At 43.0% G+C, this 132,036-nt stretch overlaps 3 protein-coding genes and 1 long non-coding RNA gene across 10 annotated transcripts; 2 read left to right on the top strand and 2 right to left on the bottom strand.

The window, feature by feature from the left end:
* Positions 1–1,034: 1,034 nt before the first annotated feature.
* On the top strand, positions 1,035–18,671 carry TOMM34 (translocase of outer mitochondrial membrane 34). Its single transcript, XM_061631444.1, has 7 exons — positions 1,035–1,291; positions 5,003–5,102; positions 6,817–6,969; positions 7,274–7,440; positions 12,012–12,159; positions 14,846–14,972; positions 16,902–18,671. The coding sequence occupies exons 1-7, from the start codon at positions 1,171–1,173 to the stop codon at positions 17,004–17,006; spliced, it is 921 nt and encodes a 306-aa protein (XP_061487428.1). The 5' UTR covers positions 1,035–1,170; the 3' UTR covers positions 17,007–18,671.
* Positions 18,672–20,553: 1,882 nt separating this feature from the next.
* Positions 20,554–60,101, bottom strand: PABPC1L (poly(A) binding protein cytoplasmic 1 like). Of its 6 annotated transcripts, XM_061631434.1 has the most exons (17): positions 58,676–58,795; positions 57,572–57,707; positions 53,613–53,824; positions 51,866–52,059; positions 51,090–51,205; positions 45,846–45,985; positions 44,021–44,115; positions 41,897–42,034; positions 39,526–39,621; positions 37,286–37,552; positions 34,927–35,017; positions 34,372–34,500; positions 33,084–33,223; positions 31,684–31,777; positions 25,224–25,354; positions 22,393–22,481; positions 20,554–20,986 (listed from the first exon to the last, which is right to left on the bottom strand). In XM_061631434.1, exons 3-16 carry the CDS (start codon positions 53,803–53,805, stop codon positions 22,398–22,400), a joined length of 1,908 nt encoding a protein of 635 aa, XP_061487418.1. In that variant the 5' UTR covers positions 53,806–53,824; positions 57,572–57,707; positions 58,676–58,795; the 3' UTR covers positions 20,554–20,986; positions 22,393–22,397. The 6 variants fall into 6 exon arrangements, with proteins under 6 accessions (XP_061487418.1, XP_061487417.1, XP_061487416.1 ...); XM_061631433.1 differs by lacking the exons at positions 57,572–57,707; positions 58,676–58,795 and adding an exon at positions 60,038–60,101; XM_061631432.1 differs by lacking the exon at positions 57,572–57,707.
* A 4,715-nt stretch (positions 60,102–64,816) lies between these two features.
* On the bottom strand, positions 64,817–89,238 carry YWHAB (tyrosine 3-monooxygenase/tryptophan 5-monooxygenase activation protein beta). Of its 2 annotated transcripts, none has more exons than XM_061631429.1 (6): positions 89,160–89,238; positions 78,334–78,634; positions 77,649–77,772; positions 75,249–75,412; positions 67,048–67,143; positions 64,817–66,629 (listed from the first exon to the last, which is right to left on the bottom strand). In XM_061631429.1, exons 2-6 carry the CDS (start codon positions 78,625–78,627, stop codon positions 66,573–66,575), a joined length of 735 nt encoding a protein of 244 aa, XP_061487413.1. In that variant the 5' UTR covers positions 78,628–78,634; positions 89,160–89,238; the 3' UTR covers positions 64,817–66,572. The 2 variants fall into 2 exon arrangements, with proteins under 2 accessions (XP_061487413.1, XP_061487412.1); XM_061631428.1 differs by having other exon boundaries at positions 89,038–89,193.
* LOC133387185 (uncharacterized) lies at positions 88,462–117,838 on the top strand. The gene is made up of 3 exons (XR_009763410.1): positions 88,462–88,569; positions 115,144–115,884; positions 116,866–117,838. It is a non-coding gene; the product is annotated as an uncharacterized LOC133387185 (long non-coding RNA).
* Positions 117,839–132,036: the final 14,198 nt, after the last annotated feature.

Raw genomic sequence — 132,036 nt, 5'->3', positions numbered from 1 at the left:
CTGAAATACAGTTTAGTTACAGGCTTTCCTGGATTGCACTAGTTCAAAAGACCATATCTGAATCCAGCAATCCTCATATAAAACTTCCTAAAATTTGAAAACTAACACGTCAGGGGGAAGCCTAGGTGACAGACCTAGGGTTTTTTTAAAAAATGAGAAAGATCGGTGAGCACTCAACCATATAATGCTTCACCTACCCTCATAAGTAAATTAGACCAGAAAGGAAGGGTTTGTACCACATGTTTTTGAATGTGCAATTTGTTAAGGCCCCAGGACCAAACCATGCTCTTGAGGAATATCCACCGCAGAGACAACAGAGGTTTAAGGGTGTATGTGGCAATAATTCACCAACAATCCACGGGGGGGGGGGGTCGGTAACTAGCTTCATGCCCTCTCATTCCTACATCTTGACTAGGAGGGGGGATGATTTATCTCTTAAGAGAGTCAAATGTGGGGTTTTTCCCCCTCCCAGAAGTAACTGGGGTGACTCATGGGACTTACTCCAAGACAAATGTGGATAAAAGTCTTGTGACCCAGGCCTATGCATGTTTGTCCGTGAATTCCGCGGAGTTAAACGGTACTTAAAGAAAACGTGCGCGATTACAGCCATCATCTCGTGTAAAACTAAAAAGGCCTCATGTAAAAACCCTATCCAAGAATGCGTAGTCTGAAAAACGCCCAGTGGACTTACTCCCAAGTAAAGGGCCTATTGAATCATATCCTTCATTGCATCCAAACTGAAAAGTCAGTTTGAGCGAGCTTCAGCCTGGGGAAACACGCAGGGACCTAAAGTAGCCCGATCCTATGCAGTTACTCGCGGAAGAACTTGCAGCTAGAGCCGAGGTATGTTTACTTGGCAGTAAGTCCCACTGAATTCAACGGGATGTCCTCCGAAGTAAGCATATACATTACTTGGAAGTAAGTCCTAATTTGCTTCAAAGTAAGCCGACATGCACAGAATCGACCCGCATGCCCCTTGCCTGATTTTGCGCACGGACAGCAGCCTTTGATTCTCATCGTGCACAGGAGCCCCTGGAGGAAAGAGGAGGAGCCTCGGACGGATTGCGCCCGCCTCTTATTTAATCGAGCACAGAGGAAGGAAACTGCAGCTCCTACTACTTTCTATTACAAGAGCCGGCGCCGGCTTCTCCGTGTTCTCGTGGTGGCTTCATGGCTCCTGCATCGCGGATCGCTAACCTGCGGCAGGCGGGGAACGAACAGTTCCGCAACGGGCAGTACAGCCAGGCGGCCAAGCTCTACAGCCGAGCGCTGGAGTTACTGGAAGCGGCAGGTATTGGTGGTGGATGGCGAACCCCAGCAAGGCCGCACTTTCCAGGGAGAGGAGTCAGAGGGCGAGGGATCGTGGGTTGGGGTTCTAGGACAGGTAGCTCCCATGTCCTAAAGGGTTTCTGTTTGTTTTGAACAAAGTTAAGTGTCTTTCCATCCCACCTCGATCTGTGCGGTCTTAAGTCTTAAAACAGGATTCCATTAAGTTTCTATGGGGTGATGGGATTCACAGTCGTATGTATAAATACAGTGATATGTTGGGATTCGAAGCAGTGTTATAGGTTTATATTCCATTGTCGAATGTGAACTTGTCAAACTCCTTCCTTTCCCCCCACCCCACCCCACCCCACCCCACCCAGCCTGTAGTCCTGCTTTTTTTCATGTGTATACCACTTCTTAATTCACAAATCCTGAAAGATCCCTTTGAAATGACTGTACCCATTTCGTAGTGGGTGCAACTGAGACTCGAATTCTCCCCAGACCCCACAGAACCCTCTTGTGTTGATGAAGAACGTTTTAGTATCCAATGCATCTGTACAGCTCACAAGGGTGCTGTTACAACTCTGTACATTTGGGACCCAGAATAGCTTTAAAACCATACCTGATGGCAGAATATAAAAACTCCATCCCAATAGCTAGTTTGGGGAGCTCAGGTCTTTTTTTTTACCAGCTCCTTAGGTAAAGCAGGTGCTTTATGGTCCTCTGGATTAATATGGAACAGCATTCTCTGTCACGCTACATATTCCTGGAATTGGCAGCCCATGGAGTACATACACCAAATGTGGCAGATTGCAGTTAGCGTATATGAGTGGAAGATGTTTAGGTCTTCATAGTGGCCCAGTCTTAATGTTACTGGTAAGCCTTGAGGACTCCTCCACAACCTTAGACTTGTTATGTCAGCAGGCTGTCTGCTACAGCAGTTGTGTCACAATGAATGAGTTTAGGCTACTGGCAGAAAAAAGAGCCAAGAGCTGAACAGTTGTACTTTCTGGTTTCATTTCTGCTCCCTCAGCTTCAGTGGGGAAACTTTCTGTTTCATTTCTGCCCCTGCATTTCTCATGGAGTTAAGGTGAGGGACAGAAGCCTGTTTAACTTGAGTTCCAGCTTTGGCCTCATTTCCTTCTCCCTGCCCCCTTTCATAATTTTACAGCCTCTGAGCTTTTTTGAACATGAGGGAGAGAAGGACTTCTAGATGGAGGGGGAAAATATTTAAATGGGGGATATCGTGATGGGCCTCCAACTTCCTGTAAGAAGTGAAAAGAAGCAGCACTGTGTGGAGATCTGAGGGGCCTGTGTGTAAGATGGGAGCTGTCTTTTAAATAACAGAATATCTCTACCTTCGTGGCTCTCTAGAACTAGGGAATGCCAGTTCTTTGGGATAGGGTTTTTTTCTTAAATCTATACTTTCTACTGGAAGTATGTGTAAATGAGTGACATCAGAAGGCTCTATTCCATTAGTGGGGCCATCACATGGCCTCCGAGGACTGTTACTGACAGGATTTCTTTTTCTACTGAGGTGCCATTAATGGATACAAGCACATACATGATGCCTATTGAGCATAAAAATCATGTGTATTTTTAAAAAAATATTTTTTGGGGAGAGGGACAGAGTTCCAATTAAAAAATATACATGAGCAGCAATGGGGTCCCCACTGGACTGTATTTTCAAGTGGAATGCAGCACCAAAGCAACATGCACATATGTACTTATTCTTGATAGACAGCTCATACATTTTGTTATTCAACTTCCATCCCCAACCCAAAAGATCCCTGTATTGGGCATGGTTTACAGGAGCACCCAGAAAGAGGTCTGAGGGCCATGGTATGATAGAGGGCAGCACTGGAGTTAAGAGTGTAGGAAGCTGCCTTTCATCAAGGTAGGCCTTTGGTTAGAGTGGCCATGTGTCCTACTTTAAAGAGGGCTGTCCTCTGTTTGAAAATCTGTCAGAAGCCAGTCTTCTGTCTTTTGTTTGAAGGAATATCCAGTCTTAAGTCCACTTTAAAGAATCCTGTGACTATTAGACAGGTGCTTTACCTGTACTGTTTTTGATGCCTGCTGAACTCTTTGTTTGTTTAGGCAAGCTTACTCAGACATACAATCTTATTCTGTACATTTGTTTTTAAAACTTATTTTTTTATATTTTGGTCATTATGTTTACTGTTTTTATTGCCATTGTTAATGAATATTTTACACCATTTTATGTAAACCATTTAGATATTTTTTGGATTAATCAGCATATCAGTTTTGTTAAACAAATGAATGGAGGCAGTGCAGGGGCCTGGAAGCTCTCCATCAACAGTTAGCATCTGGACAGCACACTGAACAGACACACAGGTTCCCCTATGATGGTTAGATGTATTCTGTCTTTATTGAAATTATAGTCATTGTTTTACTAAATTTGCATCTATAAATATAAGTTAGCATATGCCGTCCATCGATTCATCTAGTTCAGTATTCTTTGTGCTGATTGGCCTCAGGGTTTCAGACAAAAGACTTTCCCAGCCCTCCCTCGTGATGCGCGAGGACCTTCTGCAGGCAAAGCCTATGCTCTATCACTATTATAGTCCTTCCCCAAGTTCTGATCCACAAAGTTCATTGGGTAAGTTTGCATCAGTCTTACGCTCTCAGCCAAACGTACCTCATAGGTCTGTTGTGAGGATAAAAAGGTTAGAGTGGGAGACCATGTACGCTGCCCTGGGCTGCTTTGGAAGGGTGGATATAAATTTAATAAATAAATGCACTGCTCTGAGCTCCTTGGATGAATGTAGTAAAAAAGAACAGGAGCACAGAATAAAAAAAATGTACTGTATGAGCATATGGAGGCACTCGGGTTCAAATAAGGGACATGACAGACAATCGGGAATTCTTATGATTGATATTCTCTTGATAGTGCAATAAATGTGGGAAGACTGCTACTTAATGATGTTTTAGTGATGTTACTAACAGGGCTGTGGAGTCGGAGTCGGGAGCAATTTTGGGTGGAGTCGGAGTCGGTAGAAATGTACCGACTCCATCTTCAAAATAAATTTTGATTGACAAATTTTTTAAAATATAAATTCAAAATGTCAAAGAAGCTTCCCATGAAGTCAGCTGTAGTTGAGCATTTCACCATAACTCAAGATGGAAAACATTTTGTGTGTCAGTGTATGACACAGGACCCAGATGAAGACAACTGCTGTGATGCCAAGATCAGCGCATATTCAGGCAGCGATAAAAATGCTCCTACGAGAGCTTCCAATTTAAAAAGACATTTACAGTGCTTTCCAGGGCTGTGGAGTCGGAAGCAATTTTGGTTGGAGTCGGACAGTAGAAAAATAGAGGAGTTGGAGTTGAAGGTTTGGCGTACCGACTCCACAGCCCTGGTTACTAAGAAGCCACCCCATTCATTAGTATTTTTTTCCAATTGTGACCTCAGCCCTGGCACCCTTTGTTGTTACTAGGCTCAAAGCTTTACACAGGCAGCAAAAAGCATCTTGGAAGAGGAGGAATGAGGAACACAGTGCCCTCCAGATGATGTTGGACTACAGCTCCCATAATCCTTGACCATTGGCCATGTTGGCTAGAGCTGATGGAAGTGGTAGTCCAGCAACATCTGGAGGGCCACATATTTCCCATCCCTGTTGCAGAAGAAGAGGAGGTAGCTCCAGATTCCATTCTATGTTGTTAGCACCAAGACTTATGCTTAGAAGTCTGACAATGTTGCCTTTATGCATAGGAGAAACAAATGCAGAAGAGAAGAGTGTTCTTTATTCCAATCGTGCTGCCTGCTATTTGAAGGATGGGAACTGTAGCCTCTGCATTAAGGATTGTTCTGAGTAAGTAGTTGCCATCCTGAAGAGAAGTCTAGTTCACACATTCTTATGCATTGCTCCCTGTTACTACTTGATGCCTCTCAGAGCCTGGCTACAGAAAATGACCAGCATGTTCAGATCTCTGAAGGTCTCTCTCCCACAACCATACAGAGTGGGAAAATTAGACAGGACTGAAGCACAGCACACTGACTCATCACACTTCTTGCCCACTAGTTGCCGGAGAGATCATCCTTAAGCTAAAATATGGGTGGTGGAGGGAAGACTAGTCTAACATCAGAATGTGACCCCCTCAAGTCAGCAGAAGTAGCCAAGCTATTTTCAGCTGGTTGAATAGTTCTATTCATCTCAATTTTGTTGACTTCTCAATGTTTGATGTTTTAAATTTCAAATTCTTATTTGTAGTTCAGTTTTAGATGAAGGCATGCTGCTATGAGTTTGATACACAGGGGCTCTCCTTCCCAAGTTTCAGAGGTCCATACATTTTGGCCGGGCCATATGTCCCCTATAGCACAATCCTGTGCATGTTTACTTGCAAGTAAGTTCCATTGTGTTCAATGGGATTTACTTACAGGTAAGTGTGCATAGAATTGCAGCCTTAGCAACTCTTATGATAGGGAAACAGTAAATGGAAAGAATGAGATTGGCTGATTCAGCTGAACAAATTTAGCAAAAACTTTTTTATAACACTGCAAGTCTTAATCCAGCATAGGTAAGTAACAAGAAAAGAGCCTTCATTTCTGATTTTTCAGTAGAATGGAAAATTTATCCTACCACATAAACATATTTCACAAAAACTAGAGAGGAATAAAAGTCCCATTCTATATTCACCTCTTGGCTGCGGTGGCTGGCCTATACTACACTTGCAGTATTTACTTTATATTGCTTGTATTTTCATTTACTCTTTATCTGCACCTTGCAAGCCATTGTTAACCAAAGAGTCAGCATATATATATTTTTCAATAGATATTTTGAACAATAGATGTGGATTTGTCCAAGATGTGTTAATTTTGTATATGATAAATTGTGTTGTGGAATGGTGTGGCTTGCTCAATGGAACTTTTCTATCAGGAAATGGAGTACTTGTGGCCTACAAATGTTGCTTCTTTTCAACTCCCATCAGGCCTGGCCATTGGCCATGCTTACTGGGGCAGATGAGAGCTATAGTCCAGCAACAGCCAGAAGGTTACAAGTTCCCCATCTCTCCTTCAATGAAATATAGTACAGTACATTTTATCCAGATCCTCCGTGGCGCAGAGTGGTAAGCGGCGGTAACGCAGCCGAAGCTCTGCTCACGGCCGGAGTTCGATTCCAACGAAAGGAGGAAGTCGAATCTCCAGTAAAAGGGGTCGAGGTCCACTTGGCCTTCCATTCATCCATGGTCGGTAAAATGAGTACATGGCACATGCTGGGGGGTAAAGAAAGGCCGGGGACGGAACTGGCAATCCCACCCCATATATATGGTCTGCCTAGTAAACGTTGCAAGACGTCACCCTAAGAGTCGGAAACGACTCGCACTACAAGTGCAGGGACACCTCTACCTTTTACATTTTATCCACTTAGCCCAAGAGAGATCCAAACTATTCAGATACTTTAAGTTTGGATAAATGGGTGCTGTGTATGTGAATCTGCTTCCACCAACTGAATATGAACACTGTAGGTTCTGCAATCTTAACTTTTCTTATCCAGTGATCTTTTGTTGATTTTTCTGCTGATTTAGGGCCCTGGATCTGGTCCCTTTTGGAATCAAACCCCTGTTGAGACGCGCAGCAGCCTATGAAGCTCTTGAGAGATACCATTTAGCCTATGTGGACTACAAAACTGTGCTACAGGTCGACACCGCTGTACAAGCTGCACATGATGGAGTCAATCGGTAATCCCTTCCTCTGTATTCTAACTGAATGTACAAATATCTCTAAAGTATAATATAGGCCACTTTTCCCTCATTCAGATTAAGTATGTTTTTGTGCCCCTAAAACAATACTGGGTTCAATGTTGCCCAGAACAGCTACTATATCGCTTGATACACCTTTGTTAAAATCAACCTGGATCTTGTTTACATTCCAGGAAGCTATGTCTAGGAACAAAATTTCTGTGCTTGAGAGGTGTATTAACCAGACCAGCTAGCTATCAGTTTCTGGAAAACTGACTGGCTAAACTAATAACTCCTCTTCCAGAATGACCAAGGCCTTACTGGAAAAAGATGGTCTTCAATGGCGTCAGAAGCTCCCGCCCATCCCAGCTGTTCCTGTTTCTGCTCAGAGAAGGTGGGAGCCGCTGCCTCTTGGAAGCCAAGAAGCTACTTCAAGAAGCAAAGAAAAGAATACTGCAGTAACAAATAAAGGCGAGTCAGTCTCTTGCTTACACAGTATGAAAAAAGTACAGAGTACCCAGAGCCTTAACTAAGTAATCGGAATACCATGTGGAGACAGAGGCTTTTATGGTGTTGTGTTACTAACTCTCATGAGATAAATGCAATGTCCCTATGATAGTAACCTAGCTCTGATACAGTTTAATCAATGTAGAAAAATGTAAGAATATCTCCCATAATTCTGTGTAGCCTGTGATAAGGACTGGCATATGGGGCTTAGTCCAGTGGTTCCCAAACTGTGGCCCGTGGACCACCAGTGGTCCTTGAGCTTCATTCAGGTGGTCTATGGCATGTCCACATTAAATGTTCATAATGATTTTTACTTGTATTTTTATTGCTGGTTTTGTTTCCTATATTGTATTTTATTGTATTACAGTTTGAATTCTTTCAAATGCAAATTCTAATACCATTAAATACAATATAAGAAATAAAAGAAGCAATAAAAATAAAATGAAAAATCATACAGGACTTAACAGAGCACATTACAATTGCTACAACAGGCAGAAATATCATTAAGTGTTCTGCCAAGACCATCAGCAATTTCCAGGTGGTCCATGGGGGGCGGGGGAAGTTTGGGAACCACTGGCTTAGTCCATGTATTATAATTCATGGAGACACATACCTCTTCAAATAGTTCTAACAAACATTCAGCTTCACTTGAGTTTGTTTTATGTTCCCAGGCAGCCACCAAGTGCATTCTGGGATACTAATTCTTACCAATTATCATAGAAGGTTAAAAGAAAAAGGAAGCTAGCAATAATGAAATTACCACAATTCTTCTAACAAGCCTAAAAATCTCAATACTTCAAAATAAAACGGCACAATAAAACTCTTAAACAGTTGAACTATTGGCAGTTCTTTTCTGATTAAAATAACTATTTGGGACTTCCTTTCTGTCAGCTATGCACAAGTGATGGGCCCAAACTCGTCTTTCCGATTAAAACTATCAAGATTCCAGTTTTAACAATTCCTTCTAAAAGGGAGCAGCAGGACCAGAAAGGGGAGGAAGACACAGTGAAGGGACCCACATTCCAAGATTAAGCCTGCTCCACTCAGTCCACAGAGTCACTCACTCACTTCATGGAGGAAGTTTGAATGGCCGCCTTGCCATTTGTACAGCTGAATAACGCCGGAGCCACGTGGAAAACTGCCAAGCAGATAAAGCAGGGCTGTAAGGCACCCACTTGCCATCAAGGATAGTGTAGTTCAAGCCCCAAGTGCCGTTGGCAGCGTGGCTCCAGTTGTGACAATGATAGCAGTGGTGATGGGAGCAGCGGGATGTCCCCTCTTCTTGTTCTGAGCTCGACCCTCCATCTTCCTCTCCAGACTAGAGTGGATTTTGGCAAATAATAAGCTTGTAAAGAGACAAGATAACTGAAAAAACTCTCATCTGGACTTCTGTTAAAGTCTGCTGGAAGTTACAGGCTTGGGAGCTTGCTGATTCACTCTCTAGATGCTTAATTAAAAGTCAGAAGAGATAAGGAGGTCAAAAAAAGAAAAGAAAGAAATATCCACACACCCTCTGCATCAATCTTCATTACCTGATAAGAACTTCCCATGGGGAAAGAAGCAAAAACAAAGGGCAAAGGTGTAGGAGTAAACCAAAATACCCCTGGCTATGCCCCCATCTTATCTCCCTGAACCCATTCTGGGATACTCTGTAGGGATTCATAATGGAAAATACTGTTGGTGACAAGACTATAATAAATGTCAGAGTACTTATTGTAAATACATATGATATGAATGGATTATGATGTTGCTTTTTACTGTGAGTCACATAGCACAATTCTTGAAAGCAACTGAAAGAGACCGGCTTCAAACTATTGGTATGACACTGGGCATATCACTTCTGTGTAGTTCAGAGGAAAGGGAAAAAATCCACCTGATGCTAAACTACTAGAAAGTAGGTTCTACTGAGTTCATTGGCAATTTATTTTTTAAGCAGGATGATAAACTTAGATACAACTTTCATAAAGCATTATGCTTAAAGCATAGTTCACATAAAAATCTGAGGTGGTAAAAGGTTTTCAAGAATATCCCACCTCTAAATGCAGGTGAGGGATTTGCATGATTGAATGCCTATCCATTTTTAATAATACACACACCTGCATGTTTTACATGCAAAACAATATCAAAGGAAAGTTTGTGCTAGAATTCTCCCTCGCATCTTTCTTTCTTTTATGGAGTAGTACTTATTTATTTTTATTTAGCAGGATTTATATACCACTTAATTAAAAAAACCCTCTAAGCAGTTTACATAAATTATATGGAATCTGAGATGGGAGCATAGTCTAGATACAGTTCTTCCATTTCACCTAGGTTTAATAGACAAAAAAAAAATTGACAAATCGCTGGGTCTGGATGGCATCCGTCTAAGAGTCTCAGAGAATTTGAATGTGAATGCTTCTAACAAAAATATGTAACTTGTCCCTCCGATTCACCTCCATACATGAGGACTGGAAAGTGGCCAATGTAACACCAAACTTTAAAAGGGAACTGGGGGGATCCTGGAAATTATAGGCCAGTTAGTTTAACATTTGTCCCGGGAAAACTGGTGGAAAGTATTGTTTACAACCAAGCATGTAGAACAACTTTCCTTGCTGAAGCAGAACCAGCATGTCTGCAAGGGTAAGTTCTGTCTCACCTGTCTGAATTCTTTGAGAGTGAAACAAGCATATAGTTACAGGTGATCCAGTTAACATAGTGTACTTGGACTTTCATAGAGCTTTTGACAAGGTACTTAGCAATCGTGGAATAAGAGGAGACCCTCTTGTGAATCAGGAACTGGCTAGGAAGCAAAGCAGGATGGTTCTCCCAATGGTGGAATGTAGACAGTGGAGTCCCCCAAGGATCAATATTGGGACCTGTGCTTTTAAACTTGTTCGTAAATGATCTAGAGTTAGGGGTGAGCAGTGAAGTGGCCAAGTTCGCTGTTGATACTAAATTTTTCAGGGTTGTTGAAACAAAAAGGGATTGCAAAGAGCTCCAAAAGGACCTCTTCAAACTGAGTGAATAGGCAATAAAATTGTAAAGAAATTCAATTTAAACAAATGTAAAGTTAATGCTTATTTGAGCAAAAAATCTTAATTTTACATAAATGCTCATGGGGTCTGAACTGGCAGTGACTGACCAGGAATAAGACCTTGAGGTCATAGTGGATAGCTTGATCAAGATACAGTGTGCAGCAGCTGTGAAAAAGGCAAATTCCATGCTAGGGTTCGGTAGGAAAGATATTGAAAACAAAACTGCTGATATCATAATGCCATTATACAGATCTATGATGCAATTGCATTTGGACTACTGCGTACAGTTCTGGTTGCCTCACCTCAAAAAGGACTTATTTGGAAAGGGTTCAGAAAAGGACAACCACAATGATCAAGGGGATAGAACAACTCCCCTTGCGGAAAGGTTGCAGCAGTTGGGGCTTTTTAGTTTAGAGAAAAGACAAGAGGTGACATGATAGAAGTGTATAAAATTATGTATGGCATGGAGAGAATGGATAGAGAGAAGTTTTTGTCCCTCTTTCAAAACATTAGAACTTGTGGATATCCGATAAAGCTGAATGTTGGAACAGGTCAGACTAAATAAAGTAGTGCTTCACATAGCACATAGTTAAACTATGGAATCCACCCCCACAAGAGGCAGTGATGGCCACCAACTTGTATGGCTTTAAAAGAGGTTTGGACAAATTCCTGGAGGCTAAGGCCGTCAGTGGCTACTAGCCATGATGGCTATGCTTTGCCTCCATAGTCAAGGGCAGTATGCTTCTGAATGCCATTTGCTGGAATGGAAACTACAGGAGGGGAGAGTGCTTTTGCGCTGAGGTCCTGTTTGTGGACTTCCTATGGTCATCTGGTTGGCCACTGTGAGAACAGGTTGCTGGACTAGATGGGCCACTGACGTGATCCAGTAGGCTCTTCTTATATTCATCTGCATGACTCGTACCACCAAACTGAATGCAAGCTAGCAGCCAAATATTGTGGCCTGCCATTTGGTTGATTTCCCACAACTACCACCACCACTTGCAGTAGTTTTCCTCTCTTGGACAATAAAAACTAGACTTTTCAAGACCTTATCTGTGCCTTTACCTCCGGGCCATATCTAGCTCACTGAGTCTCAAGCAGCCCAGGCATGATCAAAGTACTACTTTGCATTTGTCCCTCATTTTCTATGTGTTAAGTGAGAACATGCTTCCACTATCCATTTTCTGTTCCCATGGAGCTGGTACTTCATCTCAAGTCTTTTTCTGCAGCAGTTACTGCTCCAAAATAATGAGAAATTCTGGAACTATTGCATTAACACAAAATATTGACTGTTTGTACTGGCACTGGCAAGTAGCTATTAAATTTGTATCTTTATGTCCTGCTGAACAATCGGTAGAAGCGTTTTAAAATTATTTTGTAACATCATAAATTGGCCTTTAATAATTGTAATTCCACAGCTCAAAATATCAAGGACTCATTTTTTTATTCATAATATGGCCCCCTGTAGTAGCTGCTTTCATTGTTACATAGTGGAGTTTTTTTCTTAAATATGAATTCCAGTGCCTACAGCTGCAACAACTGAAAAAGCAAATGCATTGAAGCTGGAAGGAAATGAATTTGTAAAGAAGGGCAACTACAAGAAAGCTATTGAAAAGTACACAGAGAGCTTAAAACTCCATAAGCTGGAAGCTACAACTTACACTAACAGGTAATGCTCATGTGGTATGCGTATATACACACACTGGAATGGCACTGTGTCACAGTGTCAGGGTATTGGAGACATTTTTTACTGCCAGTTTCAAAACAGTCGTGTGGGTGGAAGTTTATGGCTATATTTGCACATAATGCAAAGCCAACAATCCACTGTTTAAAGTTGGCTTCATATCCTGGCTTGGTTTGGAGCCTATGGGTTCAAGGTTAGTCCTACTCAGAGTAGACACACTAAAATTAATGAACATGACTAATTTAGTTTCACTAATTTCAGTAGGCCTCCTCTGAATAAACCTTAGTTGGATACAGCCCAATAATAATAGATTCCAGTTTGCATGTAATGGACCTGTGGCAAAGTGCTGATTGTTCTGCTGCTTGTGCAAAGGGAGGAATGAAGTGGTAGAAAAGGGGCTGCCTACAAGTGCATATCACTTGTCCATATCCTAGCTTTTTATGCCAGGTGTTTTAGCTTAGGGTTGCATGCAGATATGGTTGGTAGCAAGAGTTGGGGCTCATGCACATTTTCACTCCTGTGTAACAAGCGCTTTCACGTCCCCTGTTCCTCTTCCCGTACTTATGCCTATTTCAATGGCACCAGTCAGAGCCTCCAAGAAAACAGAAAAAGCAAGAGCTCTGCCTTGCTACTAATACGATTCTCTGCCTCTTCGTGCTCCATAAGCTTAACCTATGCTCATGCTCCTAAGAAGGCAAACACCTGATTCATACAGCTCATGGAAACTGGGTTAGAACTGGCTAATAGCAGGATGGGAACCATATTTATGTGGGCCACAGAAGAGTTCACAGTGGGCCGGTTGGGGGAAGACAGCAGATGGAAAGTTATTGGACACTCAAGACCCTGTGTTCATAAACTACCTGGACTGCAAGTGCAGATCATTCTCATGAAGCCCAATTGTATTGGCTGGTATATTCCTATGGGCCCTGTTTTAATTTTTAATTTAAACTTTTTGAAGTGCATGGGTAGAGTCTCCCAAATGGCTTAGTTATGTTCCATAATCATAGTATATGTCAGTTATATTCTGCATATAGTGCTATTCTGGAGGAGCACACATTGTGTTACTAACTGCAGAATTCAGCTTCCTGAAAATATCAGCGTTTATTTTCCGGGGGGGGGTGTTAAAAGATAGCTCCAGCCTTTAAAGATCTACTTGAAAGTCTATGAGGGAAAGCCTGTTGACAGAAGCTAGAAATGGGACTAAACAAGATGTTCATTGTCCAGGGGGTGTTCTGGATAGCTCCTTGCCTCTCCTGATATGAGGAACTCCAGAATAAATTATGCAAATTAGTAAGGACTGCAGAATCACAGAAAATTGTGCCTATTTGCCTAATTTATACTGGCTGCAGAACCTAACTTTTCTTGGTGCAGAATTTGGATTGGCTGGGTGCAATCTTGCAAAGTTTTTTGTTTAGAGAACACAAAGCCCTACAAATGTAATTCTGTCTTTCAGTTCAGGTTGAATAAAATTTCTTTTAAAGATGCTTTGATGTTGGATTGTGTCGACAATATCCATTCTATTTATCCCCGGCCATAAAAGTATTCGTGGCTAAAATTGTACCGCAAATTCTCTATGGTGCTCAAACTAGTACATATACGAACTTTACAAAGTTTGAAGCTTTTCAAAACTCCTTTTTAAGATCCATTCTAGGAGTCCCCACCTGTGTCCCTAACCACATTCTGAGACTAGAATGTGGTCTCCAATCTATCGAGTCATGTATATGGAAATTGAGAATACTATTTTGGCTGAAATTGATTTTTAACCCTTTAGGCTTGGCTCCCTATGTTCTTGCTGACAACTATTACTCCCCCTGGAAAAAAATGATTCAAGATAAACTGTTGGGTTTAGGTTTATCTCCATCTTATATTCTCCAACTGGGTTATCAATCTGCTCGAGAGTTAGTCAAACAACGACTCAAAGATATTGACTTTCAGCACCACCTACTCCTTGTTAGAAATCAGCACCACAACCCCAAATTCTTTAATGTCTTACCTCTCGACTTTGGAGCTCCCTAAATTTCGTAGAGCCTTTATGCTTATGAGATTAAATATTTTGCCCTCTGCTGTCCTTGAAGGCAGATATAATAAAATTCCTTACTCAGAGAGACTATGCCCTTGTAATGAAGGACAAATTGAATCCAACGAACATGTCCTGCTATGCTGTTTATACTATGATGACTTGAGAAAGCAATTAATTTTACCTATTTTATCATCCCTTCCAGGTAGATCTTATGCATTTTATTCAGACTATTCACTAGGTGATTATTCCCCCGAGGTGACTTTTGCAGTCGCTAAATTTAGTGCGGCAGCCATCCAACTTAGGAAAAGTAGGAAGAATTTCCCAATTGTAAAATAATATGTATAGTCATTTTAATTGTTTTAATCGTGCTTGGGTTGGACCTAACACTGGATTTTTGTTATTTGTTTGTATAACTATGTATGTTGTCTGGATTGGTCTATTGACTGTATCAATAAATTCATTCATTCATTCTATTTATCAGTTGCCAATAGAAATCATTCTGTTAGAGAAGCCACGTGCTTCAACATAAAAATTGAGCGTTTCCATCACTACTGCCAGTACACTTTATTAGGTGAATGAGATCATTCCATACTCAGGATTTCTATAGCTGTTGTTTACAAAGACATTTATAGATCATTGTATACATTCTAGGGCTCTCTGCTACCTGAATATAAAGCAGTACAAGGAAGCAGTCCAAGATTGCTCAGAAGCACTTAACATAGACCCAAAGAATGTCAAGGCACATTACAGACGAGCACAAGCATATAAAGAGCTCAAGGTAAGGAACTTCCTTTAACTTTAGATCACCGAGTGTTGCAGTATAGGACATGTTTTGTTCTTTAAGATTTGTCATTTTACATTGCTTTTAATGTGCAAAACATTTTACAGCATTGCTAATAATCATATGACGCAAGCCATTATTTTACAGATAGAAAACAGTCTGAAAAATAGGAGCTTGGTGAAGTCAAAATCAGAATAAAGCTTTACTCTGCTTGCAGAATCTGCCAAGTAGAAACACACTCACTGTTCTGCCAGTTCCAGTGTGTCTCCCAGGGCACACAGCACTAGTCAAACCCCACCCCTTTTTACTGTAAAACCAAGTGGAATCTGTTTGAGTGCATATATTTTTAAAAATTCAGCTACAAAGATTTCACAACTGATCAGCAGATCAACCCATTCCTCTTCCAGGTGTGGCTAATGGAAATGCTTTGGGGTAAGCCATTAGTTTGTTCATAACCACAGTTGGACAACGGCATAATCATCTCCTTCTCTTTCTCTGCTATTCTAAGGGTTCCTGCAAATGCACCACCTCCATTTTTCCTTTTTACCAAGAATGCTCTGAAAACCAGTTGCCGGAAGCCTCAGGAGGGGAGAGTGTTCTTGCACTCGGGTCCTGCTTGTGGGCTTCCCCCAGGCACCTGGTTGGCCACTGTGAGAACAGGATGCTGGAGTAGATGGGCCACTGGCCTGATCCAGCAGGCTCTTCTTATGTTCTTATGTCCATTTTAAAGCAGTAGTGTGTGACTTGCAGTAAGAACCAGGAAGAGGGGATTAAGTTTCTCTTCTGTCTCAACTATCAGTTGTTTTTCAGTGAGTCAACAGAATCCTTGTGCATGCTGCCTGCTAGGGGATGACTTGTGAGGGTGCTGTACCCTTCCCCCCCCAGCTGCTCAGTTCTACCCCCTTTGCTCCAGAGGCTTGAAAAGGAGCTGCTATTTGGATGGTGACTGTGTTTGGGCAACAGCTGAAGGGAGACCTTTAAGGATGTTGGGTTTTGGATCAACACTGGGGAAAAGTTGAGGAGGCGGCCATGGGATTTTGTCTGCTGGAGCAGATGGAAAAGTCAGTGTTGCTGTAACCGATTCCTAGATGTGAGTCCATCCATTCTACTGTTCTAAACCAAGTCTGTCCACTGGCAGCTGCCACTGTGCCTGCTTTAGCCTATGGTGCCATTTCCAGTACCATTCATGTGAGAGAAGCAACTGTTAGGCCTTTACAGCCAAGACACTACATTCATTCTAAGTAGGCCTGGCCTTGGCATCTTCTAGATTTAAGGCCTGACAAGTCACTTCTGGGGTACTTACAAAATGTGTTAAAGGAATTCATTCAGTTCAGTGTGTGTGTTTCAGTATTTGGCAGAGCCGCAAATCCTTAAACACACAGATTTAAAGCAGCAGGTCCCCCCGCTGCTCCATAAGGAAATAATCTTTGTTCATTAAACTATCTTCCTCTTACTGTAGGTCACCTTAGCAGCACTGCTGTTACACACATCTAACATCTTTTCAGTCATTCACAGAGTTTTTAAAGGTTTTGGTCTTCATACAATTAACACTACAATGTCTGCATGGATCACTTCCATTTTATGAACTGTGATGGTCTTCTCAGCTATTAGAATGGGTTAACAAATTAGAAGGCATCCCAAATAGTAACGAAAACATTTTATTACAAAAATGGACACTGCCTTTAGGAATTTGTTGGCTGAAAAGGGTACGAGATTGTGCTGCCTGTGGAGGTAGAGGAGCAGCGCAGCAAAAGGCACTGAAGTGTCTTCAACTAAAAGACATTGCATTAACAATGCTGAGGTGCTACCTTTTGCTTTCTCCAGTTTTACTTGGGGTTTGTTTCTAAGGCACAAGTTAAATAGTTCAATGCTAATGCAAAATACCTTTATCAATTTCCTACCAAATATCTAAATGTTTTCTTCCAGGACTACAAATCCAGTAAAGCAGATATCACCAGCCTCTTGAAACTTGAACCAAAGAACAGTGCTGCTCAGAAATTGCTGCAAGAATTAAACAAACTCTTAAAATAAGAGAGACTAAAGACAACACTGTTCTAAAGATACTTTTTCCTGTTTTCAAAAAAAAAAAATCACAGGGACCAGCCTGAATGCAGAGCCAGAGGCAAAATCCACCTTCCAGACCTGTTGGCATCTCTCTGTGGTTCCTTGCTTTATAAAAGTTGTTCATTCTTCCTCTAAAGGCTTCTGAAAGTTCTGTGTGACCACCTGAGATTCACAACTTCCTAGCAAAATTTCCAAGGAGGTAGCTTTACTACAAGTCCCTTTGTTGTGCTAGCAAAATTTACTTTAACCCACTGGATAAATGATTAAAGCAGATAAAGCAGCACTTAACTAATTTTTTGGTGTGTTTTGCAGAGTAAAGAACTGCACGCCTCTGGTAGTGGCTGTTAATCACTGTAGGTAGCAGCACAATGCACACTAAAGGCTTGGGTTAACTCACTGGTTGATGGAAGTAGGAGTCTCAAAAATAGTATCTGCTTTGCCTTAACTTCAGTGCACTGGGGTCCAAGGGAGTGTCCTGGTCTTCAAAATGTTACTTAGGAACCTAAAGCTGCTTTTATCCTTCACCAAAGAGTCTGGTACATTTTGGTGCCCTTATACCTATTTTTGCAGTCTTATGTTTTTTGTTAATCATTTTCATTTTCATTCATGCTTATACTGAATACCTGTTACATTTTGTACTTGCCTGTTACTGTAAAATTACACTTTTCCCCCTGTATATACATCAGAAAGTAGTTAGAGGCTAAACTGTGGGATAGTGAGGGGAGAGAGGCAGGAAGCCATTTAGACTGGCATAGCCAGTTTTCCTCCTTTGTTAAAAAAAATGGTCCTCAGGAGTACAGATAGCTGCATGTACAAGAACATTTTGCCTATCTGCCTGCAACAGATAGTTGCTCTTGCATCTGCTTCTTATGGATAGCAGCTAGCTGATAAGGTTTGTGTTGGGTATAGCACTGAAGGCTACAGAGACCAATTGGCTAGAATTTCTCAGAAAAACCCACCCCCACAGAGCAGAGATGGGCAACCTGTGACCCTGCAGCTATTGCTGGACCATACTCCCAATTATCCCTGACCTTTGGCTATTCTGGCCAGGGCAGATGGGAGTCCAACATCTGGAACAATACCACTTCTCCAGCTCTATTGCACAAAATTAAATGGCAGGCACTTCTCCCCAACCTGTTTTTCTACATTTTTAACAGGAGCTATTTTCAATACCTTCCACCTGCTACAGTCCAGGCAGACATTTACCAGCTCATCTGTTTGCATGAAAAACTTGACTCAAAATTTAATACCCCAAAAAAGTATAACTACTTTTGATTCTGTCCTCCACCATTTCAGACCAAGGCTTGCAGTTAGCCCCTTGTTTTTCTTAGAGCTACTGCCTTTTTAAGGTTAGATAGGCCAGAGCTTTGCATGTAGCCTAGGCTTTGAGTACCTTAAAGGAATCACTACTGTTAATGTTGCATAGGTCAAGACTACAATGCTGTAGTAATAGCTGTCTTTCACATCCCTCTGGAAATTTTGAGGGGAGAAAAATTGTTGCTCACAGAACTTAAAGGTTCTCTCTTCTAGGGTCTCACCTTCAAGGAATAAAGCTGAAATATTACACTGTAAATCAGTCTATGCTCATATACTGAAATTTTAAATAAACATGTTTGGTTGTGTACATTGCAATGGTCAAATTGAGAAATTAATCCTGTTTACATTACACTATATTCCAGAAGTAAGGCCAGCAGGTTGAAAAACAAACTCAGGCACTAGAGTTTAATTACAAAGTTGGCATAGGTGTTCTTGCTGGGAAGGAACAGGAACAGTTTAATCTTGCTCTTGCTGGTAGTTCAGAGGGAGTAACATTGCCTTGGTCCCCTAACAGAGGCCAGTGTGTGCTGGGGGCAAGTATTTGCACTGCTAGGAAAGGGGTAATATCCCAGCCACCTATCACAAACCTGGTGCCGGACTGCTGCTCCCATCAGCCCAAGGCAGTGGGGGGCTTATACTGTACTTGAAACAGTGTTGGCCATATTCTTATGGTTAAACAGGAGTGCAAAAATATAAAATGAGCTTGCTGCAATCAAAACTAAATTTAAAAAAATGTTGCTCTCCTTGAAGAAAACAGTTCAGCCAGGTTTCCTTAATCTTTAGGGATTTTCATTCAGGTGGATTGTTTCTCCCCATTATTTTTCCTAACTGGTTCCATTCTAAACGAATCCCCTACTGTACAGGGCTAGGTCTGCCAGACATGTCCCTGTTTGGGTACTTTTGGATAGATTGATGCATCCTTTTTAGAAATGGTGAAAGACATATGCTAGCTACCTTCAGGGAGAACAGGATTGAAACAAAGCTCAGGATTTGCAGGGGACACAGGCTGCACAGCATCCCTTCCCATAACTGGTAAAATCAGAATAAATCATGCACAAAATAAATCCAACTAGGAAACTTACACAGCTCGACTTGCTGTGAAAGAGAAGATGTTTTTTAAAACTGTATCAGCCTTGCTTCTGCATCATTAGACCAGATGGGGAACACTTTTAAAGTGAGAACTGCATTCTCTTGGGGCAAATCATTCAGGAATGGCCTACCATTACACGCCCACACAGTAAAGTGGGGGAAGAGAAGGAAGATGCAATTCCTATGAATGGGACTTCTTTTTCTAAGCCTAGTTACCATTCGTTTGGGGGAAGTGGGGAGTAAACATTTCCCTCATCAGCTGCATCTCCCAAAACAAATCTCTCTGACTATGGCTCTTGGAGCCTTTTTTCTAAATCTGTTTCTGCAAATCAGCACCTCCACAGGTTAAGGGGGCATGGGTGTTTTTATGAGCAGACAGAACTGTATTAGAGTCTGCTGCCCCAAAACCAATAATCCCTTTGAAAATTAGTGAGTCATTTCACACTCTGGTTCAATGAATAACACATTGGTGCATTCTCCATACTTTCCAACAGGGAAGAGGAAAATGATTAAATGGCTAGTATTTCTATCTGCACACTGTTCTAAGCTGAAATGGGATTATAGTTCAAAGTGGTAAAAGTTTCAACACCTTATAACCAAAATGCATAGGCCAGTTTTTAAATCTGCACTTTTACAACCTGCCAAGCTATAGTGCAGCCCTGTCCAGTTAAATGTTTTGAACTCTCTTCCATCATTTTATGTACCAGGACATAAAGTTTATAGGGCATTTCGTTAACCAAGCACTGCTGAAAGCTAAGTTGAAGTTTCTTTTATAACAGCATATACCAATATTGGCAATTTCTACAGAATGCATGTGTATCTGCCTAAAAGGAAAAGCACATTGGATAGTGAGCTGAGTAGGAAAATAATGTTTTAAAGCAGAACAGGAACTCATTCTTAATTTAAAAATGCAGTACAAAAAGCTTTCTGTATGTGTCAAGTAGGGATGCCAGTTGGCTTTCTTGAAAACCAACAGCAGACACACTGGCTCATTCCATTAATTTTGGAAGAATTTGGATCCATTCCTCAGCTAAATAAGAGTTGGTGGTTCATGCCATCTTGACACAGTAAACAAAGGAAAGTTTCTAGAAAAGGACACAAGAGTGGATGAAGTGAAGCTTCAGCTCTTTATCATGTCAACAACCGCAGAAACAAATAAAATACTGTTACAGGCCCCAGTGGTGGTTTAAGATTAAGGCTACTTAAAAATGACCAGCATTGAGAAATTAACTTTAAAAAAAAATCCAAAACAAGGGAACCATTTTGTTCCACTTCATTCTCACAATATATCCCTCCCATACTCGGAGTTACTAGAAAAGCACTCGTGAAAATACACATTTTTTAAACATAAGTACAATATTAGTGGGAAAGAAACTGCAATGAATATTAAGTGCACAAAAGAAAGTGTGATTCAAATAGGGCTAGATTTTTGCACGAAGATTTATATACATATACAAAAAATACTTTGACAGTATACAGATGAAGTATCTGTGCCTTGGGACTGCCCTCTCTTCAGCAAGGTTTTCTGTTTTCTTTTTTTCCTGCAAAAACAATGTTAAATGGAGAAATTGTGTCTAAATGAGAATGCACAGGTATCTATATAGCCATCCAGGCAGTAATAGGTAGAGGAAAAGGGGTCCTTTAATAGACACTAGTTGTTTCTACAGTAGCACCTGGATTATTATGACTATGTCTTGCCCTTCGTCCTGTAGCAAACATAACAAAACAATTTAACAGCTACAAAAATAAAAGCATTCTAGAAACACTTTAAAAACATTCTAACACACAAATAGTTTTAAAACAAAACTATAGCAGGGCTGGCCATTGAGTTTAAGTGACTTGCTCAAAAAGACCTCAGAGGCCAAATGAGAAAACCTGGAGGACCATGATTAGACTGTGGGACAGAGGATCTGCACCCCTGGTTTAGTGGGTAGAAGACAACCCAAGGGGGGCTGGATAGAGATTTATAAAACTATGCACAGTATATGTGGGAGGGAGGGGGAGATAGTGGGAGGTATCCAATTAATGTGTCATATCAGCACAAGAATTTACGCTTGCACAATGGAACATCCCCCACACTTGACTTCTAAATCTGTTCTAGGGGTTCCCTCAATCCTCCAGAGTAGATTTAAGGATGGTATGGGGAGATGTTCTGTCATGCAAGCGTAAATCCTTGCACTGATGGTAACTGGATACATAACACCCAGTGGTTTTTTCCCACTCCCATGATACTAGAACTTGATTGGTAAGATTCAGGATGGGCAGAAAAAAGTACTATTTTGCACAATGCATAGATAATGTATAGAATTCACTGCTACAAGGAGTGGGGAGATGGCCACTTGCTTAGATGGCCTTAAGAAACAATTAGACAAATTCTCGGAGGACAGGCCAATCAGTAGCTACTACCCACAATGGCTCCATTGACCATCCATGTTCAAAGGAAGTATGACATCAAATACCAGTTGCTTGAGAGCCACAGCAGGAGAAGGGTGCTGCCCTCATGCCCTACTTGTGGGCTTCCCAGGTACATCTGGTTGGCCACCTTGAAAAGCAGGAAGACAGGCTGGTCCAGCAGGGAAGGGCTTAGGTTCTTTAAAGTCACATTATTAAAGGGTTTTCCCCAACATTTTGGCTAGAACTGATGGCAACTTGCTCTGCCTATCACCAAGGCCAGCCCTACAACAAGCCAGATTTCATTATGTTTTTCCCAGTTGCCTTCCCAGATTCTCACTGAAAAATGCTTAATTATTCCTCAGTTGTATCAGGATAGACATTTCCATCTTAACAGTTCAAAATAGAGAATTAAAATCTGAGGTGGTCCTGGATTTTAAAAAAAGGAGTTTAAGCACAACCCAGTTAAACTTAAATAACATTTTAAAGGTTCCTATATATTCTGAGCCAAAATCAAAGTCCTCGTTTGATGGTTACCATGTCCTTCCAAACCCACCTTGGTCACTGAAGAAACACTGTTGAGCTGCTCTTGTGGGATGTTTCAGAGTATTGGTGCGCTTGCAGTACAGCAACAGCTTCCTCAATCTAACAAAAGCAAAGCCCATGTGGAGAGTCATTTATTACATTCAGTTGTACCAAGATGGACACTGAAAATCAACATGCTGGATAGCTGAAGCCCCTTTGGATAACCTTAGATGCATTTGCTAAACAGCAGGAGTGGAGAACTTGTGGCCCTCCAGATGCTGAAGGACTGGCAACTCCCATCATTTCTGACTGTTGGCCATGCTGGCTCAGGCTGCCATGAACTGGAGTCCAACGTTTGGAGAGCCACAGGTTCCGCATCCCTGCTGAAAAGGATGTCCCGGAAAGCAATTTAGAAACTGATATGAACCATGTGTTATAAGCCACTTGCTGTTTTAGGAAGGATCTGAGGAATCTGGCACACATTTAAAACCGAGCCTTTGAAGGGAACTTCATTCAAATTTTGCTATCTGTAGCATGGTCTAGGTGATGGTATAGCACAGTGGGGAGGAGAGCCTGGCTGGGAGTCCAGAGTCTGTGAGTTCAAATCCCCACTTATGTCTCCTGGGTGTCAAGGGCCAGCTAAAGATCACCCCACAGTGAGTGGCTCAGGGGTTACGTGCCCTGCCACCTGTGCAGCCGTGGGCAAGCTGCATAGTCCCAAGGAGCCCAGTTGCCCCCCAGCTGGCAGTTGCAGACAAGAAAGGCCCTAGCCAGCTGGGGAGGACTAGCCTCAGAGGGAGGCAATGGTAAACCCCCTCTGAATACCTCTTACCATGAAATCCCTATTCATAGGGTCGCCATAAGTTGGGATTGACTTGAAGGCAGTCCATCTGTTAGTACATTCAGACAATTGCTTCTGCCATTTTAGAGTGTCAAAGACTTACTGGGCTCTGTCTAATCAAGGCAGATGCATGCAGCAAGACTTGTGTTCTGATTTTTCATCTATTTGCCTGTTGGCTTTATCTTTGTTTAATCCCAAGACCAACCTCACAAGCACTTTGTTGAACAGTCTTGCTGTAAAAATTCCTTGAACCAGAGATAGTAACAATTTTATCCAAAGCCACCAAAAATATCCTCTTTCATTAGATGTAGTTGCTGCCCAAAATTGTAATACACAAGCTTTTGAAATACACAGAACTCCTCCTCATGTCAATGGAAGGAAGAGAGAGAAGAGAAACAGACTTCTCTAAGCCAGGGCTGGCCTAAGATGTTTTGCTCTGAGATAGAAAAGCAAATAGTAACCCACCCACCCACAGCTCAGATGAGTTAATATTAAGGTCTGTCATGAGATTTTCAGCTTCAGATAAATAACTTCAAAATAACTTAAGTACCAGTCCCTGAGAATAAAAATATAAAACAACAAATTAGATAATTAGAAATTTGCTGCTGTTTCATGTTATCCGAAGTCAGCATCCTGAGGCAGCCCTCTCAGTTTGTCTAATGGAAGGGCAGGCCCTGTTCTAAGCCCAGATATAGGAAGCTCAGGGTTTTTTTCCCTGAGTGGGAGAAACTGCAGAGAAGAAAAAAAATGTTCTTGCAAGCAATTAGGTTGAGGCCAGGCCCTGAACTAAGGTTTTAATTCCAAGGCACAGACAAAGAGCTTGCCAAACCTATGCTCTGACATAGGTATATGAATCCAGCTGGGGTAGTTCTTTCATTTTTAATGCTCTCAGCGGCCTTAATGTGCTTTAAACAGTTTCTTGAAAACTTTCTACCAAGCTTGAAACTAGTTAATGCATCCCCTCCTAAAAAAAAACCCCCCTCTCCTTATACCCACCTGCACAATGACACAATACAACACAATGCCAGATCAGACCATTGGTTCATCTAGCACAGTATTGTCCACACTGACTGACAATGGCTCGGCTCCCCAAGGTTTCAGGCAGGGTTCTCTCCAAGCCCTATCTGGGAATGTCAGGGACTGAATACGGGACTTTGTGCATGCAAGGCAGATCCTGCCCTTTCCCATATAAACACTCTTCATATCCAAGGATGACTTCCTCTTTCATCACAGAGTTTCTCCTCCCCGCCCCAACCCCTTTTTAAGTTCAAAATGCTCTCAACCTACTCCCCCAAGTCCTTTTCAGTTTATGAGTTTTTGCTAACTTCTAGAAAGCAGAATGCTCTTATCAAAAGGGGAGTTGAAAATTCACGGAGGACTGCAAGTCAGATGGCTTTATTCAACCTCCAGCTTTCAGATACAGTATGAGCAGTATGAGCTCAGGACCAACATGACCTGCTGGTAGGCTTTCTGGTGGCATCTGGATGGCCACTGTGGGAAAACAGGATGTTGGAGCAGATAGACCTTTGTCCTGGTCCAGCAGGGATCTTCTTATGTTCTTATTTACTCATCAAAAGCCCATAAATAGCCAAAACACTAACCATTTTAAAAATAGATTCTCTAGCAATGAGAATGGAACAGCTCATTTTATGCTGCATCTCATCGCAGCACAAATTTACATGGGTGGCAATCCACAGGGCGACGTGCACAACGTTTGCATGCCAGTCAAAACTAGAAGCAAAACCGCTGCGCACACACACATACACATGTCAAAATGGGTGTTGAGGATGTGTCATGCGATCTTTACTCTTCTCTCTTCAAACTAATCAGTAGGACATGCCATTATAATGGACAAATGCACAAGGAATAACTGGAACATTCTTACATAGAATCCAGATGGAAAATGGACTTAGGCTGGGAATGACGGAATGAAAAAGCATAATAGTTGCAAAATATGGGGATTTACGATTGCAGAGCAAGGGGATTTTCTTTATTACTTTTGTCACATGTAATTCCAGTACCTTAGAGTGAAGGGATTCAGGCGACTCCAGCATAAGCAACAACTCAGAGTTATCTATCTCCAGCAGCATACCTGTGATCTTCCCAGCCAGGGAGGGGTGCATTGCATGAATTAGAGGGTAGAGACGTTCACCTGCACACAGACAAAAGGACAAAAGCATGCTTCATTAAGGGTGGGAAAAGGACTTTTAAAAAAGTGCTGCCAACCAAAGAGACGACTCTGTTTCTGGCCCAGTACCATGGGGCAGCTGCCACAGCCCACTGACAGCTGCTCTAAACCAATCGAGCCAAACAGCTGGCTGGGTTGAGGAAGCTGCCATTTTAGGTTCCCAGACTGCCCAAGCAACTGACATAGCACAACTTTGGGGCATTATGGTATATTTTAAGCAGAGAACATAGGAAGAGCCTGCTGGATCAGGCAAAGGCTCATCTAGTCCAGCAGTCTGTTCTGGGAGTGGCCAACCAGATGCCTATGAGAAGCCTGCAAGCAGCACCCGAGTGCAACAGCACTCTCCCCACCTGCAATTCGCTTCCTATCTGCCCATCACTGTTGCCAGGCAAGCCCATGAAAGGGAGAGGGGACGTCAAGATAGTAAAAGGGCCAGCAGATGACTCTTTGCCAAGGGCTGTTCTTAACCCTGGAGGCAGACCCCTTCCATCTTTTAAGCTTGGGGCAATATTGGCCTGGGAAGAACACTGGTTTGTTTTTTACCCTCACTGCCTCAATTACAACAACCCATAGATATCACGAGCCATCACAGTTAGAAATACAGTGTCCAGGACAGTATGAATTAAGCTTCCTTGAAGAAGACATTGTAAAGAAGTTTCATCCATATGTTATGGGTCTTAGCCAATAATACTGGGGATTTTTGGGGGTTTAGTTTTGGTCTCTCTTTGCATTAGGGTTTTGCTTTTGCTCACCCAAGTCATCTCAGTTTCTTTTGTTTTGCAAACAGCTTTCCAAAAAGCATCTTCCCTGTGGCTGGCATGATTTATTTATTTGTATTTATTTATTATTTAATTTATATCCCGCCCTTCCTCCTAGCAGGAGCCCAGGGCGGTCTGAATAATAAGGTCTGAATAAGGTCTGATAAGGTCTGAATAATATAGCAGCTAGATCTACACAGGACTGGGGGTGGAGTGGGGAGGTCAGAGACCCTAACTCCTAGCTGGGGATTGGGCAAGACAGGTTGTTGGTCCTTTACAATTCTGCAAAGGAACCTATTGGCAATACATTTCTACATATACGCAACTGCCGTTAGAAGCCGGCTGCAGAGATGCATACAAGACACCAGATGTCTAGACAGTGGTGATTGGCACCCATTGGGGCAGGTAGGGTGGAAGTCAAACCGAATGACAGGCAGAGCCACCCCCAAACTGACTGTAAGTAAAAAGGCATGGAGGCAAGGGCAGACTGAGGTTGGTGGGGCAGTGCCCCATTTGCTCAAATGGATCAGCCTCCATTAAGACAAGCGCAAGTTAGAGAGAAGGTGAACATACTACAGCAACTCGAGAGCAACATCTCTCATGAGAAAAACATGTTGGAATTCTAGATGTTTTGTTTTTTAATTGCTTGTAGTTTGCTGCCTTGGGCTACTTTGGGAGGAAGGATGGCATATACATTTTTAATTAAAGACAGGATGTTTTTTTTAAAAAAAAAAACAGATATGGGGGGACCAAAATCATGAGAAAGGAGGGAGAAAAATTAAACAAATTGTGCACAGATATCCCAATTCCCAAAGAACAAAGTTATCAGAAAGAGCACAGGAGTTTAACTGGGAATACAAGGGCACTAACATCCGTTTCCATCTACCAGGTACAAAAAAAAAAAGAAAGACAATGTTATCTTCCAGGACTGTCTTGAAGAAAAGCAAATTCAGACATAAGCTGACCTCCATCCTTATGATCCTCCCAGTTCTCAAGCCCCTTTTGAAAAGGCTGTAGGTGTCCTGGAAGACCTTCTCCTTGAACACCTGCATGTAGGGCTGCCCGACATTAAGCAAGAGGGAAGTGCTGAGGTGGGGAGTGGTGGCAGCAAGGTACTAGAAAGCAGAATTCCATGGGCCACATGGTTTCCTCTGCATTCTCTAAGCTAGCCTACTGCCCTCAGGTGCGGTGGAGGATACTGCCAATGTTGACGTTAAGATTCAACTGCCATTTCAGTCCATTTCTGCACATGGAATGAGAGGACACTGTCATGTCCTTCACCACAGGCAGCAAGATGCACATCATAGCCAGGCTGAATGAAAGGACCTGTGAATTTCTTCTGAGAGGAGTCAGATTAAAAAAAAGAAGTTCCAATATTGCCATGAGTCAGACAGCATCTGACGCACCTCCCCAGCTTACATTGATGCAAGATAGCTGGAGACCATTTCCATTATTCAGCAGAGATTGAGCAGCTCAAACTGTATTAAAGGAAAGAATATTGGACTGCCTTCAAGTCGATCCCAACTTATGGCGACCCTATGAATAGGGTGTTCATGGTAAGCGGTATTCAGAGGGGGTCTACCATTGCCTCCCTCTGAGGCTAGTCCTCCCCAGCTGGCTAGGGTCTGCTCAGCTTGCCACAGCTGCACAAGCCAACCCCTTCCTTGTGCACAACTGCCAGCTGGGGGGCAACTGGGCTCCTTGGGACTATGCAGCCTGCACAGGTGCCAGGGCACATAATCCCTGAGCCACTCCCTGTGGGGGTGATCTTTAGCGGGCTCTTTACTCCCAGGAAACACAAGCAGGGATTTGAACTCACAGACTCTGGACTCCCAGCCAGGCTCTCCTCCCCACTGTGCTATACCAGCTTAAGGACATAAGAAATAGTGGGTCAGACCAAATGATAATTCTGTCTGCATTAGAGATCTGTTGGCCGATGCCTGTTTGAAAGCATTCTGTCAACCTAACAGGCTAGCATCAATTCAAGTTCATTCTGTATCTGCTAGCTGCTGCTTTTACCTATACGTGGGGTTTTTTTCCCACTCGGAAAAAATATTAATATCAATATTTTTAAAGGAAATACCTATACTTTGAAAGAAATATCAATATTTTTAAAGGAAATATTAATACATTATTCTCACAATCAATGTTTTAGAAGCAGATTTTTTCAAAAAAACAGTCCATTTTCAAAAATAGCTGCAGAAATTCACTTCCATTAAAATCTGGTCCTCAGCCACTGAGAATAAAATCAGTACCAAATCCGACTTGGATGGTATTCTAGCACACCCCAGTCTCCATACAGTAGCCAGCCAGATGCCCTAGGAATGCTCACACACAGGACAAAAGGGAGATAGTCACCCATCCTCACTGTTTGTTCCCAGCACTTGATAAATCTGAGGTATTACTACCTCCCAACAGAGGCTGCATTTTGGGCTACTGCCACCCATTTCAATGGATAGACCAATCTTTTAAGGCAGGGGTGGGGAATCTGTGGGCCTCCAGATGTTGTTGAGCTACAACTCCAATCACTGGCCATGCTGGCTGGGGCTGATGGGAGTTGTAGTCAAACAAGATCTAGAGGGCACCATGCTGGGTACCCTGCTGTAAAAGGGCGAAGTCAGTATTATTATCCCCCATACTTCAGACTGGGGGTAGGGGACTAGCATGTTCATAGCCAGAAACAAGGTTCAACTTGGGGGCTTCCCAATTCATGCTAAAGCAGCATGGTAAAGGTCACAGAGGCTATTAAAACAGCTGAAGTCATTAGCTGTTATCCCTTGGGTAATTGGGTATGTCTCATCTAAGAGCATGGGGAGGGAAGGGGAGTAATAAGCAGGGAGACTCGATTCAAAGCTGCAGCATGCATGAAATTCAAGGCAAGATTCTCTGTAGAAACAGAAGCAACACAGAAAAGAAGCAAAGAAGAACATCAACAAACATACAAAAATGTAATTCTCCATCTTTGGAGATGGCAGGTGTTGCCACCACTCATCATGTTACCAAATTCTTCCAAGCTACACAGCAAGCGGATTGGACTGTGAAAGACCAATCCAAATTGTGTTGGCATTTTCACAAACTTGTAGGGCAGTACAATATCTCAGAGAGGAGGTCAGGTCTCCTGCTCCCCTGGTGCATTCCCTAAAGCTGCCCAATTTCCCTGCTTTTTAAAGTTTGATAGAAATATCTGTGGGCTATAGGTACATTCTTAAACTGGAAGGTTTTTTTGCCTATTAGTGAATAAAGCTATTTATTTCCCATCTTTCTTTCATCGTGGAACCCAAGGCAGCAAGCATGTGGTCTCCCATCCAGGCATGAGCAGACCCAAGCCTTGCTTAGCTTCAGCAAGGTGATGGCATCATGTGCCTTCAGACCATAGCGTGGGAATGGACTTATGAAACCAGAAATAGAATGATCTATCCATCCACCCCTAATTTCAACACTCTTAATTCATGCCATACTTCAAATTGGCAAGTTTGGCCTTTTACAACTGAACATGAACTAGATTCTTCCAGGAGCTCAACAGAGAGAAAGAAGAGATAAACCTTAACCCTTTAGCACTCTACCATTCTGTGTGAGCAAAGTAGACATTTAGGAGTAGAAGTTACTGTTTCCATAGCGATGTTGTATATGGTATTAAAAGGAAAACTTCTCCAGGAAATCATTATTTTTCTTAAGTTCACTTAAGAGGAAAAAAAGGGGAGAATTACTGAATACCCAAGGCAAGTGACAGCACAGGAAAAGCCTGCGCAGCATGGCTGTTAGTAATCCAACAAACTCTCATTGCAAATACAGTTGGCAGGCAAGCAATTCAGCCTCATCAACTCATATGGAGGGCACCAGCTGCTCAGTCAGCAGGAAAGAGCTGGTTTCCCATGATACCTGATCGTGCCAGGAGATCCCCACTGCCAAGCCTAGCACAGTTGCTAGGGAGAAAAACTGTGAGTGACAGAACTCAGACTAGATTACCAGCCACTTAAATCAGGAGTCTGGATGAAGTGAAAATTCAGAATGATTTTTCTTGCTGTTGCTTTCAGCCAGCAAGGTTGCTTTCAGACTACAGCATTTTAGCACTGCTGAGGTGTTGCTTTTCCTTCCACAGTCAGAAGCAGAATTTAAATTGAGGTTCCACACAACACATATATTATCCAGCAGTGCCTTCCTCCATAGCCAAGATCCTTCTGTAATGTTATTCCAAAGTGTTTCAATCAGCAAAAATCCTTTCTAACATTAGGAGTTGCCTGTTTCAAGGTTCTGCCTCTTCATTTGTTAGTTTATTTAAATCCTTTATAGACTGCCCTTCATCCAAAGGTCTTAGGGTGGAAATGCACAGAATCAAACAATATAAAATTAATCGATACAATCTCAAGTCAATAAAACCACACACACACACACACAAGCAACAAGCAATCTCCCAATGTATTCATCACAGATGTGGATAGGGGGCAGAGCAATCCAAACCATCTCACACCAGGAGGGGGAGGGTTGGAATGAGTGAAGTCATCGCTCCACTAAGCTCTGCCAGCTGAGCTGACTTCTTGCTGCCTGCTGAAGTGATGCCAACATCCATCTCCCCCTTCTGCTCGCCTAATGTTCATGTGGGAGGCCCACTGGTGGGATGCCTATCAGTGGAACCCAGCAGAAAGCCTCAAAATGGGCCATTCTGAGAGTACTCCTAAGATGGCCTAGGATCCACTGGATCCCAAATCAGTTTCACAGCCACTGCCAGCCAGAATCAGGCACAATCCAGGTCTGGAGCTGGTGTAGGGATCAGACCCAATCATCCTGTTCCTTCCTCCACCTTCTACCCCCATCATGAATGGCAGACTGCAATTGCAGCAGTGGCTCCACTATTCTGCAGAGCCCCAACGACAGCAAGTTTGGATTGTCCCCTAAGGTGATCAAGCATCACCAAGAAGGGTAGAAATGGGGATCTAGCTTGTCCTTTTTACCCCAACATCCCCAACCCCATGGATCTTAAATTAAATAGCTAGCTACCAAGGAACTAATATTGTATCAATTTCCTCAAGGCCTTAAGATAGGGGTGGGGAACATTTTTCAGCCTGAGGGCCACATTCTCTTCTAGGCGACCTTCTGGAAGGCATGCATCAGTGGTAGGCAGGGCCAGAGGCAAACACGGATGGAGCAATGGATGCAAATTTTGCAGACTAGTTCACACAACTCTATCTTCCATCCAGGGAAGCAAGAGACATTATCAAAGTTCAAAGACACACTCCAGCCAGGCAAAAAGATCCAAAGTAGGGCTGGTGAGGGGTAAGGCATGGGGAGAGTCCCAATGACCAGATGAAAGGGGCTTGGAGGGCCACATTGGGCCCCTGGGCCTAAGGTTCCCCACCCATGCCATAAGGAAAGCCAGCCATTCTACTGCTTTGAAAGATTTTTAAAAAGCAGGCATGGAAAGCTTAATCTATGCAAGGGTTAAACTTTTATGGTTAAGATTAAAACTCTTGCCTACAGATAGCTGAACAGGATGCCTCAAAAGGTCAATCCACCAATGGAGGTCACACCATCACTCACCAAGCATTTGTTTCTGCTCCTGAGGAGGGGCTGCAGCCAACATGGATGCTGTCAGTGGTTCCTGCCCATGGACATGAACAGCAGGTTCTATAACCTAGAGGCCAAGAAACAGAATACACTGATATTAGCATTGCTCTCATGTGAATTACTGTACTCTTCGTGGTATTCTGGGGGAAAAAAATCTTCCAATGGCAGCAACTCCTCTTCCTATACTATCTGAAGCTTCCTAAAGTAGGGAAGAGGAACCTGTGATCTCCAGATGTTATTGGGACTAACTCCCATCATCCCTGACCACTGGCCAACACCTCTGGCTACTCGAACACCTAGAAGGCCAAAGTTCTCCATCCCTGCCCTACAGGCTCACATGGCAGCTTGGGCATGGATGACCAAACCCAGAGGAAAGGGATTCTCTTCCCTCCCACCACAATGGAAAAAGGCAACACAGTACCTTGAAATTTGTGTAAGAACTGCACAGAGCAAAGACATCAGTGATAAATATTCTTAAGGAGTAGTAGACTGCAAGATCAGCATGGCAGCAATTAACAAGGGGAGGAGGCTGAAGTTGTACAGTGTCCAAATCTAAACCACTCCGACACCAAACACTAGAACATGCATACACTGTTTCTACAAGACTAAACTCTACATTAGGGATGGGCAAGAATTTTGCTAAAATCGAACTTGGGACTGGACTTCCTGATAGTCTGCAGGTTCACTATCTTTGCAGAGCCATTGTGAATGCTGTGAATTCTCCCAGCTTTTCCTGACATCAGATTTTTAAAAAATGCTTTGAACTTTGCTTTGGTAATGTGAAACTGACCAGCATGCCTCTTTCCTTTGCTAACTTGAAACTGATAAGCCTGTGGCTTTGCTTTGCTAATGTTAATGTTAAAATGACCAGCCTGTGTGTTTGCTTGTGAAATTGACTAGCCTGTGTGTTTGCTTTGCTAATCTTAAACTAACAAGCCTATGCCTTTCCTTTGCTAAGGATAAACTGACCAGCCTGTGTATTTGCTTTGCATTAAAGTGATCTCTCACTTTCTCCCAGGGCTTGGAGGAAGATCCAACACAATTTGGGGGAAGGGAAGGAGGGGGATTGGGTGGGAGAGCACTGGGAGAGGGAAAGCCACTTTTCTTTCTGAAAGGAAAACATAGTTAATCTCCTTTTTTTTGGAGGGGAAGAAATCAGAAGAGTAAAAATAAAGGATAGCTGAAAAATGACTAACCTGAAACAGAACTGCCTGCCAGTTTGACAGAATGCAATCAAACAGGCATCAACAAGTGGATCCCATCTCTTCTCTACATTTATGACGATGTTCAATCTTCCATGTTCAAAAGTAGCATGGGAGAAAATGGCCTATACAGCATTTTGTAGTCCACGGTGTTGTTGGAAGTTTAGTTACCTGATGTATTGGCATGGGTGCTACGGTGCCCAAGGGTTGGATATTCCTCACTGCTGAAGAGTACTTGTACTGCGAGACACCACGTGAGAGCGTTGGTGAGGAAGGTGCCCGAGTGCTGATAGTCTGGGTTCCTATATTGGCTGGAATGAGAACAGGCACATTTTGGAAGGCTGACCAGAAAGAAGAAATAATGTGTCCGAACCGTAATGCTACTCACCTTTTGTAGAAGCCTTTCAAAAACAGGCTTCTTAAAATGATGTAGTAGGAATAAAAAGATGCAGCAGCTCTCACTTGCTTCCACAGTCTGTGGCAAATAAGCCTGAGAAGTACTCCAAGAATCTTCACAGCAAAGTCATCACAATTAGGTGGTGCAAAGCTCATAGGGTTGTTTCCAACTTACTCAGAGTAGACCCACTGAAATTATAGCTATGACTAAGTTAGGGCCATTAATTTCAGTGGGTCTACTCTGAGTGAAAGTTAGTTGAACACAATCCATATTAATTAAAACACTCATTCACGTACACTGGAGAAGTAAGACTTAAGAAGAGACTGCTGGACCAGGCCAGTGGCCCGTCTAATCTTACATCCTGCTCCCACGGTTGTCAACCAGATGCCTATAGGAAGTACATAAGCAGACCCAGGTGCAACAGTGCTCTCCCTCCTGTGGTCTCCAGCGACTGGCATTCAGAAGCATACTGTCTCTGACAGTGGAGGTGAACATAGCCTTATCCTCCTTGTATTTATCTAATCCTCTTTTAAAGCCATCCAAGTTGGTGGCCATCAGTGCCTCTTGTGGGAGCGAATGCCATAGTTTAACTATGCAGTGTGTGAAGTAGTAATTCCATCTGTCCTGAATCTTCCAACAAAAAGATGCACCCATGGACACAGTTGGCACCAGAGCTAAACCCAACCCATGGTGACCCTTTGGTTTGAAGAAGGTATGATAAGAACAAGATGTGTGTCCAATCTCTCTATTGCTTCCCAGACTGTAGCCCATATCCCATACAGCTCAATGGCTCCCACCAAACCTGCCCTTCTCTCTATAGTCCTGCCCCAGGTTTCATTTCCTGCTCATGTTACACTGTGACAGATCCCAGTAGCTGTACTTTAATAATTAACAGCATACTGCAAAACTGACCAGCAAGCTTCCAGGGTCAGTTTGCCACTTGCATCCAAACAGTCAGTGGTACAAATGGATGAAGCAAAGTAGAAATAACTCACTTGAATACACACACATACACACACAGTGTTTCATTTAATTATGAACTATCAGTATTTCCTAACTTACCCACTCTCTGGGCACTGGACGGTACTCTGGGAACTTGAGTAGATGCTTGTCTCATAGTGCTGATGTTGGACATCAGGCGCCTAGGAGGTGCACTGGTCCTCAGGATCGGGGTGGCTGTGTGATAGGATGCTAAAGATATTGAATACCTTCATCAGGAGGCTTATTTATACAGAAGCTAATAACACAGACAGAGTGTCTCAGCAGCTCCATTCTCATTGCTCAAAACAGACCTACAGACTAAAACCACCACACATTCTTCTACACCAGAGATGGGAAGCCATGACCTGAAGAAGTTGTTGGACTATAACTCTCATTATCTCTGACCATGCTGGCTAGACTGATGGCAGTTGGAAACCATCATCATCTGAAGGGCCACAGGTTCCCCATCCCTGCTCTAATGAATTTCAGTCTGCATGCTGACTTCAGAAAAATACTAAAGTTCCAACACCAACCGATAGGAGGGTAGAGTTTCACACCAAGTGCAACATTACCCACTTATACATTCACACACAGGTTATCCAGATGACCATGTTTTTTTTAAAAAAAAAAACTCACAGGGAGGCCTGGAGGGTTGCGTATTCCAACGGGGGGCAGGACGTATTGGGGCAACAGGGCTAGGACTGTAGAAAGTAGTTCTGGTTTGTGGCTACAGGAAAGAGCATGAAACAATGTATGTAAATCCAAGAAGATACAATACTGTCCTCACATCAGCCCTGGGGCATCTTGAAATATAGGAAGTACTAGGCCTGAGATTTGAAAAGTTATACTGGTGTTCTTTTCATGCAGCTTTATTGGCACCATCATTTGGGAAGGATTTCAGACCAAGATAAGGAGAACTACAATGAGAGGGTTCAGACCTAACACTAAACTGTAGTTTGGCACTATAACAATGAGCACTCAAGGAGTCTCAGTTTCATGTGGCCTCCCATGCAACGGTTTCTTTCCTTCTTTGAGGCAAACCATTGTTAGCCAATTTGTCCAAACCAGCAAAGGGTCATGGTTTATACTTGCCCTGCAAACCTAGATTGAAAGGTGGAGCTGGGTCAGATAAACCAATAAACTATTAGCCTCAAAGCCTGAGAAGAAGGAAAGAAATTGCCGTGCCTTGCACAAAGAGAAGAGTGTGTGCGTGAACCTGAGGCTCCTTCCCTGGTCATTCAAGTAGCAGACCAAGGCTTAGTGTTATGCCTAGTCAACTCCAAGTGATTACCAGGTATGGTCCAGGCCCAGGATATGGACTAAAAGCACATGAGCCATCACGTTGCTGAAACTAAGCAGGTCTACCTGGATTAGTTATCACCTGGGAACAACATGTACACTGCCATGGTCTCTGAGATGGAAGAAAGATGGGATATAAAATGTAAGATAGGTAAAGAAATAAAATAAATGTTTAAAAAGCAAGCCATGTCTTAGAACTGGTCACATTTAAGCTTCAGAAAAATACCTGAATGTGGGATAATATACTGACAGTTCCCAAAGTTTTAAAAGCAGCCCATAAACAGCAAAAAAAAAAATATTCACACTGTCAGTTTGTTGCTTAGGACAGCAGAGAATGAGATTTAAGTCACAGGAATAAAGATTGAGGTTCAACATTTAGAAAAAGCTTCATAGCTGTAAGTAGCTGAAAACAGCAGTGGATATGTTGCCTGTAGAAATGGCAAAACTCCTACCTCAAAGATCCTCAAGGGAAGACTGTGGGCAGGCATTTGTTTCATACCATCTTTTCAGTGACTATTTCTGCAAAATTTAATGGCCACAGTGCAGTGCTTATATTCAAGCCTCCTCACTTATCATATTGGTGGAGTAAAATACTGCAGCAAGTCCTGGCCAGGAAAATGTTTGTAGAGGATTAATCCTGTACGCCATCAATGAGCACTGGCCAAAGGAGAAAGCGACAAGCAAAATGCCCCCTGAACATTTGTCAGAGCAGATCTCATGGCAAAGCCTAGGCCTTGTAAAACCTAGAAAGGCTTCTAAGTTGAACTTGTTCTTTGCTGCAGGGTAACAATTTGCTGGATTTTAGTTTGTGCCACAGATCTTGCTTCTCCTTTGCATGCGAGATTAGATGCCTCGTTCTCAGCCCTCAGCTTCCCAAATGTCAACTCAGACATGATGAACTTAGAAACGAAACAGACATGATGTAGATCCGTGACAGAATCTTCTATGCCCACTTTAAAGCAGCCCGGGGGGTGGGAGTACACTTCTGAGTGAAGCAGTGGCACTGGGGAGAGGGTCTTCAAGTCTTCCCCCTTGTGCCATTTCCCTAATCTGTTGCCTCACCACCAAGTTATTAGATCTGTACTGGTGGTGAGGAAAGGCAGGTACCTGCCATGCCTGTATTTCTGCTATGGGTCTACTAGCAGCTTTGGGGGGGGGCTGCATTGATTGGGGAAAATGGCACAAATGAAAGGGATGAATAGCTCTTCCTCCATTGCTGCTACTCCAGAGTTGGAGCCCCCTGTGACTGCTTTAGAGTAAAAACAAAACAAAACCCATGTTGGGAGATACAGTATATGATCAGATCAGTTACAGCAATGTTCTGCATCGCATAGGTTGCATCCAACTAAGTTATAGAGCAGACCCACTGAAAATTCATGGACCTAAGTCAGTCATGTCCATTATTTTCAATGGATCTCCTCTGACAGCAACTCTCAGCTGAATGTGTGAACTGCCTCTGTTGTAATGTATTGTGTTTTGAGGTGATGCATACAGAGATATAAAATATTCTTTCTATGGTGGTTCATCTATGAAAGCCATTTCATGTGTGCATTGCCCGATGCCGCAGTCAGATTACAAACCCAGTGCATTCCAACCTGTAATAAATTACATAGTAATAGCATACTGACTGCCATTGGTGCTACTTAATGTGTTTCATAGAAGCAGCCTGTGATAGCAGCCTCTTTAAGAATCTTACCTGTGGAATGGAGGGCAGGAAATAACCTGCAGGAGGTGGGAAGGAACAGAGGAGTGGGCTAGGTAAGGCCCTCATGCTGGCCAGTCTTTGCATGTACTGGTTGGTGAGAATTGCTTTCCTTTCCTCTTTCCTTTGAGCCAGGGCAACATACAAAGGCTTGGTGCTGACAATCCTCCCATTCATTTCAGTCACAGCCTTTGTAGCCTCTTCTGGGGAGGAAAAACATACAAACCCAAAACCTTTGCTGTGTCCACCCTCTGTCATCACCTAAAATTGAAAATTAGAACAAAACCCACTGAGTGGATGACACTCCTGTCTGCAAAGCACAGGCAGAGGGACATGGATAATAAAAGAAGGGGAATGATTTACAGCTCTTCCTAACACACACACTGGGGAAGGGAGATCCAGATTTTAAAAACTGAACTTAAGTCCCACTGAATGAAATAGGAACCAAGTTCAACTAACAGACTGGATCAAGCCTGTAAAGTCCTAGGTTTACAAAGCACCTTGAACAGTTTAAGTCCTTGTTTTCAATTCAAGACCAAATGGGGAGGCCTGTAACCATTATAGTAATAAAAATGTATTGTACCCTGTCACACCAGCAGGGGAGACATATTGCTATATGCATTTAAATCAGATGTGGGGAACCTTTGGCTCTCCAGATGTTGCTGAACTACAACTCCCTTCAGCCCCAGCAAACATGGCCAATGGCCAGGGGTGATAGGTGTGTTAGAATAAGCAAACTTGCACGTTCCCTTTAGGGGATATTTGGGAAATATCCCATGTACCTGTTTACCAGTGATATAACTTCCTAAAGGGTGGGGTTACCTGGCCTTCTCTTCCTCCTCCTCTGTCTGGTAGTTTTTGCATATTCTCCATTAAGCCTGAGGAGAGTGAAGCATGCACATGCTCCCCTCCAAGATGACCATTATCATGGACTGAGACTTCTATTTTTCCATCTAAGCTAGAGCCTATGTTTTCTGAACATATGAGAGATCGTGAGTAAACAATCTTTATCTTTTACTTAAGAAGACTGTGTCTGTAATTATTTGTGTCTGAGGGAAAGGGTGGACTGGTTGATTCTCATCCCGCTGCTTGTGTTTATATCTCTGCTAAGAAATAGGACCATTAAACTATTCCTATTTCACACATATTTTTAAAATACCAAACACCAGGAGCTGCAGTTCAACATCATCTGAAGGGCCAAAGGTTCCCCACACCTACTTTCAACAAACCATTATCTTGTGCTGCAGATTGGTAATTTCAAAACTTCATGTTCTCCCCCCAGATTCGGGACCTGCAGAAATTCTATTCAACATTATCAACAGTTGTACATCTACATCCATGGCCCAATGTCTCTGTTACCTTGCTTCTCTGAGCACTATATTTTTCCCAATAACTAGATTAAACTAGAATTCAAAATTGAATAACTGCAGGCAAGGGAAGGGAAGGGGGGGGCAGATCACTGGATTATCCTAAAAAACGTCAGCCTCAAAATAGCAAATGAGGTGATAAAACTGTTTCTGGACTAGGGATGGAATCAGTTGGATGGTGCTGCTTCAAAAGCATTATGTCAACTTAACAGGCAGTATCAATTCAAATTCATTCTTTGTCTGCTATCTGTTGCTTTCACTGATACAATATTTTTATCCCAAAAATATCAATATTAATATCCAATATTAATTTCCAAAGGAAAATATCGATAAATGGACTGAAAGCGGCTTCTCCTCCTCCTCCACTATTATAGGCTTAGCTTGCTTCCTCCTCAATTGGGGCCTGGATTATTCAAATCGGGGGGCAGCAGAGAGAGACAGATGTACTGCTATGTGTAAAATTAATAGAACAATATATTTGAGGGGGAAAATCCAGTGATGGGGGGAAAGCTGCTGAAGTTCAAAGCAACCAGGATTGCTCCTCAAAGATGGAGAATATACGGACCATTGAAAAATCCGGTGCTAAATCCAAATTCAGCGGAATTCTTACCTATCCCTATTCTAGAATGCAACATCTTCTGACTGCAGGTGAGAGGCTCATGAATTTCTCTTTCCATACAAACCCTCTAATACCAGGAAGTAAAAACAAAATCCCTAGGGGTTTTTTAAGGGGTCTAAGGATGGAGCAATCAATCTTATAAATCCTCGACTTGGTCTGAATGGTACTGTTGGTGAGAGCAAGGGCTAAACATCCGTATTAAAATGGCACAGATGAAAAATATTTAGTTCTAAACATTAGGATCTTACCTTGGCACTAGTGATAGTTCCGTATGGAAAGAATTCCTTCCTCAGCCGCTCATCATCAATCCCATCATCAAGATTCTTTACATACAAGTTCACACCCTAGAAGCAAAAAGCATAGCCAGTTTCCCCAGGGTTCATAACATTTATTTTATGTTTTATGCCCCATTTTTCCATTTTAAAAAATGCTCCAAAATAATGGCTCAAACACATATCATAAGGCTGGAAGGGAACTAAAGACATCTAGATCAAGACCCAATCTTCTATATCACATACATTAGAGCTTATATAAGATCAAAGTCCTATAAGAGGGCATAACACTGCCCTAGTGCTAAATTGCTACTACCCATAATCTGCACAGTATTTTATAATGCTGTTGTGTTTTCTATCAATTACCACCATAGAGATTTCATAAATTAGGACCAAGAGAGACTTACCCAAGACTACATAATGCATACAGTTCTGAACAAGTCCCAACTCCTTCAGGAGGAAGGGCGGGATACAAATTAAATAAATAATAGCAGCAGCAGCTCTGTTTGCTGGACCAGAGTAGCACTGTTATTGCGTTCACACTTTTCCATGCAACATAAAGAATGAAGAGCTAGGGTAACTGGCAGGCTACAGAACTTTAGGGTTGTATGCATCTTGAGCTGAGGTGGTTGGGCAGAAAGAGTTCCAGGTTTGAGAGACAAGGAACCTCAATTCAAAATCCAGCACAGCTGTTGCCAAGACATTAAACCCTCTGCTTCAGTTCTCTGTTAGTAAAAGAGTATCTGTTTCTCCAAATATGCGTGTGTATTATCAGCAAGCATGAAGTGCTCTGGTCACTTTAACAAATAATTGCCTGGTTTCAACTCCTTAATGTGACTTAGGGTAGAAACATACTCACTGTTCCACCGGTTCCAGTGCATCTCGACTTCTCTAGTCTGAAAACAGGAGTACACAACGCTATTCAAACCCCACCTCTTTTTACTGTAAAACCTGGTGGGAGCAACTTGAGTGTGGTTTTTCTCCCTGCAACTAATCGGCAGATCAACCCATTCTGCCTCCAGGAGTGGCTAATGGGAATGCTTTGCTCTGGCAACTTGTGTGTTCACACCCTCAGAGCTTCCAGATGACTTGTTTATTGAGCATTCATTCCAATTTGTTTGCAGAGAAGTTAAATAATGAGCATTCGCTTGGCATTCATCCTGATTTGCTTACAGCATATTTTCTAATTTCTATGTCTTCCTATTAGCCATTCATTCAACCCACATTTTTAATGCATTTCTCTATCACTTTCCAAACTGCAAAAAGTCAGATTCTTTTTTTTAAGTGGATTTGTTGTGCTAAGGTGACAGAGCCCTTTAATTCATTGTGTGAACCTGAAGTTCCAATACGCCCTTGAATCTCTCCCGCAAAATAGTTGGGAGGCACCCTTAAAAACCTTTACATTAGTGATGCATCTCTTAAGAGCTATGTTATCAACAACACTCAGGGCACTGGATAAGCAAACCAACCTTATTTTCTTGGACTTTTTTCTTTAAAGGCCCCCATGTAAAAAGTTCATTTGTCACCATACACATACCCTGTGCTTCAAGAGGGACCATAGCTCATTGATAGAACCACATGTTGTCCATGCAGGAGGCTCAAGGTTGAACCCCTGGTGTCTCCAATTAGAAGTAGCAGGTGGCTCTGTCTGAGACCCTTGGACCCCTAGAGAGCCCATCACAGTCAGGAGTTGGTGATACTGGGCTTCACGGACAAATGGTCTGACCTGATATTTGGCAGGTGCTCAGCTTTCACCAGCTCTCAGTGAAGCAGGGCGGAGAAAAGTAGATTTCCTCAACACACTGTAATGAGTAGTCTGAAAACATGTGGGCAGTAGAATCATTGGTTTAAAAATCAATAACTGTGGAGGTTTGGGGTGGGGAAGAGGGAAGAGAAACTCCATCTCATTGGAAACTCAAGGGCCTTCCAACAGCCTCCTGGCTTTGTGGATCTGCCTCTCCTAGAAGTTTTCAAGCCTCCTAAATCACCTTCACAAATTGAAATAAAATGTGTGTGGGGAGAAATTACCCTTTAAATGATTTGTGACCCAGTCACTTTATGGAATAATAATTTCACTGTTGCAGAAATGGTTTTATTGTTTTCAGTTTACTGAATGCATCATCTATTTTATTTTATCTTATTTTATTGTATACCACATTGTTACTTGTGATTGAGAGGCAGTTAATAAATCTGCAAAGAAATATATACAATTTTTAAAATGACAAGTGAAGGCATGACTGAATATTGGAGTACAACCAAAGCACTTGAGATTTTTAACATCAGTGATGTTTTGTTTTTCAAGTGGAGCTTGCTACACCTAATGACCTTAGTCTTTCTTTAGCATTACCTGGTATCTGCTTACTCTCTCTTGCTTGATTTGCTCAAATTTACGCTTCAGTTCACTCTGACGTTCCATCCTCTTCTGAGCTCTGCCAACGTATACCATTCGTCCATTGATCTCTGTCCCGTTCATGTCTTCAACAGCCTGCCAGGAGACTAGGTGTCAACAAAGAAGGTTGTGCACAGGAAGAAGTTCCACTATTAACTCCCCTCCTCAATGGATCACACATCTGTCTCACAGAAAGATGCCCATTACTGGTTTTAATTCTTTAATTATCTTTGTATAAAGCCCTGCCTTCCAAGATATCCCAAGCAATGAAATCCTTCGCGCTATCACCAAGCACAGTTTACTTGGTATTGAAGTCATCATGCATTAGCCGTGCACACAAGAGCACTTCATGCAAGGAGGACAAAGTGGAATAGTTTCAGAGGAGGACAACAAAGATGGTCAGGAGTGTAAAAGTCAAGTCTTTAAGGAAAAGTTGAAGGAACTGGGTGTGTTTAACCTGGAGACTGAGAGAACACATGACAGTAGCACTCTTCACGTACCTGAAGAAGTGTCACCAAAAAAAGGGCAGATTGAGCATCTACACCATGGGTTGTATCCAGCATCCTAGCGCAAGGGCTCTTTGGTGAGTTTTAATGTTGCACAACAGAGGAATCCAGTGCAACAGTTGCACTAGCAGAAATTCATTGTGTAATACACTGTGCAAACTATTGTGCAACAAAGTTACCAGCAACCTGCTTACGCATTCTCTTGAGCCATAATGTTGCTGGCACAAAACATTTTGCCAGCAGAACAGATATACCACTATGTGACTGTAATTTAGCACTACACTGGATATAATCCCATATGTTTAAAGCACGTTTATGCCACTTCAACAGTCATGGCTTCCCCCAAAGAATCCTGGGAACTGTATATTACCTCTCACAGATCTACAGTTCCCAGAACCCTTAACAAAATACAGTTCCGAGGGTTCTTTGGGAAGCTATGAGTTTTAAGTTTATGGAGGAGATATAAGAGACATTTTCTCTGCTGACCCAGAGGGTGCATCTTAGCTGAACATTAGGAGAACCTTCTTGATGGTAAGAGCAGTTTGACAAAGGAACCAATTATCAAAGTGGATGGATAGACTTCCTCTTGCTGTAGGTTTTCAAGCAGAGAAAATGCAGCCACTTGTTAGGGTTGCTCTAACTCTCGGATTTCCTGTGTCAAGCAGGGGAAGGGATTGGACTATATGGTCCCTCCAACTCTACAGTGCTATGATGAGTTGGGAGGTGCTAGAATTCCACCCAATTCAGATTTGGTGCCGAATTTTCCATTAATTCACTTACTCTCTATCATTGTGGATTGGGTCTTTAAGTAGCGGTTTTCTGCAGCTATTTTAAAAAATCCACCTCTAAAGTATTGATATTAAGAATTATAATGTTATCAATATTTCCTTTCAAAATATCAATGTTTTTTGTTAGGGAAAAAATTGAATTGGTAAAAGCAGTGGCCAAAGAATGAATTCAAATGGATACTGGCCTGTGAGGTTGATGGAATGCTTTTGAACCAACACCGGCCAACAGATCTCATCCCTGATGATGAGATAACAGTTCTGCCTGTGAAGATTCACTGGTGCAAAAAGCCCATTTAGTCCTTTATGTTCACACTTCCCCAAGTCAAGTCTCTCTCCCAGCAATACATCTTTAGCCCTGTTGTGACAGCCACACTCACTGGAATAAGAATAGGCAAGTATTAGCTACAGATAAGGGCATAAGCCTGTTGGATCAGGTCAGTGGTCCATCTGGTCCAGAATCCAGTTCTCATAGTGGCCAGCCAGATGCCTATTGGAAGTCCGTAAGAAGGACTTGAGTGCAGGAGCACTCTCCCCTCCCAGGGATTCCAACAACTGGCACTCAGAAGCACGCTGACCCCAACATTGGAGGTAGAACACATCCATCAGGGTTAGTAACCACCGAGAGCCTTATCTTCCATGAATTTGTCTATTCCTCTGTTAAAGCCATCCACGTTGGTGGCCATCACTGCCTCTTGTGGGAGCAGATTCCATAGTGTAACTATGCACTTTGTGAAGTACTTTCTTTTGTCTGTCCTGAACCTAGATAAATAGATCAAAGACCATCTTGCCTTCCGAGCATCTTCATGTTTCTCAAAGTTGACAAACCCAAACCCTTTCGAACGGCTTGCATTATCCATCATGACCTTGACACTCAGCGTCTTTCCTGGAAGCAAAACAAGCAACTTTAGGCCAATGTGACAGTGAGGAGAACTCACAATGGAGTGCTGGGACACAAGTTACATTAGGCTCACCTCAGGGCAAGGATAATGCTGGTGCCACGCAAGTGGGATGGCCGGGTGAAATCCATTGGTGCGCATCCACCAGCTCAACAGACAGCTTTGCCTGTCCACCAGCAGAATAGATGCAGTTAGCGGTTCCCCTGCCATCCCCCACATTCTCTCAAAATCTGTCCTGGAGGGCCGGAGGATTCTCTGGAGCAGATTTGGGAGGATGCCAGGAGATGCAGGGGTGAGAGGAAGAAAGTCCACTTGCACAACATTGGATACCGCCCACTGTCTACCACATAATTTTTTTTTTTTTTTACTTCCGTCAATTTATTCTGAAGTTAAAGATGTCTTGTTTCCTTGGAGCAAGTTTCAGTTCTCTTTCATTTTCTTAATACTGAATATTGAGAGGTCCTGATTACAGAATAGAGATTACTGCACCAATAAGGCTAGGTTTCCTTCCTGACACTCTGTGACCCTTACAACACTATTACTTTGCACACACTGACCACTATCACTGTCTGGTTGGCGGGCCCACTCCTACATAAGCAGTACACCCAAGAAATTAAGAGAGAGAAAGATTGGTCAGGTGGGCCACTCTAACTCTGGTGTCATTAGAATGGGGAAACAATTATTTCTGAACAGGGTTCCATGCAGAGATGTATCTGTAAAGAGGATATTCAGTTTTGACATTCTTACTGTAACAGCAGATGGAGAGACTTTATCTCCTCTATTGACAAAAAAAGGTTTGTTTGGAAATAGTTGTGTTGGACCACCACAATGCTGGTTGTGTCTTTAATTATTTGCTGAAGTAGCATCCAAAGTCTTAGAAGAAGGCAGACAATCATCCTCAGTTTCTCTTGCTCACACTGCCACAGATTTACACTCACCATCTGCTGCTCTATAGACAGGTGGCGGAGGGGGCACCAGTAGGGACCACACTGACAGGTGAGCAGATCCAGTTCCCACCCCTGGTCTGTAGTGAGCTTAAATCTGTGACTGTGTGAATAAGAGAAAGGAAAATCCCCAGTTTAAATCCTTTCTCCCTTTAAGCTGGAGATGCAAAAGGGAATGTTCCCAATTCTTTCTTTACCAAGGAAATATGATTCTTTGGGGGTTAATTGCATCCAGCTAAACCACTGCACATACAGGATGACTTCTGCAAGCACAACCAAACTTCCCCTCCCTATCTTCTCCCTATGCACCCCCCAGAATCTGTTCAGGGGGTTCCTCCTACCCTCCAGAGCAGATCCAGGGGTGGTGCGTAGAGCACACAAGGGAAGGATAGGGAAGGGAAGTTCCACAACGTTTGTGGAAGTAGTTCTGCATGCACAATGATTTAACTGGATACAACCCTTTGAATTTGGCATCTTTTTTCTGTCGCTATACCGAGCAACAGAAAAAGGAACCACATTCAAAAAGCACTGTGCTTTGCCTCCAGTGGAAGTATGGGGAGGGCACTTAAGAGTTCACATTTCCGATTTCTCTTCCTTTAGCCACAGCTTGAAGTTTCAAGGAGCAGCTTGAACTTTCATGCACCTGACATCATATATGGCAATAGGCTTGGGAAAGGAGGTTCACCCACAACGGTCTGGCAAGCCTAATTAGGCTTGCAGGCTGAAGGTTCCCCACTAATGCTAAAGACTGCACTTTAAAAGGTTGCATTTACCAAACTTTGAGAATATTTCCTGTAGCCTCCCATCATTCATATCATCTCCAAAGTTCTTGATGTAGACATTAGTGAATTCCATTGCCCTGGCTCCATATTCTGCTTCACGCTCTCGCCGAGATTTAAAGTGACCAACAAATCTGTAAAAAGAGTAAGCGAAGTATGTGAAACCGCTTTGTAAAATGTGTATACAGTGAGGACAAGGAAACCTTTTTTGTACTTAATGTAGTAATAATTTCTGCCTTATGATGTAAAATTAGTAAAGATAATAAAATATTTTTAAAAAAGAAATCTAATGCACTGTTACTACACAAGGACAAGTTCAACTGAGCAGCTTCATCCAATGCTCTAGTAAAGTCGCAAGTGTCAAGTTTTGTCTCGTCAAGGTTCGGGCGACTCTTTTATTGGCACACTTAGGAAAGAGACAGGGTGGTCTCTACTTTGGTATAGTAGAGACATTAAAGCTGGGAAGCCTGGTGCTTGAGCAGTGATAAAATTGCTCAGGTCTATATTTTGCATCAACCAAGCAAAATGGATTCCAACTGTACCACCTCTGCTCTTGAGAACATAGTGGACAGAAAAACATGCATTGATAAGGCATCTTCTAGGCCAGGAGTAGGAAGTCTCCAGCCCGTGTTGGCCCACCAGGAGGTCCAAGATGGCCCACAAAGCCATTTCCAACATACCATGCCCCCTCCATATCCATCAGATCACCTCACTTGTGATGAGCAGAAGGGCAGGGTTAAATCCTGCATTGGCTGTGTGCCTGCGTAGGTTGCACACTCAGTAGGGAACAGGGGTGTGCAGCCAAAGCAGCAAGATTTAACCCCCCCACACTTGTCAGCTGATGAGCGAGGTGTTAAAGCTGCACAGTTTGGCTGCACTCCTTCACCACCACCACCCAATTTAGCAGGGCTTTTGATGCAAACCTCCTCCTGATTCAAATGAAGGGGGAAAACACTTTTTAGCAGTACCTTGCATGGTGCTTTGAAATCCTGACTTCAGGACTTCAAAGCACTTTGCACTTGACATCAATGTGACATCAGGTGATTGACAGTAGGATGCCAATTGTCCTCCTTTTAGTTGCAGCAAAGTTCCAAGCTGCAGCAAAATGGTAATATCCCCTTCCTATCCAAGGATGATATAATATGATATGGAAAACTTTAACTATGGATAAAACTTCTCATCAATTAATGGCAACAACTAATCCCAATTTTAATGATGATTTCATAGAAAAATGGAATCTGATTCTAAATATAACCAACTTGAAATACAAAAGATCACTGGGATTTTCCTCCATAACACTTTTGATTATATTTGTTATAGCATTCTTTCATACATGCATCCATGGAAAAGTGCTGCACCTTTTGCTATTCTTGATTTTTCTTTGTTTATTTGTTAGTTCATACGCCCTTATTCTAAATTGTGTTCTACGTAACAGGGACTATTTTAAAATGCAACTATCTTTGCAAAAAGAGTATTTTAAAAAACCACAATAAGGATCTTTGCTCATCTGCATCTGACAAATTAAAAGGGTGAGCAACACTGGGTCTTGTGGCCATCCAGCTTACCCATACCTTAGATGTCTGCACCCATAAATCTCCATGAACCCACAGAACAGGGGTAGCTAACATAGTACCCTCCAGGTGCTGTTTGACTACAACTCCCATCAGCCACAGCCAGCATGGCCACTGGTCAGGGATGATGGGAATGAGGGCACCATGTTGGCTACTCTTACCTCAGATAGACCCAATGAGGTCTCCACAGCAAGCAGGATTTTAAACAGAGCAAAAACTTTGAAGAAGTGCATATGCTCCTCCAACAAATTTTACCATACATTGGGGATTTGTCAAAGACAGTGGGTGTTTAATGTGCTAAATGGACAATAAAGCCTACTCTTGATAACATTTTATACAAAACATTAGATATCCTAGTTCAGCCCACCTGTATCACACTAATAAGATACACAGTGATTAGCTGTGTATATTGTTAAGTGTCCCTTGCTGAACTGTAAACAAAATGGGAATGAGAAGAACTTGGTGGACAGAAACTTTTAATATTGCTGTCTTATTTTGTTTTCCTTTCCTAAATGGAAGATACTTTATCTGAATAATCTTCAATGCATAATGTGCTCTTCAGTTATATTAGGAAAATGGAATTACTATATTTCATGACTATATGACACCATGGTTGACTTGAGATAGGGCCAAGGGATGTTCCTAGAGCACTATCTGGTCTGGTCACGTGGGATCAGTTTCAGTGACTGCACTCTGAAGATGTGAATAAGACATTCCAAGGGGTCTGGCCAACTATATGCATGCTTGATCTTTGCCCATCATGGCCAATAAGATCTAGCTAACGGAAACTGGTTAGATGGGCGTGATAAATGTTTCATTGCATGGAGGAGGTAATACTGCCTGTCCTGAAGGAGGTGGTGGTACGCCCTCTCCTCAAGAAGTCCTCCCTAGACTTTGAGATGCTTGACTACCACCCTCTACCAAACACCCATTTCTTGGCAACGTGGTTGGAAAGGTGGAGGCTGAACAACTTCAGGAGAGCTTAGAGAAAACTGATTATTTAGAGCAATTTGGCTTCATGCCTGCTTCTGGCACTGAAACAGTTGCCCTGGTTGATAACCTTAACTGGGAAGGAGACAGGGGGAGTGTAACCCTGTTGGTTCTCCTTGATCTTTTGGTGGCTTCTGATATCATCAACCATAATATTGACCTGGAGCGGGTTCAGAAGAGGGCGACGAGGATGATAGCCGGTATGGAGAACAAGTGTTATGAGGAAAGGTTGAAGGAACTTGGCATGTTCAGTCTGGTGAAGAGAAGGCTGAGGGGTGACATGATTGCACTCTGTAAGTACCTGAAGGGCTGTCACATAGAGGAGGGTACAGATTTGTTCTCTGCTGCCCAGAGGGTAGGACTAGGTCTAATGGTTTTAAGTTGCAGGAGCGTAGATTCAGATTGGACATTAGAAGGAACTTCTTGACAGTAAGGGCAGTTCGGCAATGGAACCGCCTAGGGAGGTGGTGGGATCCCCTTCGCTGGATGTCTTCAAGCAGAGGCTGGACAGCTATCTGCGGGAGATGCTCTAGCTGTGGATTTCCTGCTGTGAGCAGGGGGTTGGACTCGATGGTCTACAAGGCCCCTTCCAACTCTATGATTCTATGACCTGGAATGGCTTGGTCAGTTAGGAGTTGGAGGCATGGTGCTCCAGTGATTTTGCACCTACCTACCAGAGTGTGGTTTTGGGAAATTTCTCCCCCACCCCACCCCAGTATTTGGGCTGTGGGGACCCATAGGATTTTCTATTGCCCTTTATGCTGTTTCATATGAAGCCACTGGGAGAAATTATTTTGGGGCAATACATCATATGCTAATGATACTCAGCTCTCTCCATACCATCTGAATCAGGTGAGTCTGTGCAGGTGGCTGGATGAATGCCTGGAAGCAGTAATGAGCCAGATGAGGGCCAATAAACAGACTGGATCCAGATAAGATGGATGCACCATTGGTGGGTACTTCTTGTGTCTGGGAATTAGAAGGAACTGGTTCTGGGTAGAGTCCCATTCCCCCTGAAAGAGCACATATGTAGCTTTAGGCTATGAGTGCCTGTTTCCAGCTCCAGCCTGATACACCAGCTACATTCCTTCCTGGAGATGAATAGCCTGGCCAAGCAACCCATGCTCTAGTGACCTCCCAATTGGGTTACTGTAACATGTTCTACATTTGGCTACCATTGAGGGCGGTTTGGAAGCTGCAGCTAGTGGGGGATGCAGCCACACAAGTTGTGAGTGTTGTAGCAAGAAGGGACCATGCAATCCTAATCCTGTTCAAGGTGCTGACTTCAATGCGCAAAGAACAAAGCCCTAAATGGCCCATTTTCTTGACGAAGCACCTCTCCTCATATCTGCCAGGTGAGGGACTTCAGTTTGTGTGAAAGGCCCATCTTGCTGTCCTGTCAGTGGACATGGCCCATTATACAGTTAAGCAGGATAGGAACCCCATTTGTGGAACTTCCTCCCATTGAAGGATAAGGATGCCTGTGATGTTCCACGTTGCTGTGTAAATAATTGTTGCAGGTTTATGTTAATAAATGAAGTTTAATAGGTTAAGTAGGGTAAGTGGTGAGTGTTGGGAAGGGGAATGAGAGTATGGAACATTGGTGTATGCTGCGCGTGGTTGGCTGGGTGAATGTGAGATGACTGATTTATATTTGAAGGGTTTGACAGTTTACAGTTAGATAGGTATAGCGGCTTGACTTACAGAGGGCTGGAGGGTGTGGGTGTGAGTTGGCTGTAGGGGATTAATACTGATATTGCTAATAAAGTAAGCACTGTTGAAACTATATAAGGAACATATCTAGAAACCACATGCTTAAGTACTTGAAAAGAAAAACTTATTGCTGAGAAAGCACCTGTTAACTAAATAAACTTGTTTGTTCTTTATAAACACGCCTGGTTCTTGGCCAGCTACGAAGGAGCCGATACAGGGGTGGATCATAAATGAGTGTGAGGTAAAAGGCATCAATGGTGGCAGCGAAAAGAACCTGAGGGACACTAACCAGGGAAGGAAGCTAACCCATATCTGTGGCCTTAGGGAGAGCACAAAAGGTGGCACAGAGGGGTGAGGCTTGCCTGGAAGCCTGGTGGGTAGAGCAAGGAATAGAATAGCCTTGCTGTACATATAACATGTACTCATGAAATACGGTGAACATGCCACCTCCTCTCACACCTCCCTCACCGGTTACTGCTGGCGAAGTAAAGGTGGTGGTGAGTGGAGGAGAGGTGAGGTGTGACAATGCCCCACTCACTGACAGCTTTAAATGATAGCTTAAATACACTGTTCTTCAGCTTTGGGTTTCCAGTTGTTGGTAGACTACAACGTTCCCATCACCATTAGCAAAGGTGGCTGGGCTTGATGTGAGTTGTTGTCCAAGATCATCTGGGGACCCAAGGCTGAAGAACAGTGGCTTAGCACACATCTTTTTTTACACTGACACTTGGGGGAGGTCTGCAAGTGAGCATGGTTGTTCTGAAGCTTGCCACAGAATTTTTGATTGGTTTAACATAATGCTTTAATTATGTGTCAAATTAATTGCTTTGTTTTTATCTTGTGTGCTCACTGTCCTGGGATATTATGGCATGAATGGTGATCTATAAAGATAAATGATGTATAAATGTATAGGATATTGCAGAAGTCATCCTTGTCCCCACCACCACCTGAAGTCTCCACTTACACCTTGCGGTCATTCAGCAGCATTCCATTCATTGTGTCAATTGCTCGGTTGGCTGCCTCATGGGTCTCGAAATGGACAAAGCCATAACCCCGGGATCCATTCTCATCGCAAACAACCTGTCAAGACATGACCGGTGGGGAGGGGAGGGTGAGTAAGAGAAATAACAGTGAAGAAAGCTAGACACTTGGAACCAAAAAAGACAGATCACTTCCTGCCTCTTGTATCCCCAAATTATGTGCATGCCTGTTCAACAGTTACAAAGCCTCCCCAAGAGTGTACCTCAACATACTTCTCTGTAGCCCTAAGCAATGGGGTCCATCAACAACAGTCCTGGAACAAAAACATCCTGGTTACTTTAGGGAAAGGAAGCGTTTCTTTCCAGGTTTCAAAGGGGAAAAAAAAAGAACTTGAATTGGAAAAGAATCAGAATGGGGTTGGTGTAAGATTTGAAGAGGTCTCCCTCAATATCGAAGTGTTGTTTCCTTGGACTAGGGGAGAAGTTCTTATATCCAAGGAGCCTTCTTCTCTTTTCCCATCCTGATGCTACGGAGACGGGGTACGGAAACGTCTAACGTTCTGCCTGGAGGTCAGCTCCAGATGGTTACTGTAAATTGTTCCTTACCAAATGATATTAAACAAAACTGAAGTCAGAGTGCCCACATGCTGCTGGTCAAAAAGTGCATATACTAGGAAACTGGAAACGATATATATCATATATATTAGAACAACAGAGCCACACTGGGAGTTGATATTTCTGATGATGATGACACACCTACCTTGCAAGAAAGGATATTCCCAAAGGCTGAGAATGTATCATACAAAGCTTTGTTATCAATGGAATCATCCAAGTTCTTAATGAAGATGTTCCCAACGCCTGATTTCCTGAGTCCCGGGTCCCGCTGGGACCACATGATGCGAATGGGTCGGCCTTTTATCACTTCAAAATTCATGGTATCCAAGGCTCGCTCAGCTGGCAGGGGAAAAAAGCACACTTGTTTTACACAGAAGCAAAAACCTAAAACTGGAAGAAAACCCCCCCAGGATCTAACCTGCCAAAAAGCTGTGTGCCAGCACACCCAGATTACTCTATTTATTTAATACAGTCACAGACCAGTCGAGTTAATATAAAGCACATAAAAGATAGTTAAAAGGTGACATGAGAGAAATACAGTTTTGTAGAATTCTTTCTCTCAGGAGGATAGCAACATTTTCTCCTAATCTGCACTGAGGTCATAAAAAACTTAGAACCCCTTTCAGTGATACAAGAGGACACATCCCTTAAAACAAATTAGTACCAAAATTGTGGAGTTACTTCCAGAAAAGGCCGTTAATAATGGAAGAATTAGCTTCTTTCTGTATTCCTTATACATGTTGCAAAACAAGAGGACATGTTCAACTGATTCTATTGTTCCAGCAGCACAGGGACATATCCATTCCTTATCCAGGATCTTACTACATCATCCTTCTAATAGTGCTGATGGCAACACATTAAAGTGAGCAAGGGTAAATACTCTTCTGTACTTTGGAATGGTTAACGTATGCAGATATGAAGCTGCAGTGAGTCCATAGTTATTAAAATCATTATAGAGTAACAGAGAACAAGATTTGTTAGCAGCAGTTCTTAAATGCTGTAGATCTAAGTCTTTGAACAATGAGAAGTTGGGCCTTCTGAAACCCATAGTTGCCCACAGCTTCCACAGAGAAGCCTAGCCTAAGTAACTTCTCCATCTCTCTCATTCAACAAAGTGACATAGGAATCTGAAAGCAGTAAGAACTACCTGGAACTGCCAGGAAGTGTAGCCGTAGCCACCATTTGAAGGCATCAATCCATGCCTTGCATTTGACTCATTAACTACCCACTTCCAGATAAATAGCTGAGCTCCCGACACAGGAAGGAAGGCCCAGTAATTTCCTAAAAAATACAGGCTGGACTCTTTCAATTTGGGCTCCCAATTACTATCAATAGAGAAGACCACCAAGTCTGGCAACCGGGATGCAGAAAGGATTAAGAAACTGTAGGTACAAACAATTTCCCGTGGGATAACCATGCCAAAGTTTTCCATCTGTAAATGGGACAGTAGCTGCATTGTGGATTTGGTGACAAAGGCAATTAGATGCAGTGCTAAATCATCTCTCTTACATACAGTAAGATGGGACTAGGGAACTTGAAGTCCAACAACATCTACAGGGCCACTGCTCCCACTGACCACCATCCATGTTGGCTGGGGCTGAGGGAGGAGGTTCCCCACCCCTCTACTAAACTATTTCCATCTCAGCTGGGCATTATGAGAACTTTGTTTCTTTAAGAACTGCTGCCTCCTGAGCTTGCTTTCCCCTTTCCTCCTTCCCTGTCCCTTTTCCTTTTGTGTCCTGTCTTTTAGACTGCAAGCCTGAGGGTCAGGGGCTGTTTTGCTTTTTTATTGATCTGTAAGCCACTCTGGGAGCCTTTGCAGCTGAAGAGCAGGGTAAAAAACACTTGATGTAAATAAATACAAATTTGAGAGTTTTGAAGGTCTCACTTACCATCTGCAGGCTGCTGAAAATTTATGTATGCATAACCTAGTGATCGGCGTGTGGCAACATCGCGGCAAACTCTGATGGACATGATCGGTCCAGCAGGTGAGAATTTCTCATACAACATGGCTTCAGTTACATCAGGATGTAGATCGCCCACATAGAGAGAGGCTAACGGATATCCTGGGCCACTAGCATTCATGGTCAATCATGCAGTTTAACTTTGGAAGTGAAGCAAAACCTAGTTACTCCCATGTAATATAACAGGAATCTTTGAGATACAAAAATAATATGGAAGACTATGTAAACCTCCAATGGAGCCCTCACAGTTGCCAGTGAATGGAACCCAGAGACTACATCCAAAGTAATTTTTCTCCTATGTCATGTAAATGAAAGTGAAGTATACTAACATATATACACATATATACACACAGGGTTGTAGCCAATGAGGCCCATGTATAGGAAGCTGCCTTATACCGAGTCAGACCATTGGTCCTTCTAGCTCAGTACTGTCCACACTGGCTCTCCAGGGTTTCAGGCAGGAGTCTCTCCCAGCCCTACCTGGAGGTGCTGGAGATTGAACTTGGGACCTTCTGCATCAAAGGCAGATGTTCTACCACTGAGCCATGGCCCTTCCCTTATCAGAACAGACTTTCTCTCATGTGGCAAGACTGCACCTTCCCCTCCTCCCCCCTGCAGCCTACTGTGTGTCCCCATAATCTGCTCTGGAGTGTTGGGGGACTCTCTGGAGCAGGTGTGGAGAAGTCCACTCACACAACAATTCAATCCATACTCCACCATACACACACTTTATTACAACTGCTTTGCACATTTGGATCCCATCTCCACCCCATAAAATACACTAGGTAGTAGTAATCAGGAGAAGGAGTTGTGGAACTCAGCCCCTTGTGCACAGAATACAAGAAAAAGAATACAAAAAATTAATGTATTAGACTTCCACAACCCAATGCCCCCAAGTTGTTTTGACCTACAACACCCATCAGCCCTAGCCAACACGGTTAATAGTCAGGGTTGATGGGAACATCTGAAAGACACCAGGTTTGGGAAGGCTGTTAATACATGGTCCAATGCTCACCAGCAGATTACAGGAACCAAGTGGAGTAAACTGAACAGAGGGGCTGGTCACAGCACTGCATATATTCAAGGATGAACTTCAAGAGATATGCAAGGTCACTCACTACACTTCCTGTCCAAGCAGGAATTTGAACACATCCCCCTTGTATGTATGCATTCATTCAAAAACAGCCCACATCACAGAATACAACACAGATGGTAAAACTGGTCATAATCTCACGAAGTTGCTTTAGTTTAGCAAATGGCAAAACACAATTATTTTATCCAATTTTTATGTTGTATTTTTACATTGTTGTAATCCACCCTGAGACCTTATGGTGAAAGGGGAGTAAGAAATCTAATAAATCCTAATGATCATAGCTACCAATTTTGTTGTTGTTGTTGTTATGTGCCTTCAAGTTGATTACAACTTATGGCAACTCTATGAATCAGCGACCTCCAATTTTAGGGGAATTTTTATAGTTTGAGATTACAGCTATTTTAACTGGCTTTCATTGGGTGTTTTTCACCATCTGTACATCACCGAGCATTTACTTAATGGGAAGGGTGATTGTCCTTCATTAAAGGCCCCATCTACCCTAATATTTAAAGCAGTATCATACCCCTTTAAACAGTCGTGGTTTCCCCCAAAGAATCCTGCAAACGGTAGTTTGTTAAGGGTGCTAAGAATTATTGGGAGACTTCTATTCCCCTTGCAGAGCTACAATTCCTAGAGTAGTTTAACAATCAACCCTCCTTCCTAAAGAACTTGGGACTGTTAGCTCTGTGAGGGGAACAGAGGTCTCCTTACAACTTTCAGCACCCTTAAGCTATAGTTCCCAGGATTCTTTGAAGGAAATCATGACTGTTTAAAGTGGTAATACTGCTTTAAACATAAAGTGCAACTGAGGCCTTGGGGTCTAGGAGCTGCATTATGCCTGAGGTACATAGGAGAGCAAAAGGATTCAACACCACTGATACAGTTGTATGATGTGCTCAGATGTTCAAAATGCTTCACATGAATTATCTAGTTATAATCCTTACAAACCTTGTAAGGGAAGTTGTTATTCTCCTCCATTTTGCAGAAGGGGGAACTGAGGTTGAGAGAGGCAGTGGCTTACTGTGAGAGGTGAGAACTGTAATGGGAATTTCCCAATCTGCAGCTCAGCCTCTGTGCTACACCACCTAGCAAGCCCTCACAGACCTTGCAAGGTTTAGCTTAGCAATATTAGTTACTGATTGTAGAAGTAGGAGACATCTACTCTGGAAATCATTTTCACCAGGAATTAACCTGAAGACTTTTTTCCCCCTGCCAGGGTGTTTTAGGTGTGAAAGAGAGGTATCTGTTCAAGGTAGGTTTCAAAACGCTCCTGTAACGTAAGCCCATGAAGTCTAGTCCTGCTCTCTGGGACAGCAGAGAACAAGCCTTTGCCCTCTTCTGTGTGGCAGCCATTCAGGTATTTTGAAGAGTGCAACCACGTCTCCTCCACCCTTTATCATCAGTCTTCTCTTCTCATGCCTAATCATACCCAGTCCCTTCAATCTTTCCTCATAAGGCTTGTTTTCCATATTTCTGACCGTCTTTTGTTGCCCTCCTCTGACCCTCTGTCTCTGTTTGCCTGCATTGTTGACAAATCTTCTTGAAGTGCAAACCCAGAACTGGATATAGCATTCCAGATGAGGTCTTGCGAGTGTAGAACAAAGTGGCACTAATACTTTGTGTGACTGGAAACAATGGTTCTATTAATGCAGCCTAAAATCACATTAGCCTTTTTTTGCCACCTCACACTGCTGACTCACACTCAGCTTGTGGATCAATTACAATCCCAAGATTCTTTTCATATATCCTACTGCCAAGACAAGAATTTGCTTTGTGTGTTTTTTTGTGCTTAAATACATAATTTTAATTTAGTCTTCAGTTGAATTTTGTTAGTTTCTGCAAATGCATGTTTGACTAAAGGTGGGTCTCAAGTCTGAAAATTGTCAATACAGTACAGTATTTATACAGGATCTTGTGCATCTGCTTTCAAAGGATCTGAAGATTTAGACACCTTTCAACATAGCATAACAACAGTATGCTTTGAACCTACTTTATACTGAGGACCAGCTAAAATTATGTTCATTGTGTGCCTTGCAACCACTTCAGGGGATTCTAAATTTTTCATCCTAGACGAAGAGGAACCATCAGATCACAGCATGGAGGGAGTGCCGGTTTAACCCTCCCCCACCAACCCAGCTGCAATCCTGACAGAAATTACCAGCCTTATCTACTCTGACTAGCAGCAGATCACCAAGGTTTCAGAAAAAAGCCTGTCTTCCTTTGAACACCATTTAAATAATCTTGAATTCAATACTGAAACAGGAGAGCTAATCCACCATATATACTCGGTCAGTCTTCTCTTTTAGACTTTCTTAGGAAAGTCAATTCCACTCCTTAATGTAGGCAATTATTCCATGGCTCAGGCATTCTTGAGTCAAAAATGTTTTCCAATATACAAACTAAATCTGCTTTTTGCATACCCTCCTTAATTCTTCTTAAAGATACAACAGGGCAAGCTCCTTCAGGTGCAAAGAATAATTTCAAAATGTTCACATGCTGCTTAATTTTTATTGCTGTCCTATGATGAACTCTTTCTGTATCCTTTTAAAAAAATCAGGAGACATACTTAAGCAGAAGACAGGCCAAGACTCCATTGGAGTTTTTTTAAAAAAGAATTAAAGCTGCCTTAAGCTGCCTCATACAATTCTTATCTGCCTCATGGTCAAGAACCACATCAAAATTATAATGGAGAATGTATCTAACCTGCCCAGTAGAGTGATGCAAAAACAGTTTCAGTTTGTGTGCACTGTCAAAAGGATTAAGAGTTTAAGGGTTGCCTTCCCCACAAGCATACCTATATACAAGCCCATTTTGCAGCAGAGGTAAACCATAAAACATCCCATCCTCAACTGAAAATTTGCTTTCAGGGGGAAGACATTAGCAACCCTCGTTGCTTGAACCCTCTGTCTTCCAGATTAATTCAGAAGTAACTGTGAAAAAAGGGTTAAAGCAGTCACACAGAAGAAATCCTATACATATCCGCTCTCACAATACCTCAGGCCACTTCTGTTCCACTAGAATTGGGCTCAAAAAGACAGAGGCAGAAAAGACAAGAAACAACCAGTTTGCCATTTGTGTGTAAGTTTTCCCAATAAGAGTTCCATTTCCTGCCACCACAATTTGGTTTGCTCAAATTAAGGGGGGGAAATTAATTCTTTTTGTGCCTCAAAACACATATGCCTACACACACCCTCACAATTCTCATACAAGGGAGGCAGATAAAAGATGGAAAAGCAAATGTGGGTCTTTCCCACATACACTCAACCTTTTTGAAATAGATCTATAAATTACTTTTTTAAAAAAACTCTGCCCTTCCTCCAAGAAATCTTAGTACTCTTTATGAGGTGTTTTAAGCTGTTTTAGTACTTTGTCCCTTGTTTGCCACCCTGGGTTCCTTCTGGGAGGAAGGGCGGGCTAAATATTTAATAAAATTATGGTAATTCTCACAACAAACCTGTGAGGTAGGTTAGTCAGAATTATAGTAACTGGGCCAAGTTCATAAAGCAAGCTTCATGGCTGATGGAGGATTTTAACCAGACAGTATATCTCTCACTAAGCTGCTACACCTCACTGGGTCTAACAGAGATCATAAGAAACAGGTACCTTGCACAGAGTGGATATGGAGGAGGGGGAAAGAGGAAGGAAACAAAGGTAGAATGTTAACACCAAATATGAGATACCTTTAAGCTAGACTACTACTGGAGCATTACATGAGCCCACAGAGCCTCGTTCTTCATGCTGCAATTCTATGCACACTTAATTTGAAAACACCTCAAGAAAGTGGGATGACTACCCAGGAAAAATGCTTAGCACAAGAGTACACATGTAAGATACTACCTTTTATGATTTCCCAATCCCTCCCTCCAGCCAGCCAGCCACCAACCCATCAAACACTCACATACAGCTTTCTGCAAGACCACCAGCCAATGTTCACCCCTTCAATGCAGGTCTTCTAATGTGAGAGCTCTCAGAATTCCATAGCCCCGCCCTTTCCTCTCACAGAGCAACAGGTGTGGCCTGCCAGTTCCTGTACCACCACCACCTGCTCTAACCATTCTAGCCATGCTGCTAGTCCCTCCCAAGTGAAATTTACAAGGGAATGCAATTAACAAGCTCTTTTTTTCTGCAGCACAAGGGTGGAAAGTGTTTAGGATTGAAAACTAAGTCTTGTGCTCCCATTAGTACAAATGTAAACACCAAGCAGTTAGGATTGTCATCCACTCATTTCTAAGATACTTCATGAACTCAAACTTCTGCAAAAGATACTCCAAAGGAAGACTCCTCCCTTTGCCACTGAACCTACTCTACAGGAAATTAATTTTTAAAGAAAGAGGAGCTAGAATTTAACTCAGGGACAAAAGCCATGAACTTCACTTTTAAAACCTGTTTTCGGGGATAGGTAGAGGTTGCCTGTGGCATTTCTGATAAAGGGAGAAAACTAGTTTGCACCAACTTACAGCTATACTTTTCTTTGCTACTAATCTACATTTACCTAGCATTGAGTTGTATCCATCTTAAGTTCTACTCAGAGGAGATTCATTGAAATTAATAGACCTTAGTCCAGTTTATCTGAACCATTTATATGCTGCTTATATTTAAACAAAACTCTAAGTGGCTTACATAAAAAAAGGCCATCTAGATCAGGCCAATAGTCCATCTACTCCAGCTTCCTGTTCTCACAATGGCCAACCAGATGCCTATCGGAAGCCCAAAAGCCAGACCTGAGCACCACAGCACTCTCCCCACCTGGGATTCCCAGCAACTGTCATTGAGAGGCATACTGCCTCCGACAGTGGTGATAGATCATGGTTTAAAATTTCTACATTCTATAAAACACAACTATATAGAGCATCCTTTTTGTATCTAAACATTACACATAAAAATCAGCTACAAACAAACAGGGGAAATTCATAGTAAATAATACAAAATACCCTATAAACATCAGGAAGTAAAATATTACAAATGAAAATCAAATAAAAAGTATTTTTAAAAGGTCTACTAGAGTATGACTAATGTGGGATATGACCTAGAAAAAGGCACTGAACCTGCATCCTAACTTCAATGAATGTTAAATCCTATATACTAAAAGTGTACCCATTTTCTGAATGGTTATCCTTATGTAGCCAAAATGGCACCATCCATGAACGAGGGGGAGGTAGAAGCAGGCTTGGGGGAACCCCAGTATTTGCAGACATACAAAAAAATCTTTAGGAAAAAAATCCAGAAGGGAGGAGGCAAAAACAACTCAAAGAAGACTGACCTTGCTCAATGAGTACAGAATGCCGATTTTTTGGGAGGTGGGGAAATGACACACCTGCAAGGAAGGAATGCAATTAAGTATCCTGAAAGGCCACCGTGGGGATGATGGGAGTTGCAGTCCAAAACACAACTGGAGGGTACCAGGTTGGGAAAGGCCACTCTACACTTACCTGGGAGTAAGCACCATTGAAAACAATGGGACTTGTTTCTCAGTAACATGCATGACATTGCACGGTGTGTGTACCAAATAGTGTTCTATATGCTGCTGCATTGACATTTTTAAAATTCTGACATTTGGGGACTAGCTTTACATAATGTTATTGTGGTGACTAAAGAAACAGATACACACTTCTCTAAGAGTTGGGAAAAGGGATGAAATGGATATTAAAACAATAGAAACACACAGAAACCTGCATGCAAACATTAAGTCTCCCCAGGGCTCTAATCAGAAATTTCTGCACCCACAGCAGGGAATTCTGCACCCCATCCCCAGGAACTGGACCACAGAAATGCAAAAGTTCCTATTTAACAGGATTTATATACTGCTTGATTGTAAATGGTAACTTGAAGTGGTGGTGTGTATAAAGTTAAAATCAGTGTTACCCTTGGGAGGGTCCCTAAGAATAGGTAAAATCAATGACAAAAGTATCACTGTATTTTTAATGTTACTGCTAAAATTCCAGGTTTCCACTACTCAGATAGACCATCATACTCAGAAGCTGTTGGGAAACTTCTCTCCTTACAACTGTTGTCCAATCAGCATTAACTGGCTGAAGTTATATCTCATTTGCATTCTCCTTCCCCACCAGCAGTATTCAATGGCTATATGCAATTTGCTGTCTTAGACTGTAGGCACAGAGCCAATGAAAAATGGTTGTCAATCTGACTGGCGTGCTGCCCTCACTAAGGCCCCATATATACTATACATTTAAAGCGATATTATACCACTTTGAACAGTCATGACTTCCCTCAAAGAATCCTGGGAACTAGTTTGTTAAGGGTGAGAATTGTTGGGAGACCATTCTCCTCACAGAGCTACAATTCTGAGTTCCCTAGGAAGGAGGGTTGTTAAACCATTTTGTGAATTGTAGCTCTGTGTGGGCAATAATCTCTATCCACCACCCTTAATCTATCATTTCCAGGATTTTTGGGGAAAAGCCATGAATGATACTGCTTCAAATATGTAGTGCTGATAGGGCCAAGCCTCTAAATAACAGGATTAACTTTATCTACCATCCAACAGTCTTGTTTATACTGAATATAAATGGGGCTGTATCTAAGACTTCTTCAAGAGTAGACCCATTGAAGTCAATGGTTTGTTATGTGCCTTCAAGTCGATTACTACTTATGGCAACTCTATGAATTAGCAACCTCCAATAGCATGTTGTGAACTACCCTGTCCAGATCTTGTAAGTTCAGGTCTGTGGCTTCTTTTATGGAATCAATCCATCTCTTGTTTGGCTTTCCTCTTTTTCTGCTCCCTTGTTTTCCCCAGGATTATTGTCCTTTCTAGTGAATCACGCCTTCTCATTACGTGTTCAAAGTATAACCTGTTTCATCATTTTAGCTTATAATGATAGTTTTGGTTTAAGTTAGTTAATGTCAACGAATACTGAAATTATCTCATGCATATGACTTAGTTGGAAAAATTGTCAACAAAGGGGGCTTGCCAGTTCACTGTTGAGGGGAAACAGTATGGGGTGGATAGGGAATTAATTGTAGGTGAATTAACAATGGGTCCCCTGCATATATCCGTCATCTTCCCCATCCATGCATCTGATGAAAAAGGCTCACACCACAATACATTTGTTAGCCTTCCTCATGCCACAAATCTTGTTGCTGGAAGACATATCCACAACTACCTTTATCTCCATGTACTTCTCCCAGCAGCTTATTTTTAGTGCTACATGAAGATCATAGGGTTTTCATGGTAAGAGGTGGTTTACCATTGCCTTCCTCTCAGTTTGGATGCATCTTAGTCTAGTGTCTCAGCTTTGACCATTTTGCCTTGGGTGACCCTGCTAGGAGTCTAACCTCTTGACAGCATTGCTCTCACCTTCGACACTCTCAAATCCCCTCACCACATTAAAGGTGTGCATCCTAAAATGATGAAATTGAGGTTATCATACTTTGGACACATAATGAGAAGACATGATTCACCAGAAAAGACAATAATGCTGGGAGAAACAGAGAAGGGAGTAGAAAAAGAGGAAGACCAAACAAGAGATGGATTGATTCCATAAAGGAAGCCACGTACCTGAACTTACAAGATCTGAACAGGGTGATTTATAACAGATGCTATTTATTGGAGGTCACTGATTCATAGGGTTGCCATAAGTCATAATCAACTTGAAGGCACATAACAACAACAACAAAGGTCAAGCTTCTTCCATTTGCCACTCAAATACTTACCATTGTCCTCTCCCCACACAGGCTGTTCAGATAGCCATAGGCATCCACTTTAGGAAAGGCAGTAAGACATGGCTTTTATGCTACAACAGAAGCAACCAGGAACTATTTTTATTTTATTTATTTATTATTTGATTTATATCCTGCCCTTCCTCCGAGCAGGAGTCCAGGGCGACTAGAACAAGCCCTTTGAAGTGTGGCCAAAACATTTTCCTCTGTTGTTTTCCTGATAGGTCAAGTCCTTGAACTGAAAAAAAAAAAGTAGATGACTGGCAGCTGCTTGATATCATAGCAACTTGCGTTTCAACATTGTCCAGATGAGAAACTATTTTATGCTGTTATCTCCATTTTTCCTTTCTACTCTTCCTTCCTTTCTACTTCTACCTTCTAGCCACACTTGGGCATGATCCAACATACAAGGGCAATCAAACTAATTGTGGAATGTACTTGGGGCTGGTTTATATATTCTACAGAAATTAAGGGAACACCTAGCAGAACAAGATAGGCTATTGCACACAGTAAAGCACTGATTAACTGTCTCTTTTCTGATTAGAATAAAGCCTAAAACAAGGACAGTTCAGAGTTCTGCAGCAGAACTGTTCCCTCAGACAATTGCTCCCCACAGTCCCACACTGTGCTCATTACATCTAGACCAGGGGTTCCCAAACTATGGTCCCTGAACCGCCAGTTGCCCGCAAATTTCATTCAGGCAGTTCACAGCATGTCTATTAAGAACACTTACAATTTGAATGCTATGGAATTCAAATTGTAATACAATACACAAGAAATAAAAGCAGCAATAAAAAACAAAATCATACAGTATTTACGAAAGATACAATTGCTACAAAAGGGAGACAAAATAATTAAGTGGTACACCAAGACCCTCAGCAATATTTAAGCAGTCTGAGGAAAAAGTTTGGGAACCACTTATCTAGACTGCAAGCTATAGGTACTTGTAGGGGCCCCCGACTACAAGGGCTTCATAATGAAGGTAACTTTTGAGTAATATGAATGAAGTCATACTTTTATTTCAGAACGCTAAGAAACCAAAGGCCATTAGAAAACATTTTTGTTCAGTATTACATTACTACATTTCTGGGATTTAGACTATTTCAGAAGTCCAAAGCTACTTTAGTATCCACAAGAATAGCATAGCTATCAGTGCATAGTAATGCATGAAAGTGGTCAAGGAGCTGATGTTTTACAAAACTAAGTTCCACTATCCTCTTTAAGAAAGCAGAACTGTCCAGTGGATAAGTAGCCTGACTTGGATTCTGTGTAGTCTTGAGCAAGTTGCCTTCTTCCACTTTTCCTGTAAAACAGATGAATGATCAACTCCACAGGGTTGTGATAAGAGTTTTTCATTGGGTGCAGATCCCCAATTCCTTAAATACCAGTAGGCATATTGTTTAAAAAAATCTGTTCCATATTTTGCAAGTATCTTCCTCCATCCCATCTGAAAAATACCAATTACAATTTATAGATTACAGGGGCAGCATGGGCATCATTTCAAATGGCCACTTCCCATACCAGTCCAATAACATTTGCTAAACGTCTGTATTGGGCAACTGATTGCACAGGAAGTAATCACATCAGCTTCTCACCCTACATAATTGTGTTTTACAGACATTGCCAGAGCAACTGAGAGGAATAAACAGCCACAGGGAAGCACTGCCACAGCTCTGATAATTTTCATATTTGCCTTCAAGCAGGGGCACATAAGAATTGCTTTTCCTGCAGTTTCCAGGCTGCTGCCACAGCAGCACTATCTGCACAAAGACACTTTCTTCTCTCTGTAGAATGTAGGAAAGCAGCCACTGCAGGTAATGGTTTGGATCACAACGTGTAAGGAGCACACCTTATATCCATGTTTCAACAGAGGGTCAAAAAAGATTGGTTATTGTCCAGTGTTGCTGTCAGCACGTGAGTAAATATTCCTTCAGGGCAATTATCTTACTAGACTCAACATATAAAAGGGCAGTCTGAACAAGTTTTTCTGAGCTGTAAGGCTTTTCATATCCTTCCATAACCCACAGACTGTTGTGTTTAGGTTTATATAATCTGTTTATGCTATTAAATATTGATTTTGTAGAAAGACTTAAGGGTACAATGCATATTACTGCAACACTTCATTCCAGCAGCACTCTACTCAAAGAATAGTAAAAGGTTTAAATTCAGAGTCACGACTAATATTCCCAAATCCTTCCCTTCAGTGAAAACGTTTATTTGCATAACCTATACACTATGATAATCTATTACAACTATTCTAATATAGTTAGTCAAGCTATGGGACATAAAATAGCATGGTCATTCTACTACCACAGTATTAAGCCATCACAGTAACAAACAAAAACGTAAAAAATGGACCACAAACTGATAAAAGTTTTTATTGTCTTTGAATTCTTTTACACTTTCCCAATTGTGTAAGGTGAAACTAGAACTGTTTAAAAGACATACACAAATCTAGTACATCGATAACCAGGTATTTCTTTTTGCTATACTATTCTCACAACCACGTGTGTGCTAGGCAATACAACCGTCACAGAAGCAAACTTTAGGCAAAATACTGGTCAGTAAAAACAAAGCAAAAAGAGCTACCAGATATACAGACAGGCTCGGTTCCACATTCACTACTGCATTTATCAAGCGCCAAGTATAACTGCACAATTTGTTCAGCTAGTAGGGGAATTTTGAATCAGTGCATGAATTTCTTTCAACGACAGATGAACAGACAAACAGATGGATTCTATGATCTAAGTGGAATGTTATAGGCAGGGGGATGATACTAAAAAGACTGATAGGGTGAGTATTCGAATCTTTCCACTGCATTATTCATGCAACTACTGAATTCTAGTATTTGACTGGACAGGTTTATAAACAATTGAACAATAGGAATTTTAATACCTCAAGCTAACAATACACGTTTATGCTCTGTATTCTTAAGGCAGCTATGGGAAAACTTTAATCGGATTTTAGTTGTGACCCAGGAGTGGCAGATGCCAACAGCTGAGAAATATAGCATCACTGGCAACTCTTCATCATCTATATGAAACCTGTATTCCAACATATTTAGGCCTCTTCCATCATCATAGACTTAACAGCATACATCAAGGACTTCAGGCTTTAAACTGAAGTAGGAATGCGAGTGGGTGGGAGAACACAATTCATACAAATAAAAGCTCTGTCAGATTATTCAAAGGTGCAGGCCTCCTGCCTGAAGGGAGGGAGATTAAGATTTTAACATTTTAAAGGGGGAAAACAGTTCTATTTAGCATGCCCACCCAGCAACCAATAAGGCCATAAAAACAGAAACATCCTGTTGAAATTCCATGGTAATGCACTGACAATTCACTACTAAGAATAGTCCATACTGTAAATTGGTAATTTATTGCTGTGGGAAGGGGCTCAATGATGCCTACGAAAGAAGACTGGACTGTTTACCCAAAGACAAAGCCCCAGTTGTCTGCCACTGTTAAGGAGTCTGGAAGTTAGGCTGCCATTTTCCACTGCCTTTAACTGAAGCCTCAGAAAAGGATGACATTTGACATGAGCATCTGGCTGAAATGCAGTGTGTCCAGCATCATTATTTCAAAAACAAACATAAAAATGTCTGAATGGATGTGCCTATTAAATTCACAGAAGTGAGCAACTGAACTGGAATGCCACACAATAGATTGTTTCCCTTCCATGTTGCAGTGTCACAATATAATCTCTATAATTTTCTGTACAACTTTACAACAGAATTGTACTTCGACTATTTTGATACCAGATTATAATCTTTCCAAGGAATTACATGATTCACTTATGATTCACTTCTACTCTTCCATCATTTAGTTTTGTAAAGTCAACTGCAATCTCAAAACCCATAATCACAGTGTTCAGTTAAAAAAATATAAACACAGTAATCATAATTGCAAGTGTTCATAATAGGAAAGGTTCAAAATGCCATTGCTCAACTGATCTCCATTTTATGTACACAGAACACCAACCAATTGTTTTTACCCCACAAACAGTTTGCTACGTTGAGGTTGTGAAGTCGATGTACTATTCTTTTTGCTTGTCGCACAAAGGGATATAATGTGGAGGATACAGAGTGACATTGAACATATAGTGAAGCGTGACAGCCATTAGTTCTCGCCCTCCCCAGCTTCCCCTTCATCTCCCTGGTTTTCCGATGTCCATAGCTGTAAGAAAATACAAATATGTTTATGTTGAAAGCATGCAGTTAAAGTCTGGAAAGGAGTGTTGGGGCAATTTGTTTAGTAGAGCAATATTATTTGAGTAGAAGAGTTAATGAATGATGAACTAAAGATTGGAGATTAGATGAAGTTAAACAATGAGTACATGAAGCCCACAGGCAATAAACAAATTATTGTTAGCAGGCCGATAAGGGCATTTTTCAAGTTTTCCACTACAGGTATGATTGCTACACGCGCACACACACACTGCTGACAGCAGTGATTAATTCATATGGAACTAACTTGTGCTACACCCAATCTAGTTTGGGTGCAATTATCAATCATTTATGGGATAGTAAGACTTACAAAATTATAAAACACTGCATCATTTAAAATGTAGCCAGTTTTTCCAATGAATACTTACAGTAAGGTTATCTCTAAGGAGCTGCATAATCAGAGTACTATCTTTGTAAGATTCTTCATTCAGTGTGTCCAGTTCAGCTATAGCTTCATCAAATGCCTGAAACAAATGCAATTAATTCAGTTTAATCCTAATTTTCACCCTTCCTGATTTAGGACCGTTTAACCAATTTCTAAGCACAACTATGGCTGGATGAGTGGCAAAAACTGTTCAATGACCTCATCCAGGTTAAGATCCAAGTCAGATTTCCTTGGAATATAAAAAATGGTGTACATTTTTAAAAGACAGAAATCCATCTAGCTTCTTAGAAGGCATCTCCAATTTTCAGTTCATTATTTTAGCTCAGTAAGTAATTTGTAAGGACTCACCTGAGGCTACAGCTCTCATAATTGATTAAGACATAGATTTCTACTTTCAGAGCAATATCTTGTTTTTACAGCTGCTTATAGTCAGGCAGTTTAAGACCTGATTTGAGATGAATGTGGATGTTTCAGACAAAAGCACCATATTTTTCCTACATGCCAACCATTGCTGTAGCATTCCATTTTTGATAGGAACCACTTCCTTCAGATACATCATGGTAGCCATCTTGAAAATTCATGTAAAAACCTATATCTACCAATAACTCAGCTTCTAAGCCACTTAGGATCACAATCTTGGTGTCTAAATATGCATTTTCTGGGTCAAGGAATACAACTATACCATTTAAAAAAGCAGCAGATGGTTTTTTATTAACACAAAAATTAAACATAAAAGTTGCAAGAACAAGACAGAATACCATTAATGTAACATAATCATTGAAAATACTGTCGCAACTATGACAACTGTAAATGTGACAGCAGATTGTCATGACAGTTTATGCTCATCTTACTTTTCACAGTTACAGTGGCAGAGTTCTGTGCACTTCCAACCAGCGTTTCTGCATGCACACCTAGTGCACATCCACTTCAACTCTCATAGCTACATTTGACTAGTTCACTGCAGGCCTTGGAGGCAACAGGCAACATGTTTCACACGGACACCCATTACTGCCTGTCCCCATCAAGAGTCCAGCCCCAATCTTCTGGATTAGGTGCATGTTGTTCACTCTGCTTACTGGTGCACCATATTCCAACCTGATATGCAACCCGCTTTTGAGTGCTGCAATAGTGCATCTAGGGTTGGGGGAAGTGTCTCCATTGTCTTTCCCTTCTGGTCAAAAATCTCCTTTCTGGATCCATTCACATGTTCCAGGATACTGGTCTTATCATACAGGATAATGGTGAAACGTTCCAGCAGCTGGAAATGTTGAGCATCCACCTCTACTTTTGTATAAGGATGGAGTGCCATGTAGGTAAAGGCACGTGCCACATCATGACAGCAATTCCATGCCTCCTATGCTGACCTCTTGCCTTGCCCAAAGAATGCAGAAATAGTATCATATCCTGTGAAACTGTGGAGGACAGGGAGGGCCAGGGATTTCTCCCTACCCAGGTCTTCATAGATAGCACTGATGTGACAATATGTGAAGGTCTAACCTGTACCAAATGCAACCCAAATGCTCACATCTTGGCACAGGGTGATAAGGTGATGGAACTTGCCAATGAGGATCACCATTACATCCGTGTTAAGTGCGCACCAGACAGTTAGTACTGCCATTCAGAAGGGCATACTGTAAGTGGAGTCTAGTTTCTGCTTCCTTACAATCACATGGTGCCATGGATGGATTGGTTCCTTGAAGAATAGCTGTGGCACCACATGTGATGATGATGGCAATCCTGTTGGAAAGGAATGCAAAAAGTTCCTGTTTGTTGGTGGGGTCATGTAAGAAGTTGGTCCAGTTTCCTGGGAGCTTGTTCTTATCTGCAATCTTTCTCTGGACACCCTTTCCTCGTTTTTCTCTAGTGGATTCTCTGATGCTGCTGGGGATGTATGTGTCCCATACTATATCAACTCTTTCGGAATTTTCTAGTTTTATGATGTGTGGAACAAAAACATTTATTTATTTATTTATTATTAAACTTATATACCGCCCGACTAGCAAGCAGCTCTCTGGGCGGTGAACATAAAAACATATATACAATAAAATTACAGGATCTGATATAACAAATACATAAAAAACCATCTAAAATGAAATTACAACATTTACTTAATTAACTTAAATTAAAATGCCTCAGAGAAGAGAAAGGTCTTAACTTGGCGCCGAAAGGATAATAGTGTCGGCGCCAAGCGTACCTCCTCGGGGCGGGCCAGAACAGGTGTTATATGCTCAGACCGCTTCGTTCTTGTTAGCAGTCTGGCCGCCGCATTTTGCACTAGCTGTAGCTTCCGAACCGTCTTCAGAGGTAGCCCTACGTAGAGCGCATTACAGTAGTCCAAACGTGAGGTTACCAGAGCATGTACCACTGATGTAAGGTCCTTACTCAGATAGGGACGTAGCTGGGCTACCAACTGAAGTTGGTAGAACGCATTCCGTGCCACCGAGGCTACATGAGCCTCAAGTGACAGGGAAGAGTCTAAAACGACTCCCAGACTACGAACCTGCTCCTTCAGGGGGAGTGTAACCCCGTCCAGGACAGGGTATGTATCCACCGTCTGACCAGAGAAACCATGCACCAGCAGCATCTCAGTCTTATCAGGATTGAGTCTCAGCTTGTTAGTTCTCATCCAGTCCATTGTCGCGTCCAGGCAACGGTTCAGCACATCGACAGCCTCACCTGAAGAAGATGAAAAGGAGAGGTAGAGCTGTGTGTCATCAGCGTACTGATGACAACGCACTCCAAAACTCCGGATGACCGCACCCAACGGCTTCATATAGATGTTAAAAAGCATGGGAGACAAAACCGAACCCTGCGGGACCCCATATTGGAGAGCCCAAGGTGTCGAACAATGTTCCCCAAGTATTATCTTCTGGAGACGGCCCGCCAAGTAGGAGCGGAACCACTGCCAAGCAGCGCCTCCAACACCCAACTCCGCAAGCCTCTCCAGAAGGATACCATGGTCGATGGTATCAAAAGCCGCTGAGAGATCAAGGAGGATCAACAGAGTTACACTCCCTCTGTCTCTCTCCCGACATAGGTCATCAAACAGGGCGACCAAGGCCGTCTCGGTGCCAAAACCGGGCCTGAAACCCGACTGAAATGGGTCTAGATAATCGGTTTCATCCAATAGCGCCTGGAGCTGGTCAGCAACCACTCGTTCCAAGATCTTTCCCAAGAATGGAACATTCGCCACTGGTCTATAGCTGTTAAAGTCCTCTGGGTCCAAGGAAGGTTTTTTCAGGAGTGGTCTCACCGCCGCTTCTTTCAGACAGCCAGGGACCACTTCCTCTCGCAAAGAGGCATTTATCACTTCCTTGGCCCAGCCAGCTGTTTCATCCTTGCTAGTTTTTATAAGCCAAGAGGGGCAAGGATCCAGTACCGAAGTGGTTGCACGTACCTGTCCAAGCACCTTTTCCACATCCTCGAACTGAACCGGCTGAAACTCATCCAACAAAACATGACTAGACTGCGCTCCAGACACCTCACTAGGACTAACTGGCATAAAATGGGAATCTAAGTCCCGGCGAATGCGTAAGATCTTATGCTGGAAGTGCTCAGCAAACTCATTACAGTGGGCCACCGATGTATCTGCCATGTCCTGTGGGCCTGAATGGAGTAGCCCTCGGATGACTCTAAAAAGCTCCGCTGGGCGGGAGAGAGCTAACTTAATAGTGGCGGCGAAATGTTGTTTCTTCGCCACCCTCACCGCTCCTACATACAGCTTGGTAGAAGCACGGACCAGCGCATAATTGCATTCGTCGGGAGTTCGTCTCCAACTCCGCTCAAGCCATCTCCTATCTTGTTTCATCGCTCTTAGCTCTGGAGTATACCAAGGAGCTATATGAGCTCTACAAAGGAGAGGGCGCGCAGGGGCGATCATGTCCACTGCCCAGGTCATCTCTGCATTCCACAGATTAGCCAGGGCTTTGACAGGAGCGCCAGTCCTATCAGCCGGAAAATCCCCCAGAGCCCTTTGAAAACCTTCAGGATTCATTAGTCTCTGGGGGCGGACCATTTTAATAGGTCCCCCACCCTTGCAGAGGGAAAAGGCCACTGAAAGTCTAAACTTCAGCAAGCAGTGATCTGACCATGACAAAGGGAGAGATGTAAGACTCTCCACATCCAGATTACTATCCCCATGTCCAGTAGCAAAAATGAGGTCGAGAGTATGCCCCGATGTATGTGTTGGGCCACTAACATATTGAGTCAGCCCCATGGTTGTCATGGCGTCCATGAAGTCCTGAGCTGCCCCTGACAAAGTAGCCTCGGCATGGATGTTGACATCCCCCAGTACTAATAGTCTGGGGGATCTCAATAATACCTCCGAGACCACCTCCGTCAGCTCAGTTAGGGAAGCCATTGGGCAGCAAGGTGGGCGGTACACCAAAAGGATTCCCAGTCTGTCCCTCTGGCCCAACATAAGGTGCAAACACTCCAGACCAGTAATTGCATGGACATGGTGCTTGGTGAGTGAGATGGAACTCTTATAGACCACAGCAACCCCACCTCCCCGACCCTCAGATCTACCATGATGCTGGACCAAATACCCCGGAGGGCAGAGCTGGGAGAGACTAACTCCTCCCTGCTCGCCCACCCAGGTCTCGGTTATGCATGCCAGATCGGCTGCCTCGTCCATAATCAAATCATGGACGAGGGAGGTTTTATTTTGTACCGATCTGGCATTAAGAAGCAGCAACTGGAGATCTGAGGGTTGGCTAAGAGGACAACCAACAATCCTGCGGGTATGAGAAGGACCGGAACATGGCACAGCCACTACATGTCTGGGCCGCGTTCCCCTTACCTGGCACGTCCTTCTCATAACACCATACCTCCCTCTGCCCGTCACTACGGCAATTGGGGCCCCCTCAAGTCTCCCCGCTTGATAGAAAGGTCTCTTCCCCAGGCACATTGTAAATAATAAATGCAAAAAACTCAAAATAAAAACTCAAAAATAAAAACTCATGTAGATAAAAATACACACTCACTCATAACATACACTCATACAGACACCCACACATTCAATTCACACTCTCACAACAGACATAGTCCCACACACATGATCAGCATACTCATTAAATGTCACAATGTGGCAAGTGGGGAGCACATGTTCAACAGCAGCTCAGTCAAGAAGCTTCACGTCAATGGAATCAGGAGGATCATTCTGGGTATTTTTGGCCAGAACGTTCAGCAGATAAGATTTCTTTCCTAAGTGCAATTTTGCACCATCAGATAGTGAAGGGGGAAAAGGATGGTTCTCACTGCTGAACGTACTCATGTCACACACCCTGTGCTGCATCACGATGTACAAGTGAGAACAGAGAAACATCTCTCTTGAATAAACAGATCTTTCCTGCTTGTTTTGTCTTGGCTTCTGGCCGTGAACAACTTGAGAAAAAGGGCATTCTTCTTAATTAGCTCATGAATGGAGTTTGTGTGATCAGTTATCACTTCTTTGCAATAGCACTGTTCACACCATGTTCACCACAGATTCATGCAAAATATTTTATGTGTCTAGAGCAATGAAAACCAATTCATAGGGTAGTCATAAGTCAGGATCGACTTGAAGGCAGTCCATTTCATTTTCAGAGCCAATAACTCATTACTGTCATTCATGAAAGGGTTTCCCCTTCTCTGCATGGAAAATTCCTCTTTGTGATGACAGCCACACTCTGAGTCTGCTTCTTTTGAGAGATAGTTGGCTTCAAACGCTATCAGTAACCTTGCTTGTTCAGGCTCTGAGACCTTCTATTTCCTGAAGGCTGAAGGATTCTTAGTCAGTCTGACTGCAGCTCCAGAACTTGTGTTGTTTATGGGTTGGGTTGACTGGGACTGTCAAGAATCTGTGGTTGGTTCTGTAGATTACCCAGTGACAGTGCTCCTTGAACTCTTTGAGAAAGGCTGCTGGTAGACTCTGTCTTGGATTTGTATTGGGATCCACCATGCAAAATTGTGGTGGTTGAGAGTGAAGAACTAGGGAACCAAGGCCTTCAGCATACATAAGAAAATTCCCCTCACAGTATCTGATGAAAATGAGGCCCAGAAATTCCATGTTAAGAACTGTATCCCGGTACTGGAATGTTGGACTCTTTTGTACCATTTCCTGTCTCCATACCTCCCTGGCTTCATCACTGTGTGCTCCTTCAGCATGCAGGAAAGCATCCTCCTGGAGTTTTGCCAGAGCCAAAGCAGTCACCTGATAAGTGTGTCTTGTTATGGTGAGATGTGAGGTCTTCAGGAAAGAGCTGGCAGTGCCTGATGATGCAATGCCTGTTTGTGTTAGCACATTGATCCACTGACATCCCTCCAAGCAGTCACCATATATTTTCCACATTGCCATCTCTATGTGCAGGCCACCCAACACTGCTATAAACTTTTCCTCCCCATGCATGTCAGGCCAGTTCTACTGAGTGAACTTGGCAAGAGCATAGAGTGGTGCGTCAAAGGCTATAACTGGTATCTGTCCAGGATTGAGGAATGCTATAGCCAAACACAGCACATTCGTTCCATGCTTGGTCATAGCTGCTGTAGCTGCCTTCTCATAGAAAAGGGGCAAGAGCTGTGTAAGGATGGTGTGCAGACCTGCTGATGCATCTTGCATGGAGGCATGGAATTCTGACCAGGCAACAGGGTCAGCTTTTTCAAGTTCATCTTTTTCCAGGAGTTGACTGTGATGTTCCTATATTAATATATATATGGTAAGTGTTGGTTGTTTAGAAGATACATGGTAAGTGGAGTGAAAGAGGAGGGGGAGTGAATGGGCAGTAGAATGCTAGATGATTGGCTGAGTGTTTAAAATGGCTGAACGTATAAAAGGAAGAGTGAGAGTGGGGGTGGATGAGGTGAACTGAGTGGGTTGCTTGGTGGGGGTTTAGAGAGTTGTTTGCCAGGAGAGAGTGGAGAAGGAGGGGGGTGGAGTTCGGATTAGTATTGAGTAAAACCATATGCTTATGTGCCTTAAGAAGAAATCTTGTTAATCTTGTTAGCTTTGTTAGCTTTAATAAATACTTAATTTGGTTTACCAAAGGCCTGATCCTTGGCTGGGGTTTCACAGACCAGAAGGGAGGGTAAGGTAATGACCAAGGCTGAAGGGGAACTGTAACAAATGGTGGCAGCGGCGAAGAGAATAACAATACCAGTATTCAGAGTCTCTGGGAATACTAGTATTAGGACGTGACTGGTGGTTGCCTAGCAGGGGGATTTGTTGAGATCTGTGCTAGAGCGGGGAGAGAAAAAATAAAATAAAGGACAGTCCGGACTGGTGGAGTCCCTGGTGGTGCCTAGTGACAGGCAGTAGCCACGCGCAGGTAGGAACCTGACAGGGAGAGCCAGGGAAGGGTGTCACATTGACCAGCATGCTCCGGCTAGCTCTTCTCTTTCCATTGTGCATCTACCCATTGTTCCTGTTTTGGTGTTGATACATTTGGAAGCTGTGGGACAGACACTTTTGCCATCTTCAAAGTCACAGCTGACACAGTGGTGAAGCTGTCTGCAACTGGCGACTCTTTTTGGTATCAGTCAAAGGCAGACTGATGTCATTTGCTTCTCTCCCAAATTAGACAATGTGGGAAACTGAAATAGACCAATACCTGTGCCATGAAATGATGCCTTAGCAGTTGTACTTGAAGGATTGTGATCCAAGTTGTCCAGCGTACCAACAGTAAGTAGCCCACATCGTAGCTGAGCAGGCACCACAGCTGCTTTTTCCCTGAAAGTTTTCAGACAGTAGTTGCAAGCTGACTCTCAATCTAAAGAACTCTGTCATTGCTTAAGCGAAGACCCAATTGATATAGCTGAGTAATGATCGCTTTAGACCTGGTTCTCATAATTATTGATCTGCTTCTTTTAGTTTTGACCAAATAATCATCTGCAGCTTTTCTAAATGGTATACTTGTATTCCTGGACCAAAAAATATATATTTAGACACCAAGATTGTGATCTTAAGTGGCTTAGAAGCCAAGTTATTGGTAGATATAGGTTTTTACATGAATTTTCAAGATGGCTACCATGATGTATCTGGAGGAAGTGGTTCCTATAAAAAATGGAAAGCTATGGCAATGGGTAGCACGCAGAAAAAAATTGGCACTTTTGTCCGGAACATTCGCATTTGCTAAGCTACCTGACTATTAACGTATACCTCAAACTTGTTTCCCCATTACCATTTTGGATAATGTTAAGTCTACTTACTGTCTTTGCCAGACTACAGGCTTTCTCTGGTGAGTTTAGTATCTCATAGTAGAACACAGAAAAATTGAGTGCCAGACCAAGTCGAATAGGATGCGTTGGCTGCATCTCTTTCTTGCTGATTTCAAATGCTTCTTGATATGATTGCTGAGAATTTGCTACTGTTGCTGCAAGAAAATATAGTGATAATTTTATTTAACACTTCCTTGACACAGTCAGTTCAAACGTCTGAAGCATTTACATGGATATCCGTTTGGAGTATGGCTGAGCAGTGTTCTCCAGAGATCATTTTGTCTTACAAAACCCCTAGCATTTTGGGAGCCTGGAATGTTTCCTAAGAGACTGCTGAAATTTTACCACCTTTGTACTTGTTCACAGCGAAATCACAGCAGCTGCTTCAGCACTATTTTGCTTTAAGACTGGCCATCTTCTACCTAGTAGCAGCGACACTTTGTAGCAAATTTGGCTGCACATAATTCACTGACAATGAACAAAGCTCAGAGTGAGACCAATTCCAACTCAGGAAGCATTATCTTTACTCTGAATTAGTCAATTTGCCCTCAGGGTCATCACATCGATTGGTGATGTCACTGTTGCTAGGATGGAGACAGATATGAAGGGAAAAAATATTATCAGGCTATCAGGGCCATGCAGGTGGGGGCACTGGCTGTTTTTTTTATAGAGAGAGAGAGAAACTACCAGGGAGGGAAGTATGCTTTGAAGGAAGAAGTTCTGAAAGAGTACTCCTTCACTTCAGCTCAGTCTAAACAATAAAGACTCAGACTATTCATACACAGGTATTTCATATTTGTGGACATAAGCCATTTGCAAATCTGCCATTGTACAAGACTACAAAAGACACCCAATTTTAAGTAGCATGGTCTAAACACTTAAATGTGAGTATCACATGAACCTAGCTACAGAAAATTTCCTCTTCTATCATAGCTATTTTGATCCAGAAAAGCTGCAGTAGTACAATGTGCCACATATGAGTTAATGACATTTGAACTCAATCCCCATATCTAAAGATTTCAAAGGGTTCTATATTTGCTGATCTTTCGAGGATATTACAGGGTATTTGGGGGGAGCACATAAATAACTATAGAAAGAATAGACTAAATTGTGAAATTCTACTACCTGCTATCATATACAAGTGTATTCTTTTACCAACAAATTCATAGTCCATCTCACCAAAAGGATTTCAGGCAGAGAGATCCAAATGAATGTACAACCTGTGACTTTATAGGGTCAAGATGAGCAGAACACTAAGTATAAGCAACTTATGTTTTCTGCTTCCCACACTTCTAACATCTGCACATCTTCCCTTTTTGGTCAGAGGTTGCATTTGGGAGCTTATTTATTTGTTTACACGGGAGTTGTGAAGATCTGGAAAAAATTAAAAGAAGGGAGGCACTTTTTCCCTCTTCTGAAGACTTGTTTTTTCAATGGAAAAATTGGAAATTTGGGGAACACTGGGAAAAAACCTCATGAAATATTCTCTTTTGGAATGTGTGAAATGTTTTTAAGTAAAAATGCTTTATTTACTTTAAATGTGTAGCAGGAAGACTTATGTACAGTGCTAGAAAATATTGATTCTTGTATATACTGTAGACATAGTCAACACTCAACACTTGAATCCAAGATGCATCTCTGCCTGCCAGATGTTGCTGAACTTCAACTCCCATCAGACCCAGCAAGCATAGCCAATGGCCAGGGATGATGCAAACTGTAGTTCAGCAACATCTGGAGGACCAAAGGTTTCCCTCCTCTGACCTAGAGAGTACTGTTCTCTTAATGAGAGGAGAATAAAAGATCCCCATTGCTTGTGACTTGCTGCTTACCTTCTTCTAGCAACCCCTGGTGTAGCTTGGAGATACTAAAAGCAAGTATCCTGCATCAGCTGTCCTTTTAACCTGGCCCTTGCCAACCACCCCACCTCGCCAATCAAAGGACTGTGACACAAACCACCTGCTACAAAAAGTGAGACACAACTTGGTTTAAGCTCTGCTAAGCAGAGTGAGTCTTGTAGAGATTACTCTGTAAATGTCAAATATGCCCAAGAGTACAATTTTATATTATATATTTTATGTTGTTAAAAGATACTTTCATTAAGATAGCTGTAAAATAAGTTGAGGTTTGGTAAGACACTAAGTATGTAGCGTATATATTTCATTGCTCCAAATCCTGTTTTTCTCATGGCTTCAATATTTCTGGAAATGTTACATCTCCTGTGTGAATGCAACAGGAAGTCACTTGTTCTTGTTCCTACTCCCTTGCATTCTGAGTATCTGAAGTCACTGAGACAAATGTAACATGAAATATAGGGGACATTTTAATAATGTCACACACAACTCTTGTGGATCATCATTAAGAAAGCTGTCTCATGTTAAGTTAATCACCTACTTTGCTTGCTGTCTCCAGATGCCACTTCTGAAAGGTATCTGTAGTAATCGCCTTTCATTTTCAAATAGAAGACCTTGCTTTCTGGCTGTGTGGCATTAGCAATAAGGTACTTATCCAGCAGTTCCTGAAAGACACGTCACAAAGTTACACACACACTTTTCCCCTCAATTCATCCCCTTGATGTACACATCTACAGCAGGTGTGTCTAACCTGTGGTCCTCCAGATCCTGCTCAAGTACATCTTCCATAATAGCCTCAGCTGGCATGGCCAATGACTAGGGATGATGAGAGCTGTGTCTCAGCAACATTGCAAGACCAGAGGTTAGCACCAAACCTTTCTAGCTATGGGGATGAGAACTTGGTGGCTATATACATGATCACATTTCACTCATGAGCAAGTTTACAGAAGATAATTTTTATGTATTTCCTGTTATTTATAATAGTTTCTAGGTTTGGTCCATATAAGCGTACATAGTCTATCATGCTTCAAAGAACATACTTCAAAGAAAATTATTTTCTGCAACTACCATAAAACCAAATAATTAACAAAGCTAGAATCTTTGGCTGTTGGACCAAAGTAGATTTGTAAGGGATGAAACTACATTTCTGCCTTGATCTTTCAAGTTTTTCAACGGATGGAGCTCCTTAATAAGTGCTGCTATACAAATTCCTACTGGACTATTACCAGAACATCGTTGCAGATGTCCTGCAGTTCTGCCTCAATCTTCTCACGATATTCTCTGCCCATCTGCTGTTTCTTCTCATTCCGTTCTGTCTTTTGTTCTATGCTGGAGATGACGCGCCAAGAAGAGCGACGGGCACCAACCACGTTCTTATAGGCAACAGAGAGTAGGTTCCTTTCTTCATTGGACAATTCATGTCCCTGCTCAGTGACAGCCTTCATGGCAGCAGCCATATCATCATAGCGCTCTGCCTGCTCAGCAAGCTTGGCCTTCTGTACCAATTCACTTTTATCCATGGTTATTCTTAAAGGAGAAAAAAGTCAAAGAATGTTTATTTCCTGCAGCTCTGTTTTCTCCTACAGGGCCAGAACCATGATTTTATAGTAAGTGTGAGATACAGTAAGTCTAAGGGTAAACAATCAGGATGTGGGTTACTCCTCCTATCCACTGCAAAGAAAGGTTCACTCATCAATTCTGGGTCCACAAATTCTGACTTTTTTCATTAGTCAGCCATAATTTATGATCACCTGTAACCCCTGCTCCCCATACTTACTTACCTCCCTGGAGTCTAGCGGCAATAACCTAAAGGTATGCTGGAGTGCCAGGTCAAACCACTACACCCCAGCTGGAAAACCTACATGCAATCCTGCTCTAGGAAGGACACCAGGCAGGCTCAAAAACCAAGTATTGGCAACACAAGAGTGATGCTGAAAGCAAGCCCCAAGTGCTGCCAGACACTCCAGGAAGAAGAAGGAAGTCTGAGTGACCCTAACCCAAAAGCAGGCAAGGTGGCTGTGCAACAGGCAGAGGGGTGAGCTGAGTGGAATTGTGGAGACCTGCCCACCAAAGCAACACATCATTCAGGACCAAGGCAGCCTTAGCTTTCCCATGTTAAGCCAGTTACCAACACTCTACTCTTGATCACAAGATTTAACAAACATAGAATAGTTTTCTTCTCATTTCTCATATGCCATAATAAATAATTTAATTAGTACTTTTGTAATATGCCCTTTACCAGAAAGTCCCAGGGCAGAGGATAAATACATATTAAAACAAAAAAATACACTCAAAAGAACATTACACTGACAATGTAATTCATCATAAAAATCACAAAGCAGTAAAACCATCATGTAACAGCAGCAAATATATTATACTTTTAAGGTGTCACAGAACTATTGTTTCCATGTACTAGCTCCTCCCTCACCTCATCTCTCTAACAAATACTACAAGGAAAGAGCTCAAGAATACAGGGTTAAGATTTCCCTATCTTCAGTTCTGTCTGAGATATAGCTACATTCCAAGCATCATGAAAACCAAATATTGACCTCTGGAATCAATGTACACCACGGGTGGGGAATCTTTTTGGCTTAGTGGGTCAGATCCATATGAAGATCAGACTCATGAGCCAAATTTGACAGGTGGGTGGGGGCTGCTCTTTAAGGCTCCTGACTATGCAGTAGCAGCCACATCTGTACCATGTGGGGCAGGTCAGTGTGGTTTGGAGAATGGACCAAATTTAAACTCCTGGCAGGTCAAGTTTGGTCTGCAGACCAGAGGTTCCCCACTCTGATGTACAGGATTGAGAAAATTCCAAGACAGTAACAAACATACTAATATTCTGGCTCTATTACTGTGGTTATTTTCAAGAGATAAAGTGGCTATTTCAGATCAACTTGAGATTTAGACTAAACAAGTAACACCAGTCCCAATATACCATGGATTCACAGTCACAGCTGCCAGGTCACCAGTGACAACCAAAAATTCTACTCTGGTGACCAGAAGGGAAGGACTCCAGTACTCTGCCAGAGGAATAACAGGTATATAGAAATCCATCAATAGCAGAGGAAGACAGAGTGTAACTCTTTCAAAATAACAAAAGGATGAGTCTTGTGCTGGGATGTAGCTGGTTTATTATGAACCCCTATCTGGCCTGTCACTAGTCCTCTATAGAAATTCTTAGTTTAAACTGTTCAACAGCAACTTTTGGAATAATTGGTTACACTATCTTATTCTGGGACAGCAATCCCTGACTACGTCTGCTTCTGATTAGTTTACATGTTCAAGACACTAAAGGAACAAGACAGGGAACTCCAGCAAGATCTATTCCGTCCTTCCTTCTTGCTAAATTTGACAGAATGGTTAATTTTTCATTATTAACCACCTTGAAGTTAACTGAGGGAAGGCAGGATATATTTATTTTAGATAATTACCCGGAAGTGATATTGACAGTGCGTTGAGATGGATATCAGCGTTCTACCCAAAAAGCAAAATACAATGTGAATAACTCCAGAGAACCCTCAAGGGTGCTGTTGAAGCAAAGCAAATTTCTTGCTTATGTAGATAGACGTTATTGCAAATAATTATTTCTGAATCTGAATTATAGGAACATGCCTAGAGAAAATTAAGTCTTCTCATTCTACTCTTCCAGTTTGCAAATGAACTGACATTTATCAAGAATGAATTCAAATTTTAAACAGTAACCACCTTAGAACCCACACTAATAGCTCAATTTCTGTAAACTGCTCCCTTTTTAAATCTCAGCAAATGCTTGTGCAATAACAGTTGGATTCATCTTCCTTGAGGCAAATGATACTGAGCTAGGATAGTTTAGCTGCCACTAAATATAAATATTTCCCTGCTAGTAACTGGAAGTAAGCCCTACTGAGATTGTCGGGACTTACCCCCAGGTAAGTGAGTAGGTTAGCAGTCACTGGCTCAATAATTTGCTTTAATAATGTTATTTATTATCTAATTTTGAGAATTGTTATTTAATTTTGAGAATTGTATTTTATTGAGGTATTATGTTCTATTGATGTATTGTTATGTTCATTTTCTTTTGTAAGCCGCCTTGAGGGCCTTTTGGCCAGAAGGCGGGGTATAAATTTAATAAATAAATAAATAAATCAGTGTAAAAAGAACCAACAAAGAAAGCAGCCCCTCAAATGGAATACAAGGAACTGTTAGCAAGCTTGTTCCCCTCTCCAACCTAAAAGTGACCCTTACTGAGAACACCTGTGTCTCAGTTCTGGAGTCACAGCATTCCCTGTTACTTTACAGCAAGCAACAAGGCCATTTTCCAGCACCAGAGTAGAAGTATGACAGTGGGCTCCTTCTCAGAAGCTAAGCACTGGACCAGATAGGAAAGTTAGTTTGCTGTCATTGTTATGTTTAATACCAGTTCACACACCACTGTTGCAGAATTTTATCTTAGACCAATTACAAGGTAGATACTATACTTGGTACAGATAATTATCTAACACCTTACAAGCCTGTGCCCTTCTCAGCAATTCCCCCCTTACAGGTGCTGAACTTGCAAAACTATTATCATCATTATGTTTCTTTTAGTTAGAAACAAGATCTCCCCTCCCCCCAAGCTTTGGAAGGTAAATCAACCTATTGCCACCCTGGGCTCCTTCTAGGAAGGACGGGATATAAATTAAATTAAATTCAAACAAACACTTAACTGAAGGGAATATGTGCAAGTGTAATGGCACAACTTAAGACTTAAAGAGAAAAAGCATGTTCCAGGAGAAAAATATACAATTATGGGGAATGAAAAGATTATTGTAGCACATGACAAGGCAGATGGGCTGAACAAACTAATTTTGCACTACATGGTAGATTAATTGCATGTAAGCAATTAATGTGCATATTTCTAAATATTTAAATAGTTGCTGCAAGGCATGCCAAGCAGGATTGTGACCAAAATGCATGGTGATTAACCCTTTCTGGACATAGTGCAACACTGCCATTCCCAACAAACACCCTTGTTCTGCTATTAGTCCCAGGAGGAAAGCTGCTATTGACACCAATGGGGCTCTGCTCCTAGGGCTAACAGCAGCTTGAATGACGATTAATTTTCAGTGGCATTGCAGCAATGTGGATTAAACACACATAGTTTTCATCCTGCCTAGAAGGCCCTGCTGCAGCTATTTAACTGTTTTTTAAATATTTTAAATATACTTGTTAATTGCTTTCAAGCAATTAAATATACTTCTTAATTGCTTTCAAGCAATTAACATTATTTTAATTTGGCACTCAAGAGTCATGTGGTAAAACCCCTCATGCCTACCCACAGGCACAGGATATCCCATGACCTGGGGAGGGAACTGAACATGTTGTACTCATTTTCACAGCAGGAGATGGGGCCCAATGACCTTGCACGTTTAAATCTCCATAGATTCCCATTTCTTCTGTTGACAGCCGCCAATTTAATACAAAAAGCAAGAAAATGAAGACTTCTCTTACATACCATCTTCACAACAGGTATGACAAATACCTGGACTAAAATACCTAGGCTATAGAAGACGTAACGCTAAAACTTTAAAGCTTTCACTCAGCTAGCTAATTTGCCTTGATAGATTTGTTACCAAAGCATTTGTCCAACATGTCTGTGCATGAATAGAGTGGACTTCTCAATGTCCAACAACACTCACCCTCCTTTACTACCCCCACAGCCCCCATGCACCTTCAAAACCTGCTCTGGAGGGCTGAGAGTCCTTCTAGAGGAGATTTTGGTAGGGGAAGATTAAGCAAATTCCCTTGCCCAAAATGGATTCTGCCAGAAGTATTTAGAACTATCTAATGAAACAAAGGTGGGGACTCTTTTCAGCTCCATAGGCCAGATCCTTATCAGGATCAGCCCCACAGGCCAAATTTGACAGACAAGCCCGCCCACCTGTCAGACTCCCTTGTGGCTTTGCAAGTCTCTCCCCCTTCCTCCTTCCTTTAAACACCTTATCTGGAGGTTTAAAAGGGGACCTTGGGAAACCTGCAAAGGGTTTTCCAAGTCTCCCCCAGTCCCATTTTAAACCCCCAATGTCAGAGGTTTAAAAGGTGAACACAGAGAGATTTGCAAAGGCTTTAATATAGCCCCCTGCACTCCTGTGCAAACAAAGAAGGGAACTGTCTGAAAGTCCTTTGTAAACGCACTCCACTTCTCCTTTAAGTGGGCAGGTGGCAGCGGCAGGTGCAGGTCCCACATCCCCTGCCTGGTCACTTTGATGTTAAAGAAGGGAGGGTAACTGCTTCAAAAAGCAAGCCCTTTGCAAAAGTACTATTTGAAGCAGCTCTATTTCTCCTTTAAGGGACAGGGTGAGTGGCAGTGGCAGCAAGGGGTGATGGAGACCTCTGCAAAAGCACCCTTTGAAGCAGCTCTGCTTCTCCTTTAAGTAGGGCAGGAGGCTGCAGTGAGGGCAGCCCTCTCCATTCACTTAGAGAAGGAAAAAGAACTATTTCCCATTCACCAACTGATGAGCATGGATTAAATCCTGCTGCCTTGGTTGCGTGATCCTGTTCCTTGCTGGGAACAGGGCACACAGCCAATGCAGTTTCAACCCTGTCCTCCCTCCCATTAGCTGATGTCACCAGTGTCATTAGCTGATGGGCATGGTTTGGGGAAAATGGCCTTGTGGGCAAATTGGACCCCCTGGTGTGCCACCATTGATCTGTGGACTGGAGTATCCCCATCCCTGTAACAGGGCATGTTAAAGTTTTTTGAGTTTGTATTCATTCCTCTTTCAAGAGACATGTTTACTATGTGAGCAAACTATCTGGGTCTACATGAACAAACAGTCTGAATATTCTTCTTTGCTTACCTTGTTAAGACAAGAGGTGAATGCTCTGTGCTCATTATGAGGGCAACTGGAGAAGGAGGAAAGTGATGGGGGGGATCTCCGAGCAAGATATTCTAAGACATGACAGAAGCAACAGATCCTACGAAGATCTAGTAAAGTCAGCATTATTATTCAACAGGCAATCCTCGGAACTGATTATGTATGGGAGAACACTGAACTCATTGGATTTTAGTGCTGTGTAGTTTGAGATGATTCTGAAAGGTTTCAATCTGAAAAAGCTAAGGGAAAATAACTGTTAAGTGCAAACAACACCAAAAGCTGTTTCAGGGTTGAAAATGGAAATGGACTGCCTTCAAGTCAATCCTGACTTATGGCGACCCTATAAATAGGCATTTCATGGTAAGCGGTATTCAGAGGGGGTTTACCATTGCCTCCCTCTGAGGCTAGTCCTCCCCAGATGACTAGGGCCTGCTCAGCTTGCCACAGCTGTACATGTCACCCCCTTCCTTGTCTGCAACTGCCAGCTGGGGGGGGGCAACTGGGCTCCTTGGGACTATGCAGCTTGCCCACGGCTGCACATAACCCTGAGCCACTCACTGTGGGGATGATCTTTAGCTGGCCCTTGACACCCAGGAGACACGAGCGGGATTTGAATTCACAGACTCTGGACTCCCAGCCAGGCTCTCCTCCTCACTGTGCTATACCAGCTGTTTCAGGGTTACTAAACTGGTATTGAAGGAGCCTTTGAGGTTAAGTGACAGCATGGCAACATTATTAAAAAAACAGCACTCATGGCTGCATACAGTCTGTTGCTTTCCAGTTTCCATGAACTAAACAAGACATAACATATACAAAATGATGGCAATTAAGTACTATAGAAAAGGAAAATTGCATGAAAGTGTCTTGACTTGCTTAATACAGTAAAATGGAAACTCACCAGCACGAAGTGTTTCAAATGACCTGGAAGTTGTTTTTTTAATGCCAAGAAATAATTTAGTTTTTTTGTACCTAGCTATAATTAAACCTCTCAAGAGACTTGCAAGATAAAAGTTGTTATTACTCACTTTCCACATTGCCCATTAAAAAACCAAAGGGAAATGGACAAACACTTTAAGTTCTCCTCTCTAATAAAAAACCCATATTCAACCAAGCTGAAATGGTTAAGAATGGTAATCTCACTCCACTGTATATACCCATTAAACATCCAGTGCAAAAAGCCAAAATGCATGCTAAACTTAACACTGGAATAGATTTTGAAAACATTGTTACCTACTAAAACTAAAAAGGGAAAAGAAAAAGAAAAATGCTTGAACAGAAACACCTCAGTTCTACAACTTTCACCTAATGAAAATTCAGGAAACCAGCAGCTTTCTGAAAGGGAGTTGGGGGAGGGGGTTACTTCCTTTATAATTCAGTCACAGACACGCTGACGCAACAGCAACTGCAGTATTGACAGATATTGTGGATTATGTGAATGCTGGCCCAGCAGGCAGCACAGCTGGCGGAGACTTTTCAGAGGGCACAAGAACATTAAGTCCCTCAAGCTCCTTTCAATAGCATAGCAAGAACTCAATTTATCCTTTTGCAATAGCAGGTTTCTTGCACAAAACTGTTGTGTCCTTTATGTTGAGTACAACCAGGTGAAGAGCACTAGTCACTATTATATTGATTACTCAATGGCATACTATAGTCCACAAAAGTTTATGTCACAATAAATCTGTTAGACTGTTTTGTATTTGACATTAGCATCAATCAATCATCATTCTTTCCATGTATGCCAAACCATCTTAATGAAAAGAATATTAACTCATACAAGTCAATACCTGTTTCCACATGACCAATATTTGGATACATTTCTATTGACACTCCAAGCTCCCACCCAACATTCATCAGGGTAAAATTTAATAAAGTCTAAGGATGGTCTCCAACTAAGGCTGCAATCCAATACATGTCTACTCAGAAGTAAGTTGCATTGTGTTCAATGGGACTTACTCCCAGGTAAGTGTGTATTGGATTGTACCTCAAGTCACACTCAGAGCCAACCCACTGAAATCACTGGATTTGTTAGGTACAACTAGCTTAAATCCATGGATTTCAATTGACCTACTACTCACAGTATGATTTGGTTGGATATGACGCTAAAACAAATTATTGTTACAGCATTTCTGAACTATCAGCACTAATGTAAAATAATCCACATATTGAAGACTTTACTATGCAACTTTTAATCTCCCAATACTTCAGTACCTGTTCAATTTTTATAGAACTCCCAACCATGCTGTATTAATTTAACTAGCTATAGCAAGGTCATTCACTACAGTATGTTCACTTAAAGGTCATGAGTTTTATGAAGAAAAATACAAGCTTGATCTATTTTGCTTATATCAAAATGTAAACATATGAAAAAGTAATGCAACCTTTAACATGCCTGGGACTAGGGGATCTCCAAAATCACCTACTCTCATACAAATTTCCATGAAAAACCTGAACCTCTGTGTTACCTTGCTGTATTGAGGTACAGCGAATGGGCTCAAGAGAGAGTGCTTCTCACCTATGACACTCAGATTGACCCAGACATACCTCTCTGGAGAGGCTGTTTCACAATCAACACATGCCCTTTGGCAGGCAGTGACAACTGTTTTACACCAGTAAACCATCCCAATATAAAAAAAGGTAAAGGTGTCCCCGCACTTGTAGTGCAAGTAGTTTCCGACTCTTAGGGTGACATCTTGCGATGTTTACTAGGCAGACCATATATATGGGGTGGGATTGCCAGTTCCATCCCTGGCCTTTCTTTACCTCCCAGCATGTGCCGGGTACTCATTTTACCGACCACGGATGGATGGAAGGCTGAGTGGACCTCGACCCCTTTTACCAGAGATTCGACTTCCTCCTTCCGTTGGAATCGAACTCTGGCCATGAGCAGAGCTTCGGCTGCGTTACAGCTGCTTACCACTCTGTGCCATCCCAATATACTTTTAATTAAATACTGCATCTTTTATGCTGTTTTAATTGCTACTATTTTAAGCATCTATTTGTAGCTTTGCTTTTATTTTAAATTTTTGAGCTGCCTTGCCTAGTTTTAGAACATGCACATGCTGCTAATTTACATAGTACTTCTAGCTTGTAAAGGACTTTTTTTTTTTACTGCATTCACCCTACTGACTCCAAGGGATTCTCACAGCTAGATAATGAGTCCATGGAAGATGACACTATCTTTCCATTCAGGTTACAGAAGTTCTTCTCAAACTCAAGGGGACGGGAAGAGACAGAACACCTGAAAGGGGGTATGACATTCAAGGGAGGAACAGGATCCTGAAGAAGGCAGACCCTTCCTCCCCTCACTAGCCAAGAGATTGGGGAGGGAGAAATTGAATGCCCTCTAAACATTTTTATTTATTTTATTTATGAAATTTATATCCTGCCCTTCTTCTAGAAAGAGCCCAGGATGGCAAACAAAAAAAATCACATTGGATTTGCAAGGGCAACTATTCCCCTTCATGCTCTATCATCCTGAACAGATCTGGAAAGGGCTGCTGTGTGCAGTTCTAGGAGCCAGAGATTTAAGTACATTTATATCCTGTCCATGCTCTCAGATCATGTGCTCTCTACCTTCCTAATAACCCAATTCACACACAGCAGCAGCAAGCTGCATAATACAATGATGTGCCATAATCTTTGCTATGGAATAGACAGTTGGTGCTGGCTAGCAGAGGAGCTCAAGTTTTTTTAAAAAATTGAGAAAAATGTAGTTAAGTTCACACTAGAATTAGTGCTACAAAGAATGCTGTCCAAGATTCACTTACTCTCAATTAATTCTACTCAAAATAGGATAATTTTTTTGAGCAAGACTTTGATGTTAATCACATATTATCCAAATTACATATTTACCTAATTTTTCACTTAAACATGTTCAGAGCTTTCATTTAAAGATGCTACATTGGAAAAGGCTGGCGGCAGACTGGGGTAGTGGCAATGGTTCTGTAAGCTGCTCTGAAAGCATTTATAGCAAAAATGCTATAAATAAAATAAAGGTTAATTCCCAGTTCCCAGAACAGCTGCCATTAAAGTTTCTGAACTACCCAATAAAAACTGCTTCTCATTACAAACCTGCATGCATCACTAAACTACTGGTGTTAGCCAGCCATTTGGCTTCTGGACCACTCCTTGCCACTCGCCCTCTTCCCTCATCTCTAAAACAGGTTGAGGTAAAAGTATTCCAACACACAAATGTGATCAATCCCTGTAACTTTAAGAATAAAACGCATGTGCTAAAGAAAATACATTAAAACTATTTAATCAACGAAAAACTGTGTGCAATTAAAAGGTGGGGGATGGACGATCACGTAGTGAGACAAGGGAAAGAATCTTGTGCTGTTGAATCCGAGGTGTTTGCTTCCACGTGAACTGGCATAAGGGAACTAAAATGCTAAAATCCTAATCCTTCCGGGAGGAGGGAGGAGGGAGGAGGGAGGAGGGAGGGGAACGCAAACCCTAAAGGGCCCGATCGTGCGAGGGTGTGTAAAGGGGGGGCGCTGTGATGAGAGGCCCGCCCACTCTCCTCCCTACAAGACCAAACTGGACGGTGCTGGAGCCCGAAGGACGTTTTGCCAGAACCGCGGAGAAAAGGGAACAGCCCTAGCTCCAGTTTGTTCCGCACAGGTAAGCAAACCCAGCCCCGGGGCAGAAGGTAGTGTTGACTCAGCCGGGGCGGGGCCGCTTCCAAGCGGGGAGACGCCGCTAGTCTAAAGCTCTTGGCGAGGAGAGGAACGGGGGCCAATGAAGCAAAAGAGAGAAAAGAGGAAAAAGCAAGCGCCTCATTACAAACGCAGGGCCACCTCTGCCATCAAAAGGGCAACCTCAGGGCGACGGCAGGGAAAGCCTTAGGACCGACAGGCGGCGGCGGCGGCTTCGCGGCCTTCCTCAGGCTTCTCACGAACCGAGGCCGAGACGGCACTTTTCTCTCGCCTCCGAAAACACCCCGGCGGGGAGGGGGAGACCCGCGGCTGCCCTCCGTCCCTTCCCCCCTTGCTAGGTGGGGGAAGGGTAGGGAGCTGCACACAGACTCGTAGCCGTTTACCCGCGAAGGTGGCGGGGGGAGAGGGGAAATTCGGCGGGAACACCGCTCACCTGACGCGGGTAGGACTAAGGCAAGGGAGAAGGTGGCTCAGGCCTCAAAGACTCGGGTCCCGGGCGGAACAAGCGTCTCGGCGCGCGGCAGCCCGCTTCACTATTACCACACGCATACACACCCTGCGGCTCCGGCAGCCACTTCCGGCGCCAAGGACACACCTTTTCCGGCACGGACACGCCTCTCCTTTTCTCTCACCCCCTCTTGCCTCGCCCGCTTCCCCTATTGGACTGTTAGGGCCGCGGAGAGGAGTGGGTCGGCTGCAGTCTGGGAGAATGCTGCTTGGTCGCCATGGTAACAGGGCATGGTGGTCTGACCCGTCTGGGAGCGAGGAAGAAAAAGATAACTTAGATTCCTTTCTTCCACCCCCTCTCCGCTTCTTCCTGCGGTTGCAACTCCCCCCTCCCGTTCATTGGACACCACCCTGCCCTAGGTTTAGCCCAGCCCCGTCTTCATTGTGCCATGTCAGCCAGGTGTGGGGTTTTCTCAGAGGGATGGCCACGGCCTGGCTCAAATAAGATATTGCACAGGGAACAAAGAGGGGGAAGTATTCCTTCCGTCCCTCCTCCACTTTTCCTAATGGTAGCTTCCACCTCGGAGTGTTCTACGCTGGATCTCGCAGCAGATTTGCAAGGGATGAGCAGAAGGTTGCGTATTCACACACACACACATACTGCTGCATCTCTCAGTGATGGAGCCTATGCAGAAAGTATCAGGTTCAATCCCTGGCATCTCCAGTCAAAAGGAACAGGTAGCCAGGTACCTGCCGGAACCTCTGGAGAGTCTGTGGTAGCCTGGGTAAAACCCGTTTGTTTCAATGACTACGGGAGGAGGGATAGTAAGTGGTATGCAGCTTGCTGCCTTCTTCCCACACACAACATATGCATCGGAAACAGTAACAAGTCTTGTGACACCTTGAAGACGTAACACATTTTATTATGACATAAGCATTCCCTGACTAGAGTACACTTCCATGAGGTGCACAAAAGCTTATGCCATAAGGCTGACGAGGTGCGCCTGGCACCAACACTGTTACCTTTTCAGTGCCAGGTCAAGACTTTCTTCTGCTCCCAGGCATTTTAGCATGTGTTTTTAATTTTTTTTTTTAAAAGAATTAAATTGTGTTTTTAAATTGTTTTTGTGTTTTAATATTTGTATATTTGTTCTTAATGTTTTTAATTGCTGTAAACCGCCCAGAGAGCTTCGGCTATGGGGCGGTATATAAATGTAATAAATAAATAAATAATAAAATAACAAAATGTGTTGGCCTTTAAGGTGTCACAAGACTTTTTGTTGTTTTGGGGCAACAGACTAATGTGGCTTACCCTTCTGGAAATAATCCATCAGTGGCACAACCCCTGTTGCCTTTACCAGATGTTTGACAGGTAGAAACCCAGAAGGTGAAGCCTTTTTCTAGCATTGGGTACATTGTAGAGAAACAGCTGCACCATTTTGTTTATTGCTACAACTGTTAAAAGTACAGAAGTCCTGCCTGGAAGGTTCCAGGTAGTTCCCTGCCTAGAAAGGAGTGGGCAGGAAAGATGGCAATCCTGCCTCCAGCTCTGTTAATTTCGTCAGTGTGTATGCGTAACGCAGTTATTTTGTACCAATTGGTACATAACAACCATCAAATGTATCTTTCGGTTGGTATTGTGTTTTTATCATTGTGGTGTAGTGGATAGAATTGGAGGAGGTCCGTAGAGACCCGATTTCAAATCCCTGCTCTGTCCCAAAACTCACTGAGTAACTTTGGCCAGTCACTCTCAGTCTAGTCTATCTAACAGAATTATTATGAGGATAACATGCCTGCTGCCCTGAACACCTTGGAGAAAGGGCAGGATAAAAGTATAATAATAAAATGTAATCCTAGGTTGCCCTTAGCTGTGTTAAAAATTGAGAATTCTGACATTCTTAAATGTCATGCATGTATCTTGAAATTCTTAAAATCTTACTTTTTGGGAACTTATTCTTTTAATAAAAAAGAAACTCTTTGTCAAAATGGCCTTCCTTCTTCAGTGAAGATCAGCAGTTTTAGCCACAGGCTGATGACATTCTTTTGAAGTCCCTCTTTTGACAGTTGATTTTCCTGTGATTTCAAGTCACCTTCAGAGATTTAGCTGCTAGAGGTCGCTTTGACATAACTGGATTCTGAGTCAGGCTATAAACTTGCAGTCTGAAGAATACTTTATTCTGGTGTAATCCTATTGAAGAAAGAGGGCTTATATAGAGCAGGGGTGGGTGAGCTTTTTTTGGCAGAGGCTGCATTTCCCATGTAGAAATCTGTTGGGGGCCTCATTCAGATAGTAGGTACAGCAGACCCAAACATGGGCAAGACTGTACAGTGTACAATCATATACCCAGATCTGAAGGGGCCAGAGGCAGATGACATGGTCACTTAGGAGAAGAACCATAGTTCATAGGTTAATGGTAGACCACATCTTTTGTCTGCAAAAAGTCCCAAGCTCAATCCTAGGCATCTCCAAGTAGGGCTGGGAGAGACCCTTGTCTGAAACCATGGAGAGCCTTTGCCAGTTAGTGTACTTACACCAGAGATTCCCAAACCAATGGTCTGTGAGCTTCATTCAGGTGTTCTGTGTCTTTTCTGTAAAAATACAATTAAACCATGTAGCATCTAGCACAGCACATTACAATTGCTGCAAAAGGCAGAAAAATCATTAAGTGGTCCACCAAGACCTTCAGCAGTTTTCAAGTGGTGCATGGAGAAAAAAGTTTGGGAACCCCTGTTGTAGACAGTTTTGAGCCTGATGGATCAATTGTCTAACTCAGCGATTCCCAATGTGGGCGGTAGCGCCCCCCTGGTAGCCTTTCAGGGGGGCGTTGGCATGACTACAAACTTTAGGGGGGCGTTTGGGTTCATTAGTGGGGCGTTGACATTTGGCGGTCTGATGCGACAGTTGAAGCATTTAAGTTTAATTTTATTTAATACACAAATCATTAATTTTTAAACTGTTTTGTCCCCAGTTAGAATGTATTTAATAGTCTCAGTTCATGGAAATAACATTATAAATAGTGTGTGCTCTTTAGTAAAGAAATTCTGAATAGCAGCCAGTGTCATATCAAGGAATGAGGATATTAGCCACGCCCCGGCACTAGGTAATGTTCCAATGCTGTCTTGAGGGATGTTGGAACCAATCACGAGAGAGTGTTTGATAAGCTGGGTGTATTGGTGGAGGGCGCAGTCAGTTTTTAGCTGGTTTTCTTCAGGAATGGGACACACTCGCTATCCGTTGTTTTTGTGATGTTTACTTTTCTATAACTATGTATGTATATTAATAAATCATACTAAGAATTCAATCTGTAATCTAAGTGCAATAAAAAGGCATGATAAAAACGATCAGTAATATTAATTGAAAATACCTTTTATGCATTACTCATATTTTAAGGGAAGAATAGGAAGCATTGGCATATACTTAATCTGAGGGGGGCGTTGGGCACAAAAAGATTTTGCAATGGGGCGTTGGGTCAAAAAAGGTTGGGTAACACTGGTCTAACTGTATAGAGCAACTTGTTTTGTTCCCATGGCTTGCAAATCCAGTTTTCTTGCCCATCATGTATTTCTGATTGTGAGTTCTCATTGTGTAAGATTTATTTGTATTATATCCCACCCTTCCTCCTAGAAGAAGCCTGGAGCGGCAAACAAAAACACTAAAAACACTTTAAAACATCTTTAAAACAAAAGACTTCAAAACATATTAAAACAAAACATCCTTAAAAACATATTAAAACAAAATATCTTTAAAACACATTTTAAAAAGCAACATTAAAAACTTCTTAAAAAACAATTCCAGCACAGACACAGACTGGGTTACAGTCTCTCCATAAAAGGCTTGTTGAAAGAGGAAGGTCTTCAGAAGGTGCTGAAAGGATAACAGAGATGGCGCCTGTCTAATATTTAAGGGGAGGGAATTCCAAAGGGTAGCTGCCACAACACTAAGGGTCCGCTTCCTATGTTGTGTGGAACAGACCTCCTGAAAATACAGTATATTATTATTTATTATTTATTATTATTTTATTCAATTTTTATACCACCCACAGCCAACGGCTCTCTGGGCGGTGAACAGCATAAATTTAAAATACAATATAATAAAATCACATATCAATACCACACACATAACAAAATTCAAGGACTAAAAACATTACATAATTGTTCTAGTATACTAAGATGTAATAAATATACTAAGAATATTAAAATATTAAAATGCCTGGGAAAAGAGGTACGTTTTAACCTGGCGCCGAAAAGAGAGCAAAGTTGGCGCCAGGCGCACCTCGTCAGCAAGACTATTCCATAGTTCGGGGGCCACCACTGAGAAGGCCCTAGATCTTGTCGTCATCCTCCGGGCCTCTTTATGAGTCGGTACCCGGAGGAGGGCCTTCAATGTTGCACGCAGTGTACGGGTAGTTTCATATCGGGAGAGGCGTTCCATCAGGTATTGCGGGCCCGTCACCTGCAGAGCGTAGTGATCAACTGAGTTTATAAGCGGTAAGACGGTCTTTCGGGTATCCTCATCCGAAGCTGTATAGGGCTTTATGCACCGAAACTAGATAGTTGAACTTGGCCTGGTAGTTAGCGTGCTGCAGCTAGCTGATAGATGAAGGCCTGTCTGAGGAAATTTCCCCTTCTTTGATCAAGGATATGTGCTTACTAGGGTTGCCAGGTTCATGGCCTGAGTCAGCCAAGTGCAGGTGTTCTTGCAACCCTGTAATGGGAAAAACCACAAGGTGGAATTCCCCCATCCCCTTGCACAACTTGTAAAGATACAGAAGACCTCTTGGTTGCCAGGCCCGGCCTCCAAGAGGTCTTCTGTATCTTTAAATGTTGTGCAGGGGGAAGGGAGAATCCCACCTTGTGGTTTTTCCCATTACAGGGTTGCAAGAACACCTGCACTTGGCTGACTTTCTCTTCTCCTAAAGATACAGGATCAGTCTCAGGCCATGAACCTGGCAACCCTAGTGCTCATACCATGCTCAAATCTGCAGCAGTGGCTGGTTAACCACTGGACCTGGTGGGGCAGCCATGGAGCCACTGGAGGCAGGGCCAATTTGTTCTGGTTTTCTACCCATCCTCCATCCTTGCAAAGATACTGTGGAGACCTAAGCAATGAAGTACAGTAGTGAAAATACTGGTAATTGCTCTGCCCCACCTTGTCCTGGTGACCAGATTCCCATGCACGCCTGTGCTTCCAAAAACAGTGTGACTATTACCAGGACTATTCAGGCAGAGGCACATTTTAATGCTAATTCCTTAAAGACAGCTCATGCCTCAAGCTGAGTAGATGGAAACATAGTGAAGACTGTGACGCCCTTCCCTGGCTCTCCCTGTCAGGTTCCTACCTGCGCGTGGCTACTGCCTGTCACTAGGCACCACCAGGGACTCCACCAGTCCGGACTGTCCTTTTTTTATTGTTTCTCTCCCCGCTCTAGCACAGATCTCAACAAATCCCCCTGCTAGGCAACCACCAGTCACGTCCTAATACTAGTATTCCCAGAGACTCTGAATACTGGTATTGTTATTCTCTTCACCGCTGCCACCATTTGTTACAGTTCCCCTTCAGCCTTGGTCATTACCTTACCCTCCCTCCTGGTCTGTGAAACCCCAGCCAAGGATCAGGCCTTTGGTAAACCAAATTAAGTATTTATTAAAGCTAACAAAGCTAACAAGATTAACAAGATTTCTTCTTAAGGCACATAAGCATATGGTTTTACTCAATACTAATCCGAACTCCACCCCCCTCCTTCTTCACTCTCTCCTGGCAAACAACTCTCTAAACCCCACCAAGCAACCCACTCAGTTCACCTCCTCCACCACCACTCTCACTCTTCCTTTTATACGTTCAGCCATTTTAAACACTCAGCCAATCATCTAGCATTCTACTGCCCATTCACTCCCCCTCCTCTTTCACTCCACTTACCATGTATCTTCTGAACAACCAACACTTACCATATATACATTAATATAGGAACATCACATTTCCCCCCCCCCCTTAAACAACGGCAGAGTATTATTCCTGTTCCAGGATTTATACGTCGCGTTAACAAATAAAAGTCTCTATGGGGAAAATGTCTTTCTTTGTCTCTCCGTCTGGTCACGTCACTGCAGTCCCAGCCACTTGCCTGGAAAGTCCATCGGCCTGTACATTGTCCTTGCCTTTTATGAACTGGAAGTCCACTTGATAGTCCTGTAGGGCCCAGGACCACCTCTGCAGCATAGTGTTATGGTTTTTCATAGTCTGCAACCATAACAAGGCCCGATGATCCGTAGTCACTGTGAATCTTCGTCCCCACACATATGGGCGCAACTTGTTCAGTCCCCACACGACCGCTAGGCACTCCTTCTGGACCGACGAATAGTTTTTCTCCCTCGGCGTCAGCTTGCGACTCAGGTACGCCACTGGATGTCTGGTGCCTTCTCTCTCCTGTAGCAAGACAACTCCCAGCGCCAGGTCCGACGCATCTGTAGCCACGATGAATGGTTTCTCATAGTCTGGTGCTATTAATATGGGTCCTTGGCACAAGGCTTGCTTCAGTAGATCAAAAGCCTTCTGACATTCATCCGTCCATACCACACGCTCAGAACACTTCTTCTTTGTTAATTCATGCAAGGGGGTTGCTATTTCCCCAAAATTTCTCACAAACTTCCTATAAAATCCAGCCACACCCAGAAATGCCCTTACTTGATTTTTGGTTAAGGGGATCGGCCACGCTTGTATTGCCTCCACCTTGCTCCATAAGGGGGTGATTTTCCCACTCCCCACCTTATGTCCTAAATAGATTACTTCCTTTAGTCCAAACTGGCATTTCTTAGCTTTTATTGTGAGGCCTGATTTTCTTAAGGCCTCCAGTACTGTTGTCAGGTGTTGGACATGCTCAGGCACCGACTTGCTAAAAATGGCCACGTCATCGATATAGGCCACTGCAAAATCTGACATGCCTCGCAACACAGTATTGATTAGCCTCTGAAATGAACTTGGTGAGTTCCTTAGTCCCATGGGTAAGGTCACAAACTCATATAACCCATCTGGTGTACTGAAGGCAGTTTTGGCTCTGGATTGCTCGTCTAGTTCCATTTGCCAAAATCCTTTACAGAGGTCTAATGTAGAGATAATGGTTGCTGCCCCCAATAACTCTAACATTGCATCTACCCTAGGCATAGGATACACATCTGGGACAGTAATTTTATTGATTAGCCGATAATCAATGCAAAACCTTGTCGTTCCATCTTTTTTCGGAACCAGGACAATACTTGAGGCCCAGGGACTGATGGATTCCCTGATCACTCCTAATTCCAGCATATCTTCCACCTCCTTTCTTATCTCATTCAAAACTTTCCCATTCACATGGTACGGAACAGATCTGATTGGGGCATGATGTCCAGTATCAATGGAATGTATAACTATACTGGTTCGGCCAGGTTTGTTGCTAAAGAGATTCCTATAGGTTTTCAAAACTCTCAGAATCTCTTCTTTTACTTCCTCCTTCATCTCCTCTGACCATTCCACTTGATCTACCCCTCCTTTGTCTTTGCTTTCCTGTACTAAATCTGGAAGTTCAGGCCCACTTCCCTCAGGGAACAAGGCAACTTGCAACACCTGTACATCCCTGGTATGGTAAGGCTTCAACATATTTACATGAACCACTTTGCTTTTGTTTAATTGGTCTGTGGTGATTACATATGTCACTGTGTCAAGCCTTTCTCTGATGGTATATGGTCCTTCCCAGCTAGCCTGTAATTTGTCATGTTTCCTGGGTATGAACGCCATAACCATATCTCCCACATTATACACATGTTCCCTGGCTGTTCTGTCATACCAGTAACTTTGCTTCTGCTGAGCTTGACTGAGATTCTCTTTCACCTCTTCCATTATTGATGTTAATTTATTGCGGAATTCCAATACAAAATCTACTACAGATGTTTTGTACTCTCCCAGGATTCCTTCCCATGAATTTTTTAATAGTTCCAAAGGTCCCCTCACTTTTCTAGTGAACATGAGTTCAAAGGGTGAGAAGCCTGTTGACTCTTGAGGGACTTCTCTATATGCAAATAAGAAGCATCCCAAACGTTCATCCCAGTCTTGTGGGTGATCTTGTACATAGCTTCTTATCATGCCCTTCAAAACACCATTGAATCTCTCTGTTAACCCATTAGTGGCGGGATGGTAAGTAGTGGTCTTTAGATGTTTTAGACCACAACATTTCCACATACATTGCATCACTTCTCCCATGAATACACTGCCTTGATCCGTCAGCACTTCATGAGGGAAACCCAGCCTCATAAAGATTTTTAATAAAGCCTCTGCCACTACAGGGGCTTCTACAGATCTTAGTGCTTCTGCATCTGGGTACCTGGTGGCAAAATCCACCACCGCCAATAGATATTTCTTGCCATGCCTTGTGGGTTTGGAAAAAGGGCCCACCAAATCTATTCCCACTCTATAAAAGGGTTGTCCAATTATAGGAAGGGGCTTTAAGGGTGCCTTAGTCTTTACTCCACTTTTTCCCACCTTTTGGCATATTCCACAAGATAGACAATGTTGTTTTACATCTTTGGAGATGTTTGGCCAATAATAGTGTGCCGCCAATCTCCTCTTGGTCTTTTTTATTCCCAGATGTCCTGCACATGGGACATTGTGGGCTACCTCTAGCAATCTGGTTCTGTATTTGCTAGGTACTATCAATTGCTTCACTGGTTCACATTCATCCTTTCTCTCAGCGGGCATCCACAGTCTATATAAAATCCCATTTTCACACACAACTTGATTCCTCAGTTTGTCAGTGAAAGGAACCTGTTGGGTCAGGGCTTGTTCCTTTATTTGATTCAAACTGGTATCTTTATGCAGTTCTTCCCTGAATTGATCTGCTTCTTCCCCAGAGACCACTTGATACAGTTTGTCTCCTTCAGCAGGCCTGCTAGTGGTTGCTATGGTGACCTGAGGCTGGTTAACAGATTCCACCCTGTTTGTTTCAGCCCCCCTTAATATGGCTTCTTTTTCTCTGCCAATTTGCTGTCTGGTCACTACATAGATCTTTCCTTGGGCTCCCATTACATCTCTTCCCAGTATTACTGGTTCTTGTTGCTGGGCATTAATGCCTACTTTATATCGGCCCTCTCGGCCTCTCCAAGTCATTTCCACCAGGGCCACAGGCAAACTTTCTGGTTGACCCCTCACTCCTTGGATAGTCACAGTTTCCTGAGGTAATATTACCTCAGATTTTATTAAATCTGGCCTCAGTAATGTCTGAGCGGCACCAGTATCAAGCAATGCCCAATAATTTGCCCCTTGTACACTCACTTCCTCTCTCAGACTTGAATCAAGGTCTGTTACTTCTGTCCAGTTTATCTGGCAGAACTGAACCTTTTTCGCTGTTTCTAAAGCCTTGGGCTCTGTTTTCACTGCCCTTGTCTGAGCAGGATTACTAATGGGGTTGGCAACCTCACATTGAAAACGTAGGTGCCCCGGTCTACCACATTTGTAGCATAATTTCTCCTCACTTTTAGGGTACACAGATCTACTCTGGGGTGTCCTGTGCCCTTCAGATTTTACTGGAGGACTCACTCGCTGTGGTACCACATCCCGTCTGCCAGCATTATATGGTCTGGGTTTAAAATCTCTTGATGTTTTCCCCACCCAGCCAGTTCTGTTGGAGGCGAAGTGATCCGCCATCTCTGCGGCCTCCTGCACCGATGTAGGGGAACGGTCTTTGACCAGGAGCCTTATTTCTGGTGGTAACTGATGGTATAATTGATCCAATATCATGAGGTTTTTACCTCCTCCACAGACTGAGCTTTTGCACTTCTCAGCCATTTCCCAAATATGTCCATCAGTTTTGCCCCCAGCTCCACGAAAGACCTCCCTGTCTGTATCTGGCAGTTTCTGAAAAGCTTTCTAAAATAATCAGGCCCCAGTCTGAATCTTTTGTAGACTGCCTCTTTAAACTCAGCATAGGTGACGGGCCTGTCTGAGGGGAAATATTGGTATACCTCAGCCAATTCCCCTTTAATCAGGTTTGATAAATACTGCATGTATTTATCTTCAGGTAGCCCCCACAACTGAGCTGCTTTTTCAAAGGTGCTGAGGTAAATTTGAGGATCTTGACCAGGCTCATAGACAGCAAAGTCCTTTGGAGTAATTTTTATTTTTGCTCCATCTCTGTCTTTCCTTGTCTCCTCAGAGTGAAATTTCTCTCTATCAAATTTTAACTTTTCTACTAGTAATTCAGCATCCAATGCTCGTTGCTTCTCCCTCTCCTCAAACCCCAATCTCATTGTCTCAATTTCCAACTCCCTCTGTTTTTCCTTCTCTGCACCTTCCGTCCTCAATCTCTCAGCTTCCAACTCCCTCTGCTTGTCTTTTTCCTCAGCCTCCCATCTTAACTTCTCTCTCAAGTACTCTATATAAGCGGGATTGCTTAAATATCCTTCTGGGGTCTCTTCTCTGACAGGTTGTTTTTGCTGGGCAGTTGCAAATCCTATAAGTGCTACCCTCTATTCATCTACCCCTTTACCCTCGTGAGGTAAATTGAATGTTATGCACTTCTCCACCAGCTCCTCTCTTTTCACTTTTATATATTCAGCCATGGTCACTCACTCTTTGCCACACACTCTTTGCCAGTCACTCTCACAAGTAATCTTGTTTTGTTATTTCTGTTTGCCACACCACTGTTAGGGATTCTCTAGTATTCGTATCTCACTGCTACAGCCAACACCTGTGACGTAGTCTCCTTTGTCACCACGTGTCTTTGGGACTCTCTTTCGTTCGTATCTGGATTCTCTGTTGTTCGTATCCCACCGCTACTGACACCACATGTGACACCCTTCCCTGGCTCTCCCTGTCAGGTTCCTACCTGCGCGTGGCTACTGCCTGTCACTAGGCACCACCAGGGACTCCACCAGTCCGGACTGTCCTTTTTTATTGTTTCTCTCCCCGCTCTAGCACAGATCTCAACAGATCCCCCTGCTAGGCAACTACCAGTCACGTCCTAATACTAGTATTCCCAGAGACTCTGAATACTGGTATTGTTATTCTCTTCACCGCTGCCACCATTTGTTACAGTTTCCCTTCAGCCTTGGTCATTACCTTACCCTCCCTTCTGGTCTGTGAAACCCCAGCCAAGGATCAGGCCTTTGGTAAACCAAATTAAGTATTTATTAAAGCTAACAAAGCTAACAAGATTAACAAGATTTCTTCTTAAGGCACATAAGCATATGGTTTTACTCAATACTATTCCGAACTCCACCCCCCTCCTTCTTCACTCTCTACTGGCAAACAACTCTCTAAACCCCACCAAGCAACCCACTCAGTTCACCTCCTCCACCACCACTCTCACTCTTCCTTTTATACGTTCAGCCATTTTAAACACTCAGCCAATCATCTAGCATTCTACTGCCCATTCACTCCCCCTCCTCTTTCACTCCACTTACCATGTATCTTCTGAACAACCAACACTTACCATATATACATTAATATAGGAACATCACAAAGACCAACATATTTTCAGCGCTAAATAACTTAAGGCTTTTACAGTGATGTAGTGATTAGAGTGTTGGACTACAACCTGGGAGACCAGGGTTCAAATCCCCACACAGCCATGAAGGTCACTGGGTGACCTTGGGCCAATTACTGCCTCTTAGTCTCAGAGGAAGGCAATGGTAAACCACCTCAGAATACCACTTACCATGAAAACCCTGTTCATTGAGTCATAAGTCAGAATTGATTTGAAGGCAGTCCATTTCCATTTTTTCAAATATCTCAAGCTAAGATATTTCAAGTCCACAGATGTAAAATGATTAGAAAGAAGCACACTGTGGTCTATCGAATTTCAAAGATTATTCAATTTTAACATAATTGATAACATCATATCAGAATCATGCCATCTGAAAACATACTTAAAGATTGTTTTGCACAGGAAATGCCCTGCAGTTTAATGTGTGTTTAAGACAGCTGTAAGGTGCGTTTGATCTGCCTGGGTGTGCACCAGAACATCTTTCTGAGTGGCACCTAGTCCTGAGAACACTATATCTGTGTAGTGTGAAATTACTATGCTGTCATTTGCTTGTGAAGAAGGATTATTTAAGGCAACATACTACTGAAAGAAAACAGGAAGCATGTTTAGGATTTGCTTATGGTAGATCACTGCAGATCTAGGTTTCTTCCAGTAGATGGCACGGAAGCCTAGCTGGTTAGAAAATTTTGTGCTCCCTTTCCTTAATAACGCAACAAAGGCATTTGTATTCTGAAGCTGCCCAATCCTTGCAAAAGCTGTACATATTTAAATCTATTACTGCTAGTAGTCCCAGTGGATTCCGCTCATAGTGAGCAACCTTGGAAGAGAGAGAGTGTGTGTAAGTAGTTGGGGCAGAGAATTGCAAAACAGCAATGTTCCCTAGATGTATCACATAATGATCAAGCCTAATGCCATTTATATATAGATAGATAGACAGATACATAATCTATTATTCAGATACCTCATGAGATATCACTGCCCAGTTTGGCACAACAGTTCCTAAGATGGTGGAATCGGTTTTTGTCTATGTTTGGAAACCATTGGACACTATTTTGAATGATGGTTGATGTCCGACCTGCCCTAGATGGGGTTACACTCCCCCTAAAGGAGCAGGTCCGTAGTTTGGGGGTCTTATTAGATCCGCTCCTGTCACTGGAGGCTCAAGTAGCCTCGGTGGCACGGAATGCGTTCTACCAGCTTCGGCTGGTAGCCCAACTACGACCCTATCTGGATAGGGAGAACCTTGCCACAGTTATCCATGCTCTGGTAACCTCTAGATTGGACTACTGTAATGCACTCTACGTAGGGTTACCTCTGAAGACGGTTCGGAAACTTCAGCTGGTGCAGAATGCTGCGGCCAGAGTTCTTACTGGGACAAAAAAATTTGATCATATAACACCTGTCCTGGCCCAGCTGCACTGGCTACCAATATGTTTCCGGGCCAGATTCAAAGTGTTGGTTCTTACCTATAAAGCCCTTAACGGCATCGGACCGCAATACCTGGCGGAACGCCTCTCCCGCTATGTACCTACCCGGTCGCTGCGCTCGACGTCGAAGGCCCTTCTCCGTGTCCCAACGCATAAGGAGGCACGGAGAATGATAACTAGAGCTAGGGCCTTCTCAGTGGTGGCCCCCGAACTATGGAACACCCTCCCTGATGAGATACGCCTGGCGCCTTCTTTGTTATCTTTTCGGCGCCAGGTAAAGACCTACCTCTTCGCCCAGGCATTTTAAAAAATTTTAAATTTGAATTTAAAATTGAAAATTTTTAATTATGTTTTATTGTGTATTGTATTTACATCCACTTGTATTTTAACCTGTTTTATTATGTTGTACACCGCCCTGGGAGCTTATTGCTATAGGGCGGTCTAAAAATGTAATAAAAAAAATAAATAAATAAAATAAAATAAAAAGGCTGATTGAAATGTTGCAAACTGCACTGATTTGGACACCTCTGATGATATCACCACCCAATTTGGCACGGCAGTTCCTGACATGGAAGAGCAGACTTAGGTTTATACATCAGACACCATTTTGAATCAAGATAGTGGACTGACACATTACAAACTACACTGACTTGGTCGCTTCTGAAGAGATTGTCCCCCTCATTGGTGTGATGATTCCTGAGATGGGGAAACAGGTTGTGGTCTATATTTGGAAACTGTCAGGCACCATTTTGAATCAAGGTGGCAGACCAAACCATTCCAAACTCTACTGATTTGGACATCTTTGAAGATATCATCGCCCAATTAGGCATGATGGTTCCTGAGATTGAGGAGGTTTTGGTCTCTATTTAGATACCATTGGATGCCACAATGAATCAAGATGGGGGGCTGAACCTTTCAAAACTGTACTGATTTTAACCAAATCTGGCAGGAAACTAATAGGGCTGTGTACTGGATTTGGCCAGATCCTGAATCCTAAACCGAATCAGGCTGATTTGGATGGATTCAGGCTTTGACTGGGTAGGGTTAAGACAGCTCCGGATCACTCCAGGTCATGCTGCCTGGAGTGATCTGGGGCTATCGGGGGCTGGGTTGTTGGGTGGGAAGAAGGAGAGGCAGGCAGTCTCTTGCAAAAAGCAGCACAGGGCTGTCTGCAAGAAGGCTTTCAAACAGCTCTGCACTGTACTTTGGCTGTGCGTGTCTGTTCCCAGCAGGTGAACACGCATGTGCAATCAAATTGAGCAAGATTGAACCCTCTGCTCACCAGCTGCTGAGCCAAGAGTGTAATCCTGCTGGCTGCAGGGGTCTACTTCACCAGTGTGTTATCTGCAGGGAAAACACTGAGGAAGGACACCCCAGCAGGACTGAAAAGGGATGGCCAAGACTGCAATATCCCCAAAGCAGGAAGAGGAGATCTAACCCTGGGACTGGTGGGATAGAGAGGAGAGAGGAACCAGCTGCCTCCCGTGTCAAGTCAGCATCAGGGGTCGATCACCATTGGTTGTGACCCCCACAATTATGGCAACAACTGACGCAGGAGTCAGTTTGAGGGCCAGTGGCAGTGGTGGGTCTAGCTTAGGGGGCCACTTCCCATAAAGTAGTGGTGGTGGTGGCAGTAGCAGCAATAACGGCAGCCGGGTAAGCGGAAGCCATAGATTAGGAGGAGATGGCATCGTCATTGGTGATGGTGGCAGCAGGGATGACTGGAGCCTGAACTGCACCAAGCAAGACCATATTGGGGACAATGACGCAAGAGGAGGGGAATGGCAGAGAGGGGAGGACAAGCAGGCCTAGCACAACAGCTGAGCACATGCAGCCGCAGTGCAGAAACTGTTCCCCCATCAGCAGTGTAGTGGCAAATTCAGAAGAGCAGGATCCCTTCATGATAGTCACAGCCATGCTCCCTCATAGCCTCGTGCCCTTTAAAGGTCATGCTATCTTCCAAAATGATAGAATAATCTGGCCATGCTTGAGCACTGCTTCCTTATTCTCTGTCACTGTCACTATCTGACTGTCCCTGCTCACTGTCAGAGATAAGGCTTGAATTACTGAATTCAGTGTCTCCTGAGGCTACCAAACTGCTTGATGATGTTCTTGGAATGTTATCATCAGGATTCACCGTCTCTTCTCCAATTACAGAATTTTCTCTCTCAGCAACTTGTCCTGGCTTTTTGAAGTAGGAACTTGCTTGCAATCAACATTCATTGGGCCTATTCTCAGGGGCTAACACACTCCCCTTTCAGGCTGATTGGCTTGTAGGACCCTGAAGACAAAGGGGCCCTGCTGGGACCTTTTTTTTTTTTTTTGTCTGCAAGTCGATCCCGACTTATGGCGACCCTATGAATAGGGTTTTCATGGTAAACGGTATTCAGAGGTGATTTACCATTGCCTTCCTCTGAGGTTGAGAGGCAGTGACTGGCCCAAGGTCACCCAGTGAGCTTCATGGCTGTGTGGGGATTCGAACCCTGGTCTCCCAGGTCATAGTCCAGCATCTTAACCACTACACCACACTGGCTCTGCTGGGACCTGGCTTCTAAAAAAGTAAGGGGTCTAAGATCCCCCAGGACCTTTGACAACTATACCTCTGCCCCCCGTGGTGCAATTCTACTGGCTGCAGGGGTTTGCTTTCCCATCATGCTGACCACAGGGAACACAGTGGCGAAGCAGCATCCAGCAGGATTGAACCTTCCTGCTCTCTACAGTGTGTGTGTGTGGGGGGGAGGGAGTAGACATAGCATCTCCTCCCTCTCCCTCCCAATCATAAGGTTTAAAACACCTTTATTAAATTTTAATCTGGGGCAGATCCTCATCGGGTGTTGCCCAGGTGAGGGGGGGTGCATGCCCAGCCCTAAAAACGAACAAATTACACTATCCTTTCATAAATATCAGTATATTTTGTTATTGTTTCTTAGACTTCCTGAGCAATGCCAGGTACTTTCAGCTTTTCTCACAGAGGCCATTGTTGAAACCTAGGCAAAGAGATAGACTGATTTGGTCCCTCCTTACAGCCACTAAACTGAACTGAACTCTACAGCTTTCTTGCCTCTGTAAGGATGGTAAGATCTGAACCTGTGTCTACTCAGTCCTAGTCTGACACTAACCACTATACTAAACTGCCTGTTCTTATGTGTTCTTTAAGTTGGGGTGAACTCTTCTGGGCCCATGGTAACAGAAAGCCATTTCACCATCTTTTTACTTTTTGCCAATTTCTATGAGGGTCCACTCAGTCGTCCATAATGAATCAGTCTGAACTTCTGAACTGAGATCGTATTGTCTATTTTATCCTAGGATTGGGTAGTGTGCTACATGCAGATGTCTAGCTAATACAATTGTTTGCTTTGCAAATTCCACTTGTTGTCTGATGCCATTTTTTCCAACATGGTGTCGAATCATGTTAACCAGCACCCTGTATGGAGAACCTAGTAAAGTAAGGGGTGTGTGAGCATTTCCTATTGACAAGGGCCCTGCAGACTCAACTTTGCTGTCTTCTCTCAATATTATATGATCTGTCAAGCTAAATTATTCAGAGCAGAGCCTGTCGATCCAAGTTGCATCTCAAAGCTATTAAGACATAATGAGGTTTGGAGGACAGGTGCTCCATTTGCTCCCAAATAACAGCCACTCAGCCTTTCACAGTCAAGTAGATTGAATTGCATAGAGACAGGGGAGAAGAGCTTTATCTTGGCTCCTCTGACAGCCTGGGCTGGGTTCTGCAATAAGTACTGGCAAGCAAAGATAGAGAGGGACAAAGATTAATTCATTTCCAAATAAGTCTTCATAGGCTGCTTTGGGGGGTTTTCTCTGGTCCAACAGATGCCGCAAAACCAAAAAAAAAGCAAGATGATCAATGATGCTCACCACAGTTATTAGTGCTCCCCCAAACCATCCTGAAACAGCTTGCAGCTTGACACTCTGGTATAATTACACATGAAAACCTTCACTTCCCCTTGCACAAAGATCAGCCTATTATCAGGTGCTGGCAAAAAGCTAAGCAAAACAAGGCTATTATGATCATCAGAAGGTCCTGCTAGAGCAGATGAAAATGGGAATGGTTAAAAAAAAAAAGAAGGCAACTGATCTTTAACAAGAAAGTTTCAAGGTGTCAGGAGCCACATAAAATGGGAGGATAATAGAATAGATCTGTCAAGAAGGAGGGATAAATAGGTGTTTTTGAAATTTCCACAGGGACATAGGCTGATTCCATCTTGTTGCTTATTTCAGATTTCAGGCAGAGCTTAGATTAAATCCCAAAATATGGTCTGCAGACACCATGCTGAAGCTAAACAGGTCTGAGTCTGGTCCGTGCCTGGATGAGAGACTGCCTGGGAACCACACGTATGCTGCCTTGGCTTCTATGATGAAGGAAGGTGTGGTATAAATATAATAAATGAGACTAATGTTTTAGAAGGTTATGCTGAAACTGGTTTACAAGAACATGTGAGAATTGTCTTGGCAGGCATAAGAACCCTAGTGGATCAGACAATAAGCCTCATTTTTAACGGAAGACAATGCATTTCACATGTGAAGTACAATTCTTAAGGAGGGACATGGGTGATGCCACCCCAATTTCAGTGATCACAGGTAGAGGGAAGTATAGCCATGGGGGGCTGAATTACCATAGAAGACGAGGGCAAGGCCTTCTTGTTCCTTGTTCTTGTTCTATGCCTTGTTCCTTGCTGCCACTCCTCTCATGGATGGGTTCATCGTTTCTTATCTGCTGTGCCCACTGGCCTGAGTGTGTTGTTAAGTTTAATGCCAGATCGGTACACAATAAGACCACACTCATCCATGATTTGATCGTGGATGAAGATGCCGATTTGGTGTGCATTACTGCGACCTGGGTGGGTGAGCTGGGACCAGTTGATCTGACCCAGCTTTGCCCACCTGGATACTCGGTGCAACACCAGCACAGGCTGCAGGGACAGTGGGGAGGAGTTGCTGTGGTCTACAGAACTTCCATCTCTGTCCCCAGGAAACCACTCTGTCTTGGAGCTGGCTATGAGGGCCTGCACCTGGTGTCGGGCTGAGGAGACAGGAAACTAGGGTTGCTGCTGGTGTACCATCCACCCTGCTGCCTGGCAGCTTCTCCAACTAAGCTGGTGGAGGCCATCTCGGCTGTGGTATTGGAGGAGCCCAGAACAATAGTCCTGGGTGATTTCAATGTCCATGCTGAGGCTGCCTCTAGTGTTCTGGCTCGGGACTTCATGGGCTCCATGATGACCATGGGGCTGTCTCAAGTTATCACCAGCTCGACACACTCAACTTGGTTTTTGCTCCAGATGGGAGAAGGGGTGGTCTGGAGATAGGTCATGGTCAGACCACTTCCTGGTGAAGCTTAGACTTGTGGCTCCGATCCTTCCCTGCAGGGGTGGTGGACAGATTAAGATGGTCCGCCCCCGAAGCCTAATGGAATCCACTGGATTCCTGAATGCTCTGGGGGAGTTCTCAGTAGATAGAGCAGATGACCCTGTTGAAGCCCTTGTCACACTGTTGAACAGCCAGGTGCATCAGGCTCTTGACATGGTTGACCCCGAGTGCCCTCTCTGGCATTGTGGAGCCCAGTTTGCACCTGTGTACAGCAGTGAGCTAAGGGCAATGAAATAGGCTGGACGACAACTAGAGCGCAAGTGGTGAAAGATGTGCTGTGAGGCTGATCAGGCACGAGGGAAACATCATAACCGTGCTTACTGTGTGGCGGTGAGGGCAGCAAAGAAGGCCCACTTCTCTGCCTCCATCGCATCCTCAAGTAGCCATCCAGTGGAGCTCTTCCGTATTGTCAGGGGTCTGTTGACATCACCTCCAGGAAATGGAGTTTTTGACCCTTCTGAGGCCCACTGTGAATTGTTTGCAAGGCACTTTGAGGGTAAAGTTGCTTGCCTCTGTAACAGTCTTGATGCCCCATCCACATCTACTGTAGTCCCCAATGAGGTATTCAGTGCAACATCTGCTGCATCTTCTTGGGAACGGTTTCAGTTGATGCAGCCTGATGATGTAGACAAGGTGGTTGTGATGATGCGGCCAGCAACGTGTCCTCTCGACCCTTGCCCTTCTTGGCTTATTAAAGCTTGCCGAGGGGGTTTAACCAAGTGAATCCAGGGTGTGGTCAATACATCATTGCGGGAGGGAGTGGTTCCAGCCACCCTGAAAGAGGCGATGATCCAACAGCTCCTGAAAAAGCCCACCCTGGACCCATTGGTCTGTGACAATGACCAACCAGTCACAAATGCCACCTTCTTAGGGAAGGTGATTGAGAGGGTTGTGGCTCAGCAATTGCAAGTACTCTTGGATGAAACATTATCTTGACCCATCCCAGTCTGGGTTCAGGCCTGGTTATGGGACTGAATCGGCCTTGGTTGCCCTGATGGATGACCATTATCGGGAGAAGGACAGGGGGAGTGCAACCCTGTTACTCTTACTTGATCTCTCAGCAGCTTTTGATACCATTGACAATGGTATCCTTCTGAGCCGTCTTGGTGAAATGGGTATCAGAGGCACTGTTTTACAGTGGTTCTGATCCTATCTCCACGGTCGTTTTCAGAGAATAGCATTGGGCGATTGTTTTTCAGCCCCCTGGCAATTGTGCTGTGGGGTGCCACAGGGCACCATCTTGTCCCCCATGCTGTTTAACATCTATATGAAGCCCTTGGGAGCAGTCCTCAGGAGATTTGAGGCAAAGTGTCAGCAGTATGCTGACAATATCCAGCTCTGTTTCTTTGTAACATCTGAATCGGGAGAGCCTGTGCAAGCCCGGTGCCTGGACTCAGTGGTGGGCTGGATGAGGGCCAATAAACTGAGTCTGAATCCTAACAAGACGGAGGCACTGTGGGTTGGTAGTTTCTGAGTTCAGATAATTGGTCAGTTGACTGCTTTGGATGGGGTTGTACTCCCTCTGAAAGAGCAGGTCTGTAGTCTGGGGGTGCTCCTGGATCCATCTTTGTCGCTAGAGGCCCAGGTGATATCAGTGACTTGGAGTAACTTTTACCAGCTTCAGCTAGTAAGACAGCTGCGTCCATTTCTGGACTAGGATAGCCTGACCACTGTTGTCCATGCACTGGTAACCTCCAGGCTGGATTACTGTAACACGCTCTATGTTGGGCTGCCCTTGAGGTTGGTCTGGAAGCTGCAGCTGGTGCAAAATGCGGTGGTGAGACTGGTCACTGGGGCAGGGTATCGCCAACATGTCACCCCACTGCTGACAGCATTGCACTGGCTGCCCATTTGCTACCGGGCCAAGTTCAAGTTTCTAATTTTGGTGTACAAACCCCTATACAGCTTGGGACCAGGATACCTGAAAGACCGTCTTATCCCTTATATACCCAGTCGATCACTGTGCTCTGCAGGTGAGGGCCTCCTGAAGATACCATTTTATCAGGAGGTCCGTTCTGCACAATATAGGAAATGGACCTTTAGTCTGGCGGCTCCTACCCTGTGGAATTCCTTACCCTTAAATATTAGACAGGAGCCATCTCTGTTATCTTTTCGGTGCCTATTGAAGATCTTCCTCTTTCAACAAGCCTGTTAAGTTGAGAGCTTATCCCAGTCTGCGTCTGTGTTGCAATTGCGTTTTAGAATGTTTTAAACCTTTTTTTAAAGATGTCTTCAAAGCTTTTTAAAAAAATGTTTTTAAAGATGTTTTCTTTTAATGTATTTTAAAGTCTGTTTTTATCATGTTTTAACGTGTTTTTTGTGCTTTTGCCGCCCTGGGCTCCTGCTGGGAGGAAGCGTGAGATATAAATCAAATAATAAATTAATTAATCAATTAAACAACAAACTCTTACCTGAAACAATAGGAAGTGCAGGACACTTGTACTTTCTGCTCCTTCATCCTTTCTCCACCACATCCAAAGCTGCTCTGAGATGTGTCTAGAACTCCATGCACTGCTGTTAATGTGCTAGTGCAGATGCTAAGGCCCATAGTTATTAATTCCTCCAGATGTATCTGTCCTAAAGAGCACTGTCTTCATATTTTTGGACCTATGCCAGGGCCAGCCTGAGATATTTTGCTGAGTGACATACAGCAGCAAATGGTACCCCTCCCCCACATCAAGTCAAGGTGCATAACCTATGGCCAGCCATGTTATGGCACCTGTGGCCAAAAATACCAGAAGCACCTCTCCCCTTTGCTGCCCTTCAAAATGGCAGGGTTGACCTTCATTCATCTATTTTACTCAGCAATAGCAATACTGGGATAGTTCAGTGATGCTTTCCTGTTAAGCCTGGATTGCTAACCTGCCTGTGAGTTCTGGTGTGCAGGGATGTAGTCGTCTGGGATCTCGGGGGGTCTTAGATCCCCTACTTTTTTGGGAGCAGAGTCCTAACAGGGTTCCTATGTCTGCAGCATCCTTGGAGCCAATTGGCATGAAAGGGGCATGTGTTATCCACTGAGAAGAACCTTCTAATGTGCTTCCTTTTCCTTTCCTGCTGGTTGGAGCCAATTAGAGTGACAAGAGGTGAATCGGCCACTGAGAAGACTCTTTCCAGTAGCTAACACTCTCTCCTTTCATGCTTATTGGCTCCTAGAGATGCCTGTTGTTGTGGGAGAAGGCATTAACCCAGCAGCAAAAAAGGGGGAGGGCCATGGCTGTGTGTATCAGGAAGGGACCCTGCACTTCTGAATTTGCCACTAAGCTGCCGCTCAAAGCAGCAGCACACCACAAAGTCTGAGATCTGTGCTGCACATTAGCTTTTTGTGTTGTCCACACAATGTTATCCTCATCCAAGTGGCAGCCTGCACTCCATTCAATTTGGATTTTCCTGATCTGTGGATAATGCAGTAAGGGGGGAAATCCATCATAAAGTTGCATGTTACCCAGCTGTGAACATACCAAATGGCATTGTGTGGCTGGGTTTTTTTTTACATGTGTGGTGATGTTTTACTGGATACCCTCTGTCACCATACCCCCTACTCTCCTTGATGTGGTGCACCTCAGTGGGCTGCTGGTGGGGCCAGATGTGACACACTTTTTTTTTAATCCACTGTTTTGTGCAACTCTGGTATATTGGAAAACTTGTATCTAAATAAAAAAAGCCTCATGCACAGATAAACAAATGCCTGCTGGCATGCCCACAACGGACCTCAGTTTCTGGAACTCCCAGAAGGTGGGCTACTGGTGGCTGCATAAGCATGGGCATTCTCCCCTGAAGATCAGAAACAGAATATAAGATGTATAATTCAAAATATCAAAGAGAGAGCCATATTGCATTGTTTTGTAAACAATGGCAAAACCCGCAAAACAAGGGGATGAGAATGTACACCACAAGCAGAAAAAAACTATTTCAGATCCCTCCAGCCACTATGTAATACTACACTTTGACTTCACTTGACTCTTTTACCTAGTACGCCACCCAAAATTAATCTCTGGCTTTGCTAACATAAAGGTCCCCTTGTTTCTCTGTAGTAATGCTCTTTAGTTATGCTTTTTATGTAAACAGAAATACACATGTTTTACTTAAGGTGTGACACAGATCTGAGTAACAGTCAGGCTTTGTGTTTTAAAATATGGAGAGTGGACATTGCTTCTTTATTCCAGCAGTTTGGTCTGTATTATAATCTGGTATCTGAGACCCCTAGCAGAAATTTAGGGCACTTCCAGAGGGTTACTATTTTCAGATGGGATTCAATCACATGCTGGCAATTTCAGATTGTGCAATTAAAGTTGATAAGTGCTCAACAAACCTGCTTCTCTCCCCCCCCCCCGTAAATCAGACTATTTTCTATAAGGACAGTGACAGGAAAATGCACTGGGAAGTGTGGAATAACACTTGGCACACTGTTGTATAACCTCTCTGCAAACAAATCAGAATAAATGCTCAAATATAGCTGGCATCATCTAGTTCTCCCAACTAAGGATGGAAAGATCTGTCAGGTTCTCTCAGGTTCTTTTTCCAGCCTCAAATTCAGTTCTCCACATTTCTGCAGCTATTTGTGATTTTTTTTTTTTTTTAAATCCTCATGAAATTTCTCCAGAATTTTAGTGGGAGTTTCTCTTAATAAACACATTTTTGTAGACAGTTTTGACTTTTGTACACATTTTTGCAAGCAATTTCTTGTCATATAATGCATTTTTGTAGCATTTGACTCATATATTCATTTTTATGCACACATTTCCCTAACATGCATTTTCTAAAAAATATTGGTTGGAAAAGTGCATTGCAAAATTCAAACAAGTGAAAATTTCAAAGGATGGCTGTGGGTTGGTTCTCATAACTAGTATAGGTAGGACTTCCGGGGTTGGACATCCAGTGACATCAACAATCAAACTCAAAAGGGGCAGGGCATAGCATTTTGACAGGAGGTGGTCTACCTATACTACTCTCATATTATTTCAGAAAGTGAAAATTGGATTGATTTAACTTGAAATGCTAACTGAATCGAATTTATCACCCATCCTTATGCCCTACAAACTTTGTGCAAACAAAACAGGAAGAATACTCAGTGAACAGGTTATCTGGAAGCAACCTTCAGTCTACAAGGATCAACAGGAAAGCTGTTGTTTGCCTTTTGGGCAAATAATATTCTGGGGAGACAGTTATACATTTTAAGAATTCAGTCAAGTGGGATTTACACTCAGTGATGGGCTTTCCACAATGAGCTGGCTCTGACACCCATGGTTCAATTAAAGCCTCTAACTGAATAGGCATTACTGTTCCAAAAATGCATTCAAGTCTTTGGCATAGGCTATATGCCCCATTATTAACTCTCATACCACAGATTTCCCCAACTAGTCAGTATGGAGGTTAGACCATTGTATCACTGCAACTATCAGAACTGTCTTGGAAAGTCATAAACATAGGAAGCTGCCTTACACTGTGTCAAACCATTGCTCCATCTAGTTCAGGATTGTCTACACCAGTGGTTCTCAAACTTTTTTGGTTCGCGGCGCACTGTAAAACATATAAAAAATTTCTGGCGCACTTTGTGTACAAAATTAAAAATATATTAATATATTTTAAACTATGAATAAATATAACCTATAGAAAATATTACTTACCCTATACAAATGGGTTTCTTCTCATTTTTAAAATATACTTTCATAATATTTGAGGCACACCTAGTCACCTCTTATGGTGCACCAGCATGCCTGGGTGCACCATTTGAGAATCACTGGTCTACACTGACTAACAGCGGCTCTCCAGGGTTTCAGGCAGGAATCTATCCCAGCCTTACACAGACATGCCGGGGATTGAACTTGGGACCTTCTTCATGCAAGGCAGATGCTCTGTCGCTGAGCTATGGTCCTTCCCCAAAGGAAAGATGGGGTTGTCACTCATAGATCTGCCACCACAGTTTGGGATGAGGTGAGGGGAACCTGTAGCATTCAGACCATTTATTGTGTTATGAAAATATTTATTGATTTATTCATTTCACTATCAAATAATAACAGCACAATAAAATATGGTTCCATGTTTGTGGTTTGGGGTAGGAAAAGGTAAATGGGGCCAGTTCCTTAATGGTCTACAGACCACATTGCCAAGCATAGGTTTCATTAGGGATTTTATAAGTAAAATGCCCTATTCTCTTTCAAGGAAATAGCTAGACTATTCTGAATGAGGACATACCTGTCTCCCCCACCACAGCTAAGCATGATGTAATCTGGTTCTGTAAAACGAAACAGGTGAGGAGAAGGTGGAATGCTGGTGAGAGACTCAGTCAGAGAAACAGAACTGTCTTTAAGCTCAATAAAGCACTTTTGGGAGCTGATCCTCTGTAGATATGATGTGAGGGCAATGGAACTTCCTGTCTGTGGAAGTGTTGAGTTGCATATCTTCATCTATGGTCATTTTGTGTATTTGTAAATAAACTCAAATATTAGAGGGGGGAAAACATTTGTTTCCAGTGATCTCTTCCTCCAGAGGAAACCAAACCTGGGTAAGTGCTGCCCCTGGAACTTCCAGAATGCTCAGGGAAGTGAGGTGTGTGCAACATGTAAGCAAACAATTCCAGAACAATATGTCCCCCTCCCTCCCCACAAAGACACACCAGATTACTTTGTCCCCTCCCATCCCACATATTTAACTTTTAATTTTATGCTGCATTTCTGGCAAAGTACATCTAAAGGGACTTACAACAATAACATCTACAACAATCTTAAAAAAAGTATCAACATTACAGGAAAATGATAAAACACATTAAAAATTTCAGTAACATAATATTCCACCATCTGTCTAGCAAGCTGGACAAAGTTACTCAGAGGTGGCCAATTGAGGGGGGGGGAAAGGTATTTAAGGCCTTCCGTTGGACATGACTACCTTGGGTTCATTAATTTCAATGGGTCTGCTCTAAGTAAGACTAGCATTGAGTATAACCCCATGTCTGTACTGCTTCAGGAGCTATCCCAGGTGCTGAATTACTGCAGTGTTTTAATCCATTAATATAAATTAATCTCAGAACTGAAACATGAAATGCAGACTGCACTAGCTGTTCATGGTATGGCCAGTGACAGACATTACCCAAAAATGAGCTGGTGATATAGACATATGCTTAGTTTTGTTCACATGACATTTGGAGTATTTAGATTCTGATCACTCAAAAGAGAAGGCCAGGCTGCTCTATATTCTATCTGGGTCAATATAGCTCTGCACTAGAAACTGATTCAGTCAAAAGACCAGAAATAAAAATAATTGCAGGTAAATGTTGGCTATCTTTAGCCACACAGACCTAGGCCCTTTCTATGCTATTTTTACTTGTACAATAAATTGGCTTCAGTTTCCTTTTGTTTTGCACACTCTGCATGTCCTTTCTTTTGTCCCAGGTCTTTGCATTTTCCAAGCACTCCAAACATGATATTTTGCACCAATGCAGGTGTGCTATTTGACCTACCTAGCAAGGATCCTTAGCTGTAGAAGGCTTTATACATCAAAACCAGGACCTTGAACTTAGCCCAGTAACTGGGACCTACCTCTATGGTTGAATGTTGTTCCATTTGGAATGGTTTTACTTGTCTTGTAATCATTCCTTTTTATTATTATATATTATTTTGTTGTAAACTGCCCTGGGACCTTATGGTGAAGAATGGGTAAGAAATCATATAAATAAAGAAGTAAATAAACAAACTAAAAAAAAGTGATGTGAGGAGGTACTATTGTTATAACTACCTCAGCCCAAAAGATACTTTTACATTTTATTTTTATTGTTTACAGTCATGAAGTACAAACACCCATTTCTTCTACCCTCCACCCCCAGCCAACACTATGATACAGTCTTGCATTTATTGTCTATTTTGTTTCATGGCCATGGAATGATTAATAGATTAATCTCTGGTCTCTGAATGGATATGCAATCGCATCCTTTAATGTGGCCAGGACCAACCCCTCTTCTATCAAGGCATTTATGACCTCCTGAACCCAGCTGCTTGTTTACCCTCAGTTTGATATTATCAGTCAAGACGGGCCTGGCTCCATGCTTTGGGGGGCCCTGGACAAATAATCCATAGTGGCCCACCGCGTCTTACCGGATGATATCTGCAGTGCTGAGCGGACGTCTGGGCCTGCTCAGTAGTACCAGCCACTATATGTGGAGCTCAACATGGTGCAGTTGTCACCCAGCCGTGCTGCATTAGCCTCAGTGACAGCTCAGTCAGTCCAACAACCTTGGAGCTGCAGCATTTGCCCCACCATGCTGGACCTGAACCAAGAAGGACAAGAGGCAAGAAGACATGTGGTAGGCAGCCTCCCAAATGTGGCCCACCAGGCCTCTTTATCAGGCCCTTGAGACTTCCACCTCCCTTCATCCTAAACCCCACCCCTCACTGGCCCTCCTTCATGCCTTTGTCAAGTGCTTTTGCCTCACTGGAAAGTGTCCTTGAACTGTGATAATGCCTCTGGCTTGCCTAAGTGGAGAACTGACTTCTGTATGGCTGGAATGCAGCCTGCTGTACAAAGGTAAGCCGTGTCATATATTTTGCTCAACCCACCTTTGCCTCTGCCACTGGCATGCAGTCCCCAGAAGGCTGTCCACAAGGTGGTGTGGCCCTCAGGGTGAAAAAAAGTCCTCCACCCCTGTGCTATAATAACTAAAACTGTGTCAAGCAATCATGACCAGAAAGTCTCGTAATATCTCCATGGTATCCTTCAGGATCACCTGTCCAGAATGGGTATGTATACTGTCAAAAATAAATAAATGGGCAAGTAGTATGGATCAGAGGGTGGAGGTTTGCCCTCTTAATTAAAATGCAATGTGGAAAAAGTTATCATGAGCACACTTTAGATTGTTGGCACGCCATGTTTTCAGGTCACGAGTGGAGCTGAAACACAACTCATAAATTAATGCTATAAACAAAATATTTGTGTGTGAATCCCAGTGTGGTGCAGTGGGCAGTCTTTGGGGCTGAAAACCTATGCACACATGTGGGAGTAAATCCTGCTGAACACAGGGGGACTATCTTCCAAGTAGACTTGCACAGACTTGCACTGTTAAACATAGGTCTGAGAGAGCCAGTTAACAGCCCAGCTCAGCCACTAAGTTTAACTAGGTTATCATTTCACAAGTCACACTCTCTTAGCCTAGCGTTCCTCGCAGGGCTGTTGTGAAGCTCAAATGAGGTAAGATTGTATTCAGTCTGCCCTAAATCTTTGGGATAAAGTGGAAAGGAAATATTTATATATTTATAAATATAAATAAGTGCATGCAGTGCATGCATCACCCACCAGATGTCCCAGTACTATAGTTAAGCTTTGAAACTCTCAGCAATAACAGAAAGATATTTGCAACAGGAATGAATAAACACATCCAAAATATTTTGGGAGACAATATATGCTATGAAGAAATATGGATGTGGTGGTGGTGGTGCTACTAATACATCCATACTGGTAACCTAAGCACTGTTGACTCTGTTCTCACCAGGGTCTTTTCCTACCTTTCAGATCACCCATTCAACATTTCTAATGGGGGCTTCAAGACAAACCTCTAGGCACCGGAAATATTTGGAGGGCCTCTCTATAGAGATGTAGTGTGAAATGGTATGGTTTCTGGTGGTCTCGGACAAGTTAACCATAAAGTGCAATTATTTAGGGGTCAAATTTTTAAAAAGACAAATTTTATACTATTTGGTTTGACTATTGAATATATAGCAAAATTTTAAAATCCTGATAGAATACCAGCACAATGTGTACTTACATGGAACCGATAAGCCAGCCACTTCTTCTCTTCAGAGTCTGGATGCACCTGATGGTCATAATTCATCAGACATTTCTGCAAAGCAACAAACAGATGACAAAGATGTTGGTTTAATAATTCTGTGTTTTATTTTTTATTTCATTAATACTTGTTGTTTTCATTAATGTATGCATTATGAAAAGTGGTCCTAGAAACACGACTGCTCTTCTAAATTCCACAAGGGGAGCTCTTCCTCTTCTTCCACTGGAGTCTCTCAGGAATGCTTTCCTAGTATTCTCCCTCCTACACTGTTTTGGCTGACCTTGTCCAATCCCATGACTTTCAATGCCACCTATATGCTTACAACAGCCAGCTAGACCTCTGTATCTCAGACCTTCCCCCCACCATCTCTTCTCTAGCTGCCTATGTGCTCTTTCTGCTTGGATGTCCAAGTCTGAACTTCTCAAATTTCCCCCTAAGCCTTCTCCTCCTTAAATAGTCTCCGTGTCCATTAACAGTGTCACCATCTACCCCAGGGATTGCCTCTGGAGATTGTTAGGCTACAACTCCCATCATCCCTGACCATTGGCCATGCTGGTGGGGGCTGATGGAGGGCACCATATTCTCTATCTCTGATCTGTCCTATTGATCAGGCATAGAGTTTTGGCCTTATCTTGAACCATTCTCTCTCCTTTCCTCCCTGTGTACAGTCCATTGCTAAGCCATGTAACTTCTCGCTTTACAGTATGGGTAGGGAACCTGTGGCCCTCCAGATGTTGCTGGACTACAACTCACAACATCCCTGACCACTGCCCATGCTGGCTGAGGCTGATGGGGTTCAACAACATTTGGAGGGCCACAGGTTTCCCATCCCTGGTCCAGACTGTAAGGGCACTTGCTTTCTTTATGCCATAATTCCATTCTAGACGTTTTCACACTTCACTCTGCATTAGAAAAAATATAACCCAGAGATTACAGGGCCTGATCCATTGTTATCTTCATAGATTTCTAGCCCCTTCTTCTCATACCTGTGGGATTTAGAATTCTGCAGTAATGCCAGTTCTCAAATCTGAATCTGTAAAATGCAAATCTGATGATTGAAACAGATTAGGGATATTAAAGAACAAGAATATATGATGAAATTAAGTGACAGTGTGAGAGTACTATGATTCTCTAAAGAATTGGTTTCAAACCAGAGAGGTCCCAATAATGAGGGAGATGCTATGTGGGTAACAGTGTAGCATTTGAAAAATGTGCATGCTGTTGCAGCAGAGGGACAATTTAAGCATAATTTAAGCAGAGTATGACCTGAATATGAGTGATTAGAACAACAGTAAGCCCATCAGTGAAGAATCATTTATTAATGCTTTCCTTGGCAGAAACATAGATCATGCTTTCACATCTGTGTCATTTCCACCTTATCTACCATTCAATCACACTTAACAACAATTTTCTAGCTTAATCCTTTTTTTTTTCATGCCCAAGAAATAAATCAGTGCCCCCAGGATGCCAGTGAGTGAAGCAACATTTATAACGGCTTCAGGGCTAATTAAATATTAATTACATGGACTTTAAATAGGAATAGACAGAACTATACACCTTCTGGCAGGAGCAAATATATACAACACAAGTAGACGAATGGATGTAATGCATTTGGAGAAGATTCCATTTCTAATTTCTCTGATCCCAGAAGACAAGGGCATCAAATTCATTTGGAGAACGGGGCTTGTTTCAGGCCCAATTAGGGTCCATATGCATCAGTTCAAGGCCTTATATTATAGAGCCATGAGAGTGCTGTATACTATAGCCAGCATGGATTTTTCGCATTCTGCAATGTTAAATTGAAAATACCCCCCATGCCATTCCGATGCTTCCAATAAGCGCATTTCAAAACAAAACCTTACAAAACTTATAGTCTTGAACTCAGAAACGCTTGATTAACAACCCTCTAAGTTTTCATGGAAATAGACAAAACACCAGAGAGAACCGAGAATAAAAAGTGTAAAACCAGAGGGGAAAAAATCCAGACCCCTGTTGGACTGTATTCTGTCATTAGTTTCAGAATTTGTTGAAATTAATTAAAAATCAGCCATGTTCACAGAGTACCTGTAATCCTATTACTGACCTTGCCCCATACTCTGACCTTTATATTCTGCAGTTTAAAAGTTAAAAAAAGGCATGGTTGATTGTTAATTAATTAAAGAAATTTAACATTGAAGTCTGTTATAACATTGGGCATGCTCAGTAAGAACCAATTGTCAGTGTTCTAAAATTCATGACTCATGGTTGTTTGGCTTGGCTAATCAGGTAGTCACACCCACACCAGACCTTTATTTCACTGTAGGCAGTCATGACTAAAGAATCCTGGGAAGTGTAGTTTGTGAAGGGTGCTGAGAGTTGTTAGGAGACTCCTATTCTCCTGTCAGAGCACTAGTGGCCAGAGTCGTTTAACAGTCAGCCCCTCTTCTGGGGATTGTAGCTCTGTGAGGGGAATAGGGCGTCTCCTAGCAACTCTCAGCACCCTTCACAAACTATACTTTCCAGGATTCTTTGGGGGCAACTGTCTAAAGTGAAATAAAGGTCTGGTCTGGATATGGCCAGGGACAACTTTGGTTTAAATTTAGGTAGGGAGGCTGCATGTGCCTGCTATAGAATAAAAAGGTGGGGAAAACCCTAAACAAGAATAATACTGTTCACAATTTTTTTCCTTTTGGAAAGGAAAGGGGTTTTCCTCTGCCCAGTGCCTGCCTACCCAATCTCCTACCCTCCCCCTTCCCCTTCCTCTCCCCTCCCTGCCCCTCCCCCAGGTCAGTTTCACCTATCCTAAGCATGATTGTACAGGGATGAATCCCATTGAACTCAAAAAGCATGCAAATGATCAGAACTGCCTTTCCCCTCCCCCTCTCTCCTCTCCTTCCTCCTCTCCCCTTCCCCTCTCCTCTTCCTTCTTCCTCTTCCCCTGCCCACTGCAGCCCTCCCTGCCTCCTCCTCCTCCCCCACAGTCAGTTTCGTCTATCCTTAACATGATTGCAGAGGAGTAAATCCCATTGAACTCAATAAGCATGCAAATGATCAATCCATTCTCAGCAAACTTGCACAGGATCCCTTTTCATACCTCCCAGATTAAAAAGCAGAGAAATTCACTAACAGGCAAAAAAAAACAACCTTGAGGTTTAAGAACAGACTTATAGCTAACACATATTTCTATCAAACTTCAAAAAGGAAATTTTCACACTAGGCAGCAAAATGTTGACCAATGTTGCACACAGATCAACAAAAAACATGGACTTTATGTAATTACTTGACAAATCCCCAAGCTTCAGCATCTTTTGGAAATATTGCAAGGAGGTTTTACAGACATACCCGAAATTAGGAATCATAGTATACCCCCTCCCCTGAAAAAGGAGGCTAGCTCCTCACCTCCTGTCCCTACCTTCTTAATGCCTTCTTAATGTAAATTACAGACACACATTTGGAATGTCAGTTTGCTCCTCTCCCATAAGCACATCAGAAGAGCCCTGCTGGATTAGGCCAATGGCCCATCTAGGCCAGCATTCTGTTCTCCTATTGGTCAACCAGGTGTCTATGAGAAGCCTGCAAGCTTGAGTTCCACAGTGCTCTCCCTTACTTGTGATACAACAGTATTCAGACGAGCTATAAATAATGTAATTTTTGTTATTTTCATTAGCCAGTGTGGTTAGAGTGTTGGACTGGGACCTGCGAGACCAGGGTTCAAATCCCCGCTTGACCATGAAGCTCACAGGGTGACCTTGGGCTAGTCACTGCATCTTAGCCTAACCTCCCTCACAAGGTTGTTGTGCAGATAAAATCAGGAGGGGGAGAACTGTGTTTGAATGCCACCTTGAGCTCCTTAGAGGAAACATGGGATATAAATGTAATCATAAATAAATTAGTGCAGCATGAACATTTATTCACTTGTCCTTATTTAACACACACAATACTGAAATGAGGTGGGAGTGGGGAAGTGACCTCATAATGCCAAAAGGGCAAGCTGATGAGCATTCTTCAAGGGTGGCTTCTGCAGGCAACAGAAAGAATGGATTTCCATCAAGCTGGGTCCTGCAAAAAAGATTGTACACCTGTACAAAGCACTGGGATGAGTGTTTTCCTGGTGGGTTTACCACTCATAATATGCACATCTTCTGTATACACTCTAAGTGAGGGGTAGCCAATGTGTCCTCCAGCTGTTTTGGACTACAGCTCCCATCAGCCAGCATGACCAATGGTCAGGGCTGATGGGAGTTGTAGTCCAAAACAGCTGGAGGGCACCACCTTGGTTTCTGGCCTATAAGTTTGGGCTGGCTTTCTTGGGTATTAGTGTTATTCAAGTTTAGTTTAAAAGCACAGCATTGAGATTCAGTCAGAGATTCTAGTCCTTTTAAGGATATTTTAATATATACTGACCGGGTAGTTTATGTTTTAAAATTGTTACCCATTTCAAACTTTCAGGTTGGGTCAAGCCATGACTCAAAACAACCAGATTATAGTCTCTCCAGTGATTTGTTTGGTGGAGAAATACATTCCATTTAGAAGTCCCCTTCCTCTCCTTTTGAATCAGTCCATACAACCTCATTAAAAAAAAAATACAGAAGCTATAACAACATGTCAGTGATTTGGGCTTTTTGCCTGACCTTCCAAGTGGGCCACAAATTTGCCACATTTTCAAGCAGGATTTTGAACTGATGTTCAATAATCAATTAACATGATTCTAATGTTAGAATCATTTCTTGGACACATGCTGAATCATTCATAAGATCAGTTCAATAAGCTGAAATCCACTGGGGGAGGGGGGCAATCAACTGGTGTTGAAACTCCAGATGGTTCTTTGAATTGTTTTCTCTTTCCCCTTTTATTGCTTTTTATTTAATGTTCTTTGGATTGATTTACGGCTCTCAATCCGGCAGTCTCCAAATTGGTCCTCACTTTAAAAATAATTTTAATTATCTTACATTTCTACCCCATCTTCTTTCTACTATGGAACTCAAAGCAGTTTCCATGTGGTCTCCCATCCAGTCACTGACCAAAACCATACCTGCTTCGCTTCAGCAAGGTAGTGGCAATATGTCCCTTCAGACCATACCCATCAATTCCTTCAGCTGTTATATAGGTTGCATTTCCACTGAACTGCCATTTGAAAGGTAGTAGTCCAGTCACTGTAACAGGAGAGAAGTTTACTCCTCTCAATACCTCAACCTAAACTAGCAGTACTTGGATGTTTGTGTCTCATAATTACATAATGTGACTGTTGAGTAACAGTGGATGGCAGTACTCCTCCTAGATTTCTCCTCTCACTGTAGCGCCCCCCTTCATACTTTGATTTCCCTATTAATTAATTTATTAAACTTCTATCCCACCCTTCCTTTCAGAAGAAGCCCAGTGCGGCATTATTGCAAAGTATGCACCATACAAAGGCGCATCTGGAGGTCTATTTTGCCCAGGTGAACATAGCAATTGTTTCTGTCCATTTGAATTCCTGGGCTAGTGACTGAACTGTGAGCCTCATTTCCATATTCAGGGGAGAAACAAAGATTTCAAAAACAAAAGGGCTTAAAACAATCAGAACCGATGGCATGTTCCAAGATTGCTTGGTCTCATTTGGTTAATTCCCTTCAAGTGTTATGGAGAAAATTATGGGCTTTTTAGAATGAAGAGCACTTTGCCACTGCTGGATGAGGGTGTGCACTGTGAGAAATGTTCCCCATTATCACAGCAATTTCCATTCCATTACTGAATTCTACATTTCCAGAAGGTAATTTACATCTGAGAGAAACATCAGGACTTCAGATCAGGATGTCAAATGTAAGGCTGTTGTCTACTTGCTCCATTTCATGGCCAGATGGATTTTGAGTGTGCAATGAGATGAGCAGAAGCCTACCCAGGCCATCCTGCACAGCACCCCAGGTACATTTCTCTCCCTTGTGCACAAGTCCTTTGCAGCATGATAATCCACAGTATCTACAGAACAGGTGGACATAGTTGGGCAGAAACAGGAGTGCCCTGCTATGGAATGTTGTCAGTTTCACTTGCGGGATCAAAAGCAGAAAGTGAAATTTAGAACCAAACTACATGCACTTTTAAAGCCCCCTTCACACATTGTTCATGAGTATTGGGGAGCACTCCAGCCCCAATACTGGATATGCTGCCCGGCCCTGCTTCTAGGGCACTTTCAGGCAGTCACTGTTTTGCAGGTAGGATTCAGTAGCATACTGATAAATTCAGATTGTGTAATTAAAGTGGATTTGGAGCTCTTGTGTAGTAAGGAAAGTGATGAAAATGCAACTGAAAGGGTGGGATAACAATTGTTCGATGCTGTGTCATATAACACACACACACAGAATGCTCAACAAACAGCCAGTGCTGTATAACATCCCCATAAACTGTGTTAAAATAATTTAGGATGGGAGCTCAATAAACAGGTTGTTTGGAAGTAACCTAAGAACATAAGAAGAGCCTGCTGGATCAAGGCAAACGCCTGTCTAGTCCAGTATTCTATTTTCACAGTGGCCAACCAGATGCCTATGGGATGTACACAAGCAGGTCTTGACTACAAAAGCACTCTCCCCTCCTGTAGTTTCCAGCAACTGGTATTCAGAAGCATATTGCCTCTGACCATGGAGACAGAGCATAGCCATCATGGCTAGTTGCCATTGATAGACTAATCCTTCATGCATTTGTCTAATCCTCTTTTAAAGCCATTCAAGTTGGTGGCCATCACTATCTTTTGTGAGTGTGAATTCCGTAGTTTAACTGTGTACCGTGCAATTTAACTATACCACTTAACTAGTGTCCTGGCTCAACAGATTCGGACTTGAGACTCTCAGCTCAGTTGTTGCTAGTGGCTTTAATCCACAATTTAGCACATGACTGAAACATAGACCAGATTACAGATCATACAGAGTTCAGATCACTGCAAGGCAATACTAGGCATGGCTACTCCAGTGAAGATGTTGTCACAACACTTGACATGCCCCCTATATCCCCCTTGTGATTGTGGTTGTGAATACTTGTGGAGGACTTGTCTCTTAGCTCTGGACTGGGCAAGAAAGCAGGCACTCATATGAGTCTGCTGGCTGACATGTTCAGTCTGTTTGCTCCTGCACATCTTCCAGTGTGGCTGTGGTGACGGTGGTGGGGATGATTCAGCCAGGTTGCACCTCCAGCATCTTCTCCTGCACTGGAGGTGGTTCATGACAACTAGATGTCCACACACTAGCATAGTTATCTACAAAAAGAAAGAACAAAACAAGCCTTCCATACAATTGGGACAACTGTGAAATCCATTGTCCCAGTCATGTGGAAGCCCACGTGCAAGCAGTTAATGAGGCACTTAGGTAATTTTAGACCATCTGGACTTAATGGTCTTACAGGGGGCCACCTCCTTCAATGGCAGTACTGTATGTGTTTCTTCCTCTGATGGGGGCACCTACATCATCCACTGCTGCACTCACTTACAGAGAGAAGCTCTTTGCACCTTTCTGTTCAGAACAAATGGGAGGGTACGTGTTCAGTACTGGAATCCAGTGAAGTGTGGGCATGTTTAAGGGGGCATGTTCAATTTAAGAACTGAGCAGAAAGAGCAAACAGTCTCTCATGCATTGTGGATTTTTGGGGGGATATTTACCCAAACTTTTCACAGGCCTCATAGTAGGCTCCGATGGGCACAGTGGCACTGGTGGGCACTACATTGGTGACCACTGCTATACCTCTTCTTTGGCTAAAGTGACAAATGGGACAATAAGTTTAACAATTCCATGAGAATACAATTCCTGATTGGTTCTCAGGCTGGAGAGCGATGTTCCCCCACCCCAAGAAAGTTGAAAGGGGGTTGCAAGTCTGGCACCAGCATGTAGCACTCTCAGACAGCTGCTGGGTCCCCAGTGCCTTGGCATGCTGACACCTTACCTGAGGCCCCTCTGCTGGGCAGCTGGGTCTGAGCCATCATTTAAATTCCCCTCATTGCTCCCAGTATAGCATCCAGTAGCAGTGGGGAGCTCTGCATGGGTGAGTGCAGTGGTATGGCCATCTGCCTCTCCTGCCACTGCACCAAGCTCCCCAGTACATCGCCCCTCCCCCTCTTGGCAGCCAGCAGCGACACTCAGCATTGGGAAGCCAGATAAACAATGCTGCCCTGCCCCTGCCATTGATTGTTACTGATAACATTGCTCTGGAGCCAATGGCGGCTGGTGGCTCTGTCAGTGGGGCAGTGAAATCCCCTCTGGGTTTTAGTCTGAATGAGTAAGGTTCTGAAGTACCTTAGACAGCTCCTTGAGTGTTTGGACTAAAACCTGGAGCAGATTCCACTACCCCTTTGACATGGAGACACCAGCCACCACGGTCTGGAGCATTATGGGAAATGTGAATGGTAGACCCAGCCAACTGGAGCACATTGCAGTGCTGCTGCTTGTTGCTGCTGGCTTCAGATAAGCTGATGAGACCTCAGAAGAGGAGGAGGGGATCACCAACATAGAAGGATGCCTGTCAGAAGGCAATCTACTTCAGGCCCCCTCAAATCTTGAGCTGGTCCTGGTGATTTGAAATAGGGTCATATTTGTTGTATTTACACTCATTCTACTTCTATCACTGGTAAACAGGCCTTGCAGGTTTTTGTATTGTTTCAAAAAGTTGCTTAGCCAAAGGTAGCAGGCTATTATTGCCTGTCTCCAGCCTAATGTCGATTGATCTTGCCTGTAGTTCAAACACAGAAGAAGAAAGCACAGAAGCAATGTATATTGGAGCACACTGTATACGCTCCAGTCCAAATTCACGAGTCTAGGAAGAGCCTTGGAATTTATAGCATGCTAAGGAATGGAAGATAGGGTCTCCCTACTGAGCAAAAGCTTTCATTGTATGTGGAGACATATAATGTTGTCACCTTTTTCCTACTGTGCATTTCCCTAAAGAAAATAGCTTTTGGCTTGGGTGATGGTGATGGAAACCATTCAAATTTCCAGTGGGACATGTTTTATTGCTTTTTAAACAGCCGTAGGGGGTTCTGCACTTCAGCTTGCCCTTTGAGAAAAAACACACACGCTAGGCTGATAAATAATTAGCAACTTTGCCATGCTCAGTCTCATGCGGTTAAGTCTATAAATGCCATCCACCAAATCCCCACCATGCCAACCATGGAAGCCAGCTGCACATTGACACTGGAGGAGCCAAGGCTCTTAAGCCATAAAAACCACTACACAGCCCAAAACAGCTGCTGTTTTCAGGTTTCCCTTTTAGAGAAATACATGTTTTATTGTACTCCCATAATAAGTGAATTCACACCGCTGTATTGAAAGAAGCATGTTAACTCAAACTAGTATTACCACACCGGGATAGGGGGGTGGAGAACAGGGGACTTTTGCTTATATTATTTACTGCATAACCCTAGACATGCTTATGCAAGAGTCTCATTAAATTCAGTGACACTTACTCCCAGGCAGTAGTGGTCAGTGGATCTGGGTGGCAACATTTACCTGACCTCCCATCACTGCAGCTTACCGGGAGGGAGGGGGCAAAGCAGTGGTGAGGTCGGCATAGTGCAAATGCAGCAGCAGGAGCATTAGGTTGGTTCTGCCAGTCCATTTGCACCACACCAACCTCACTGCTGCTTCACCCCTCCCTCCCTCCCTCCCTCCCTCCCAGTAAGCTGCAGTGATGTCAATGACAGGAGGTTAGGTAATTGCCCCTGCCCTGTTGACCACCCCCGCTCCCAGACAAGAAAGCCCAGCAAGGATGGGGAACCTCAGGTCTGGAGGCCAAATGTAGCCTCTCAGGCCTCTCTATCTGGGCATGAGGACTCTCCCCAGGTCATACACCCTCTTCAGCCACACCCCTCTCTCTCCAAGCCACACCCTTCATCAGCCCAACTTCATTTCCATCTTGAGTGTTTTTGCCTGGCTGGAATATGCCCTTGAACTCTCTTGGTTCCCTAGACAGAGGTTGGAGGGGGTGGGGTGAGTATAAATGGGTGCAGAAATTAGCCTACTGCACAAAGGTAAAAGCTGCAATTTTTTGCTTCACCCACTTTTGCCTCTGCCTCTGCCCATCACAGGTATATGGGCCCTGGAAGTTTGCCCAGATGGGAATGCAGCCCTCAATCTGAAAAAGGTTCCCGCCCCCCGGTCAGTAGGATTATGTTTGCAGCCTTCATCTCATGCACATTTGGAGCATGATCCTAGGCATGTGCATAATCCAATAATTAGAGCACCTTCAGCAACCACATTTTGCCACTTTGTCCCCACCCACCACATTTAGTTCAGTTTTTACTTTTCAGGTCAATGGCACCTCCATGGATACCAACCTCGTTGCACAGTACACCAATATACTGATGGCTGACTTAAAGCTGCCTCAGCTCCTGCCCCAAAGTCCTTTCCTTTCTCAGAAATGCATCAATTACATCTTCATCATTGGATTCAAAGGAGTGGATGGGTGGGTGGGGTGGAAGGATAATTGAGAAATGCCACTAGGAATCCAGTTACTTCTATCCCACTGTCAATCTGAGCCAGGTTAAATTTCTAGACACCACAGTGCAACTATAGGATAGTTGTACTATAGTATACATACGTCCTCATACCAGAAAACAACAGCAGTTCCACTGATAGCTACACATACCTACTTACTCCCAGCTACTACCCACAGAACATAATACAATCCATCATCCTGGATGAACCTATAATACCCTCACATTTATTCCATTTCCTTAGACGGACTCACACATGAAATCAGGCATTTTTAAAACAATACCATCCCTATGAAATGGGGGGAAACCTGACAAAGCCAGACTGGTTAGCTACTACAGGACAGGCCCCAAAGAGAAACAGCATGAGCTGTTTTCACCAACAGCTCCCATTCAAAACTGTTCAAATGTATTATCAATGATTTACAGCCCATCCTAGGCATGGGCAATGATACTTTCTTCTCACAGGCTTTGGATGATGGATCTGCTCTTGCTTACAGACCACTGCCTAATCTAATGGCTACTCACCAACACCAATTAACCACCTAACACAGAGACATGAAACCAGGGATTAAGCTATACAATAAACCCAGATGCCAACTGTGCCTCCTGATCTACTCAGGCAGCACTATTACAGGATCTCATTATATCAGCGATATCATCAGGGACTCATTTAACTGTTCATCTAATGTGATATATGCATCACCTGCTAACAATGTGCTCCTGCTATAAGAAATAAAACCCCAAACTTATCTCATCTTATCTCAATGCAAGGGAACAAGTGGACACAAGTCTGCTATAACAATAACAACATTCAGACACCACTAGGAGAACATTGCAGTCTTCCAGGACACTCTGTAGTTGTCCTCCATACTTCAAAAACCTTCAAAGGGAGGATACAGGATATGAAATTTCTGAACTAAAATTCATCAGCAGATTCAACTGTATTCAGCTTGGACTTAACTGGACACACTGAAATAGTTGAACTAAAATTCATCAGCAAATTCAACTGTATTCAGCTTGGACTTAATTGGAGACACTTTATTTCTTTCCAACTGCATTTGCAAAGTCGTCCTAGGATGTCTAGAAAAATAGTATTATCAGAGTGATTGCTGCATCAAAATCACACACATATATCCTAAGGATAACAACACATCTAATAAATTGGGCTCTAGCCCATGAAGCAGATTTATACCACAATAAATCAGTTTAATCTCTAAAATATGACAGGATAGTTTTATTGCAACAGACTAAGGCTGCAATCCAATACATGTCTACTCTGAAGGAAGCTCCATTGTGTTCAATGAAACTTACTCCCAGGTAAGTATGTTTTCGATTGCAGCCTAACAGACCTACTTCCCTGGGATTAGTTTTGCAGATATTTATTAATGTAACTATAGGATAATGGTATACATCAGAGTATGCTTCTTCTTCTTTAACATGTCCTTCTTAAAAGTGTGTCAACTTTCAATATATTATATATATATATATTATATATTATTATACCACAGCCTCCCTTTTCTATCTCATACATCTAACTTAAAAATTCAAATGTATTTTCCTGCAGTTTGAAATAAAAGCCTGCTGATTTTGAAACATTTATACATTTGCTGAGAGAGAGACAGAAAGTAATGGAAAAATCAAGCCCAAGGGTGGGATGGGGGGGCATGGAAGCAGAACAGCTGCTGTTCTGTAAAGATGTTAATATAAATCTTGTAAGTATAAGCACCCTGGAGAGAGCACCAGGATACTTTAACATAAGCCCATGCCTGTTTGACTTTGTCATTTGCCTTGTCCTTCAGGGCTGTTTCTAATATTAGTACTTTTAAACTGAGTTATTCATATGAACCATTGTTGCCTCCTGATCCATGTAGCCAAGGTAAATCAATAAACTCATGCTACAATGTACAGTAATAGTGTGGGAGGAGCCATAGCTCAGTGGTAGGGAATCATCTTTGCATGTAGAAGGTCCTAGTTTCAATCCCCAGTACCTCCAGGCAGCTGTGGTGGTGAGGAAAGACTCCCAGTTGGAAACCCTAGAGAGCAGCTGCTGGTCAGTGTTGACAATACTGAGCCAGATGGACCGCTAGTCTAACATGGTATAAGGCAGCTTCCCGAGTTCCTCCACATTTTCCCTTACATGGAGATTACCTCCATATACAGTATTAGGGGAAAAAATAACATAATGTGTGAAATGGCCCTTAGAAGCTGTGTCCTCTACATTTTCTGGTTATAAAAGGAGCTGGTGGTGGTGACAGTAATACCCAGACCCAATACCCAGACTCCATGCTGAATGTCTAGGAGGCTCCATGACACACACAGAATGCATGAGATGCACCGTGTCTGACAGAATGATGTAGGAAGCTGCCTTAGACATGATCAGTCTATTTCCCCATCTAGCCAGAATTACCTTCATTGACCAGCAGTAACTGTCCTGTCTCCCACCAGCAGAATCAGACACAGGACTCTCAGCTTGCTCATTCCCAGGGCCTTTAATCCACAGGTTAGCACCCGACTTGAACAGACGTCAGGATACAGCACACAAAATCTAACATCACTGCAAGGCATGAAGCGGCATGGCCACTCAAGCAAAGACATTGTCGCAACACTTGACACGCCTCCTGAATCCCCTTAATAAAGGATGGTGCAGGCACAACTGCTTTTGTGGGGCTTTTCTCTCAGCTTGGGACTGGGCAAGCAAGGGGGCACTCCTTTGGTACATTGGCTAACGGGCTCAGTCTGTTCACACTGTGCAGCTGATGGCACATCTGTGGCAACAGGGGCAGGGATGACTCGGTCAGTTCCTCCCCCAGCCCCACCTCCACCACTCTCTTCTGGGCGGTGGGCAGGCCCACTGTAGGAGACAGGTTCTATGGCTGGCCAACCATGGAGGGCAGTACCTCTGAGGGAGCGACAGCTCAACCCCCTTGTCTGTGTTGGCAGATACTTTGGGGAAGGGACTATCAACAGGCAGACAAGTGGGCTCCTCCCCAACACGCTCATCTCCAGCACCAAGACCCCTGGGTCCCTGTGGATCCCCAACCCCTTCCTCCTGAAACCAGTCCTGCCAAGAGTTCTCCACAGGCACATAACAGTAACTCTGCAGTCTCAGGCAGTCTTTCCTGTTACCTGTTACCTGAACCTTGGAACTAGAGATGCCAGGGATTGAACCAGGGATTGCATGGAAATCATGTTCTTCTACTGAGCTGTAGTTCCCTTCCAAGGAACCAAACTAGTTTTTTTTTGTTCTAGGAACTTCTAGCCTCCTTTTGGACAAGTATTTAGCAGATATGTCCTAGGAATGGACAGGGGGAGTATGGGCCTGTGGGTTCTTATGGACCTGTCAGCAGCTTCCAGTACTGTTGATTATAGTGTCCTTCCGGACCACCTTCCTGGGTTGGGCTCGGGAGGCCTAGTATTATGATAGCTTCAGAATATGATGGTGTTATGACCCTGGAGGACACAGAGTTGGAAGCTATAGTGTCACAGGTTAATGAGCCAGACCGGGCTCCTAGTGCAGAATCATAGAATCATAGTAGTAGAGTTGGCCATCAAGTCCAATCCCCTGCTCAATGCAGGAATCCAAGAGCCTGAGGCTGGTGATCAAGGGACCAGTAAACCCAAGGCTGGCTGGCAGGAGCACAGCGGACTTGATGCCAGAGCACCAGGACCCAAAGAATTGAAGCCAGGACCATCGTGAGCACCTTGCCCAGGGCTCAAGGAACCAAGTATCTCCCAGACGATCTCACCAGTCCAGTGGCACAGGGAGCACACCAGGTGAATGCAAGAGAAGTGCCCATCTTCAGGCCAGAGGACTGTCCCTTTAAAAGACTTTACTTCAAAATGGAGGTGGAGATTAGGAGAAGTGGACTGGAGGCAGAAGCTCAAAGGCTCTTAGTTCACTTCTGATCCTTCTTGGAACAAGTTGCTCACTAGGGGCTCTCCATGATGCTGTGCAAACTGACCTATCTTGCTGCCTTGCCCTGTGGGCTCCTTTGTGGGATCAGAACAGAATAGGTGCTGAGGGACTTCTGTGCCATCTCATGGCTATTGGCTTAAAGGGTGCTGTAAGCATCCATTTTGTCCCCTACCCTGTTCAGCATCTACATCAAACCAAGTCATCCAGAGGTTTGGGCTACAGTGTCATCCATATGCTGATGACATGCAGGTCTACTTCTCATGGCCCACCATGGAAACACAGCACATATATTTAACTAACTAATTAAATTTTCCACCTACTAATCCCAGGGAGGTTGCGGAACTCTTGAAGAGGTGTCTGGAAGCAGTTTGGGAATGGATGAGGGCAAACAAGCTGATGCTAAATTCAAATAAAACAGAAATATTATGGGCAGGAAAGTCATCCAATCTGAATGGAGGCTGCAACCAGGAGATGGACAGATCAGTCTATTTTTCTATTTTCATATTTTTTGAGTTTTGCATGTGTTCAGTCATCCACCGATTCAGTTCCATTTCC

This window comes from Rhineura floridana, chromosome 6, assembly GCF_030035675.1.
Source record: "Rhineura floridana isolate rRhiFlo1 chromosome 6, rRhiFlo1.hap2, whole genome shotgun sequence".
Lineage (NCBI taxonomy): Eukaryota > Metazoa > Chordata > Lepidosauria > Squamata > Rhineuridae > Rhineura > Rhineura floridana.
Note: the sequence above shows the minus strand (reverse complement) of the source record. Positions and strands in the feature narration are given on the sequence as shown.

Bases quoted from the DNA above. Each gene is read 5' to 3' on its own strand.
- TOMM34 (XM_061631444.1), top strand. From the start codon at position 1,171: ATGGCTCCTGCATCGCGGATCGCTAACCTGCGGCAGGCGGGGAACGAA. The intron at 5,103-6,816 runs GTAAGTAGTTGC...CTGCTGATTTAG, and splicing joins TGCATTAAGGATTGTTCTGA to GGCCCTGGATCTGGTCCCTT. The intron at 6,970-7,273 runs GTAATCCCTTCC...CTCCTCTTCCAG, and splicing joins GCACATGATGGAGTCAATCG to AATGACCAAGGCCTTACTGG.
- PABPC1L (XM_061631433.1), bottom strand. From the start codon at position 53,805: ATGAATGCTAGTGGCCCAGGATATCCGTTAGCCTCTCTCTATGTGGGC. The intron at 34,501-34,926 runs GTGAGTTTTTTT...CAATATCTTTAG, and splicing joins GCAACCCTCCAGGCCTCCCT to CATCCTATCACACAGCCACC. The intron at 22,482-25,223 runs GTACTGGAATTA...TGCTTTTGTTAG, and splicing joins CTGAATCCCTTCACTCTAAG to ATTGAGGAAGCTGTTGCTGT.
- YWHAB (XM_061631429.1), bottom strand. From the start codon at position 78,627: ATGGATAAAAGTGAATTGGTACAGAAGGCCAAGCTTGCTGAGCAGGCA. The intron at 75,413-77,648 runs GTAGGTGATTAA...ATTTTCTTGCAG, and splicing joins ATCTGGAGACAGCAAGCAAA to CAACAGTAGCAAATTCTCAG. The intron at 67,144-75,248 runs GTAAGTAGACTT...CATTTGTTTCAG, and splicing joins CCTGTAGTCTGGCAAAGACA to GCATTTGATGAAGCTATAGC.